Source organism: Lonchura striata, chromosome 25, assembly GCF_046129695.1.
Source record: "Lonchura striata isolate bLonStr1 chromosome 25, bLonStr1.mat, whole genome shotgun sequence".
NCBI lineage: Eukaryota > Metazoa > Chordata > Aves > Passeriformes > Estrildidae > Lonchura > Lonchura striata.
In genome coordinates this window covers 7,515,153-7,635,346 of record NC_134627.1, presented here as the reverse complement: position 1 = coordinate 7,635,346, position 120,194 = coordinate 7,515,153, and the positions used below count along the sequence as shown (strand labels likewise).

Here is a 120,194-nt window from a genome sequence, read left to right as displayed (position 1 = left end):
GGCCTCGCCGGGCACCCACCGGGGAGCCCCGGCCGGGGCTGTCCGCTCCTCCCGCGGGGACAGCGCCGCGGCGCCCGGGGCGCTCGGGGGTCGCTCCGGGGGTCGCTCCGAGCGTGTCTTGGGGCGCCGCTGCTTCCCGGTTTTCCGCGAGGTGGGAGCCGGGAGCTGCTCCTGGCTGGAGGCTGGTGGGGGGAAGCTCGGAGAGCTCTTAAATAAATAGAATAAAATAAAAAAAAAACAAAAAAAAAACAAAACCAAAAAAAAACGGGGAGGGGAAAAGGGGGGAGAAAAAGAGAGGGGAGGGGAACAAACCAACAGCGATCCAAAGGGGAGGGGGAAAAGAGGAAAGGAGGGAAAAAAGGAGGGGAAAAGGAGGGGAAAAAGGGGGGGGAAGGAGGGGAAAAAGGAGGAAAAAAGGAGGGAAAAAAGAGAAAAAAGGAGGAAAAAAGGAAAAAAGGAGGAAAGGAGGAAAAAAGGAGGAAAAAAGGAGAAAAAATGAGGGGAAAAAAGGGGGGGGAAAGGAGGAAAAAAAGGAGGAAAAAAGGAGGAAAAAAGAGAAAAAAGGAGGAAAAAAGGAGGAAAGGAGGAAAAAAGGAGGAAAGGAGGAAAAAAGGAGGAAAGGAGGAAAAAAGGAGGAAAAAAGGAGGAAAAAAGGAGGAAAGGAGGAAAAAAAGGAGGAAATGAGGAAAAAAGGAGGAAAGGAGGAAAAAATGAGGAAAAAAGGAGGAAAGGAGGAAAAAAAGGAGGAAAGGAGGAAAAAATGAGGAAAAAAGGAGGAAAAGATGAAAAAAGGAGGAAAAAAGGAGGAAAAAAGGAGGAATAACAGGAGGAAAAAAGGAGGAAAAAAGGAGGAAAGAAGGAAAAACAGGAAGAAAAAAAAGAGAAAAGGAGGAAAAAAAGAAGGAAAGGAGGAAAAAAGAAGGAAAGGAGGGTAAAAAGGAGGAAAGGACGAAAAAAGGAGGAAGAAAGGAGGGAAAAAAAGGAGGAAGAAAGGAGGGAAAAAAAGGAGGAAGAAAGGAGGAAAGGAGGAAAAAAGGATGAAAAACAGGAGGGAAAAAGGACGAAAAAAGGAGAAAAGGAGGAAAAAAAGGAGGGGAAAAAAGGACAGAAAAAAAAAAACCCAAAAAGAGAGAGAGAGAAACAGAAAGTGGCTGGTTGGCCATGGCGGAGCGGGAGGGGACACAGATTCGGGCCGAGGCGCGGCACAGGCGAGACACAAAAGTTCTTTTTTTTTTGGCGGAGCGGAAGGCGACAAAAAGCACGGATGAAAAACAGAAAGAGCAGGGGACACAGGTGGCGGATTCCCCTGCGGAGAGCGCCTCAAGGAGAAGCCAAGTCCCAGGGAGGAGGAGGAGGAGCCCGAGGAAGAGAGGAGGAAGGCCCCGGGAGCAGGAGAGCGGCCGGGCGGAGCTGGCAGGGAGCTCAGAATGAGATGGAGGAGTTCCTGGCCCCAAAGGAAGTCAATACGGGGATGGATGTTCTGCCAGCTGCGGGTTTTTCTGAGACCGTGGGGGAGGTCTCACTGGCCTCTTTAGATGGTCTAGTGGCCTGGAAAGAAAAGCAAGATTCAAGGAGGACGAGGAGGAGGAGGAGGAGGAAGGAAAGGGTGGAAAGTTTGAAGAGAAAGAAAAGGGAAAGCTTGGAAAATAAACCAACAACAACAAAAAAAATAAAAGGCGAAAGAAAGGAAAGGAAAATAAATGAAATTAAAAAAAATACCAAAAAAAGGACAGAAAAGAACCCCAAAAACAACGGAGAAGCGAAAGGAGCTCGTCGAGAAAGCAGCACTGAGTCAGGCCTGAGGTCAAGCAGCTGGAAAAGGGCCACCACCACAAAGAGCAGCCACAAGAGCGGGTCCCACGCGTCACTGACACGGGCAGGGGACGTCCCCGAGGCGTGAGGACGGACGGACGGACGGACGGACACACAGCCACGCACAGCCGGGGGTGGGGGAGGACACGGGGTGGGGGGGAAAGGCAGAGGGGGGACAAGAAGTGGCAGCGTTAGAGCGGGCACGGCCCCCGGCAGCACCCAAGGGTGCCCGCCGTGTCCCCGTCCCCCAGATAAATCCCACACGGGGGACAAAAGTGACACGGAAAAGTCGCTGCTGCGGCCCAGGGGAGGGGACTTGGTGGCCTGATGGGGTCATGGGGATGCTTCCTGCTCCCTCAGGTTTGTCCGGTCCAGGGGGAATCCAGAGGGAATTCCCTGCCTCTTCCCGGTTCTATGAGGTGGGACAACGTCACAGCCTAGAGGGACACCTTGAAAAACCTCAAAAATCCCTCAAAAAACCTCAACAAACCACAAAAAACCCTCAACAAACCTCAAAAAAACTCAAAAAAACCAGAGGGACGCCCCAACCTTGAAAAACCTCAACAAACCCTCAAAAAACTGTCAAAAAACCCTCAAAAACCTCAAAAAACCCCCCAAAAACCCCAACAAACCTCAAAAAAACCTCAAAAAAACCAGAGGGATGCTCCAACCTTGAAAAGCCTCAAAAAACCCTCAGAAAACCTCAACAAACCTCAGCAAACCTTCAACAAACCTCAAAAAACCTCAAAAAAAACCCAAGGGGGACGCTCCAAACTTGAAAAACTCAAAAAACCCTCAAAAAAACCCCAACAAACCTCAAAAAACCTCAAAAAAACCAGAGGGATGCTCCAAACTTGAAAAACTCAAAAAACCCTCAAAAAAACCTCAACAAACCTCAAAAAACCCTCAACAAACCTCAAAAAAACCTCAACAAACCTCAATAAAAAACCTCAAAAACCTCAAAAAAATCCCTCAAAAAAACCCCAAAACCCTCAAAAAAACCCTCAAAAAACCCTCAACAAACCTCAAAAAAACCCCAAAGAACCCCAACAAACCTCAAAAAACCCCACAAAAAACCCCAAAAAACCTCCAAAAACCCTCAAAAAAAAAAAACCAACCCTCAAAAAACCCTCAACAAACCTCAAAAAAACCCCAAAGAACCTCAAGAAGCCTCAAAAAAAAAAATCCCACAAAAAACCCCTCAAAAAACCCTCAACAAACCTCAATAAAAAACCTCAAAAAACCCCTCAAAAAACCCTCAAACAACCCCCAAAGAACCTCAACAAAACTCAAAAAAAAACCTCAAAAAAACCCTCAAAAACCCCTCAACAAACCTCAACAAACCTCAATAAAATCCCTCAAAAAAACCTCAAAAAAACCCTCAAAAAACCCTCAAAAAAACCCTCAAAAAACCTCAAAAAATCTCAAAAGAATACCTCAAAAAACTTCAAGAAACCTCAAAAAAACTTCAAAAACACCTTCAACAAATCTCAAAACACCGCCTCCCTGGGGAGGTTTTTTCACCGAGAGGGGGTTTGACCCTTTTTGCCCATTTTGCTCCTTCCACATTTTTTCCCCTCGGAACCGCGCCGCGAGGAGCCGGGAAAATGCGCGGAATTGGGTTTATTTCCCGTTTTTTTGGGGGGCGGGGAAGGGATGGAGGCGCAGCGCGGGGGCAGAGGAGGGGTGGGGGCGAACCCACCCAGAGAGGGGGAAAAATGGGGTGCAGGGACGTGGGGGGACGGGGACAGCAGGGAGGGACAAAAGCCACCCCAAGTGTCCGTGATCCCCAGGCCAGCTGGGAATGCGCGGGCAGCGCTGGGGTGACAGCAGGGACAGAGTGGGGGGAACCCCGAAATTGCCCCCCGAGGTGGGGAGGGGGTCAGTGCTGGCTGCTGGGGGGGTTTGGGGTGCTCCATGCCACCCCCAAAACGCTTCTCTTCCAGCTGCTGTGGCCCGCTGGCGCTGTCACCGCAGTGTCACCACAGTGTCACCACGGTGTCACCACCCCGCCTGGGACACCCACGAGCACACCCACGCCCACTGTGGGTGCACAGAGTGGGAGGGGAGGGGGTCTGGGCTCCCCAAAACCTCCCCCAGCAGGGAATTCTCATCCCGCGGCTTCAACAGCACGGCCAAGGAGGTGGCATTGTCCCCCTGGGGTGACACGGCCACCCGCTCAGGGTGGCACCCAGCGTTTGGCGACCAACGTGGAGTTTGTGACTTTGTGACTTTGTGACTTTGCGACTTTGTGACTTTGTGACTCTGCCCTGTCTGTGCCCCTGTCGCCAGCCCCCGGGGCGGGCACAGAGAGTGACAAGAGCCACCCCCGCAGTGCCACCACCGCGTCCCTCTGTCCCCAACCCCAAATCTGAGAAGGTCCCAAAAATAAAAAGGGAGAGAACGCGATCCCAAAACTCATCACCCCGCGGGTGTCCCCGGCTCGGGCTGTGCCCAGGGTGATGCCAGGGGGGTGGGCAGCTCTGGAGGGGCGGTGGGCAGCGCTGGGGGTAGTGGGCAGCCTTGGGGGGGGGGTGGGCAGCCTTGGTGGGGCAGTGGGCAGATTTGGGGGTGGTGGGCAGCATTGGGGGCAGTGGACAGCCTTGGGGGCAGTGGGCAGTGCTGGGGGTGGTGGGCAGCCCTGGGGGGGTGGTGGGCAGCGCTGGGGGCGGTGGGCAGCCTTGGGGGGGGGTGGGCAGCCTTGGTGGGGCGGTGGGCAGCGCTGGGGGCGGTGGGCAGCCTTGGTGGGGCGGTGGGCAGCGCTGGGGGCGGTGGGCAGCCTTGGTGGGGCGGTGGGCAGATTTGGGGGTGGTGGGCAGCACTGGGGGCAGTGGGCTGCCCTGGAGGTTTTGGACAGCCCTGGTGGGGCAGTGGGCTGCCCTGGGGGTGGTGGGCAGCGCTGGAGGGGTAGTGGGCAGCCCTGGGAGCGGTGGGCAGCCCTGGAAGGGTGGTGGGCAAACCTGGTGGGGTGGTGGGCAGCCTTGGGGGCGGTGGGCAGCCCTGGAGGTTTTGGACAGCCCTGGAGGGGTAGTGGGCAGCCCTGGGGGCAGTGGGCAGCCCTGGAGGGGTGGTGGGCAGCCCTGGGGGCAGTGGGCAGTGCTGGTGGGGTGGTGGGCAGCCTTGGTGGGGCGGTGGGCAGCCCTGGGGGTTTTGGACAGCCCTGGTGGCAGTGGGCAGTTCTGGGGGTGGTGGGCAGCCCTGGAGGGGTGGTGGGCAAACCTGGTGGGGTGGTGGGCAGCGCTGCGGGCGGTGGGCAGCCCTGGGGGCGTTGGGCAGCCCTGGGGGTAGTGGGCAGTGCTGGGGGCGGTGGGCAGCCCTGGAGGGGTGGTGGGCAGCCTTGGGGGCGGTGGGCAGCCCTGGGGGTTTTGGACAGCCCTGGTAGCAGTGGGCAGTGCTGGGGGCGTTGGGCAGCCCTGGGGGTAGTGGGCAGTGCTGGGGGCGGTGGGCAGCCCTGGGAGGATCGTGGGCAGCCTTGGGGGCGGTGGGCAAACCTGGTGGGGTGGTGGGCAGCCCTGAGGGCGGTGGGCAGCCCTGGGGGTTTTGGACAGCCCTGGTAGCAGTGGGCAGTGCTGGGGGCGGTGGGCAGCCCTGGAGGGGTGGTGGGCAGCGCTGGGGGCAGTGGGCTGCTCTGGGGGCGGTGGGCAGCCCTGGAGGGGTGGTGGGCAGCCTTGGGGGCGGTGGGCAGTGCTGGGGGCGTTGGGCAGCACTCGGGGGGGTCTCTGGGGGTGCAGTACCTGCTGCTGGCCCTGGATCCGCATGTATTCCATGCGCTGCTTGATGTGCTTGCCCTTGTCGGGGCTGCCCTGCTGGCCCTGCTTCAGCCGCGACGCCGGGTTCACCACCTTCATCGCCGGGATGGAGACGCCGCCGCTCTGCCGGGACAAAACCCAGACGGGGGGAAAGGCTTAGAATTGGTTGGCGGAGCCCTGGATGGATGGAGATGTGCCACCACCCTTTGCCGGGCACAGCCCGTGGGGACGATGCCAGGTCAGGAGCAAGGTCACCGGCTCGGCCGTGAAGCTCCGAACCCCACCGGGACTTACCGGGAGGCAACCGGGAGGGATTTTAGGGCGCGCACGGCACACACCGGGACACCGAGGGACAGCCAAGAGAGAGGGGAAAGAGGCGGCGGCAGGCGGAAGCAGAATTCCAGGTGGGAACGGCGGCAGTGGGAATACAGAGGAGTTTATTTACTGTGCACAGGATCCACAGGCGGCAGCGCCACACACACACACTCACCCCGTGCGTCCCCTCCCGTGCCCAGGTCCCCTCCCGGTGTCCTCCTGCCCTGTCCTGTCGCAGCCCAAATTTGGGATGGCTCAGGTGAAGCCCTGGGATCCTCAGTGGTCCCCACAGGTGGGACACGGGGGATTCCCGCACCCCGCAGCGCGAGGGAATCATCAAAGGATGGAAAATCCTCAGCTGGGAGGGAGCCGCGAGCATCAGCCGAGCCCAAATCCCAGCCCTGGAGAACCCCACAAGTGTCTGTGCCGCACCATCCGCAGCATTCCCAGCCTTGGGAATCTTCCCAAGCAGCTCAAAATCCTTGGAATGCGACACCAGCCCCGCCCTGCCCTGCTCTGCTTTAGGATTGACCCATCACAGCTCCTCCCGCCTAACCCTGAGCCTGGCTTCGCTCAGCCCCGGCCATAAATCCATCCCGCAGCTCCACTTCCCCTTTCCCGGGGGAAAAAAAACGGGAAAAATTGCAGCCACACCCCCGTTCACCCAGCGGGAGCCCGCAGAGGACGGCTCCAAGTGGAAAAAGAGATTTTTTTTTTTTTTCCCCAGCGCTGACTGTTAATAAAGGAGCAGGTTGTCATCGCGGCAGAGCTCAGGGCACTTTTTCCCTCCCTCCCTGGTTTTTTTTTCCCAGATATTCAGCTGGATTCCAGCAGAAAGCAATTTGGGATGGCTTCAGGGAGCTCGTGCTGTGGTTTAATGAGGAGAAACATCTGCCAGGCTCCGGCTGCTGCTCCTTAGGAGAGGGATTTTATGGGAAATGGTGAAACCGGGAGCGGTGCTTCGGCACCCAGCCCTGCCTGACCTCAGGGGATGTTCGAGGATCCCGTGGGATGCTCCTGGACCCCGTGAGGTGTTCCTGGACCCTGTGGGATGCTCCTGGACCCCATAGGATGCTCCTGGACCCCATGGGATTTTCATGGATCCCGTGGGCTGCTCTTGGACTTCATGGGATGCTCCTGGACCCCTTGGGGTGCTTTTTGAGCCCATAGGATGCTTCTGAACCCCGTGGGATGCTCTTGGATCCTGTGGGGTGTTCCTGGACCATGTGGGATGATCCTGGACCCTGTGGGATGCTCTTGGACCCCATGGGATGCTCCTGGAACCTGTGGGATTTTCGTGGATCCCATGGGCTGCTCTTGGACCCTGTAGGATATTTGTTGACCCTGTGGGATGCTTTTGGATCCCATGGGATGCTCCTGGAACCTGTGGGATTTTCGTGGACCCCATGGGATGCTCCTGGACCTCATGGGATGTCCATGGATCCCATGGGATGCTCCTGGACCCTCTGGGGTACTCCTGGATCCCGTGGGCTGCTCTTGGACCCATAGGATGTTTGCTGACCCTGTGGGACGCTTTTGGATCCCGTGGGATGCCCATCCTGGACCTGGTCCTTCAAAATCCTGCCAGGGCAGAAGAATCCCCCTCATCCAGGGTGTAACTCCAGGATGGGATCATCCAGCACCACCCGGCACCTTCTCCCTTCCAGCTCATCCCTCGCTCACTCCTGCCCTTCCCAGAGCCCTCCAAGAGTCAGGAGGAAGAGGAAGATTCGCTCTCCACCCCAGCTCTGCCTGGAGGTGGAGTCACAGAGAGGGAGCAGGCGGAGGAAGAGACACCAGAGTGAATCCAGGGCAGAGCAGGGCACGGGGGAGAAGAGAAAATGAACCTGGCGAGTGCCGGGGGGCAGCTGCGGCTTGGGGAGCAGCGCTGGCTTGGTCCTGCTCGCAAAGGGACTCTTGGCAGCACCATCCTTGGCCCGGCTGAGGTCCAGCGCGGTGTCACCGTCGCAGCCTCCGTGCCCGAGGTCCCTCGGGCTCTTCCCGGCCTCCTCGGATCCCAGCGCGCCCTTGGGGAACGCCAATTCCACGGCGGGGTGGCTGCTGATCTCGCTGATGGTCATTTCCAGCTCGCGGATGGTTTCCTCCAGGCTGTCCAGTCTCTGGTAGGTGTCCTCACAAATCTCCGTTTTGCCCGCGGTCGTGGGGGACAAGCGGCCTCTGCAGAGCCCCTCCGCCGTTCTGGGGTCACCCCCAGCATCTGGAACTCCTCCATCCCATCCTGGAGCTGCCGTGGCGTGGCTGGAGCGGGTAGGGATCTGCTCCAGCAGCTGCTGTTCCACCCGGGAATGTCCCGCTGCCCACGGGGCTGCGTCTCTGCCCGCAGAACCCCCGGGATGTGCCCCAGGGTGGGTTGGTGGCTCTCGACCCGGGGCTGGTGGGTTCTCCTCCCTCCACGCGGCTTTGGGAACCCCAGACGAGCATCTAGAACCGAGCCTGGCTCCTCTTTGGGAGTCCCCATCGCCGTCGGGAATGTGGGGGATGATCCCGGCACGGATGGAAGGGAGCGCGGCCTCTGCGGCTCCGGCACCTTCCCCGCGGCTCCGAGGAGGCCACGCAGCCGCGGGAATTTGGGGACAAATCTTTGGGGACAAATCGCTGCCTCCTGGCCTGCTGGCAGTGTCCAGACCCGCGTCCCCTCCTCGTCCCCCCGTTTTATCCCCCGGGGATGCCGAAGGGAACGCCCGGGATGTGCTGCCGGGGGAGCGCGGCGCTGGAGGGGGTTCCTGTGCCAGCGGGGATTTTGGGGAGCTGCCAGGAGCCCCCACACGGCCTCTCCTTGTCCCCTCGGGTGGCAGCTGCCCTCGTGCTGCTGCGCTGCCCGGTGCCACCCACAGCTCCGGCTCGGCTTCGGGGGACGGCGGCTCCGACCCGCACTCGGTGAGCACGATCTGGGGCAGGGAGAAGGCCCGGCTGGCCGGGGCTGCCAGCGGCTCCTAGGCAGAGAATTCAGACAGATTAGGGGCCAGCAGGCAGCGGGGTTTGCCCGGGAGGCGCCACGGGGCACCAGAAATTATTGGGGTCCCCCCACGCCGGTGCTTGTGGGCACGGCAGAGTTCCAGGCGGGAGTTTGGGAAGGGAGGGGGGCTCAGATCCATCCTGCCCGTCCCATACAGCCCAGCGGGATTCATGGCGTGGGCAGGGGATGGAGAGGGTGGATCAGCTCCCTCCTCCGGCCCTGACATCCCACAGGGATCCAGAGCATGGACAGGGACTGGACAGGGATGTTCAATTCCCTCTTTTCCAGCTCTGACATTCCACAGGAATCCAGAGCATGGACAGGGACTGGATAGGGATGTTCAATTCCCTCTTTTCCAGCTCTGACATTCCACAGGGATCCAGAGCATGGGCAGGGAATGGACAGGGAAGTTCAATTCCCACTGGGATCCAGAGCAGGGACAGGGACTGGACAGGGATGTTCAATTCCCACAAGGATCCAGAGCATGGACAGGGACTGGATAGGGATGTTCAATTCCCTCTTTTCCAGCTCTGACATTCCACAGGGATCCAGAGCATGGACAGGGAATGGACAGGGATGTTCAATTCCCTCTTTTCCAGCCCTGACATCCCACAGGGATCCAGATCATGGACAGGGACTGGACAGGGATGTTCAATTCCCACAGGGATCCAGAGCATGGACAGGGAATGGACAGGGATGTTCAATTCCCTCCTGTCCAGCCCTGACATCCCACAGGGATCCAGAGCATGGACAGGGAATGGACAGGGATGTTCAATTCCCACTGGGATCCAGAGAATGGACAGGGATGTTCAATTCCCTCTTGTCCAGCTCTGACATCCCACAGGGATCCAAAGCGGGGACAGGGAATGGACAGGGAAGTTCAATTCCCTCTTTTCCAGCTCTGACATCCCACAGGGATCCAAAGCAGGGACAGGGACTGGACAGGGAAGTTCAATTCCCACAGGGATCCAGAGCATGGACAGGGAATGGACAGGGAAGTTCAATTCCCACAGGGATCCAGAGCATGGACAGGGACTGGACAGGGATGTTCAATTCCCACAGGGATCCAGAGCATGGACAGGGAATGGACAGGGATGTTCAATTCCCACAGGGATCCAGAGCATGGACAGGGAATGGACAGGGAAGTTCAATTCCCACAGGGATCCAGAGCATGGACAGGGAATGGAAAGGGAGGTTCAATTCTCACAGGGATCCAAAGCAGGGACAGGGACTGGACAGGGATGTTTAATTCCCTCCTCTCCAGCTCTGACATCCTGGAGATCCAGAGCACGGACAGGAGATGGAAGAGGATGTTCAATTCCCTCCTGTCCACGGACTGGGAATGGACAGGGATGTTCAATTCCCTCTTTTCCAGCCCTGACATCCCACAGGGATCCAGAGCGTGGACAGGGACTGGACAGGGATGTTTAATTCCTTCCTCTCCAGTTCTGACATTCCACAGGGATCCAGAGCAGGGACAGGGAATGGACAGGGATGTTCAATTCCCTCTTGTCCAGCCCTGACATTCCACAGGGATCCAGAGCAGGGACAGGGAATGGACAGGGATGTTCAATTCCCTCTTGTCCAGCCCTGACATTCCACAGGGATATCCCATCTGGACATTCCCTGCTCTGTCCTGGCGTTCTCTGCTCCATCCCAGTCCCTCCTCCAGTCGTTTTCCTCCTGCTCTTCCCATCCTGGACATTCCCTACTCCATCCTGGCATTCCCTGCTCCATCCTGACGTTCCCTACTCCATCCAGGACATTCCCTACTCCATCCTGGCATTCCCTACTCCATTCTGGACATTCCCTACTCCATCCTGCCAATCCCTGCTCCATCCTGACGTTCCCTGCTCCATCCTGATGTTCCCTGCTCCATCCTGGCATTCCCTGCTCCATCCTGACGTTCCCTGCTCCATCCTGGCATTCCCTGCTCCATCCTGACATTCCCTGCTCCATCTTGCCATTCCCTGCTCCACCCTGGACATGCCCTGCACCATTCCATCTGCTCTCCAGGCGTTTTCCTCCTGCTCTTTGTACCCTGCTCCATCCTGGACATGCCCTGCTCCATCCCAGCCGCTCTCCAGACTCTCTCCAGCCCAGAGCCCAGCTCGGATCTCAGGAGGGCCAGGACGGGGCCAGACCCAACTCCGGGATGATCCCAAACCACCGGATCCTGCTCCAACCCTTCCCTTTCCATGCACAGAGCGGAGTCTCCCATGCAGTGCCCACCCCCGGGGCATGCCGTGAGAGCGGCGGGCGCTGCCCGGTGCTGGGGTGGCCCCGGTGCATCCCGGGACCCACAGCCGTGGGTCAGTGCCAGTTTGAGAACCACGGCCGTGGGTCAGTGCCAGCTCGGGAACCACGGCCGTGGGTCAGTGCCAGTTAGAGAACCACAGCCGTGGGTCAGTGCCGGCTCGGGAGCCACAGCCGTGGGTCAGTGCCGGATCAGGAGCCACGGCCGTGGGTCAGTGCCAGTTTGAGAACCACGGCCGTGGGTCAGTGCCGGATCAGGAGCCACGGCCGTGGGTCAGTGCCAGTTTGAGAACCACGGCCGTGGGTCAGTGCCAGGTCAGGAGCCACGGCCGTGGGTCAGTGCCAGTTTGAGAACCACGGCCGTGGGTCAGTGCTGGCTCAGGAGCCACGGCCGTGGGTCAGTGCCGGCTCAGGAGCCACGGCCGTGGGTCAGTGCCGGCTCGGGAGCCACAGCCGTGGGTCAGTGCCAGATCAGGAGCCACGGCCGTGGGTCAGTGCCAGTTTGAGAACCACGGCCGTGGGTCAGTGCCAGGTCAGGAGCCACGGCCGTGGGTCAGTGCTGGCTCAGGAGCCACGGCCGTGGGTCAGTGCCAGTTTGAGAACCACGGCCGTGGGTCAGTGCTGGCTCAGGAGCCACGGCCGTGGGTCAGTGCCGGCTCAGGAGCCACGGCCGTGGGTCAGTGCCGGCTCGGGAGCCACAGCCGTGGGTCAGTGCCAGTTAGAGAACCACAGCCGTGGGTCAGTGCCGGCTCGGGAGCCGTGGCTGTGGGTTAACACCAGCTCCGTTGCCTGCCAGGAGCCATGGCCATGGGTTAGTGCCGGTTCTGGTGTTGTTTCAGTGCCGGGAGCCACGTCCGTGGGTCAGCACCAGCCCCGGTGCCTCCCGTGACCCACAGCCGTGGGTCAGCACCAGCCCCGGTGCCTCCCGTGACCCACAGCCGTGGGTCAGCACCAGCCCTGGTGCCTCCCGTGACCCACAGCCGTGGGTCAGCACCGGCCCCGGTGCCGTGTCAGTGCCGAGAGTGAGGCAGTGAGGAGACAAGGCGGTGATTAGTCGGTTAAATCAGAGAAAAGCAGAGCAAGTGTGCGGAGAAGAGGAAGAGGAGGAAGGCGGTGAGAGCGCGGCCCCGTGGAGCCGTTACCTTCCATCCTTTCCATCCTTGGGCTCCGTCGGGCCACGGCTCGGAGCGGCCCGGGGACGCGGCCTCGAGGGGGTCCCAGCGGGGCGTGGGGAGGGGAGGGGAGGCAGAGCTCCGCTGAAACACCTGGGGAGTCAAACACGGCCACTGCAGGCACGGAGGGGCAACCGGGGCCTGGCCACTGCGCGGGTGGAAAGGCAACCCGGGCCTGAAGCGGGCTCGTGGTGGCCACGGCCTGAGCAGATGGGATGGTGGAGGTTGGCAGGGGCAGAAGCAGCATTGTCCCCTGTGCTGGTGGCAGTGTCACCTGTCCCTGTGCTGGTGACACTGTCACTCATCCCCCTGTCTGGTCCCCCGGCCAGGAGAGTCACTGGTCCCTTGGCCAGCAGTGTCACTCGTCCCCTGGCCACCAGCATCACCTGTCCACCGGCCAGCAGAGTCACTGGTCCCTTGGCCAGCAGTGTCTCTGGTCCCCTGGCCACCAGCATCACCTGTCCCCTGGCCAGCAGAGTCACTGGTCCCTTGGCCAGCAGTGTCACCTGTCCCCTGGCCACCAGCATCACCTGTCCCCCGGCCAGCAGTGTCACTGGTCCCTTGGCCAGCAGTGTCACCTGTCCCCTGGCCAGCAGTGTCTCTGGTCCCCTGGCCACCAGCATCACCTGTCCCCCGGCCAGCAGAGTCACTGGTCCCTTGGCCAGCAGTGTCACTCGTCCCCTGGCCACCAGCATCACCTGTCCCCCGGCCAGCAGTGTCACCTGTCCCCTGGCCAGCAGTGTCACTGGTCCCTTGGCCACCAGCATCACCTGTCCCCCGGCCAGCAGAGTCACTGGTCCCTTGGCCAGCAGAGTCACTGGTCCCTTGGCCAGCAGTGTCACCTGTCCCCCGGCCAGCAGAGTCACTGGTCCCTTGGCCAGCAGTGTCTCTGGTCCCCTGGCAGCAATGTCACCTGTCCCCCGGCCAGCAGTGTCACTGGTCCCTTGGCCAACAGTGTCACCTGTCCCCCGGCCAGCAGTGTCACTGCTCCCTCAGCCAGGAGAGTCGCTGGTCCCCTGGCCAGCAGTGTCACTGGTCCCTTGGCCAGCAGTGTCACCTGTCCCCCGGCCAGCAGTGTCACTGGTCCCTCAGCCAGGAGAGTCGCTGGTCCCCTGGCCAGCAGTGTCACCCATGCCCTGGCCAGCAGGGTCACCTTTCTCCTGGCCATCACCATCACTGGTCCCCTGGCCAGCAGTCACTGGTCCAGTCTGGGGAATCACTGGTCCAGTTCTTCTGCCTGCAGCACCATCACCTGTGCCCTGTGTCACCACCTGTGCTCCGTGTCACCACCTGTGCCCTGTGTCACCACCTGTGCTCCGTGTCACCACCTGTGCCCCATGTCACCACCTGTGCCCTGCACTGTCACCTGTCCCACACCTGCGCTGTGCCCCGTTCTCCTCCCTCCTGGAGGAAAACCATCCAAGGAAAAACCATCCAAGGAAAAACCATCTGTGCAGCATCCAGGTGTGCCACACCCACCTGTGTCACACCTGTCCCTGGCAGTGCCACCTCTCTGTCCCCACAGCCCCGGGTGGAGCCAGTGCCGGGGATGTCACCACCAAAAACCCCCCCGAGCTGTGCCCTGAGCAGAAGGACGGGGTAGTGTCACCTGCGGGCAGGTGCCACCTGTGTGCCGGTGTCACCTGTGGGGCGGCATCACCTGCAGGGCAGTGTCACCTATAGGGTGGTGTCACCCGTGGGCTGATGTCACCTGCGGACCGGTGTCACCCGTGGGACAGTGTCACCCATGGGGCAGTGCCACCCGCGGGCTGGTGTCACCTGTGGGGTGGTGCCACCTGTGTGCCAGTGTCACCTGCGGGGCAGTGCCACCTGTGGGGCAGGTGTCACCCGCTAGCCAGTGTCACCCATGGGCCAGTGCCACCTGAGGGGCAGTGTCACCTGCGGGTCAGTGCCACCCATGGGCTGGTGCCACCTGCGTGCCAGTGTCACCTGCGGGGTGGTGTCACCTGTGTGTTGATGTCACCTGCGTACCCGTGTCACCTACGGGGCAGTGTCACCTACTGGCCAGTGCCACCCATGGGCTGGTGTCACCTGCGGGCTGGTGTCACCTGCATGTCAGTGCCACCAGTGGGCCGGTGTCACCTGTGGGCTGGTGCCACCTGTGGGTCAGTGCCACCTGTGGACCAGTGTCACCTGTGGGCTGGTGTCACCTCCGTGTCGGTGCCACCTGTGGACCAGTGTCACCTGTGGGCTGGTGCCACCTGCGTGTCGGTGTCCCCTGCGTGTCGGTGCCACCAGCATGCCGGTGCCACCCGTGGGCCGGTGCCACCCGTGGGCCGGTGTCCCCTGCGTGCCGGTGTCCCCTGCATGCCGGTGCCACCCGTGGGCCGGTGCCACCCGTGGGCCGGTGTCCCCTGCGTGCCGGTGACCCCTGCATGCCGGTGCCACCCGTGGGCCGGTGACCCCTGCATGCCGGTGTCCCCTGCGTGCCGGTGTCCCCTGCGTGTCGGTGTCCCCTGCGTGTCGGTGTCCCCTGCGTGCCGGTGTCCCCTGCGTGCCGGTGTCCCCTGCGTGCCGGTGTCCCCTGCGTGTCGGTGCCACCTGCGTGCCGGTGTCCCCTGCGTGCCGGTGTCCCCTGCATGCCGGTGTCCCCTGCATGCCGGTGTCCCCTGCGTGCCGGTGTCCCCTGCATGCCGGTGTCCCCTGCATGCCGGTGTCCCCTGCGTGTCGGTGTCCCCTGCGTGCCGGTGTCCCCTGCGTGTCAGTGCCACCTGCGTGTCGGTGTCACCTGCGTGCCGGTGTCCCCTGCGTGCCGGTGTCCCCTGCGTGTCAGTGCCACCCGTGGGCCGGTGTCCCCTGCGTGCCGGTGTCCCCTGCATGCCGGTGTCCCCTGCGTGTCGGTGTCCCCTGCGTGTCGGTGTCCCCTGCGTGCCGGTGCCACCCGTGGGCCGGTGTCCCCTGCGTGCCGGTGTCCCCTGCGTGCCGGTGTCCCCTGCGTGCCGGTGCCCGCGCTCACCTCCAGCTCGGCGAGGATCCGCTCCTCGTCGTCGTCGTCCTTGGCGGCCGAGGCGATGGCGGGCGGGGTGGAGGCCGGCCGGGCCACCTCGGACACCGCCCGCCGCAGCTTCACCGGCGGCCGCGGCGTCTCCAGCTCCTCCGACTCCGCCTTCTGCCGGGGCAGCGGCCGTGAGCGGCGGGGGGATGCCGGGGGTACCGGGGATACCGGGGAGAACCGGGGAGAACCGGGGAGAACCGGGGAGAACCGGGGAGAACCGGGGGGATACCGGGGAGAGCCGGGGAGAACCGGGGAGAACCGGGGGGATACCGGGGAGAGCCGGGGAGAACCGGGGGGAGCGGGTCGTGAGCGCCGGGTGGATACCGGGGGCATCGGGGGGATACCGGGGAGAACCGGGGGGATACTGGGGAGAACCGGGGAGAACCGGGGAGAACCGGGGGGAGCGGCCATGAGCGACGGGGGGATACCGGGGGCACCGGGGGGGATACCTGGGGGATACCGGGGAGAACCGGGGGGATACTGGGGAGAACCGGAGAGAACCGGGGGGAACCGGGGGGAACCGGGGAGAACCGGGGAGAACCGGGGAGAACCGGGGGGAGCGGCCGTGAGCGACGGGGGGATACCGGGGGCACCGGGGGGATACCGGGGAGAACCGGGTGGATACCGGGGGCACCGGGGGGATACCGGGGAGAACCGGGGGGGAGCGGCCGTGAGCGCCAGAGGGATACTGGGGGCACCGGGGGGATACCGGGGGGATACCGGGGGGATACTGGGGAGAACCGGGGAGAACCGGGGAGAACCGGGGGGAGCGGGCCGTGAGCGCCGGGGGCACTGGGGGCACCGGGGGGAACCGGGGAGATAGCGGGGCCAACCGGGGGCAACGGGCCGTGAGTGCCGGGGGCACCGGAGGGAGCGGGGGGATCCTGGAGGGATACCGGGGGTAACCGGGGGGCATCGGGGGGCACCGGGGGCAGGGGGCTGTGAGCGCCAGAGGCACCGGGGGCACCGGGGACATACCGGGGGGCACAGGGGGGTGCGGGCTGTGAGCGCCGGGGACACCGGGGACACCGGGGGCACCGGGGGGAGTGGGTCGTGAGTGCCGGGGGCACCGGGGGGCAGTGGGGGGTACCGGGGGGTACCAGGGGGATACCGGGGGGACACTGGAGAGCACTGAGGGGAACGGGAGGGAACCGGGGGGGTACCGGGGGGCACCAGGGGCAGTGGGTCGTGAGCGCCGGGGGCACCGGGGACACCGGGGGGCAGGGGGTTATCGGTGCTGAGGTCACAGGGGCACCGAGGGGTACCGGGGGGACACTGAGAGGACACCGGGGGGCACCAGGAGACATCGGGGGACACTGAGGGACACCGAAAGGCAGCGAGGGGACACTGAGGAACACCGGGGGATACCGGGAGGCATCAGGGGACACTGAGAGGCACCGGGGAGCACCGTGGAGCACCGAGAGGACCCGGGGGGCACCGGGGGCCACGGAGGGACACCGGGAGGGGTGGCGCTGACCAGCCCAGCCCAGCCCTCATCCTCACCTTCATAAAGCCGGGCTCCTTCTTGCTGGTGACGATGACCTCGCCGCTGCGGGTCGTGGTCAGCCCGTGCGACGAGGGGAAGCTCCGGCGGGGCGGGGGAGGCGGCGGCGACTTGGAGGGTTTCTCGGTGCGGTACCGCGGCACCGTCAGCTCGTCTGGGCACAAACGGGGGGCTCTGAGGGCACCGCCCGTCCCTGCCCACCTCATCCAACCCCCTCCCCACCTCGGGCACCCGCAGCCCCACCTCTGGAGGCCGCCCCATGCTCCCCACCCGTACCTGAGCCCCGGCGGCCGTTGGGGTCCCCTTTGCCCCCCGATTTGGGGGCGTGCTGCGGCTTGGAGGGTTTGTGCTCGGGCGTGGAGGCGGCGCTGCCGCTGCCCGGGGTTTGTTTGTGCTTGGCGGCGAATTCCAGGTCGGGGATGGCCTTCATGAGCTCGGCCTGGGTCTCCTCCAGGAGCCGGTTGATGTCCTTGGCGCTGTACTGGGTGAGCGCTGCTCGTTTCTCCTCCCAGTCCCGCTCCGCCGCCTGCGGACGCAGAACCCGCTCCAGCCCCGGCCCTGGTGGGCACGGCGTGACCCCGCAGCCCCCGACACCCCCAGAGCCGCTGCGAGGAGCTGCGGGGGCGGGTTTTTGCCCCCATCCCCAAATTTCATGGAATTTATGGAAACACTGGGTTGGAAGAGATCGTTGAGATCATCGAGTCCAACCCAGCCTCAACAGCTCAACCAAACCTTGGCACCCAGTGCCAGCCCCAGGGGTGGTTGAACACCTCCAGGGGTGGTGACTCCACCACCTCCCCAGTCCTTGGGAATTCCCAAAATTCACCGGAATTCACAGAATTCCCAGAATCACAGAATTACCAGGTTGGAAGAGGCCTCCAAGGTCACCGAGTCCAACCCAGCCTCAACAGCTCAACCAAACCCTGGCACCCAGTGCCACCTCCAGCCTTGGTTAAACACCTCCAAGGGTGGTGACTCCACCACCTCCCCGGTCCTTTGGAATTCCCAAAATTCTCCCAAATTCCCAAAATTCACAGTCACAGAATGACTGGGTTGGAAGAGACCTTCAGGATCATTGAATCAAAGCCAGCCCCAACAGCTCAACCAAACCCTGGCACCCAGTGCCACCTCCAGCTTTAGTTTAACACCTCCAAGGGTGGCAGAAGCCTGAGAAAGTGCTAAGAAGAATGTAAATAATTTCTTTATCTTGCGGTTCACATTTATAGTGAATTTCTACCACCGTGCGTCATGCACTGTACGCCAACGGGGCGAGATGTTTTCACTTCAGGACCAATAGAGTCGGTCTGCGCGAAGCTCTGCATAAAAGAGCGACGCGTTTTGAAATAAATCACCGTTCTATTCTCTCAGATGCATTTTGAAATCCATCAGAGCCCCATTCCCTCCTGAACAGAACCACTTCATTCCCATCCTGCCTCAACAACACCACCCAACTCTCATCCAGCCCCGTTTCCACTGCCAGGACTCCTCCACCGAGGAGCAGCACCTCGGGCACCGCTCCCCTTCCCATTTTCACCTTCCCAGACCTTCTGGAGGAGCTGAACCCCCCCGGGGCCGGGCTCTCACCTCCACGGACACGGCTTTGTCCACGCTCTTCTTGCCGGCGGTCTCCGGCGCCGTCTGCGTCTTGGCGGGCACCATCTCGGGGGCTCGGGAGGGGTTATTGCTCTTGCCAGCGTGGCTCTGGGGCTGGGCGACGAAGCCGGGCACACCCAGGGGCTCGGCGGTGCCCGTCAGGTGGTGCAGGCTGACGGGAGGGCTGGTGGGCATCTCCAGCTCCAGCGCTTTGCCGAAATCCGTCTCCGGGGCCGCCTTCTTGGGCGACTGGCTCAGGCTGCTGGGAGAGCTCCACACGCCCTCGTCCACTTGTCTAGGGCAGAGCGGAGGTGCTGAGGGGCCGCGGGCACGGGGGTGGCACAGAATCCTCACTTCGGGCACAAAATCCTCACTTCGGGCACAAAATCCTCAATTTGGGCACAAAATCCTCACTTCGGGCACAAAATCCTCACTTCGGGCATGAAATCCTCATTTTGGGTATGGGGGTGGACACAAAATCCTAATTTTGGGCATGGAGGTGGGCACAAAATCCTCATTTTGGGCACAGGGGTGGCACAAAATCCTCATTTTGGGTGGGCACAAAATCCTCATTTCTGGTGGGCACAAAATCCTCATTTTGGGTATGGGGGGTGGCACAAAATCCTCATTTTGGGCACAAAATCCTCACTTCGGGCACAAAATCCTCATTTCGGGTATGGGGGTGGGCACAAAATCCTCATTTTGGGCACAGGGGGTGGCACAAAATTCTCAATTTGGGCACAAAATCCTCACTTTGGGCACAAAATCCTCATTTTGGGTATGGGGGGTGGCACAAAATCCTCATTTTGGGCACAAAATCCTCACTTCGGGCACAAAATCCTCATTTCGGGTATGGGGGTGGGCACAAAATCCTCATTTTGGGCACAGGGGGTGGCACAAAATTCTCAATTTGGGCACAAAATCCTCACTTTGGGCACAAAATCCTCATTTTGGGCATGGGGGGTGGCACAAAATTCTCAATTTGGGCACAAAATCCTCACTTCGGGCACAAAATCCTCATTTTGGGCATGGGGGGTGGCACAAAATTCTCAATTTGGGCACAAAATCCTCACTTCGGGCACAAAATCCTCATTTTGGGTACAGGGGGTGGCACAAAATTCTCACTTTGGGCACAAAATCCTCTATTTGGGCATGGGGGTGGGCACAAAATCCTCATTTCGGGTATGGGGGTGGGCACAAAATCCTAATTTTGGGCATGCGGGGTGGCACAAAATCCTCATTTTGGGTGGGCACAAGATCCTCATTTTGGGCACGGGGGGTGGCACAAAATCGTCATTTTGGGCACAAAATCCTCATTTTGGGTGGGCACAAAATCCTCATTTCAGGCACAGGGGGTGGCACAAAATCCTCATTTTGGGTGGGCACAAAATCCTCACTTTGGGCACAGGGGGTGGGAACAGAATCCTAATTTCAGGCACGGGTGGTGGCACAAAATCCTAATTTCTGGTGGGCACAAAATCCTCATTTTGGGTGGGCACAAAATCCTCATTTTGGGCAGAGGGGGTGGGAACAGAATCCCAATTTCAGGCACAGGGGGTGGCACAAAATCCTCATTTCTGGTGGGCACAAATCCTCATTTCTGGTGGGCACAAAATCCTCACTTTGGGCACAGGGGGTGGGGACAGAATCCTATTTTCAGGCACAAATCATGGCACAAAATCCTTATTTCAGGCACAAAATCCTCATTTTGGGCACGGGGGGTAGCACAAAATCCTAATTTCTGGTGGGCACAAAATCCTTATTTCAGGCACAAAATCCTCATTTTGGGCACGGGGTTGGCACAAAATCCTCATTTCTGGTGGGCACAAAATCCTCATTTCTGGTGGGCACAAAATCCTCATTTTGGGCATGGGGGGTGGGCACAAAATACTGATTTTGCCCACGGTGGGGGTGGCACAAAAATGAGTTTTGTATAAAAAGACGGATCCCACCCACACCTGGAAAGGACGGAGGGTATTTCCGGGGGTCCTTTTTTTGGGGTCTTTCAACCGAAAACCCATCATTTTCTGCACTCGCCTCGGATGCCCTCCCTGGAGACGAGGCGTGGGGACAAAAGGGACAGCGAGGGGGTGGCCGTGCCCTCGGGGCGTGGGGACAAAAGGGACAGCGAGGGGGTGGCCGTGCCCTCGGGGCTCACCTGCGGATCTGGGCCAGGGTGTCGGTGACGGTTCTGCAGCGCTTGAGGAGCCCGTCCAGGCGGTTGGGTTCCTCCTTGAGGAACTTGACGGCCTCCACCTCCACCCGCAGCACCACGCGCATCTTGCTCTGCAGGCCGGGGAACTGGGCTGCCGGGGGAGTGGTGCAAAGATAAATCTGGGATGTCCTGGAGAATCCCAGGGGAAAACACAAATCCAGGAGAACCTGGAGCATCCCAGGTGCAAAAATAAATCTGGGATGTCCTGGGGAATCCCAGGGGAAACACAAATCCAGGAGATCCCGGAACATCCCAGGTGCAAAGATAAATCTGGGAAGTCCTGGGGAATCCCAGGGGAAAACACAAATCCAGGAGAACCTGGAGCATCCCAGGTGAAAACACAAATCCAGGAGAACCTGGAGCATCCCAGGTGAAAACACAAATCCAGGAGAACCTGGAGCATCCCAGGTGAAAACACAAATCCAGGAGAACCTGGAGCATCCCAGGTGAAAACACAAATCCAGGAGATCCCGGAACATCCCAGGTGCAAAAATAAATCTGGGAAGTCCTGGAGAATCCCAGGGGAAAACATAGATTCAGGAAATCCTGGAACATCCCAGGTGCAAAAATAAATCTGGGAAATCCTGGAACATCCCAGGTGCAAAGATAAATCTGGGATGTCCTGGGGAATCCCAGGGGAAACACAAATCCAGGAGATCCCGGAACATCCCAGGTGCAAAAGCAAATCTGGGAAGTCCTGGGGAATCCCAGGGGAAAACACAAATCCGGGAAATCCTGGAACATCCCAGGTGCAAAAATAAATCTGGGAAATCCTGGAGAATCCCAGGGGAAAACATAGATTCAGGAAATCCTGGAACATCCCAGGTGCAAAAATAAATCTGGGAAGTCCTGGAGAATCCCAGGGGAAAACATAGATTCAGGAAATCCTGGAACATCCCAGGTGCAAAAATAAATCTGGGAAATCCTGGAACATCCCAGGTGCAAAAATAAATCTGGGAAGTCCTGGAGAATCCCAGGTGAAAACACAAATCCAGGAGATCCCGGAACATCCCAGGTGCAAAAGCAAATCTGGGAAGTCCTGGGGAATCCCAGGGGAAAACACAAATCCAGGAGAACCTGGAGCATCCCAGGTGAAAACACAAATCCAGGAGAACCTGGAGCATCCCAGGTGAAAACACAAATCCAGGAGATCCCGGAACATCCCAGGTGCAAAAATAAATCTGGGAAGTCCTGGGGAATCCCAGGGGAAACACAAATCCAGGAGATCCCGGAACATCCCAGGTGCAAAGATAAATCTGGGATGTCCTGGAGAATCCCAGGGGAAACACAAATCCAGGAGAACCTGGAGCATCCCAGGTGTAAAAACAAGTCCGGGAAGTCCTGGAGAATCCCAGGGGAAAACACAGATTCAGGAAATCCTGGAACATCCCAGGTGCAAAAACAAGTCCGGGAAGTCCTGGAGAATCCCAGGTGCAAAACCACAAATCCAGGAGATCCTAGAACATCCCAGGTGCAAAAATAAATCTGGGAAGTCCTGGAGAATCCCAGGTGAAAACACAAATCCAGGAGAACCTGGAGCATCCCAGGGGAAAACACCCAAATCCAGGGGCAAGGAAAACCTGGAGCATCCCAGGTGCCAACACAAATCCAGGAGAACCTAGAGAAGCCCAGATGAAAACACAAATCCAGGAGGACCTGGAGCATCCCAAGGGAAAACACACAGTTCCAGGAGATCCTGGAGCATCCCCAGGCAGAGACGGAGCAGGGAAATTCCGGAAGGTTCCGTTTGCCCCCCCAGCCCCCTCCTCACCCTTGAGGTCCGTCAGGGTCTCCCCCAGCTGCTTGAGCACCGCGGCCTTTTCCTCCAGCTCCTGCGCCGGGATCAGCCGGGGGCCGTGTGCCAGATCCCGCTGGAACTTCTCCATGGCCTTCTCCAGGTCGCTGCCAGGGCAGGGGAGGGCAGGGGGTCACTGAGGGGGTCCCTGGGGGTCCCTGGGGGTCAGTGAGGGTCATTGAGGGGTCACTGGGGGTCACTGAGGGGTCCCTGGGGGTCAGTGAGGGTCATTGAGGGGTCACTGGGGGTCAGTGAGGGTCACTGCTGTGTCAGGAGGGTGGAGAGCACCAAGGGTGGCAGCAGGAGAGGGGACATTGGGATGGGGACCCCTCCTCACTCAGGGATGTGGTCACTGCGTGGGGAACCCCTGATTTGGGGACATGGTCACTGTGTGGGGACCCCCTAATTCCCTAATTTGGGGACATGGTCACTGCGTGGGACCCCCAAATTCCCTAATTTGGGGACATGGTCACTGCGTGGGGAGCCCCAAATCTGGGGACATGGTCACTGTGTGGGACCCCCTAATTCCCTAATTTGAGGACATGGTCACTGGATGGGAACCCCAAATTCCCTAATTTGGGGACATGGTCACTGCATGGGAACCCCCTAATTTGAGGACATGGTCACTGCATGGAGACCCCTCCTCATGTAGGGATATGGTCACTGCATATGGACCCCCTGATTTGGGGACATGGTCACTGTGTGGGACCTCCTAATTCCCTAATTTGGGGACATGCTCACTGCATGGGAACCCCAAATTCCCTAATTTGAGGACATGGTCACTGTGTGGGGACCCCTCCTCATGTAGGGATATGGTCACTGCATAGGGACCCCCAAATCTGGGGACATGGTCCCTGTGTGGGAACCCCAAATTCCCTATTTTGGGGACATGCTCACTGCATGGGAACCCCAAATTCCCTATTTTGGGGACAGTGTCACTGCATGGGAACCCCAAATTCCCTAATTTGGGGACAGTGTCACCACATGGGAACCCCTAATTCCTTAATTTGGCGACAGTGTCACCGCATGGGAACCCCAAATTCCCTAATTTGGGGACAGTGTCACCGCACGGGTACCCCCCACTTCGGGGCCAGCCCCGGGCAGTGCGGAGCTGCTCTCTGGCCCTGTCCCTGTCCCAGGGTCGCCCGGCCGGGCTCACTTGAGCTGCTGGGTGATGAGCTCCTCCTCGTTGAGGTAGCGCAGCCGCTCCTCCTCCACCAAGCTGCGCTGGCGCTGCAGAGGGTCCTCGTGCTTGCGCATGGTGTCCGTCACCCGCACGCTGATCTCCGTCTCCGTCCGCCGCAGCAGCGACTTCACCGTCTCCTGGTTCTGCAGCTGCACGGGGAGGAGGAGGAGGAGGAGGAGGAGGAGGAGGAGGAAGGGTCAGCCTGAGAGAGACCCCCTCAAGATGGGAAATGGGTCCTGATGAGGGAGCAGCGCTGAGCTGGGCAGGGGGAGGGATCCCTGAGCCTGAATTTGAAAAGATCCCTGAGCTGGGCATGGGGAGGGATCCCTGAGCCTGAATTTGGGAAAGATCCCTGAGCTGGGCATGGGGAGGGATCCCTGAGCCTGAATTGGGGAAAGATCCCTGAGCTGGGCATGGGGAGGGATCCCTGAGCCTGAATTGGGGAAAGATCCCTGAGCTGGGCATGGGGAAGGATCCCTGAGCCTGAATTGGGGAAAGATCCCTGAGCTGGGCATGGGGAGGGATCCCTGAGCCTGAATTGGGGAAAAGATCCCTGAGCTGGGCATGGGGAGGGATCCCTGAGCCTGAATTTGGGAAAGATCCCTGAGCTGGGCATGGGGAAGGATCCCCTGAGCCTGAATTTGGGAAAGATCCCTGAGCTGGGCATGGGGAGGGATCCCTGAGCCTGAATTTGGGAAAGATCCCTGAGCTGGGCATTGGGAGGGATCCCTGAGCCTGAATTAGGGAAAGATCCCTGAGCTGGGCATGGGGAGGGATCCCTGAGCAGAATTTGGGAAAGATCCCTGAGCTGGGCATGGGGAGGGATCCCTGAGCCTGAATTAGGGAAAGATCCCTGAGCTGGGCATGGGGAGGGATCCCTGAGCAGAATTTGGGAAAGATCCCTGAGCTGGGCATGGGGAGGGATCCCTGAGCCTGGATTTGGGAAAGATCACTGAGCTGGGCATGGGGAAGGATCCCTGAGCCTGAATTGGGGAAAGATCCCTGAGCTGGGCATGGGGAGGGATCCCTGAGCCTGAATTTGGGAAAGATCCCTGAGCTGGGCATGGGGAGGGATCCCTGAGCCTGAATTGGGGAAAGATCCCTGAGCTGGGCATGGGGAAGGATCCCTGAGCCTGAATTGGGGAAAGATCCCTGAGCTGGGCATGGGGAAGGATCCCTGAGCCTGAATTTGGGAAAGATCCCTGAGCTGGGCATGGGGAAGGATCCCCTGAGCAGAATTTGGGAAAAGATCCCTGAGCTGGGCATGGGGAAGGATCCCTGAGCCTGAATTTGGGAAAGATCCCTGAGCTGGGCATGGGGAGGGATCCCTGAGCCTGAATTGGGGAAAGATCCCTGAGCTGGGCATGGGGAGGGATCCCTGAGCCTGAATTGGGGAAAGATCCCTGAGCTGGGCATGGGGAAGGATCCCTGAGCCTGAATTGGGGAAAGATCCCTGAGCTGGGCATGGGGAAGGATCCCTGAGCAGAATTTGGGAAAGATCCCTGAGCTGGGCATGGGGAGGCATCCCTGAGCCTGAATTGGGGAAAGATCCCTGAGCTGGGCATGGGGAAGGATCCCTGAGCCTGAATTTGGGAAAGATCCCTGAGCTGGGCATGGGGAGGGATCCCTGAGCCTGAATTGGGGAAAGATCCCTGAGCTGGGCATGGGGAGGGATCCCTGAGCCTGAATTGGGGAAAGATCCCTGAGCTGGGCATGGGGAAGGATCCCTGAGCCTGAATTTGGGAAAGATCCCTGAGCTGGGCATGGGGAGGGATCCCTGAGCCTGAATTTGGGAAAAGATCCCTGAGCTGGGCAGGGGGAGGGATCCCTGAGCCTGAATTTGAAAAGATCCCTGAGCTGGGCATGGGGAGGGATCCCTGAGCCTGAATTTGGGAAAGATCCCTGAGCTGGGCATGGGGAGGGATCCCTGAGCCTGAATTGGGGAAAGATCCCTGAGCTGGGCATGGGGAGGGATCCCTGAGCCTGAATTGGGGAAAGATCCCTGAGCTGGGCATGGGGAAGGATCCCCTGAGCCTGAATTGGGGAAAGATCCCTGAGCTGGGCATGGGGAGGGATCCCTGAGCAGAATTTGGGAAAGATCCCTGAGCTGGGCATGGGGAGGGATCCCTGAGCCTGAATTTGGGAAAGATCCCTGAGCTGGGCATGGGGAGGGATCCCTGAGCCTGAATTGGGGAAGATCCCTGAGCTGGGCATGGGGAAGGATCCCTGAGCCTGAATTTGAAAAGATCCCTGAGCTGGGCATGGGGAGGGATCCCTGAGCCTGAATTTGGGAAAGATCCCTGAGCTGGGCATGGGGAGGGATCCCTGAGCAGAATTTGGGAAAAGATCCCTGAGCTGGGCATGGGGAAGGATCCCTGAGCCTGAATTGGGGAAAGATCCCTGAGCTGGGCATGGGGAGGGATCCCTGAGCCTGAATTTGGGAAAGATCCCTGAGCTGGGCATGGGGAGGGATCCCTGAGCCTGAATTGGGGAAGATCCCTGAGCTGGGCATGGGGAAGGATCCCTGAGCCTGAATTTGAAAAGATCCCTGAGCTGGGCATGGGGAGGGATCCCTGAGCCTGAATTTGAAAAGATCCCTGAGCTGGGCATGGGGAGGGATCCCTGAGCCTGAATTTGGGAAAGATCCCTGAGCTGGGCATGAGGAAGGATCCCTGAGCCTGAATTGGGGAAAGATCCCTGAGCTGGGCATGGGGAGGGATCCCTGAGCCTGAATTGGGGAAAGATCCCTGAGCTGGGCATGGGGAGGGATCCCTGAGCCTGAATTGGGGAAAGATCCCTGAGCTGGGCATGGGGAGGGATCCCTGAGCCTGAATTGGGGAAAGATCCCTGAGCTGGGCATGGGGAGGGATCCCTGAGCCTGAATTGGGGAAAGATCCCTGAGCTGGGCATGGGGAGGGATCCCTGAGCCTGAATTTGGGAAAAGATCCCTGAGCTGGGCATGGGGAGGGATCCCTGAGCCTGAATTGGGGAAAGATCCCTGAGCTGGGCATGAGGAAGGATCCCTGAGCCTGAATTGGGGAAAGATCCCTGAGCTGGGTATGGGGAAGGATCCCTGAGCCTGAATTTGGGAAAGATCCCTGAGCTGGGCATGGGGAGGGATCCCTGAGCCTGAATTTGGGAAAAGATCCCTGAGCTGGGCATGGGGAGGGATCCCTGAGCCTGAATTGGGGAAAGATCCCTGAGCTGGGCATGGGGAGGGATCCCTGAGCCTGAATTGGGGAAAGATCCCTGAACTTGGATTTGAGAAGGATCTCTGGGTTTGGTTTCAGGAAGGATCCCCGAGCTTGGATTTGGGAAGGATCCCCGAGCTTGGTTTTGGGAAGGATCCCTAATCTTGGATTCAGGAGGGATCCCCAAGCTTGGTTTTGGGAAGGATCCCTAATCTTGGATTCAGGAGGGATCCCCAAGCTCAGATTCAGGATGGATCCCTAATCTTGGATTCAGGAGGTATCCCCAAGCTTGGTTTTGGGAAGGATCCCTAATCTTGGATTCAGGAGGGATCCCAAGCTTGGTTTTGGGAAGGATCCCTAATCTTGGATTCAGGAGGGATCCCCAAGCTCAGATTCAGGATGGATCCCTAATCTTGGATTCAGGAGGGATCCCCAAGCTTGCCTGTGGGAAGGATCCCTAATCTTGGATTCAGGAGGGATCCCAAGCTTGGTTTTGGGAAGGATCCCTAATCTTGGATTCAGGAGGGATCCCAAGCTTGGATTTGGGAAGGATCCCTAATCTTGGATTCAGGAGGGATCCCCAAGCTTGGTTTTGGGAAGGATCCCTAATCTTGGATTCAGGAGGGATCCCCAAGCTCAGATTCAGGATGGATCCCTAATCTTGGATTCAGGAGGGATCCCCAAGCTCAGATTCAGGATGGATCCCTAATCTTGGATTCAGGAGGTATCCCCAAGCTTGGTTTTGGAAAGGATCCCTAATCTTGGATTCAAGAGGGATCCCCGAGCTTGGTTTTGGGAAGGATCCCTAATCTTGGATTCAGGAGGGATCCCAAGCTTGGTTTTGGGAAGGATCCCTAATCTCGGATTCAGGAGGGATCCCAAGCTTGCCTGTGGGAAGGATCCCTAATCTTGGATTCAGGAGGGATCCCCAAGCTTGGTTTTGGGAAGGATCCCTAATCTTGGATTCAGGAGGGATCCCAAGCTTGGCTTTGGGAAGGATCCCCGAGCTTGCCTGTGGGAAGGATCCCTAATCTTGGATTCAGGAGGGATCCCCAAGCTTGGTTTTGGGAAGGATCCCTAATCTTGGATTCAGGAGGGATCCCAAGCTTGGCTTTGGGAAGGACCCCCGAGCTTGCCTGTGGGAAGGATCCCCGAGCTCATCTCCAGAACAGATCCCTGATCTCCCCCGGTGCACCAAGGGGCTCTCCCCATCCTAACCCGGCAGGAGCTCCGATTCGGGGTCCCCCCTCGCCGGGCGCCCACCTGCAGCTTCCTGAGCTGCTGCAGCTGGTTGCGGAGGTCGCCGGCGTTCTGCTGCAGGTCGTGCAGGTGCAGCTGCATGTGCAGGCGGGTGATGGCCGTGGGCTGCCCCGCCGGCGTGCTGGTGGCCGAGGGCGGCGGCGGCGCGGGCACCGGGGTGCCCATGCCGCTGCGGCTGGTGGCTGAGGGGGGCAAGAAGAGTTTGCTGAGCGGTTTTGTTTTTCCTTTCCCTGTGAGAATTTTTGGCTTCGTTTGGGGTTTTGCGCGGCGTTAAAGATTTTTTTTTTAAATTTATGTTTTTAAAGAAAAACTCCGTAGCGTTTTGTTGTTTAGTTTTAAGGTAGTTTGTTGTGAGTTCTTTAAAAGATTGGCTTTTTGGGTTGTGGCTGTTTGGTTAGCGGTTTAGGTAGAGATACGTATATATTTTGACTTTTTTTTGTTTGTTTTTTTTTTTCCCTCACCTATTGTTGTTGTTATTTTTTATATGATATGTATTATATATTTATAGTTTTTTCAAAATATTTACTATTTATATTACAAAGTGTTTTTTTACTTTAAACTAATTTCTGAGTATTAATATTATTAAGACTATGGAGGTAAGGAAGAAGAAGGAGGAAGAATAGGATTAGTCTATTTTTTTCTATTTTAGAACTTTTGACTCTCATGTACAAAATAAAAAGTTTCTTGTATAGGTGCTAAAACTCTTTCGACCCTCATGTACAAAATAAAAACTTTCTTGTACAGGTGCTAAAACTCTCTTGTATAATATTAATTTTTTTGTTTGTTTTGTAACTACTTTTACTATATTATCTAACTTTTTGTGACTGTTTGTTTTGCTTTTAAAGTTGCTAACTTATTTTATGGCTTAAACTCAAAATTATAGTTGTTTTTAGTTGTTTGCTGGGATTTAAAATGTTTCTGACTAAGGCTTGGAATTTCTAAAAATGTCTGAGAGACATTGTGAGTTTTAACATTTCCCCACCCAATCCTTCAGCTCTGGTGGTCCCCAAAATTTCTCTGTCCGTGCTAAGCCCACCCCAGGGTGGCGTGGGGGGGATCCCGCTGGTGCTGTAGGATTTTAGCTTTTATATTTTTCAAATTCTCTGTCGCTTCAGGGAATAATTCTAAAACTCCGTGGCCTGTCAGCTGCTGCTCTCCTGTTTTATTCAGACAAAACAATTCTTCTCCAGGCCTGTAACTGAAGGACGCCTCACTACCTCAAAAAAATATTAAAAAAAGTGAATTGGAGCAGGTGGAACCAAACTGGGAGTAAATTACTTCATTACCTGAAGCTGTAATTGGAGGATTAACCCCAAATTACATAAATTAACATCAATTAATTGATACGTAAATGGACCAAACTTATAATTGTCCGAAAACCTCGTGGCCATCATCCATTATGGGTGCAGCCCCTTGGGGAATCTTCACGCGCACCCTGAGGCCCTTAAATTAAATAGATCCGTTTTTATTCTCTTAATTCTGGTTTTAGGCAAGCCCAAAAAAGGCACCACCAGCGCATGGGGTGGGTGGGGGGCTGCAGAGCCCACCCTGGACACCCACGGGCGTCCTGCAGGACCAGGGGTCACTCACACGCTGACGGGGGGGTCCCGCCGTTGGTGGCTTCGTTCTTCTCGCTGAAACCAAAGAGAGGAGGGGGCTGAGCGAGGGCCAGGCACGGTTGGTGTCCCCTGGGAGGGGGACAAACCGCCCAGGAGGGACATCCCGGCCCCCGGGGTCCCAGAGCTGTCCTCACCTGGGGGTCTCGGCCTCGGAGCCGCGGAGCAGCGCACTCTGCACCAGCCCCGTCAGGCTGGCGATCTGCTTCTCCATGGCCTCCATCCGCTCCCTGCGCCGGGAAAGGGACGGGCACGGGTCACCGGCCGCGTCTGCCGCCACGGCCCCGCTCACGGCCCGTCCCTGCCGCCCCCAGAGCCGGGGACACGGCTGTCACCCTGCTCCTCGTTCCCCCGCTGTGCTGGCACCCAGCCCCATTCCCCACCGCGGTGCCTTCCTCTGCTGCTCCTCCTCATCCTCCTCCTCCCTGTCTGCTCCGATTCCTCCTCCAGCTGATACAAAACCCCAAACTCACCGGGGATCCCAGGAGCAAACACGCAAATCCAAAGGAAACGGAAAACCTGGAGCATCCCAGGTGCAAACGCAACCTGGAGCATCCAAGGTGCAAACACAACCTGGATAATCCCAGGTGCAAACACAATTCCAGGAGGACCTGGAGCATCCCAGGTGCAAACACAACCTGGAGCATCCCAGGTACAAACATAATTCCAGGAGAACCTGGATCATCCCAGGTGCAAACACAACCTGGAGCATCCCAGGTACAAACATAATTCCACGAGGACCTGGAGCATCCCAGGTGCAAACACAATTCCAGGAGAACCTGGAGCATCCCAGGTGCAAACATAATTCCAGGAGAACCTGGAGCATCCCAGGTGAAAACACAAATCCAGGACAACCTGGAGCATCCCAGGTGAAAATACAATTATAGAAAAACCTGGCGCATCCCAGGTGAAAATACAACCTGGAGCATCCCAGGTGCAAAAACAAATCCAGGACAACCTGGAGAATCCCAGGTCCAAACACTGAAACTCAGAACAACCTGGAGCATCCCAGGTGCAAACATAAATCCAGGAGAACCTGGGTCATCCCCAGTGCAAACAAAATTCCAGGAGAACCTGGCGCATCCCAGGTGAAAATACAACCAGGAGCATCCCAGGTGCAAAACACCAATCCACAAAATCCTAGATCATCCCAGGTGCAAGCACAAATCCAGGAAAACCTGGTGCATCCTTGGTGCAAACACACCTAGGAGAATCCCAGGTGTAAACACAAATCCAGAAGAACCTGGGTCATCCCAGGTGAAAATACAACCAGGAGCATCCCAGGTGCAAACAAAACCTGGATCATCCCAGGTGCAAACACCAATCCAGAAGAACCTGGATTATCCCAGGTGCAAAACACCAATCCACAAAATCTTAGATCATCCCAGGTGAAAATACAACCAGGAGCATCCCAGGTGCAAAACACCAATCCACAAAATCCTGGATCATCCCAGGTGCAAACACCAATCCAGAAGGACCTGGATCATCCCAGGTGTAAACACAATTCCAGGAGAACCTGGGTCATCCCAGGTGCAAACACCAATCCAGAAGGACCTGGATCATCCCAGGTGCAAACACAACCTGGATCATCCCAGGTGCAAACACCAATCCAGAAGGACCTGGGTCATCCCAGGTACAAACACCAATCCAGAGGAACCTGGATCATCCCAGGTGCAAAACACCAATCCACAAAATCCTGGATCATCCCAGGTGCAAGCACAAATCCAGAGGAACCTGGATCATCCCAGGTGCAAACACAATTCCAGGAGAACCTGGGTCATCCCAGGTGCAAACACCAATCCAGAAGGACCTGGATCATCCCAGGTGCAAAACACCAATCCACAAAATCCTGGATCATCCCAGGTGCAAACACCAATCCAGAAGGACCTGGGTCATCCCAGGTGCAAACACCAATCCAGAGGAACCTGGATCATCCCAGGTGCAAACACCAATCCAGAGGAACCTGGATCATCCCAGGTGCAAACACCAATCCAGAGGAACCTGGATCATCCCAGGTGCAAACACAACCTGGAGCACCCCTGGACGAACACACCACCCCTCCTCTCACCTGGTCTCCGTGTCCTTGGCCGGTCCGGGCGATCCGAATCCCGAGAGCGGCCGCTCTCCGGGGCCGGGGAACATCTCGGGAGGCCCTGACGAGCTGGGGTTGCGCGTTTTGCCCACGGGGCCGTCCATGAAGACGGAGGAGCAGGAATCCTTGCGGAAGGACTGCCGGACAGGCGAGGAGCGGCTCGGCGGGCCCGAGTAGGGGCTGTGCGGGCTCTGCCCGGGCTCCACCATCTTCTGCGGGGACGAGGGCGGCATGCGGAAGCCCAGCCCGGGGCCGTACGTGTCGCTGTAGATGGGCGCGTTGGGCTTGTACAAACTGTCCTCCAGCTCCGTCTGCAGCGCGGCCGCCGAGTAGGTGCTGAGTGACCGCACTGAGCCCCGCTTGTAGAGCCCCCCCGAGTAGCCAAAGGGGTCCCCCATGCCCGCCAGCGACTGCGTGGAGGTGATGCTGAGCCGCCCCTCGTGCACCATCCCGTAGGGATCGGCGTAGAGCCCCTCGTTCTTCACCAGCACCACGTTCTTGCCCGCCAGGTCCTCGTCCGGCTTGACGTCGCGGCGCTCCAGGATGGCGCTGGGGCTGGGGGACACCCCCTGGGCCGGGGGCAGGCTGGACAGGCGCTCGCCGTGGTGGACGGGGCTGCCGGCGTACGAGGGCGGGCGGCCGCCGCTGTAGGACATGCGGGAGCGGGACGGCGACGAGGACTGGAGCACGGGCGGAGGGGAGCCGGAGGCCAGGTGGGAAGCCGGGGAGATGTTGTTGAGCCGGCGGGTGGGAGAGGATTCCCGGGATGTGTAGACCATGTCTCGCTGTGGGGATGGGGTGGGAGGGTCGGCACGGAGTGAGCCTCACCCTGCCGGGCCCTCCACCCCGCCAAGGACCAAACCCTTGGCGAAACCTCGGCAAATCCTTGGTAAAACCTTCCCTCGGAGCACAAACCCTGTGAGGAACGGCTGAGGGAGCTGGGGGTGCTCAGGCTGGAGAAAAGGAGGCTCAGGGGTGACCTCAGCGCTCCCCACAGCTCCTGAAGGGTGGCTGTGGCCAGCTGGGCTTGGGCTCTTTCTCTGGGCAGCGCTGCAGAACCAGAGGTCACAGCCTCGAGCTGCACCCAGGGAAATTTCGGTTGGATGTCAGGAAAAAGGTTTTTACAGAACGGTGATAAAGTTCTGGAATGGGCTGCCCAGGGAGGTGGTGGAGTCACCACCCCTGGAGGTGTTAACCAAGGCTGGAGGTGGCACTGGGTGCCAGGGTTTGGTTGAGCTCAATGATCTTAAACATCTCTTCCAGCCCAGTGATTCTGTGAATTTGGGGTATTTGGGGCAATTTTGGGCATTCCCATGGACCAGGAGGTGGTGGAGTCACCACCCCTGGAGGTGTTAACCAAGGCTGGAGGTGGCACTGGGTGCCAGGGTTTGGTTGAACTGTTGGGGCTGGGTTGGACTTGATGATCCTGAAGGTCTCTTCCAACCCAGTGGTTGTATTTTGGGAATTTGAGGGAATTTGGGACAATTTTGGGAATTCCTGGGGCTTGGGAGGTGGTGGATTCATCATACCTGGAGGTGTTTAACCAAGGCTGGAGGTGGCACTGGGTGCCAGGGTTTGGTTGAGGTGATGGGGCTGGGTTGGACTTGATGACCTTGAAGGTCTCTTCCAACCCTGTGATTCTGTGATTCTGTAATTCTGTGGTTGTAATTCTGTGATTCCCTAATTGTGATTCTGTGATTCTGTGGTTGTAATTCTGTGATTCTGTGAATTCTGTGCTTGTGATTCTATGACTGTAATTCAGTGATTCTGTGATTCAGTAATTCAGTGATTCCATAATTCTGTGATTCTGTGAATTCTGTGCTTGTGATTCTATGACTCTGTAATTCAGTGATTCTGTGATTCAGTAATTCAGTGATTCCATAATTCTGTGATTCTGTGAATTCTGATTCAGTAATTCAGTGATTCAGTGATTCTGTGATTCCATGATTCTGTAATTCTGTAATTCAATGATTCTGTGATTGTGATTCTATGGTTCTGTAATTCAGTGATTCCATGAGTCAGTAATTCAGTGATTTTGTGATTCTGTGATTTTGTGATTCAGTAGTTCAGTGATTTTGTGATTCTGTGATTCTGTAATTCTGTGATTGTGATTCTGTGATTCTGTAATTCCGTGATTCTATGATTCTGTAGTTGAGTGATTCCATGATTCTGTAATTCTGTGATTCTATAATTCAGTGAATCCGTGATTCAGTAATTCAGTGATTTTGTGATTCCGTGATTCTGTGATTCAGTAATTCAGTGATTTTGTGATTCTGAGATTATGTAATTCCGTGATTCTATGATTCTGTGATTCAGTAGTTGAGTGATTCCATGATTCCGTAATTAATTCTGTGATTCCCAGCCAGCAGCAGGGCGACTCATCCTAATGAATTACCTTGACGATTTAATTCCCTGAAACCACATTTACAACCCCGCCGCCAGCCCCCACCCAACGCTGCCGGCAGGCAGGATGAATCCCACCCACCCACGATTCCCAATTCCCAACTTCTGCCACTGCTCCCGCCCCACCAGGCCCCGCCACCCCCCCGGGCTGTCCCCGTGTCCCGTGTCCCATGTCCCGTGTCCCGTGTCCCGTGTCCCGTGTCCCGTGTCCCGTGTCCTGTGTCCCGTGTCCCCGTGTCCCGTGTCCCGTGTCCCGTGTCCCGTGTCCCGTGTCCCGTGTCCTGTGTCCCGTGTCCCCGTGTCCCGTGTCCCGTGTCCCGTGTCCCGTGTCCCCCCTCACCCTCAGGTCGCCGTTGGTGATGTGTGAGGCCGGGAACGAGGCGTAGAGCGGCTCTTTCCGGTAGATTTTAATGATGCTTCTGTCCTGGATGTCTCTGGAAGCGGAGGCAGAGCCTGAACACCCGGGAGAGACCCCCAAAACCCCAAAGCCGCACCCACCACCCCCTTTTGTCCTTCGTTCGTGTCCTGGGTTGTCGGGTACATGTATTCAATTAATCTGTTAGAGGTGGGACCGTTATCTTCTGTTAATTGGGCAATTATCTTCTGTTAATTGGGCAGTTCTCTTCATTGGGCAGGTTTTTTTTTAATCTCTTCCACAACCAATCCTCCCTCCAGGAGACATCTTCTGTTCATGGGCTATTAATGATTAATTATCTTCTGTTCATGGGCCATTAATTATTAATTAACTCCTGTCCCTGCACGGCTGATAAAATTCCATCATCCCATTGGGAGAAGCCAAGAATTCCTACCTGGATACAATCTGGGATTTGGAATACCACAGAAACCTTTTCCCAGAAAAAGCCCAGGCCCATCTCCAGGAGCCCTGGAGCTCCAGAGGAAAATTCCCTCCTTGTGCAGATCCTGCTCCAGCAGGAGCACAGCGGGCACTGCAGGAGGGCTGAGCCCCCCTGGGATGGCACCAGGAGAAATTTTAATTTTCCTAGTAAAGAGCTGTTATTCCTACTCCCATATCTTTGGCCTGAAAACTTTTTAATTTTTAAATTATAATAATTTCGATGGAGGAGAATTATATTTTCCATTTCAAGGGAACTTCCTGATTTCCTTAGCGGACACCTGAATTTTCAAACCAAGAGAAATTTTAATTTTCTTAGCAAAGAACTGCTATTCCTACTTCCTACTTTATCTGAGAGCCTTTTAATTTTAAAATGATAATAATTTGTAGGGAAGGGATTTACATTTTCCATTTCAAGGGAAACTCCTGCCTTCCTTAGCGGACATCTTAATTTTCAAACCAAAACAAATTTTAACTTTTGTATTAAAGAACTGTTTTGCCTACTCCCATATCTTTGCCTGAGAACCTTTTACTTCTAAAATTTTAACAATATGGAGGGAGGGGATTGCCATTTTCCATTTCTAGGGAGGCTCCTGCTCTCCTTAGAGTACACCTGATTTTTTAAACCAAAACAATTTTTAATTTTTGCATTCCTACTCCATATCTTTGCCTGAGAACCTTTTAATCTTAAAATTATAATAATTTGGAGGGAAGGGATTTACATTTTCATTTCAAGGGAAACTTCTGCCTTCCTTAGCGGACATCTTAATTTCCAAACCAAAACAAATTTTAACTTTTGTATGCCTACTCCCATATCTTTGCCTGAGAACCTTTTATTTTTAAAATTTTAACAATTTGGATGGAGGAGATTTATATTTTCCATTTTAAGGGAAACTCCTGCCTTCCTTAGCAGACACCTGAATTTTCAAACCAAGAGAAATTTTAATTTTCTTAGCAAAGAACTGCTATTCCTACTTCCTACTTTATCTGAGAGCCTTTTAATTTTAGAATTATAATAATTTGTAGGGAAGGGATTTACATTTTCCATTTCAAGGGAAACTCCTGCCTTCCTTAGCGGACATCTTAATTTTCAAACCAAAACAAATTTTAACTTTTGTATTAAAGAACTGTTTTGCCTACTCCCATATCTTTGCCTGAGAACCTTTTAATTTTAAAATTATAACAATTTGGATGGAGGAGATTTACATTTTCCATTTTAAGGGAAACTCCTGCCTTCCTTAGCAGCCACCTGCCTGTCCAAACCAAGCCAATTCTTAATTCTTGTATTAAAGACCTCTTACTCCTACTCCCATATCTTTGCCTGAGAACCTTTTAATCTTAAAATTATAATAATTTGGAGGGAGGGGTTTACATTTTCCATTTTAAGGGAAACTCCTGCCTTCCTTAGCAGACATCTTAATTTTCAAACCAAAACAAATTTTAAGTTTTGTATTCCTACTCCCATATCTTTGCCTGAGAACCTTTTACTTTTAAAATTTTAACAATTTGGATGGAGGAGATTTATATTTTCCATTTCAAGGGAAACTCCTGATTTCCTTAGCGGCCACCTGCCTGTCCAAACCAAGCCAATTCTTAATTCTTGTATTAAAGACCTCTTATTCCCACTCCCATATCTTTGCCTGAGAACCTTTTAATTTTAAAATTATAACAATTTGGAGGAGATTTATATTTTCCATTTCAAGGGAACCTCCTGATTTCCTTAGCGGCCACCTCCCTTTCCACCCCACGCCGACCCCACGGATTTCCCGTCTCGTGATGGATTTAAAGGACGGAAAACCGGCGTGGGGTGGGATTCGACGGCTCCCCGCTCACCGGACGTCCTCCAGCTCGTAGAAGACGTTCCGCGCCTCGTCCTTGATGAGGATGGCCGTGTTGGGGGACTTGAGCATGCCCATGGTGAGCTTCTGCGGGAACATGTGCACGACGAGGGCGTGCAGGGTGTCCATGCTGCTGATCTCGTGCGTGATGTGCACCCGCCGCGTCTCGTCCCCGAACTGCAGGAACAGCACCCCTGGGAGCACAGGGGGGCACGGGCGGTCAGCCGGGACCGGGCCCCTTCCCCGCGGACCTGACCGGGTCTTCCCAGCCAGAAAAAAAAGGGTTTTGGGGGGAGATCTGGCCACCCAAAAGGTCCTGGTGGCGTTTTGGAGCACCCATAAAAAGGTTTTGGGGAGATCTGGCCACCCAAAAGGTCCTGGTGGGGTTTTGGAGCACCCATAAAAAGGTTTTGGGGAGATCTGGCCACCCAAAAGGTCCTGGTGGGGTTTTGGAGCACCCATAAAAGGGTTTTGGGGAGCTCTGGCCACCCAGTCTCACCCTGCTGAAGGTGGAAGGGTTTGGGGCACCCAAAAAAGGGTTTTGGGGGGAGATCTGGCCACCCAAGAGGTCCTGGTGGCGTTTTGGAGCACCCATAAAAAGGTTTTGGGGAGATCTGGCCACCAAGTCTCACCTTGATGAAGGTGGAAGAGTTTGGGGCAGTCAAAAAAGGGTTTTGGGGAGATCTGGCCACCCAAAAGGTCCTGCTGGGGTTTTGGGGCAGTCAAAAAAAGGTTTTGGGGAGATCTGGCCACCCAAAAGGTCCTGGTGGGGTTTTGGAGCACCCATAAAAAGGTTTTGGGGAGATCTGGCCACCCAAGAGGTCCTGGTGGTGTTTTGGAGCATCCATAAAAAGGTTTTGGGGAGATCTGGCCACCCAAAAGGTCCTGGTGGCGTTTTGGAGCACCCAAAAAAAGGGTTTTGTGAAGCTTTGGCCACCCAGTCTAACCCTGCTGAAGGTGGAAGGGTTTGGGGCACCCAAAAAAAGGTTTTGGGGAGATCTGGGCAGCAAACAGGGCCCTGGTGGGGTTTTGGGGCAGTCAAAAAAAGGTTTTGGGGCTCTGGCCACCCAAAAGGCCCTGGTGAGGTTTTGGAGCACCCATAAAAAGGTTTTGCGGAGCTCTGGCCACCCAGTCTCACCCTGCTGAAGGTGGAAGGGTTTGGGGCACCCAAAAAAGGGTTTTGGGGGGAGATCTGGCCACCCAAAAGGTCCTGGTGGGGTTTTGGAGCACCCATAAAAAGGTTTTGGGGAGCTCTGGCCACCCAAGAGGTCCTGGTGGTGTTTTGGAGCACCCATAAAAAGGTTTTGGGGAGATCTGGCCACCCAGTCTCACCTTGATGAAGGTGGAAGAGTTTGGGGCAGTCAAAAAAGGGTTTTGGGGAGATCTGGCCACCCAAAAGGTCCTGGTGGTGTTTTGGAGCAACCATAAAAAGGTTTTGGGGAGATCTGGCCACCTGGTCTCACCTTGATGAAGGTGGAAGGGTTTGGGGCACCCAAAAAAAGGTTTTGGGGAGATCTGGCCACCCAAGAGGCCCTGGTGGGGTTTTGGGGCAGTCAAAAAAAGGTTTTGGGGAGACCTGGCCACCCAGTCTCACCCTGCTGAGGGTGGAAGGGTTTGGGGCACCCAAAAAAAGTGTTTTGGGGGGAGATCTGGCCACCCAAAAGGTCCTGGTGGGGTTTTGGAGCACCCATAAAAAGGTTTTGGGGAGATCTGGCCACCCAAGAGGCCCTGGTGGGGTTTTGGGGCAGTCAAAAAAAGGTTTTGGGGAGATCTGGCCACCCAAGAGGTCCTGGTGGCGTTTTGGAGCACCCAAAAAAAGGGTTTTGTGAAGCTCTGGCCACCCAGTCTCACCTTGATGAAGGTGGAAGAGTTTGGGGCAGTCAAAAAAGGGTTTTGGGGAGATCTGGCCACCCAAAAGGTCCTGGTGGTGTTTTGGAGCAACCATAAAAAGGTTTTGGGGAGATCTGGCCACCCAGTCTCACCTTGATGAAGGTGGAAGAGTTTGGGGCAGTCAAAAAAGGGTTTTGGGGAGATCTGGCCACCCAAAAGGTCCTGGTGGTGTTTTGGAGCAACCATAAAAAGGTTTTGGGGAGATCTGGCCACCTGGTCTCACCTTGATGAAGGTGGAAGGGTTTGGGGCACCCAAAAAAAGGTTTTGGGGAGATCTGGCCACCCAAGAGGCCCTGGTGGGGTTTTGGGGCAGTCAAAAAAAGGTTTTGGGGAGACCTGGCCACCCAGTCTCACCCTGCTGAGGGTGGAAGGGTTTGGGGCACCCAAAAAAAGTGTTTTGGGGGGAGATCTGGCCACCCAAAAGGTCCTGGTGGGGTTTTGGAGCACCCATAAAAAGGTTTTGGGGAGATCTGGCCACCCAAGAGGCCCTGGTGGGGTTTTGGGGCAGTCAAAAAAAGGTTTTGGGGAGATCTGGCCACCCAAGAGGTCCTGGTGGTGTTTTGGAGCACCCAAAAAAAGGGTTTTGTGAAGCTCTGGCCACCCAGTCTCACCTTGATGAAGGTGGAAGGGTTTGGGGCACACAAAAAAAGGTTTTGTGGAGCTCTGGCCACCCAGTCTCACCCTGCTGAAGGTGGAAGGGTTTGGGGCACCCAAAAAAAGGTTTTGGGGAGATCTGGGCAGCAAACAGGGCCCTGGTGGGGTTTTGGGGCAGTCAAAAAAAGGTTTTGGGGCTCTGGCCACCCAAAAGCTCCTGGTGAGGTTTTGGAGCACCCATAAAAAGGTTTTGGGGAGCTCTGGCCACCCAGTCTCACCCTGCTGAAGGTGGAAGGGTTTGGTGCACCCAAAAAAGGGTTTTGGGGGGAGATCTGGCCACCCAAAAGGTCCTGGTGAGGTTTTGGAGCACCCATAAAAAGGTTTTGTGGAGCTCTGGCCACCCAGTCTCACCTTGCTGAAGGTGGAAGAGTTTGGGGCACCCAAAAAACAGTTTTAGGGAGCTCTGGTCACTCAATCTCACCCTGCTGAAGGTAGGTGGATTTTTGGGGCACCCATAAAAAGGTTTTGGGGCTCTGGTCACCCAACAGTGCCCTGGTGAAAGTGGAAGGTTTTGGGGCACCCAAAAAAAGGATTTTTTGGGGAGCTCCACCCCAACATCCATCGTGGAGGTTTTGGGACCTCCAGGGGTACTTGGGGAGCACAGCTGGGTCTGGAACTTTGGGTGGATGGAGACCAACCTCACCATCCACCACATTTTGTGATCTCTGAGGGTTCCTAGGGATCGCAGCTGGGTCTGGAATTTTGGGTGGATGGAGACCAACCCCACCACAGAGATTTTGGGGTCTCCAGAGTGTACCTGGGGATCGAAGCTTGGTCTGGAATTTTGGGTGGATGGAGACCAACCTCACCATCCACCACGGAGATTTTGTGATCTTTGAGGGTTCCTAGGGATTGCAGCTTGGTCTGGAATTTTGGGTGGATGGAGCCCAACCCCACCATCCACTGTGAGATTTTGGGACCTCTGGAGGTACCTGGGGATCGAAGCTTGGTCTGGCTGGCCGAGCGGGACAGGGGCAGGCTCTGCCGGAACCGGTTCATCCTGTTGAAGGCCAGCGGCAGCTCCGCCTCCGACATGGTCTCCAGGGATTCGGCCGAGGCGAAGGAGAGCTTGGCTTGGTCGGCCAGGCCAGGCTGGGAGCCCTGGGAGTGCCGGGAGCTCCTGGTCTGCAACGGGACAGGGGACAGGGACAGGTCAGGGGGGGACAGGGAGGGGTGGTGAGGTTGTTCCCTGTTTCCCTCGGGATTCGGGGCCGGGATGGAGAGGTTGGTGTGGGTGGTGGGATCGTGGAATGTCCCGGGATGGGAGGGAGACACGGAGGACATCGAGTGTGGAACTCCTGGGAGAACCCCAAAAATTCCTCCCTGTGACTGAAGGTGGGGATGGGCCCCTTCTGGGGGGCTCCAGCCCAAATCCAGGGGCTCCAGCCCAATTCCGAGCATCCTCCACCCCAATTCCAGGAGCTCCATCCCAATTCCAGGGGCTCCATCCCAATTCCGAGCATCCTCCACCCCAATTCCAGGGGCTCCATCCCAATTCCAGGAGCTCCATCCCAATTCCAGGGGCTCCATCCCAATTCCGAGCATCCTCCACCCCAATTCCAGGAGCTCCATCCCAATTCCAGGAGCTCCATCCCAATTCCAGGAGCTCCACCCCAAATCCAGGATGCTCCACCCAAGTTCCAAGGATGCTCCACAAATATCCACAAATATCCACAAATATCTGACAAATATTCACAAATATCTGCAAATATAAAAAAAATCCACAAATATCCACAAATATCTGCAAATATCCAACAAATATCCAACAAATATCTCCAAATATCTGCAAATATCCAAAAATATCCACAAATATCTGACAAATATCCACAAATATTTGCAAATATCCAAAAATATCCAAAAATATCCACAAATATCCCCAAATATCTGACAAATATCCACAAATATCCACAAATATCCACAAATATCTGACAAATATCCACAAATATCTGAAAATATAAAAAAAATCCACAAATATCCGCAAATATCTGCAAATATCCACAAATATTCGCAAATATCCACAAATATCCACAAATATCTGCAAATATCTGACAAATATCCACAAATATCTGCAAATATCCACAAATATTCACAAATATCCACAAATATCCACAAATATCTGCAAATATCTGACAAATATCCACAAATATCTGCAAATATCTACAAATATCCAACATATATCCAACAAGTATCCCAAATATCTGCAAATATCTGCAAATACCCACAAATATTCGCAAATATCCACAAATATCCAAAAATATCTGCAAATATCCACAGATATCCAACAAATATCTCCAGATACCCCCAAATATCCACAAATATCTACAAATATCTGCAAATATCTGCAAATATCTGACAAATATCCACAAATTTTTCCAGATATCTGCAAATAACCACAAATGTCCCCAAATATCCAACAAATATCCCCAAATACCCACAAATAACCACAAATATCCCCTAATATCTCCAGATATCTCCAATATTCACAAATATCTGCAAATATCCAAAAATATCCGTCAAATACCTGCAAATATCCCCAAATATCTACAAATATACCCAAATATCCACAAATAACCACAAATATCCCCGAATATTCACAAATAACCCCAGACATCCACAAATATCTGCAGATATCCCCAAATATCTACAACAATCCACAAATATCCCCAGATATCCACCAATATTCCCAAATATCCAACTAATATCCACAAATGCCTCCAGACACCAGCAAATAATCACAAATATCTACAAATATCCACAAACATCTCCAGATACCCGCAAATAATCAGAAATATCCGCAAATATCCCCAAATTTGTGGCCACCCCCAGAATTGCTGATCAATAAAAACCCCAAAAATCCAAGCCTGGATTTTCCAGGCACTTGTTGAAGTTTGGCAAATCCAGCAGAGGGAACCAACACCTCCCTGGATGTGCAAAAGGGACAACAAAAACTATTTAAAGACGAGGGGAAAAAAGGGGAAAAAAATAAAGCAATCAATATGAAAGGATAACAGCCATCATCGCCATTTAAACGAGACATTAATTGGGAGATTTAATTAATCCTGAACTGTTTAATTGCTGGGGAATTGCTGGGTTGTTGTTGTTGGAGCACAAAGAGCCCTGGCAGAGCCTCCCGGGCATGGAGTAAAACATTTCCCGCTGCCATCCCTCGGCACGCAGCTCTGAGCCCGCGTGGGGGTGGTTTTGGGGTGAAGAAAGGGGATTTTGGGGCTCCCCACCCTCAAGGTTGTGGGTTTTGGGGACCTTGATATGGGTTTGGGGTGATGCCAGCTCGGGGTGGATCCATAGGGGAGGGCAGGGATGTGGGGCCCAGGGTTGTTCCCATTCTCTGGGATCTTATCCTGCCCTAAATCCATCCCTAAATCCAACCCTAAATCCATCCCTGCCCTGTCCCAACACCCCCTGTCCCTGTCCCTGTCCCTGTCCCTGTCCCTGTCCCATTCCTGTTCTCCGGGATCTCACCCTGCCTTAAATCCAACCCTAAATCCAACCCTAAATCCAACCCTAAATCCATCCCTGCCCTATCCCAACACCCCGTCCCTGTCCCTTTCCCATTCCCTGCCCTAAATCCAACCCAAAATCCATCCTGCCCTATCCCAACACCCCGTCCCTGTCCTGTTCCTGTTCTCTGGGATCTCACCCTGCCCTAAATCCATCCCTAAATCCATCCCTGCATCCATTACTTCTCCTCCTGTCCCCAAATCCCCCAAATCCCAGTGTCCTGCTGTCCCCAACACCCTGGGAGTGACTCTGCCTTGTCCCAACTGTCCCTGTCCCCTTCCCCTTCTCCGGGATCTCATCCTGCCCTAAATCCATCCCTAAATCCATCCCTGCATCCATCCTTTCTCCTCCTTACCCCAAATCCCCCAATCCCAGTGCCCCGGTGTCCCCAACACCCCGGGGGTGACTCTGCCCTGTCCCAACACCCCGTCCCTGTCCCATTCCCATTCCCTGCCCTAAATCCATCCCTAAATCCATCCCTAAATCCATCCCTTCCCTCCCCACCCCAAATCCTCCCGGTCCCTGGTGTCCCCGGTGTCCCCAACACCCCGGGGGTGACAGCGACACTTTTCCTGTCCCAGCCGAGCCCATCCCCCTGCCGCAGCTGCCCTCGGGCCACCGGCGCTTCCCCGCTGCGGATAATTTATGGAACCAGCCAAAGAGCAAAACAAAAAACCCCAAACAAAGGCAGGCGAGATGGGATTAATGGGATTTTAGCCCGGAAGGGACCGTTCTGCCCCGGTGCCCTGCGCCATGCGCTGTCCCCAGCCCCCAAAAATGTCACCGCTGTCCCCAACCCCCAAAAGTGTCACCGCTGTCCCCAACCCCCAAAAATGTCGCTGCTGTCCCCAACCCTCAAAAGTGTCACTGGCAGCGGGGCAGAGCCACCCCAGCACCCCTTCCCTGAACTCCGGGCACCCCTGTGGGCATGGGACCATTCCAGATGGGCACAGAGCCCCCAAGATGGGCACAGAACCCCTCCAGATGGGCAAAGAGCCCCCCAGATGGGCACAGAGCCCCCCCAGATGGGCACAGAGCCCCCCAAGATGGGCACAGAGCCCCAAAGATGGGCACAGAGCCCCCCAAGATGGGCACAGAGCCCCCAAGATGGGCACAGAACCCCTCCAGATGGGCAAAGAGCCCCAAAGATGGGCACAGAGCCCTCCAAGATCGGCACAGAGCCCAAAGATGGGCACGGAGCCCCAAAAATGGGTACAGAACCCCCCAGATGGGCACAGAGCCCCCCAAGATGGGCACAGAGCCCCAAAGATGGGTACAGAGCCCCAAAGATGGGCACAGAATCCCCCAGATGGGCACAGAGCCCCAAAGATGGGCACAGAATCCCCCAGATGGGCACAGAGCCCCAAAGATGGGCAAAGAGCCCCCAAAGATGGGCACAGAGCCCCCCAAGATGGGAACAGAGCCCCAAAAATGGGTACAGAACCCCAAAGATGGGCACAGAGCCCCAAAGATGGGCACAGAGCCCCCCAAGATGGGTACAGAGCCCCAAAGATGGGTACAGAACCCCTCCAGATGGGCACAGAGCCCCAAAGATGGGTACAGAGCCCCAAAGATGGGCAAAGAGCCCTCAAGATGGGCACAGAGCCCCAAAGATGGGCACTGAACCCCCCAAGATGGGCACGGAGCCCCCAAGATGGGTGCAGAACCCCCAAAATGGGCACAGAACCCCAAAGATGGGCAAAGAGCCCCCCAGGATGGGCACAGAGCCCCCAAGATGGGCACAAAACAGTCCCAGATGGGCACAGAATCCCCAAGATGGGCACAGAACCCCAAAAATGGGCACAGAGCCCCAAAGATGGGCACAGAGCCCCCCAAGATGGGCACGGAGCCCCAAAGATGGGCAAAGAGCCTCCCCAGATGGGCACAAAGCCCCCCAATTCTAGCAGGGTCCCCCTAGACCAGCCTTAAAACTGCCGAGACCAGCCCCAAACCCCCAAGACCAGCCCCAAACCCCAAGACCAGCCCCAAAATCACCAAGACCAGCCCCAAAATCACCAAGACCAGCCCCAAAAGACCCTGGGCAAACCCCCAGACCTGAGACAAGCCTCAAAACCACCGACACCAGCCCCAAAATCACCGAGACCTGCCCCAAAACTGCCGAGACCACCCCGAAAACCTCCAAAACCAGACCCAAAAGATCCTAGACAAGCTCCCAACCCGAGACAAGCCTCAAAACCCAAGACCAGCCCCAAAATCACCGAGACCTGCCCCAAAACTGCCAAGACCACCCCCAAAAGACCCTAGGCAAGTCCCCAAACCCGAGATCAGCCTCAAAACCGCCAAGACCAGCCCCAAAATCACCAAGACCTGCCCTAAAACCACCAAGACAAGCCCCAAACCCCCTGAGAGCCGCCCCAAAACCCCCAAAACCAGCCCCAAATCAGACCTGGGATGGACAAGTCCTCGCTGTCCCCGAGCTCGGCCTCCCGTCCCCTCCGGTCACCGGGAGGAACCTCCCGGGCCGGGCTGGGCAGCTCCAGGGTGGGGGTCACCCCCTCCAGGAGCCCCCAGACCCCCCAGAATCGCTCCCCATGGGCACCCAGGGTGCTCCGGAGCGCGGCCGGGCATGGCCCTGGCGGGGCCTGGCAGGTCCTGGGTGGTCCTGGAGGGTCCCAGCAGGTCCTGGTGGCTCCTAGCAGGTCCTAGAGGGTCCTGGCAGGACCTGGTGGGTCCTGGCAGGTCCTGGAAGGTCCTGTCAGGTCCTGGAGGGTCTTGGCAGGACCTGGTGTGTCCTGGCAGGTCCTGGAGGGTCTTGGCAGGACCTGGTGGGTCCTGGCAGGTCCCGTCAGGTCCTGGCGGGTCCTGGAGGGTCCTGGCAGGACCTGGTGGGTCCTGGCAGGTCCTGGCAGGTCCTGGTGTGTCCTGGCAGGTCCTGGTGTGTCCTGGCAGGACCTGGTGTGTCCTGGCAGGACCTGGTGTGTCCTGGCAGGACCTGGTGTGTCCTGGCAGGTCCTGGCAGGACCTGGTGGGTCCTGGAGGGTCCTGGCAGGACCCGGCAGGTCCTGGAGGGTCCTGGATGCTCCTGGCAGGACCTGGCAGGACCTGGCAGCACCTTGCCCTCTGCTGCCCGTCTGCAGCTCCTGGGCAGGATGGGGATAAAGGCGAGGGAGGGATGCGAGGTCTGAAATCCCTGGCAAACAGCTGGCACGGCTGGCACGGCCGGCCGCGGGCGCCGTTATTTACCGAGGCTCCGGCCCCTGGTTGGACACGGATCGGGATTAATCCCGGCTGATCCCCCTCTCACCGTTAATCCCGGTGTCCCGCCCGGATCCCATCTGGTGCTGAGCCCTGCGGTGGGATGGGATCTGTGGGGTGGGATTCGTGGGGTGGGATCCATGGGAAGGAATCCATGGGGTGGGATCCACGGGATGAGATGGGATGGGATGCATGGGATCCATAGGATTGGATCCATGGGATGGGATCCATTGGGTGGGATGGGATCCGTGGGGTGGGGTGGGATGCATGGGAAGGAATCCATGGGGTGGGATCCATGGGATGAGATGGGATGGGATGCATGGGATCCATCGGGTGGGATGGGATCTATGGGGTGGGATTGATGGGATGGGATCCGTGGGGTGGGATGGGATCCGTGGGGTGGGATGGGATCCGTGGGGTGGGATGGGATGGGATCCATGGGAAAGAATCCATGGGGTGGGGTGGGATCCATGGGGTGGGATGGGATCCATGGGAAGGAATCCAGGGCATGGGATGGGATCTATGAGGTGGGATGGGATCCATAGGGTGGAATCCATGGGGTGGGATCCATGGGGTGGGATCTGTGGGGTGGAATCCATGAGGTGAGATCCATGATGGGATCCATGGGTTGGGATCAATGCGATGGGATCCATGGGAAGGAATCCATGGGGCGGGATCCATGGGGTGGGATGAGATCCATGGGCTGGGATCAATGGGCTGAGATCCATGGAAGGAATCCAGGGGATGGGATGGGATGGGATCCATGGGGTGAGATGGGATCCATGGGGTGGGGTGGGATCCATGGGATAAAATCGATGGGATGGTATCCATGGGGTGGGATGGGATGGGATGCATGGGATCCATAGGATTGGATCCATGGGATGGGATCCATGGGGTGGGATGGGATCCATGGTGTAGGATCCATGTTAAACCAGCATTCCCGACTGGAATAGAACATTTCTGACCAAAATCCAGAATTCCCAACTGGAATGGAACATCACTGGACCAAAAACCAAAATTCCCAACTGGAATAGAACATCCCTGACCAGAATCCAGAATTCCCAGCAGGAATAGAACATTCCTGAGCAGAAACCAGCATTCCTGATGAGAAACTATAATTCCCAATTTGAATAGAGCATTCCTGAGCTGAATCCAGCATTCCCAACTGGAATAGAACATTCCCAATCAATAACCAGCACCCCTGACGAGAATTCCCAACTGGAATAGAACATTCCTGAGCAGAACCCATAATTCCCAACTGGAATAGAACATCCCTGACCAGAATCCAGAATTCCCAATGGGAATAGAACATTCCTGACCAACAACCAGAATTCCCGACTGGAATAGAACATTCCTGACCAGAATCCAGAATTCCCGACTGGAATGGAACATCCTTGACCAATACCCAGAATTCCCAATGGGAATACACCATCCCTGACCAGAATCCAGCATCCCTGACCAAAAACCAGCATTCCCAGCTGGAATACACCATCCCTGACCAATACCCAGAATTCCCAACTGGAATTGAACATCCCTGACCAATAACCAGAATTTCCACCTGGAATGGAATATCCCTGACCAGAATCCAGCATCCCTGACCAAAAATTAGCATTCCCAACTGGAATAGAACATTCCTGACCAGAATCCAGAATTTCCAACTGGAATAGAACATCCCTGAGGAGAACCCAGAATTCCCAATGGGAATACACCATCCCTGACCAGAATCCAGCATTCCTGACCATAAACCAGCATTCCCAACTGGAATAGAAATTCCTGAGCAGAATCCAGCTGGAATAGAACATCCCTGAGGAAAACCCGGAATTCCCAATGGGAATACACTATCCCTGACCAGAATCCAGAATTCCCAACTGGAATAGAACATCCCTGACCAATAACCAGAATTTCCACCTGGAATGGAATATCCCTGACCAGAATCCAGCATCCCTGACCAAAAATTAGCATTCCCAACTGGAATAGAAGATTCCTGACCAGAATCCAGAATTTCCAACTGGAATAGAACATCCCTGACCAGAATCCAGAATTCCCAAGTGGAATTCAGCCTCCCAAATCTGGGGCATTCTCCCCCAGGTTCCAGTGGAATCCCAGTGCCCGACATTCCCGGCTGGAACCCAACCCCTCTGCTCCGCCTTTTCCCTCAGCGATGGATTCCAGCGGGAAGGAATTCCAACAGCCAGGAGATGCCCAGCTGGGAAGAAAAGGAGGGAAAATTGAGGGAATTTGGGGTAGAAGAGGAAGAAACGAGAGGTTTGGGGTGCTCTGAGCAAAATCCAAAAGGTTTTGGGAGGGAAAACCAGAGGGAATTTGGGTAGAAATAGAAGAAACGAGAAGGCTGGGATGGTCTGAGCACCATCCAAAGGGTTTTGGGGAGAAAAAGAGAGAATCAGAGGAAATTTGGGCAGAAATGGAAGAAATGAGAAGCCCGGGTTGTTCTGAGCACCACTCAGAAGGGATTTGGGAAGAAAAGGAGGGAAAATCAGAGGAAATTTGGGGTAGAAACGGATGAAATGAGAAGCCCGGGGTGTTCCAAGCACCACCCAAAGGGTTTTTCCCGGAGTTTTCCCCATCCAAGGGGTCGGGGCCTCTCCAGCCCCCTCCCCTCTCCCCCCGCCCCAAATTAAAATCGTTCCCGGCCGGCAGCAATAACTCATCCCGCCTCTAACGCCGAGCACTTTGTCAGGATTATCCCGATTAAACCGGGATTAATCCCGATTAAACCGGGATTAATCCCGACCTCAACGTTAACAGGATTAGTTCAAATCGGATCAGGGATTTTAAAACCCCGGACTCAAGGAAGGGGCTGGCCCCTCCCGGTGTGAGCAGGAATCCCGATCCCAGAAATTCCGGGATGGGCATTCCCAAATCTCGATCTCGATCCCAGAAATTCTGGGATGGGCATTCCCAAACCTCGATCTCAGAAACTCTGTGATGGGGCATTCCCAAACCCCGATCCTGATCCGAGAAATTCCGGGATGGGCATTCCCAAAGCCCGATCCAAGAAATTCCGGGATGGGCATTTCCAAATCCCAATCCCAGAAACTCCTGGGAGGGACATTCCCCAAACCCTGATCTCAGAAATTCCAGGATGGGCATTCCCAAATCCCAATCTTGATCCCAGAAATTCTGGGATGGGGCATTCCCAAACTCTGATCCCAATCCCAGAAACTCTGGGACGGGACATTTCCTATCCTTTTCTATCCTCTTCCATCCTTTTTCCATCATTTTCCCATGATTTTCCCATCCTTTTCCAAACTTTTCCCATCCTTTTCCATCCTTTTCCATCATTTCCCCCTCTTTTTTCCATCATTTTCCCATGATTTTCCCATTCTTTTCCATCCTTTTCCTTTTTCCATCCTCTCCCATCCTTCCCCTTTTCCCATCATTTTCCCATGATTTTCCCATCCTTTTCCAAACTTTTCCCATCCTTTCCTTTTTCCATCCTTTCCCATCCTTTTCCCCATCATTTTTCCATATTTTTCCTTTTTCCATCCTTTCCCATATTTTTCCCATTCTTTTCCAATCCTTTCCCATCCTTTTCCCATAGCTTCCCATTCTTTTCCCATCATTTCCCATTCTTTTCCCATACTTTTCCATCATTTTTCCATATTTTTTCTTCCTTTTCCCATCCTTTTCCTTTTCCCATCCTTTTCCACCCAAAAATCCCCTCTCACCACCTCCAGCTTCAGCTGAGCCGAGACCAAACAACTTCAGCTCGGGAATTCTCATCCCAAAAAATAAAATTTTAAAAATCCCACCCTTTTCCCACCCCCTTTCCAGAGCCACATCCACATGCACTTCCAAGAGAAAGCCGGAAAAATCCAAAATACTGACCTTAAAGCTCCAGTAGTTGGGTTGCTAACGACAACAAAAAAAGAGAAAAAACGGAAAAATAAAATAAAATAAAACAGAAGAAAACACAGACACAAAAAAAACCAAAAAATAAAAATACCATTAAGATTCTTGGTTTGATTTTTGGCGGTTTTTTTCCCCTTTTCCCTTTGGTTTTTTCTCACTTTTAGAAGCTCCAAGCTCGGATTTAAACCCCGCCCCTCCCAAAGTGCCGCTGGAATTTTGGGGAGTGAGGGAAGGGGCGAGGATGGAAAGAAATTGGGGTGAAAAAGGACGGAAAAGGGGGCGGCACTGGGAGTCACAATAATGTTAATTTTTTCCCAGGGGATTTTCCAAGAATTCCCGCCCCGCTGCCACCGCCATCACGGCCACCGGCTCCCAAAATTCCCAATCCCGGGGTGACACCGGAACCTTCTCCCGAGGCCGAGGCTGTGGAAAGTTCTGGAAGAGCTCGGCTGGGAAGGGGGATGGGAATTCTTTGAGTTCCAGTGGGATCCCAAAATTCCAGCCCCAGCCAAGCCCCAGCAGGAGGGAAAGCGGATCCGGGGATGAGGAGTGGGATTGAGGGACAAAGAGTGGGATTTAGGGATGAGGAGTGGGATTTAGGGATGAGGAGTGGGATTGAGGGACAAAGAGTGGGATTTAGGGATGAGGAGTGGGATTTAGGGACAAAGAGTGGGATTGAGGGATGAGGAGTGGGATTGAGGGACAAAGAGTGGGATTTAGGGATGAGGAGTGGGATTTAGGGACAAAGAGTGGGATTTAGGGATGAGGAGTGGGATTTAGGGACAAAGAGTGGGATTGAGGGATGAGGAGTGGGATTGAGGGACAAAGAGTGGGATTTAGGGATGAGGAGTGGGATTTAGGGACAAAGAGTGGGATTTAGGGATGAGGAGTGGGATTTAGGGACAAAGAGTGGGATTTAGGGATGAGGAGTGGGATTTAGGGACAAAGAGTGGGATTGAGGGATGAGGAGTGGGATTGAGGGACAAAGAGTGGGATTTAGGGATGAGGAGTGGGATTTAGGGACAAAGAGTGGGATTTAGGGATGAGGAGTAGGATTTAGGGACAAGGAACAAGGAATGGGATACAAGGGTGGATCCAGGGATGAGGAATGGGATTTAGGGATGAGGAGTGGGATTGAGGGACGAAGAGTGGGATTTAGGGATGAGGAGCGGGATTTAGGGACAAGGAGCAGGATTTAGGGATGAAAAGTGGGATTTAGGGACAAGGAGCAGAATTTAGGGATGAAAAGTGGGATTTAGGGACAAGGAGCAGGATTTAGGGATGAAAAGTGGGATTTAGGGACAAGGAGCAGGATTTAGGGATGAGGAGTGGGATTTAGGGACAAGGAACAAGGAATGGGATCCAGGGCTGGGATCCAGGGACAAGGAGTAGATCCAAGGGTGGAATCAGGGATGAGAAGTGGGATTTGGGGACAAAGAATGGGATTTAGGGACAAGGAGTGGGATTTAGGGATGAGGAGTGGGATTTAGGGATGAGGAGTCGATCCAAGGGTGGAACCTTAAAATATTTTTAATACTTCAAAATATTTAAAATATTTCTTAAAACCATTAAATATTTTAAAATATTTCTTAAATCTTTAAATATTTTTAATACTTTAAAATACTTTAAATATTTTTAAACCTTTTAACAGTTTTAATGCCTTAAAATATTTAAATATTTTTAAAATCCTTTAAATATTTTTAATATTTTCAAATATTTAAAATATGTTTTTAACTTTTAAATATTTGTAACACTTTCAAATACTTCAAATATTTTTTAAAACCTTTACATATTTTTAATATTTTAAAATATTTAAAATAATTTTTTAAAAACCTTTAAATATTTTTTAACGCTTTAAATATTTGCCCATTTGTGGCCAGCGCCAGGCGGGTCTTGGCCACCAGCCCCTGGCACTTGGTGAGCTCCATCTGTCCCTGCTGCCACCTCCAATGTCCCCAAATTCGGGGTGGGTTGGGCACGGCCAGGTCCCTCAGGGTTTAATTTTTATATTTTTGCCAATTTTGTGCCGATTTAGGGTGTGGGGTTTGCATATTATGGGATGGCGAGCTCTGTGCACAGAGCAGAGACAAAACAATTCCTGCTCCAGCTGGGGCCAAGGAGAAATGATCCAAATCTCTGCCCAGGAGCACCAACAGCGCGGGCTGGAGAGAGGAAAACCAGCAGGGTGGGACTGCACGGGTAAAGCCGGGACTGGGCAATTAACTCCAATATGCAAATGAAGGAGAAATTAGCAAATGGACAGACCCTGTGACCTCGTCCATTTTTGTGACCATTTTGTGGCTATTTGGGTCCATTTTGTGATCATTTGGGTCCATTTTTGGACCATTTTGGGTTCATTTTGGGTCCAGTTTGGGTCCAGTTTGGGTCCAGTTTGTGACCATTTGGGTTCCTTTTGGGTCTATTTTGTGACCATTTTGGTTCCATTTTGTGACCATTTTGTGACCACTTTGGGTCCATTTTGTGATCATTTGGGTCCATTTTGTGATCATTTGGGCACATTTTGTGACCATTTTGGGTCCATTTTGGGTCTAGTTTGGGTCCAGTTTGGCTCCATTTTGTGATCCTTTGGGTCCATTTTTTGACCATTTTGTGACCCTTTGAGTCCAGTTTGGCTCCATTTTGTGACCATCTTGGGTTCATTTTGTGACCATTTGGTTCCATTTTGTGACCATTTTGGGTCTATCTTCGGTTCATTTTGTGACCATTTGGGTCCATTTTGCTTCTATTTTGTGACCATTTTTGTGATCATTTGGGTCCATTTTTTGACCATTTTGTGACCATTTGGGGTCCATTTTGTGACCATTTTGGTCCATTTTGGTCCATTTTGTGACCATTTTGGGTCCATTTTGAACCATTTTTGTTCATTTCGGGTGCAGCCCTGGCTGGGCTCTGGCGCTGCCCAAGGTGGATCCACTGAGGAGATCTTTTAATGAATCCCTGCTTGGTTCTGGAACTGCCTGGACAATCTCTCCATGGAGATAATTTTAATTAAAAAAAAAAAAAAAAAAAAAAAGCAGGGATTTGTGAAAAGGATCTCCTCAATGAGAGATTGGCCAGGCAGAGTTAGAGAATAAATTTATTTAAAGAATCTCCTCCATGGAGAAAGTGGCCAGGAAGATTCAGAGAATAAATTTATTGAAAGATCTCCTCCATGAGAGATTGTCCAGGCAGTTCCAGAACCAAGCAGGGATTCATTAAAAGATCTCCTCAGTGGATCCACCTTGGGCAGCGCCAGAGCCCAGCCAGGGCTGCACCCGAAATGAACCAAAATGGTTCAAAATGGACCCAAAATGGACCCAAAATGGTCAAAAAATGGACCCAAAATGGTCAAAAAATGAACCAAAGATGGACCCAAAATGGTCACAAAGTGGAACCAAAATGGACCCAAATGGTCACAGATGAACCAAAAATGGTCACAAAATGAACCCAATCTGGACCCAAATGGTCACAAAATGGACCCAAATAGCCACAAAATGGTCACAAAAATGGACGAGGTCACGGGGTCTGTCCATTTGCTAATTTCTCCTTCATTTGCATATTGGAGTTAATTGCCCAGTCCCGGCTTTACCCGTGCAGTCCCACCCTGCTGGTTTTCCTCTCTCCAGCCCGCGCTGTTGGTGCTCCTGGGCAGAGATTTGGATCATTTCTCCTTGGCCCCAGCTGGAGCAGGAATTGTTTTGTCTCTGCTCTGTGAACAGAGCTCGCCATCCCCTGCTACGAAGCTCAGCCCCACACCCTAAATCATCACAAAATGAGAAAAAACCACAAAAACTAAAACCCAAGCATCACCTGCCAGCCCTTTCCAGGCTGGATTTGCCCGAAGAGGAGAGGGCCGAGCTGGAATTAACATTTCCAGCTGGAATTAACATTTCGCTGCCTCTTCAAAAGCATCAAAGGGAGATAAAGGGCCGGGAGAGGATTGGAAGCGACAGCCTCGTTCCGAGCCATAAAGCAGGCGGCTCCTCGCAGCAGCAACTCTGCAAAAGGTGCGGAGAATTACAGAGGCCGGGATTTGTAATTACAATGAGAGTCATGTCCGTGCTGCTGCCAAAAGAGGGAAGAACCAGGAGCTCAGGGTCCCCGAAGAGCGGGGAGGAGGGGGAGATGCTGCCCTGAGCCCTCCGAGGGATGGGCACGCACACACGGGCAAAAAAAGCGGGGTTGGAGTGGTGGAATTGGGAATATTTGGGGAGTAAAGGAAAGAAATGAAATGGTTGTGGTTGTTTGTCCCAGGAGGAAATGGGAGGTAAATGAAATCCAAGTGAGTCGGGGTCACCAAAAATAAGAGAAATGTTAAATTCAAGTCAGTCGGGGTCACCAAAAGTAAAAGAAATGAAATCAAGTGAATCAGGGTCCTCAAAGGTAAATAAAATTAAATCCAAGTGAGTCAGGGTCCTCAATGATAAGAGAAATGAAATCCAAGTGAGTTTGGGTCCTCAAGTGTAAATAAAATAAAATCCAAGTGAGTCGGGGTCCCCAAAAGTAAAAGAAATGAAATCCAAGAGAGTTGGGGTCCTCAAAGTTAAATAAAATGAAATCCAAGTGAGATGTGTTTCTCAAAAGTAGGAGAAATTAAATCCAAGAGAGTCAGGGTCCTCAAAGGGAAATAAAATTAAATCCAAGAGAGTCAGGGTCCTCAAAGATAAGAAAAATGAAATCCAAGTGAGTCGGGGTCCTCAAAGGAAAATAAAATGAAGTCCAAGTGATTTGGTGTCCTCAAAGATAAATAAAATGAAATCCATGTGAGCTCAGGGTCCCCGAAGAGCGGGGAGGAGGGGGGAGATGCTGCCCTGAGCCCTCCAAGGGATGGGCACGCACACACGGGCAAAAAAACCCGGGGCTGGAGTGGTGGAATTGGGAATATTTGGGGAGTTAAGGAAAGAAATGAAATGGTTGTGGTTGTTTGTCCCAGGAGGAAATGGGTGGTAAATGAAATCCAAGTGAATCGGGGTCACCAAAAATAAGAGAAATGAAATCCAGGTGAGATCAGGGTCTTCAAAGGTAAAAGAAATGAAATCCAAGTGAGTCGGGATCCCCCAAGGCAAAAGAAATTAAATCCAAGTGAGTCAGGGTCCCCAAAGGTAAGAGAAATTAAATCCGAGTGAGATCAGGGTCTTCAAATGTAAGAGAAATGAAATCCAAGAGAGATCAGGGTCCTCAAAGATAAGAAAAATGAAATCCAAGTGAGTCGGGGTCCTCAAAGGTAAAAGGAATGAAATCCAAGTGAGTCAGGGTCCTCAAAGATAAGAAAAATGAAATCCAAGTGAGTTGCGGCCCTCAAAGGAAAATAAAATGGAATCCAAGTGATTTGGGGTCCTCAAAGGTAAATAAAATGAAATCCAGGTGAGCTCAGGGTCCCCGAAGAGCGGGGAGGAGGGGGGAGATGCTGCCCTGAGCCCTCCGAGGGATGGGCACGCACACACGGGCAAAAAAAGCAGGGCTGGAGTGAAGTAATTGGGAATATTTTGGGAGTTAAGTTTGGGAAGAAAAAAAAATGTTTTGGGAGTTAAGTTTGAAAAAAAAAAAAAAGAAAAAGAAATAAAAAAGAAAATAATGAAATGGTTGTGGCTGTCCCAGGAGCCGACGGGAGGTAAATGAAATGAAATCCAAGTGAGTCAGCGCCGTGACCGAGGGGACTTCCCCTGAATGGCAATTAAATCCCAAATTTGTGGCTGATTAACGAGGCACCAGCGTGTCCCCCTCGGAAGGGCCGCAGCAGCAGCCGCCGCCCCGGCCCGCTGCGCTCCGAGGGAGGAAGGACAGAGGCAACTTCATTAATTAACTCATTTCTAGGAGTTCCAGCTCCCGATCGAGTCCCCCACCCTCGGGCAGCGCGTCTTGACAAGCAAAAATCTCCTTGAAAAATAACGGCGAAGTGAATTTAATCTGGTTCTGCTTATTAAAGTTTTTTTGGTGGTTTTTTTTTTTTTTTTGCTTTGTTTGGGTTTTGTGATTTTTTTTTTTTTCCTTAAATGCTTTTCAGCGCCAGTGAAATGAATTAAAGTGGAAATAACCTGACAAGACAGGGAGAAAAATGCAAAGAGCGACCAGACAGAGCGGGGGCTGCAGATTTTGTCACCTGAGGTCTCGAGGTTGCTGCAGGCACCTCTCAAAGGCCACCAGGGGAGGGGACATTGGGGACAGGATGGGATGCAGGAGGGTTTGGGCTCATTCTTGTCACACCCGGGCTCCTCGGGAGGCTCCCAAAAAAACCTCCGTGAGGTTTTGCCGCTCCTCTTTCAGGTGCCCCTCCACCCACAGAGCGCTCCGGTGGCCATCGAGGTGACATCGGAGATGCCACCACCGCCTGTCGCCGCGACGGAACGTCAGGATTTCCCCCACAAACCCCCCAGCACAGCCACGCAGCTCCAAATTTCCCCTCCAGCTCCCCCCTCACCTCCTCCTCCCCAAACCCATCCCAGCCCTGACCTCCCCTCCGCCCTTGGGGACAGCGCGGGTGACACCAGAGCCCCGACCCCGCTGGCCTTGGGTGGCTTTTCCCCCTGGCTCCAGCTTCCTCCTCCTCCTCCTCCTCCTCTCCCGCTGCGAGGAAGCGAATCCGCAGCGCCTGCCCGGAGCAATGCATCAGGACGTGCTCTGCCGAGGAGCAGCCATGCTGGGGCTCCCAAAATTTCCAAAAATTCCCCTCGGGCAGCAGCCGCGGCCAAGGTCAGCCCCTCTCTCCCCCCACGCCGCAGGTGCCCTGGGGGTCCGCGTTTCGCTCCGGGCACCCCGAGGGGTTCGGATCTATCGCTGCCCGATGAGGGAGCGCCCCAAAAAAAACCCCGCAGCGGGGATCAAAGTGTTCCCACCTTGAGGGGCCACCGCGGAGGTTTGGGGGTTATTTGGGGCAGGGCAGGGCAGGGGGAAGCTGGCAGGAGTCGGGCAGATCAGATGGCACGGTGGCCATGGCGACGGCACGGCGGAGGTGGACCGAGCACAATGGGCACGGGCAAGGTGAAGGGAGGCAGCGCTCCGCTCCCCGGCAGCTCCGGGGTGAACCCCCCGAGCCATCCCGCACCCCCCGAGTCATCCCGCACCCCCCTATTCATCCTGACCCCCCCTGATCTATCCTGACACCCCTGATCCATTCCTGCACCCCCGATCCATCCTGACACCCCCGATCCACCCTGACCCCCCCCAATCCATCCCTGCACCCCCAATCCATCCCTGCACCCCCAATCCATCCTGACCCCCGATCCATCCCTGCACCCCCTGATCCATCCCTCACCCCCTGATCCATCCTGACCCCCGATCCATCTTGCACCCCCCGATCCATCCCTCACCCCATGATCCATCCCTCACCCCACGATCCATTCTGACCCCCCAATCCATCCTTGCACCCCCTGATCCATCCCTCAGCCCGTGATCCATCCTGACCCCCGAGCCATCCCGCACCCCCTGATCCATCCTGACCCCTGATCCATCCCGCACCCCGCTATCCATCCCACACCCCCTGATCCATCCCTGCACCCCTCGATCCATCCTGACACCCCTAATCCATCATGACACCCATGATCCATCCCGCACCCCCCTGATCCATCCTGACACCCCCGAGCCATCCTGACACCCCCGAGCCATCCTGACACCCCTGATCCATCCTGACCCCCCCGATCCATCCTGACACCCCTGATCCATCCCGCACCCTCCGATCCATCCTGACCCCCCCAATCCATCCCTGCACCCCCAATCCATCCCTGCACCCCTTGATCCATCCTGACACCCATGATCCATCCCGCACCACGCGATCCATCCTGACCCCCCGATCCATCCTGACCCCCGATCCATCCCTTCACCCCTTGACCCATCCTGACCCCCCCAATCCATCCCTGCACCCCTCGATCCATCCCGCACACACTGATCCATCCCGCGCCCCCCGATCCATCCTGACCCCCTGATCCATCCTGATCCCCGTGATCCATCCTGACCCCCGATCCATCCCTGCACCCCCCGATCCTTCCTGCACCCCCCGATCCATCCTGCACCCCCTGATCCTTCCTGCACCCCCCGATCCATCCTGCACCCCCTGATCCATCCTGCACCCCCTGATTCATCCTGACCCCCCGATCCATTCCTGCACCCCTTGATCCATCCTGACACCCCTGATCCATCCCACACCCCTTGATCCATCCTGACCCCCGATCCATCTTGCACCCCCTGATCCATCCCTGCACCCCTCGATCCATCTCGCACCCCTCAATCCATCCTGACCCCCAATCCATCCCTGCACCCCCCAATCCATCCCTGGCCCCCCGATCCATCCCTGTACCCCTTGACCCATCCTGATCCCCGATCCATCCCGCACCCCTTGATCCATCCCGCACCCACTGATCCATCCCTGCACCCCCAAAAAGCAGCGAGGATGGAGAAATCTGTGAGAAACGCAGGGTCCACCGCAGGGTCCCCGGGGGGACTGGGCTGAGCACCCCCGTTGGAGGAAGAGCTGGGGGTGAGGAAGACTCCGAAATGGAGCCCGGCCTGCCCTTCCTCGGTCCCCTCGGAGCGGCTGCAGGGACTGGGGGGTCCTCTCCCCAAAAAGCCACAGCAGGGAGCGGGTGGCCACCAGCCCCGAGGTCACCGGGAGGAGGAAATTTGGGTTGGGAGAGAGGGAAAGTTCAGGGCAGGGAGGGAGAGAGGGATGGAATCCATGGAGGGATGGATGGATGGATGGATGGATGGATGGATGGATGGATGGATGGAATCCATGAATGGATGGATGGAATCCATGAATGGATGGATGGATGGATGGATGGATGGATGGATGGATGGATCCATGAATGGATGGAATCCATGAATGGATGGATGGATGGACGGAGGGAGGGATGGATGGAGTCCATGGATGGACGATGGATGGATGGATGGATGGATGGATGGATGGATGGATGGACGGATGGATGGATGGATGGATGGAATCCATGATGGAGGGAATTCATGGATGCATGATGGATGGAGTGATGGAATCCATGGATGGATGGATGGACGGACACACAGAGGAATGGATGGAATTAATGGATGGATGGGTGGATGGATGGATGGAATCCATGGATAGATGGATGCATGGATGATGGATGGATCCATGGATGGATGGATGGACAGACGGACAGAGGGAGGGATGGATGGAATTCATGGATGGATGGATGGGTGATGGATGGATGGATGGATGGATGGAATTCATAGATGGATGGATGGAAGGACAGACAGACGGACTGATGGATGGACAGACGGATGGATGGATGATGGATGGAAGGACAGACAGACGGACTGATGGATGGATGATGGATGGATGGACAGACGGATGGATGGATGGATGGAAGGACAGACAGACAGACAGATGGATGCAGGGAGGCATGGACACACTCACCCTGCCCGTATGTGCCAGAATGCTCACAGCCCTTCCAGGGGCAGCGCCGCGAGCCCGGCCGTGCCAAGGGGAGCATCCCACCTCCAATTCCTGGTGGGCACCACCTGGGCATCTCCCTGCCCGACTCCCACGAACTCATTCCACCCCCTCGGGGCTGTCCCTAGCCTGTTTTTTACCCACTCCCTGAGGACTTCAAGACCCTCTTCCACAAAAATCCCCAAACAAGGAGAAGTGGGGGGTGCCCCGCGGAGTTCCGCCTGACTCCAGAGCCCCCATTCCCAGCCAGCTGTGGGAATGGGGAACGGAGAATTCCCAGAACGAGCCGGGAATCGCTGGCGAGGCTGGGGGAGGGAAATGAGGGAATCGATAGGGCCGGCTGCAGTCCCAGGGACGCGCACACAGCGCTCGTGTTACTCCCGGCAGCCGCGCTCCACCATTTCAGCGCTTCCCAGCGCCTCCCGTCACTCTCCACCTCTGGAGACCAAGATGACACCGCGGCGACAGCCCCGAGGGACCCCTCGTCGCCTCTGCCACCACCCCCGCGTCGCTGTCCCCACGGTGCCCCATCCTCTACCCCCAAACCCGCCCGTGCCGGGCACCCCGGCGGTGCCACGGCCGTGTGCCGCCTCTCGGAGGGGTTTGGAGGTGAGGCCAAACCTTTCCTGCCACCGCAGGGCTCCTTTCGGAGGGGACAGAAGCTGCGTGCCAGGGCCACCATCTGTCCCTCTCCTCTGCCCGAGGCGGGCACAGCGAATCGGTGTCCCCTGCAGGGACACGGGTGACAGCGCGGCCCGGGGACAGCGGGGCGATGGCACGGGTGGCACGGGTGGCACGGGCCAGGGTTTTTCACGCTCCCGCCGGGGGGACAAGGTGAACCCCCCCGGCTGCTGCACCCAAGGGCAGCCACCAAGTGCCACCCCCTCCCCGCCGCGACACCGGGGACGGACGGGGACCCCCGGGGAGGCTGAGGGGAGATGGGGGGGCTAAAGGAAAGGGGACGCTGGAGGGGCTGCGTGTCCGGTAAGGACACCGAGAACCGGGAGGTCAGGGTGGGAATTTTGGGCAGGGGGATAGCGGGGTGGGTAGGAGCGACAGCAGGGCAGCTGGGGCAGGGGGGGATCGGCGGGGGAAATGCAGCAGCGGGTGGCGGACACCGGCCCCGTTACCACCGGGAGGGATGCGCCCCGCGCCATCCCGCGCCATTCCCGCGCCACGCCGCGCGTTCCCGCCCGGTACCTGCGGCAGGTGAGCGCTGCGGCTCGGGATCTGCAGCGCCGCTCGGCTCGGCTCGGCCCGGCCCGGCTCGGCCCGGCTCGGCCCGGCTCGGCTCGGCTCGGCTCGGCTCGGCTCGGCTCGGCCCCGCCCCGCCCCGCCCCGCCCGCGGCGCCGTCGCCATGGCAACCGCGGCTCGGCCACGCCCACCCGCGCGGCCGGCAGGGGGCGCTGAGAGCGGGGGCGGGGCCTGCGGGGGGCGGGAATAACGGGGAAATAGCGGGATAAGGAGCGGGAAATACCGGGATAAGGAGCGGGAAATAGCGGGAGAGGGACCGGGAAATAGCGGGATAAGGAGCGGGAAATAGCGGGAGAGGGACCGGGAAATAGCGGGATAAGGAGCGGGAAATACCGGGATAAGGAGCGGGAAATAGTGGGATAAGGAGAGGGAAATAGCGGGATAAGGAGCGGGAAATAGCGGGAGAGGGACCGGGAAATAGTGGGATAGGGACCGGGAAATAGCAGGATAAAGACCGGGAAATTGCGGGAGAGGGACCGGGAAATAGAGGGATAAGGACCGGGAAATAGCGGGAGAGGGACTGGGAAATAGCAGGAGAGGGACTGGGATATAGCGGGATAAGGACCGGGAAATAGCGGGATAAGGAGCGGGAAATAGAGGGATAGAGACTGGGAAATAGCGGGATAGGGACCGGGAAATAGCGGGATAAGGACTGGGAAATAGCGGGATAGGGACCGGGAAATAGCGGGATAAGGAGAGGGAAATAGCGGGATAAGGACCAGGAAATAGCGGGAGAGGGACTGGGAAATAGCGGGAGAGGGACTGGGATATAGCGGGATAAGGAGCGGGAAATAGCGGGATAAGGAGCGGGAAATAGAGGGATAGAGACTGGGAAATAGCGGGATAGGGACCGGGAAATAGCGGGATAAGGAGAGGGAAATAGCGGGATAAGGACTGGGAAATAGCAGGAGAGGGACTGGGAAATAGCGGGATAAGGACCGGGAAATAGCGGGATAAGGAGCAGGAAATAGCGGGATAAGGACTGGGAAATAGCGGGATAAGGACTGGGAAATAGCGGGAGAGGGACTGGGAAATAGCGGGATAAGGACCGGGAAATAGCGGGATAAGGAGCAGGAAATAGCGGGATAAGGACTGGGAAATAGCGGGATAAGGACTGGGAAATAGCGGGATAAGGACCGGGAAATAGCGGGATAAGGAGCAGGAAATAGCGGGATAAGGACCGGGAAATAGCGGGATAAGGACTGGGAAATAGCGGGGTTTGGGGTCACCAGTGCACCCCAAAACAGGATGGCAACCCCCCCAAAGGTCGCCAGATGCCACCTGCCCCGACGACTGACAGAGGAACACACGCCAAAGGACATCATGGTGGGCATGTCACCAACCTTAAGTATTTGGGGTCACCAGTGCACCCCAAAACAAATAGGAACCTCCCAAACATTTCATCCTTGAGGCTCTGCTTGTCTCAAGTGCCACCAGAGGTGTCACCTGCCCCAAGTAGCAGCAGGTCCCTGGGGACACAGCCAAAGGAGATTGTGATAGGCATGTCACCAACCTCAAGGGTTTGGGGTCACCAGCGCACCCCAAAACAGGATGGGAACCCCCCAGAAAGTTCATCCCTGAGGCTCTGGTGGTCTCAAGTGTCACCAGAGGTGTCACCTGCTCCAAGGACAAACAGGGGACACACAGCCAGAGGACATCGTGGTGGACATGTCACCGACCCCAAGTGGTTTGGGGTCACCAGCACACCCCAAAACAAGAGAGGGACCCCCCCAAAGGTCTCCAGATGTCACCTGCTCCAAGGACAAGCAGGGGACACACAGCCAGAGGACATTGTGGTGGACACATCACCAACCTTAAGTATTTGGGGTCACCAGCGCACCCCAAAACAAATAGGAACCTCCAAAAAGCTCATCCCTGAGGCTCTGCTGGTCTCAAGAAGTGTCACCAGAGGTGTCACCTGCCCCAAGGACCAGCAGGTCCCTGGGGACACAGCCAAAGGACATTCTGCTGGACATGGCACCGACCACCCTGGTTGGGGTTTGCTGCCCACCCCACACCTGCCAGGACCTGGACTGGGGTCACCCCTCTGTGGGGCCAGCTGTCCCTCAAGGCTGTCCCACCCCTGCCACCTCTGCAGGGACAAATGTCCCAGTCCTGTCCCGGCCAGCGGGACTGAATCCATCGGTGGGACAGGGAAACCCACCTGGGGGCTTGGCAGGGCGGGGGGCTCCCCCGTGGGGCTGGAGGGGGCTCCCCCACACCTGGGGATGGTCTCCTGACACCTGGGGGGCTCTGCTCCTCACAGCTGCGGGATTCTCCTCACATCTGGAGATTCTCCTCACACCTGGGGGGCTCTGCTCCTCACACCTGGAGTTTCTCCTCACATCTGGAGATTCTCCTCACACCTGGGGGGCTCTGCTCCTCACACCTGGAGTTTCTCCTCACATCTGGAGATTCTCCTCACATCTGGGGGGTTCTGCTCCTCACACCTGGAGATTCTCCTCACACCTAGAGATTCTCCTCACATCTGGAGGATTCTGCTCCTCACACCTGGAGATTTCTGCTCCTCACACCTGGAGATTTCTGCTCCTCACATCTGGGGGGTTCTGCTCCTCACACTTGGATTTTCTCCTCACATCTGGAGATTCTCCTCGCATCTGGGGGGTTCTGCTCCTCACACCTGGAGATTTCTGCTCCTCACTCGTGGTGGATTCTGCTCCTCACACCTGGGCGATTCTCCTCCTCACACCTGGGAGATTCTCCTCCTCACACCTGGGCGATTCTGCTCATCACACCTGGGCGATTCTGCGCCTCACACCTGGAGATTCTCCTCCTCACACCTGGGCGATTCTGCCCCTCACCCCTGCAATATTCCCTCCCTCACCCCCGGAGGACGCTCCCCCATCACTGCCGCACCCGCCCCCCGTTTTCACGCACCCCCACCACCCCCTCGCTCCTCTCCCCCTCCAGCCAACCCCACCCGCGCAGAACCGCTCCCCACGCCCCGCAATGCCGGGAATTCCCTCACCTGGTCCCGCAGGCGCTCCTGCTGCCCGCGCAGCGCCAGGGCGTGCTGCGGGTACTTGCTCTTCAGGTGGTCCATGAAGGCGTCCCTCTTGCGCTCCATCTCCGTCTTCTGGAGGCCGGTGAGCGCCTCCAGGCTCTGGGCGGCGATCACGGTGTGCCGGCGCTCCGAGGTGTGCACCAGCCCCACGTTGGAGAAGCGCCGGGTGCCGTTGCCCAGGGTGCGGTACTCCCGCGGGTACTCGGCATCGTCCGCGGAGATCATGTGCGAGCTCGTCCTGTCGGGATCTGCGCGGGCAGCGGGAGAGCAGCGGGGTCAGGGGAGGGTCCCCGGGCCGTGGGGCAAAGTGGGGACCATCCCCGGCCGTGGGGCAAAGAGGGGGGACAGTTCCCTGCCGTGGGGCAGAGGTGGGGACCCGTCCTGTCAGAATTTGTGTGGGCACCACGAGAGAACAGCGGGGTCAGGGGAGGGTCCCCGGGCCGTGGGGCAAAGTGGGGACCATCCCCGGCCGTGGGGAAAGTGGGGGGACAGTTCCCTGCCATGGGGCAAAGCGGGGGGACAGTTCCCTGCCGTGGGGCAGAGATGGGGACTGGTCCTGTCGGGATCTGCGTGGGCACCACGAGAGAACAATGGGGTCAGGGGAAGGTGCCCCGGCCGTGGGGCAGAGGTGGGGGACAGTCCCCTGATGTGGGGCAGAGGTGGGGGACAGTCCCCAGATGTGGGGCAGAGGTGGGGAACGGTCCCTGGCCATGGGGCAGAGGTGGGGGACTGTCCGCAGATGTGGGGCAGAGGTGGAGGACAGTCCCCTGGTGTGGGGCAGAGGTGGGGGACAGTCCCCTGATGTGGGGCAGAGGTGGGGGACAGTCCCCAGATGTGGGGCAGAGGTGGGGGACGGTCCCTGGCCATGGTGCAGAGGTGGGGGACAGTCCCCTGGTGTGGGGCAGAGGTTTAGGGTTGGGATTTGGGGCCGGGGAGGGGAATTTCGGCACGGAGCGATGGCAGAGCCTTGCTGCGAGTGGGATCCCCCCTCAGTGGGGCGCACAGCGGGATCCCCCCTCGGTGGGGTGTGGGAAGGGGGTGGGTGCCCCGTCCGTCCCCCCGCGGTGGCAGCGCTGTCCCCGCTCCGGGACACGCGGCAGGACACGAGGGGACAGCGGGGCTGGGATCCCCCCAAAACCGCGATGATCGGAGCGAAACGGGAATGAAAGAGCGGCTGGGTGACCGAAAACTGCACGGACGGGACACGGGACAGGGACACGGACACGGGACAGGGACACGGACACGGGACACGGACACGGACACGGGACAGGCACACGGACACGGGACACGGACACGGGACACGGACACGGGACAGGGACACGGACACGGGACAGGGACACGGGACAGGGACAGGCACACGGACACGGGACAGGCACATGGACACGGGACAGGCACACGGACACGGGACAGGCACACGGACACGGGACAGGGACACGGACACGGGACAGGGACACGGACACGGGACACGGACACGGACACGGACACGGGACACGGACACGGGACAGGGACAGAGCGAAAAGAAAAATGAAATCAGGCAGGGTCGGGGGAGGGAGGTGTGTGCGGGCGCTGTGATGGGGGACAGGCCCCCCATGTCCCCCCAGAGATCCCAGTGCCCCAAAGACCCCAGTGCCCATCCCGCAGCCATTGCTCAGCCCGGCCCGCGGGCACCAAACCCGGGATCCCCGGGATGCTCGGCCCCGTGCCAGCCCTTCCCGGTGCCCGAGGGCACCAAACTCGGGATTCCCGGGATGCTCTGCCCCGTGCCAGCCCTTCCCGGTGCCCGAGGGCACCAAACTCGGGATTCCCGGGATGCTCGGCCCCGTGCCAGCCCTTCCCGGTGCCCGAGGGTACCAAACCCGGGATCTCCGGGATGCTCTGCCCCGTGCCAGCACTACCCCATGCCCGGGGGCACCAAACCCGGGATCTCCGGGATGCTCTGCCCTATTCCAGCCGTATTCCGGTGTCCGCGGGCACCAAATCCAGGATCTCCGGGATGTTCTCCCTTATCCCAGCCCTTGTGGCTCCCGGGGGCACCAAATCTGCTCCATGCCAGTTCCTCCAGTCCCTCCCGGTGCCCACGGGCACCGAATCTGGGATCCCCGGGATGCTCTGCCCCGTGCCAGCCCTTCCCGGTGCCCGGGGGCACCAAACTCGGGATCCCCGGGATGCTCTGCCCTATTCCAGCCCCGTTCCGGTGCCCGGGGGCACCAAACCCGGGATCTCCGGGATGCTCTGCCCCATCCCTGCACTACCCCATGCCCGGGGGCACCGAATCTGGGATCCCCGGGATGCTCTGCCCTCTTCCAACCCTTCCCGGTGCCCGCGGGCACCGAATCTGGGATCCCCGGGATGCTCTGCCCCGTGCCAGCACTACCCCATGCCCGGGGGCACCAAACCCGGGATCTCCGGGATACTTTGCCCTATTCCAGCCGCGTTCCAGTGCCCGCGGGCACCAAACCCGGGATCCCCGGGATGCTCTGCCCCGTGCCAGCCCTTCCCGGTGCCCGGGGGCACCAAACCCGGGATCCCCGGGATGCTCTGCCCCGTGCCAGCCCTTCCCGGGGCTCAGCCCAGCCCGGGCAGGCAGGGGAGGGCACAGGGGGACTGGCAGCGGGTCCCGAGGTGACAGGGACCCGTCCTTTCGCTCAGCACCCGCCGGGATCTGCCTGCCAGGGCCGATGGATGCCCGGAATCCGCGCACGCTGCCCGTGCCTGGCACCGCCTCGGTGCCCAGAGGGGCTCCAGGACCCCGAGAAAGCCACTTTGGAGGGTCTCACATCATCTGGGAGCTGCTGTCCCCAGGCCTCGGAGCGGTGCCAGCCAGGGAGGTCAGGGTGGCACCAGGGGGGTCAAGGAGGCACCGAGGTGGTCATGCTGGCACTGGGAAGGTCGTGGTGGTACCAGGAAGGTCACGGCGGCACTGGGGGGTCAAGGAGGCACCAGGGAGGTCACGGTGGCACCAGAGTGGTTACGGTGACACTGGAAAGGTCACGGTGGCACCGAGGAGGTCATGGTGGCACCAGAGTGGTTACGGTGACACTGGAAAGGTCACGGTGGCACTGAGGAGGTCTTGGTGGCACCAGGGAGGTCATGCTGGCACTGGAAAGGTCAAGGTGGCACCGAGGAGGTCACAGCACCACCGGGGAGATCTTGGCGGCACCAGGGAGGGCACGGTGGCACTGGGGAGGTCACGGTGGCACCAGGGATTTCTCAGTGGCATCAGGGAGGTCACTGTGGCACTGAGGAGGTCACAGTGGCACCAGGGAGGTCAAGGTGGCACTGAGGAGGTTTCAGTGGCACCAAGAAGGTCATGGTGGCACCAAGGAGATCACAGTGGCACCGGGGTGGTCATGGTGGCACCGAGGAGATCACAGTGGCACTGGAGCGATCATGGTGGCACCAAGAAGGTCATGGTGGCACCAAGGAGATCACAGTGGCACCGGGGTGGTCACGGTGGCACCAAGGAGATCACAGTGGCACCAGGATTGTCATGGTGGCACCGAGGAGATCACAGTGGCACCGGGGTGGTCACGGTGGCACCAGGGAGGTCACGGTGACACCGAGATCACAGTGGCACCACGGTGGTCACTGTGGCACCAGGGAGGTCACAGTGACACCAAGGAGATCACAGGGGCACGGTGGTCAAAGTGGCACCAAGAAGGTTGTGGTGACACCGAGGAGATCACAAGAGCACCGGGGTGGTCATGGTGACACCAGGGAGGTCGTGGTGCCACCAGGGAAGTCCCTGTGGTACCGCGGTGGTCATGGCGGCACCAGGGATGTCATGGTGGCACCAAGAAGGTCGTGGTGGCACCGAGGAGATCACAGGAGCACCGGTGTGGTCATGGTGGCACCAGTGATGTCATGGTGGCACCAAGAAGGTCGTGGTGACACCCAGGAGATCACAGGGGCACTGGGGTGGTCATGGTGACACCAGGGAGGTCACGGTGGCAACGGGGTGGTCACGGTGGCACCGGGGATGTCATGGTGGCACCAAGAAGGTCGTGGTGGCTCCAAGGAGATCACAGGGGCACTGGGGTGGTCATGGTGACACCAGAGAGGTCATGGTGGCATCGACGAGGTCACGGCAGCACCTCCACCACACCAAACACCCCAAAACTCCCCCGGGGGGAGCGGCCACCCCCAGAGATGCCACCCGCAGCGGGCAGGGATGGTCCCGCAAGGAAACAGCCAGGAAAAGGGACCTGGAAACCCTCCGAGGCCGAAGGAAAGGCTGCCGGTTCTTCCCTCCCGGCGATAATTCCACCTCAAACCCCGCACAAAGTTTTTATTCCTCCTCCCGCAGCAGCTGAGGGACGCAGCGCTGCCCGCACGGCCGCAGCGCATCCCTGGAAAGCTCTTCCAAGCAGGTCACCGGGGTGGCAAAGCCAAAATCTGCCTCACCCAACCCAACCGGACCGTGTCCCCCCAGCTGGGCACCGTGCCCTGGCTTACCCGCGGGCACGGCGCGGCTCCCACGGCGCTCCGCGGGCGCGGAGGCGGCAGCGCTCCGCTCGGCCGGGGCTGCGGGCGGCTCCTTGGGCGGGCGCAGCGCCGCCACCACGGCCAGGATGCCGCGGTAGATCCTGGCCAGCCCCTCTCCGAGCAGGGGGAGGTTGAGGGAACGAGGTTCTCTTTGCCGATTCATCCGCCCATCGTCCCCGCTTGGCAGCAGAGGTGGCACCCGTGCCAGGGCCGGAGCCCCGGGCTGCTCAGCAGGGCACGGACATCGCGTCCTTCCCGGGAAAATACCGGAGGCGCCGCTTTGGGTGGAAAATCTTCGCGAACGGTGTCGGCAGGAGATGCTGAGGAAAAGCCCCCCCCTCCAAAAAGAAACCGGCTGGGATCCCCCCTTTAGCAGCGGCTCGCCGGGGTTTTATCCCCCTCGGGGGATGTCTCAAACACAATTTATTGCTGCAGTCCCATCAATCTTCAGCAGGCAGCGAAAACCTCGCGCGGGTCGCGGGCGAGCGAGCAGCGGAGCGTGGAAAATCGCCCGTGAAAGCGCTCGCACAAAAAGGGGGCGAGGGGAAGGGAGGAGGGGGATGCATTTAGGGAAAAAAGCAGCCGGGAGGGTGAAAACCCCTCGGAGGGGATGCGGATCCCCCGCGGCCGGCCATCAGCGCGGGGATGCTCCCGCTGCCTCCCGGAGGCTGCGCTGCCGCACTGCCCCGGAGCCCGGCGAGCCTGCCCGGCTCCCGGAGCCCTGCCCGCCGCTAACCCCTTCCCTGCCGAGCCGCCGAGGGTGGGAGGAGGTGTGGGGAGAGCGGGGGGAGCTGCCGAGCCGCGCGGGTTTAACTCGTGCGGTGCTGCAGAGATGAGCGCCCCGCCGGAGTCGGGCCCCAGGGAAATCGGGGGGGGATTCTGGGGTGGTTTGAGGTGGAAACATCAGTCGGATTCCATCGCCTGCAATGGGCAGGGAGGTTCCACCACGCAGGGAGGCTCAGAGTCGGCGGCCGAGACGTTGCTGTCCTTCTCCTTGGCTCGGCCACCTCCGTGTCAGCTCATTTTGGGATGGTCAAGCGCCTTCCAGGACCCGCCCTCACACCCAAAAAGTGCTGGGAGCTGCCCAAATTCTCCAAGCAATCCGCGCCCAGGAGCAGGGACAAGGCAGGTGACACCGGGGGACAGCGGTGTCGCCCACACCCGCCACCACCATGTCCCCGATGGGGACAACCCTGGTCGGGTCCGGCCGCTTAGAGGCAATTCCCGGAGAATTCCAGCTTTGGGAATGCCGGGAGTGGGGCAGAGCAGGATGGGAATGTGGAAGTGAGGGGATTTTGGGGTGTCCTTGTCCCTGTCACGGCGACACAGGCGCGAAAGCTGGCGGAGACCAGGGTGAAAATCCCGCAGCTTCTCCTGGCTGCCGGGCCACCAAATCCCCTGGGAAAAGCCAAGTGACGCCAAGGCCACCCGCAGGGGACAGTGAACACCCAGCAGGGGACAAACCTCCCCGGGATGTCCCCCGGGATGTCCCCCGGGATATCCCTCGGGATGCGGGAATTGTTCTCCCGCTTCATCCTTCCCTTCCCAAGGATCCCCGGCGGGGCTCAGCGGGGCTCCCCGCCGCGCCTTTCACTCCCAAATTCCAGCGGAACGGCGGAAAAATAAAACCCTCCACAAATTAAACCCTCCACGAACACACACAGCTCCGCTGGGAACTTCCCAGGCGGGACCCCACAGATCCCACTTGGCTTTGGGCAGCGGCACCGTGCCCGCTCACGGCGCCAGGCCGGATTCTCCGCGTGAAATCCTGGGATCCTGCCCGTTCCCAGCCCGGGGCAACGCTTTCTCCATGCCCACATCCCACAAATTCCCATGCCGGAGTTTCGCCGGGACACGGAGCTCGCCCCAAAAGCTGCAGCTCGGAGGATGCCCAGCTGGCATCGCGCCGTGGCACTGCCCTGCCAGGTGGCTCCTTCCCTGTCGGAACTCAAAATGTCCCTCAGACATTTTTGGATGTTCTGGGCCCAGGTCAGAAGCATTTGAGACCCTGGCACAGCTGGAAACAGCTGGGATTTTAGATTTAAACCACAGAATTATTTACCAACCTCGCAGGAAGGACAAGAACTCACAAAAGTTTAGATATTAGAGTAGAAGCAGTCACAAAGGGAAGGGAAGAATTTTTGAGTGCTGTACAGGGGGTTTTGGTTTTGTACATGGGGGTCAGAAGTTTTAAGATGGAAAGATTTGAGCCTATTCTGTCCTTCCTCTCTTCTTCCTCACCTCCCTGTTCTTGGTGATGTTGGCACTCACAGATTGGTTTAGAGTAGAAAATCACCATTTAATATAGGTAATAGGCATTGGGAAAAAACTGTAAAAATTTAACACGTAATGTACCATTGTTGGAACTCAAAATGTCTCTCAGACACTTTCAGATGTTCCAGGTCAGAAGCATTTGAGACCCTGGCAGGCAGCTGCAAACAGCTGGGATTTTAGATTTAAACCACAGAATGATTTACCAACCTCGCAGGAAGAACAAGAACTCACAAAAGTTTAGATATTAGAGTAGAAGCAGTCACAAAGTAGAGGAAGAATTTTTGAGTGCTGTACAGGGGGTTTTGGTTTTGTACATGGGGGGTCAGAGGTTTTAAGATGGATTTGGGATTTGGGCCTGCCCTGTCCTCCCTCTTTCTCCTTCCTCACCTCCATGTTCTTGGTGATGCTGGCACTCACAGATCGGTTTAGAGTAGAAAAGCACCATTTCATATAGGTAATAGGCATTGGGGAAAAAATATAAACATTTAATATGTAATGGCATTGGGGAAAAACTGTAAACATTTAATATGTGATGGCATTGGGGAAAATCTGTAAACTTTTAATATGTAATATACCTTATAAAAGATAGAAAAGCACCATTTAATATAGGTAATAGGCATTGGGGAAAATCTGTACACATTTAATATGTAATATACCATATAAAAGATAGAAAAGCACCATTTAATATAGGTAATGGGCATTGGGGAAAAAATATAAACATTTAACACGTAATGTACCATATAAAAGAGAGCACCAGCCCTAGGCAAAGAGGGAGAAAGAGAAAACAAGAGTCAAAAAAGATGTCAAAGGTGTGTGTGTGCCTCTGCCTGAGCTCTGAGCAAACCGCAGCAGCCCGAGAAGAAAATCTTTTAGATAACTTGCAAAAAACTGCCTTGAGACCGAACACCAGAAGACTTCTGAGCCTTTCTTTAAAGCACGGGTTGGAGGAGAGATTTTTCCAGCGCACGGAGCCACCCCCGACCCAGGGTGAGCAGCGGATAAACGCCGCGTGTCGCTTGTCAGAGCCCAGAGCAGGAGGGAGAAATCCCATCTGGAAAAAGCAGCCGCCACTTTTTCCCACCTCGCCGCCGGGTGTGATGGCGCCCACGCACCCACATGGAGACGGGAGACGAGTTCAACCTCCCAAAATCCCCAAAAAATCCCGGGGATCCAGTGCCAAAGGAAGGGCCGGCACACCTGGAGCCATGCAGGAAGGAGCAAGCCAAGGGAAAAATGAGGGGCAGAGCTGGGGAAAGGCAAATTCCAGCTGGGAAAATCGGGAAAATCTTCTCGCTGCTCTCGGCAAGCCGAGGAAAAATGAGGAGAAGAGGGAAGGGAAAATTTCAGCTGGGAAAATTGGGAAAATCTTCCCGCTGCCCTCAGAAAAGCAAGGAGAGATGAGGAGCAAAAGCTGGGAAGGGGAAAATTCCAGCTGGGAGAACTGGGAAAATCTTCCCGTTGCCCTCGGAAAGTCAAGGAAAAATGAGGAGAAGAGGGAAGAGAAAATTCCAGCTGGGACAGCTGGGAAAATCTTCCCATTGTCCTCGGAAAGTCAAGGAAAAATGAAGGGCAGAGGGAATGAAGGAAGGAGAAATTCCAGCTGGAAAATCTTCCTGCTGCTCTTGGAAAGCCAAAGCAAGATGAGGAGCAGAGGGTGGCAAATTCCAGCTGGGAAAATTGGGAAAATCTTCCCACTGCTCTCGGCAAACAAAGGAAAAATGAGGAGAAGAGGGAAGGGAAAATTCCAGCTGGGAAAACAGGGAAAATCTTCCCACTGCCCTCAGAAAGTCAAGGAAAAATGAGGAGAAGAGGGAATGAGGGAAGGAGAAATTCCAGCTGGAAAATCTTCCCTCTGCCCTTGGAAAGTCAAGGAAAAATGAGGAGAAGAGGGAATGAGGGAAGGAGAAATTCCAGCTGGAAAATCTTCCCTCTGCCCTTGGAAAGTCAAGGAAAAATGAGGAGAAGAGGGAATGAGGGAAGGAGAAATTCCAGCTGGGAAAATCTTCCTGTTGCCCTCAGAAAGTCAAGGAAAAATGAGGAGAAGAGGGAATGAGGGAAGGAGAAATTCCAGCTGAGAAAATCTTCCCGTTGCCCTCAGAAAGTCAAGGAAAAATGAGGAGAAGAGGGAATGAGGGAAGGAGAAATTCCAGCTGGAAAATCTTCCTGCTGCCCTTGGAAAGTCAAGGAAAAATGAGGAGAAGAGGAAATGAGGGAAGGAGAAATTCCAGCTGGAAAATCTTCCTGCTGCCCTCGGCTCGGTGTCCATGACCAGAGGCTGAGCCGGGGCATTCCTGGCACATGGAAAACATTCCCTGCCCGGGGCAGAGCCGGGAGGAGGAAGAGGAGGAGGAGGAGGAAGACGCAGCCCTGCGTGCCCTGGCATGGGTGACATCCTCGGCTGGCAGGGTTGGGGACGTGCCAGCAGCTTGGGGACACGGGATAAAAATAAAGGCGAGGCGAGGCTGGCCACAGAAGGAGCTTTGTGGTCTCGTCCCCACCCCACAGCGCAGCCAGAGCCTGGCAGCTGGCGTGGGAATGGCCCTTGGCACAGGGAAACTGAGGCACGGAAGGGAGAGACGCGGCTCCGGCTGCTGGGAGGGGAGGAGGTCAAAGAGGGGTGGGAGCAGGGGGGAAACACGGTCGGGATTGAAAGGATTCCTGGAGGATTTTGGGGTCCTGGCAGGCTCCGTGTGGGGCTGTGAGTCAGTTGTGGGGCCGTGACTCAGCCGCTCCCCTGCCAGCCCCATCCCTGCCCCATCCTCATCCTTCCAGGAGAAATTTTTGGGATGAACCCAAAATTTCGGTTTCCCGCAGCCCCCGTCACCCCCTCAGCTGCGGCTCCATTCCCGTTTCACTGGGAAATTGTGGGAATTCGGGTCCGGTGGGCACAGGGAGGGCACAGAGCGGGATTGGGATCGGGATGGGAAAGGGAAACGGCCCCAAAGCAGAGCGGGGTGCGGCGGAGGGAAGTTGGAATCCATGGATGGAGGGATGGAATCCGTGGAAAGATGGAATTTAATGGATGGAATCCATGGAGGGATGGAATCCATGGATGGAATTAATGGATGGATGGATGGATGCAAGGATGGATGGATGGATGGATGGATGGATGGATGGATGGATGGAATCCATGGATGGATGGAATTAATGGATGGAATCCATGGGAAGATGGACTCCATGGGTGGAATCCATGGAGAGATGGATGGATGGAATTCATGGATGGATGGATGGAAAGATGGAATTCATGGATGGAATCCATGGAAAGATGGAATCCATGGGTGGAATCCATGGAGAGATGGATGAATGGAATTCATGGATGGATGGAATGGATGGAATGGATGGAGGAATGGAATTCATGGGTGGAATCCATGGATGGATGGATGGAATCCATGGAGGGATGGATGGAAAGATGGAATTCATGGATGAAATCCATGGATGGATGGATGGACAGATGGATGGATGGAATCCATGGGTAGAATCCATGGAGAGATGGATGAATGGAATCCATGGACGGATGGATGGAATCCACAGATGGATGGACAGATGGATGGACAGGCAGAAAGGGAAAAATCTGGCTCCAGCCTTTCCCAGCTCCCAGGGTTTGCTGGGATGAGCCAGGACCCCATCCCAGGGTTTGGGATTTGGTTCTGATCCCAGCTCTGGCCGGGGCTGGAGAGGCCACGGAGCCAGGCAGGGCTGAGGAGGAGGAGGAGGAGGAGGAGGAGGAGGAAGGGGACACACATCAAAACAGAATATCAATCTCCTTAATAAGACACCGAGGAAATTCCTAAACCCATCCAAACCTCCACAACCACAGAGCCCTGGAATGGTTTGGGTGGGAAGGACCTTAAATCCCACCCGGTGCCACCTCCCACTGTCCCCGAGTGTCCCCCAAACCCCTTCCAGCCTGGCCTGGGACACTTCCAGGGATCCAGGGCTTCTCTGGGAATTCCATCCCAGCTCCTCAGGGAGGAATTCCTTCCCAAAATCCCATCCAAACCCCGTCACTTCCGTGGCAGGAGGAACAGGAAGGAGCAGCTGTGACCTTCCAGCCGGGCCTGTGGCCACCAGCAGGTGCCAGGGCAAAGCCCAGGGCCGGGCACGGAGCCCTTGGCATCCCAAATCCCTCTCCACGAGAGATAAAACCTCGCAGGGAAGCCACGAGAGGAGGATCCAAGCCAAGCCCACGGCGTTTCCAAAGGGTTCAATCCCACCCGGGAGCACTCGGGGAAGGGATTTGTCCTGGCTCAGAAGGTTTGGGACCACCAAAATCCCACAGCCACTCTCAGCCCAGCCCCATCCTTGGCACAGGAGACCAAACTCACCCAAATCTCAGCTCTGCCACCCCCAAGATGGGCACGGAGCCCATCTGCAGCACCGAGGCACGATCCTGGCAGGATTTGGGTGGCACTGCCCCTTTGGGTGACTCCTGCTGGCCCCTGGGTGGTGGCAGAAGCTGGGAGAAGCTGGGTGGGTGTCCTGGGGGGCTGGGAATGCTCCTGGTGAGACCCAACTCACCCAAATCTCAGCTCTGCCACCCCCAAGATGGGCACGGAGCCCATCTGCAGCACCGAGCCACGATCCTGGCAGGATTTGGGTGGCACTGCCCCTTTGGGTGACTCCTGCTGGCCCTTGGACATTTCCAGGCCTGGGAGAAGCTGGGAGAAGCTGGGAAAACTGGGTGGGAGTCCAAGAATGCTCCTGGTGAGACCCAACTTGCCCAAATCTCAGCTCTGCCACCCCCAAGATGGGCACAGAGCCCATCTGCAGCACCAAGCCACAATCCTGGCAGGATTTGGGTGGCACTGCCCCTTTGGGTGACTCCTGCTGGCACCTGGGTGCTGCCAGGCCTGGGAGAAGCTGGGAGAAGCTGGGTGGGTGTCCCACCCACCCCCACGGTGGGCACAGAGCCCATCCTGGAGCTCAGGGTCTCCATCCACAGCACCGAGCCACGATCCTGCATCCTCCAGGCAGGATTTGGGTGGCACTGCACCTTTGGGTGACTCCTGCTGGCACCTGGGTGCTGCCAGGCCTGGGAGAAGGTGGGAGAAGCTGGGTGGGTGTCCCGGGGGCCCCGGGAATGCTCCTGGCGGGGGTGTGGAGAGCAGCCCCCGTTTTTTTAGCACACAGGTAGCACGTCGGTGGTTGGTCACCGCCTGCCGTGCCAGCCCGGTTAGTCACAGCTCGTTAAAAATCAGAAAAGCTTGGGAAGGGAAAAAAAATAAAAAACAACCAAAAAAAAAACCCAACTCGGAGGCCTCCGAGATGCAGGGAAAACGTGCTCGGGGATGGCAAACACGGGCTGAAATCCTGCAGGGATTCGCTGTCAGCCCGAGCAGCCACGGGACGGGGACGCTGCGGGGACATGCGACACATCCCGGTGGCCGCGGGGCGTGGGGACACCGAGCCGGGCTGGCAGCGCGTCCCCACCTCGAGACGCTGCGGGTGACACGAGGACAAGGCCAGCGCGCTGTGCCACCCCTCGGGCCGCTGAGCAAAGCCGGCTGTCCCCTGCTGTCCCCTCCTGCCCACATGGGGGGCACAGGCGTGTCCCCCCCTTCTCCCGCTGCCTCCCACCAGCGGCAGGCAGAAGCTGTCCAGGCAGAGGGGTTTAGTCAAGCAAAAGGAGGGCAGCAGCAGCTGCCTGCAGCCCTGAGCCTCCTCCTCCTCCTCCTCCTCCTCCTCCTCCTCCTCCTCCTTCTCCTCGTCCTCCTCTTCCCTTCCGAGCCGGCCATGGCACAGCCCACGCCATCTGTGCCCACCTGCGAGGGGCTGGGACCACCCCAAGGCCACTCCAGAACCCCTGTGAGGATCTGGGACCACCCCAGACACCCCTGTGAGGCTCTGAGACCACCTCCAGGCCACCCTAGAGGTCACCTATGAGGGTTTGGGACCATCCCCAGGCCATCCCCAGCGAGGGGCTGGGATCCTCAGGCCACTCCACAGCTCCATGTGAGGCTCTGGCACCACCCCAAAGCCCCCCCAGAACCCCCTGTGAGGCTCTGAGACCACCCCAAATCCACTCCAGAATGCCCTGTGATGCTCTGGGACCACCCCAAGGCCACTCCAGAACCCCTGTGATGCTCTGGGACCACCCCAAGACCACCCCAGAGGTCACCGGTGAGGGGCTGGGATCCTAAGGCCACTCCAGAGCCCCCTGTGATGCTCTGGGACCACCCAAAAGCCCCCCCAGAACCCCTGTGATGCTCTGGAGCCACCCCAAATCCACTCCAGAACCCCCTGTGAGGGGCTGGGACCACCCCAAAGCCCCCCCAGAACCCCCTGTGATGCTCTGGAACCACCCCAAATCCACTCCAGATCCCCCTGTGATGCTCTGGGACCACCCCAAAGCTCATCCAGAACCCCCTGTGAGGGGCTGGCACCACCCCAAAGCCCCCCCAGAACCCCCTGTGATGCTCTGGGACCACCCCAAATCCACTCCAGAACCCCCTGTGATGCTCTGGGACCACCCCAAATCCACTCCAAGAACCCCTTGTGATGCTCTGGGACCACCCAAGAGCCCCCCCAGATCCCCCTGTGATGCTCTGGGACCACCCCCCACCCTTCCCAGCTCTCAGCTCCCCCCGGGACCCCGCAGCCCCTGCGCCGCCCCATCCCCGCGTGCCCCCCGCCGGCTCCGTACCCCCGAGCAGCGCTGGCAGCCGGTGGTCCCGGGGCTCGCTGGCTCTGCCCGGCTCCCGCAGCCTCGGCCCGGCTCGGGGGGCAGCTCCGGGGCGCTGCTGTGCCCAGCGGGGCAGCATCGCGGCGGGAGCGGCACGGAGCGCGGCTGGCGGATCTGCGCGGCGAACGCATCGCAGCCGCTCAAACCGGGCCGGGCACGGTCTCACCGGGCATTGTCGGCGTTTCAAGCCGCGCTCCCGGCCCGGTGGCTCGGCTCCGAGCGGCCGGAGCGGGCGGCGCCGGCTGCCGCTGCCGGTGGAGCGCGGGGCGGGCTCGTCACGGAGCCAGCGGAGGGAGGCACCGAGCGGAGCGCGCAGCTCGGGCCCAAAACCAGCGAGGCCGCTGTCACCCCAAAAACAGCGATGTCGCTGTCACCCCAAAAAAAGCCATGCCACTGTCACCCCAAAAACAGCGATGCCGCTGTCACCCCAAAAAAAGCCATGCCACTGTCACCCCAAAAACAGCGATGTCGCTGTCACCCCAAAAACAGCGATGTCGCTGTCACCCCAAAAACAGCGATGTCAACATCACCCCAAAAACAGCGATGCCGCTGTCACCCCAAAAACAGCGATGTCGCTGTCACCCCAAAAACAGCGATGTCAACATCACCCCAAAAACAGCGATGTCGCTGTCACCCCAAAAACAGCGAGGCCGCTGTCACCCCAAAAACAGCGATGCCACTGTCACCCCAAAAACAGCGATGTCAACATCACCCCAAAACCAGTGATGTCAACATCACCCCAAAAACAGCGATGCCGCTGTCACCCCAAAAACAGCGATGCCGCTGTCACCCCAAAAACAGCGATGTCAACGTCACCCCAAAAACAGCGATGCCGCTGTCACCCCAAAAACAGCGAGGCCGCTGTCACCCCAAAAACAGCGATGCCACTGTCACCCCAAAAACAGCGATGTCAACATCACCCCAAAACCAGTGATGTCAACATCACCCCAAAAACAGCGATGCCGCTGTCACCCCAAAAACAGCGATGCCGCTGTCACCCCAAAAACAGCGATGCCACCGTCACCCCAAAAAAAGCGATGCCGCTGTCACCCCAAAAACAGCGATGCCGCTGTCACCCCAAAAACAGCGATGCCACCGTCACCCCAAAAAAAGCGATGCCGCTGTCACCCCAAAAACAGCGATGTCACCGTCACCCCAAAAACAGCGATGTCAACGTCACCCCAAAAACAGCGATGTCGCTGTCACCCCAAAAACAGCGATGCCGCTGTCATCCCAAAAACAGCGATGTCGCTGTCACCCCAAAAAAAGCGATGCCGCTGTCATCCCAAAAACAGCAATGCCGCTGTCACCCCAAAACCAGTGATGCCACTGTCATCCCAAAAACAGCGATGCCGCTGTCATCCCAAAAACAGCGATGCCATCGTCACCCCAAAAACAGCGATGTCAACGTCACCCCAAAAACAGCGATGTCAACATCACCCCAAAAACAGCGATGCCACCGTCACCCCAAAAACAGTGATGCCGCTGTCACCCCAAAAATAGCAATGCCACTATCACCTCAAAGCCACCAATGCCACTGTCCCCCCAAAATCAGCGTTGCCACTGTCACCCCAAAACCAGCAATGCCACTGTCACTTCAAAACCAGTGCCACCACTGTCACCTCAAAGCCATCAATGCCACTGTCCCCCCAAAATCAGCGTTGCCACTGTCACCTCATCACTGTCACCTCAAAACCAGTGCCACCACTGTCACCTCACCACTGTCACCTCAAAGCCAGCTCCGCCACTGCCACCCAGCCCAAGGGACCCCAAACCCAGTTTCAGCGCACCCCACAGGGCTGTGACCCCCCCGGGGTTATCTCGATCCAAACGCTGACACCACGGCATGAAAAATCCGGGAATTTTGGGATCCATGAGGCTGGAAAAACCCTCCGAGCATTCCCCCAGCGCTGAAGTGTCACCTCTCACCCGTGTCCCCAAGTGCCACCTCCACCTTTAACCCCGTGCAGGGACGGTGACTCCTCCCCTCCCTGGGCAGCTCTTCCAACCTTTTCCCTGAAGAAATCGTCCCTAAAATCCAATTTAAACTTCCCCTGGCGCTTTTCCTGCCATCCTAAACCCTCCAGGACACTCACACCGCGCTGTCCTGTCCCTCTGGAAGGCCTCACCCACCTCGGCACTTCCAACTTTTCCCAATTTCCCTCTTTTTATTTATTTTATTTTTTTCCCAGCCCTGGGAAGAAGCTTGGAAAATTTCAATCTTATTTCTGCCTCCCCCATCCCCGACGTTTCTCTCTTCTGGCGTCCCAAAGGTTCTCACTCAGGTGGCTTTAGGTGAGAAGAGTTGGGAATTCAGGAACGCTCACACCCCTTTGGATTTTCCCGATTTTTCACGCTGGGGAAACTGAGGCACGGAAGGAACAGCGACAGGAGCGCTCGCAATTCCCAGACGAGGAGTGGAGAAATTCCAGAGCCTTGAGCTCCTGTTTGGAACCTCTCCAGGCTCCCCAGCAGCCGCTGCCGTGAGTCACAGCTGGCACAGGCGGCTCTCACGACACCAGGAACATTCCCAAAAAATTCCTTCTCCTCGCAGCTGAGCGCTCTGGGCCGGTTCCCGCATCCCACAAAAACCGCGGGGGATTTTTTTCTTTTTTTCCTCCCTTCTCTCCCTCTCTTTTTTGGGGCCGGGGGAATTTTTCCCCCGCTCGTTTGGGAGCTGTTAATGTCCAGGGATATCCACGCGAGGTGGATCCTGCCCGTGGGAGAGGCGGGAATTGGTCCGGGAAAAAAATGGGGGAAAAAAAAGCTTGGACAGGGACAGGGACAGGGACAGGGACAGGGACAGGGACAGGGACAGGGACAGGGACAGGGACAGGGACAGGGACAGGGACAGGGACAGGGATGGGACAGGGACAGGGATGGGACAGGGACAGGGACAGGGACGGGACAGGGACAGGGACAGGGACAGGGACAGGGATGGGACAGGGACAGGGACAGGGACAGGGACAGGGACAGCGACAGGGACAGGGACAGGGACAGGGACAGGGACAGGGACAGGGACAGGGATGGGACAGGGACAGGGACAGGGACAGGACAGGGACAGGGACAGGGACAGGGACGGGACAGGGACAGGGACGGGACAGGGACAGGGATGGGACAGGGACGGCGACAGGGACAGGGACAGGGACCGGGACAGGGACAGGGACAGGGACAGGGACAGGGACAGGGACAGGGACAGGGACAGGGATGGGACAGGGACGGCGACAGGGACAGGGACAGGGACAGGGACAGGGACAGGGACAGGGACAGGGACAGGGACAGGGACGGGACAGGGACAGGGATGGGACAGGGACAGGGACAGGGACAGGGACCGGGACAGGGACAGGGACAGGGACAGGGACCGGGACAGGGATGGGACAGGGATGGGACAGGGACGGGACAGGGCCAGGGACATTTCCCAGGACCCGCAGCTCCAGGGAAGCCTCTCCCTACCCCTGAAATAACTTGGGAATAGCGGAGATTTTCCCGGGAAAATGCTGCAGGACAAACGCGACTCGCATTTATTGTCCTTCCCGTGACCTTTTAATTGTCATCGCGCTGCTGATGAGGGGTTAATGAGCTGCCACCTCCCTGTCACCCACTGTCCCCGCGGTCCCCCATTGCACAGGGACCGGAGCTGCCGCGCTCCACTGAAAACAAGATCACAAAACAAGGCTGCGATTCATTTTCTTTTATTAACACGTGGACAGAAATATAAAAAATGGTCAAAGAGTCTATTATAGAAATGCCATTTTGTGTAATGCCGCGGGATGGGGGAAGGAGCCCAGGGCAGCTCCAGCACCCGGGTTTATCCCGGGATAAATCCCAGCCAGCATCACCCACGCCTGGTGGGGACAGTCCCAGCAGGGTCCAGTTGTCCCCAGGGAAGTGTCACCATTCCCTGCACCCTGAAGACAGAAATGCCTGGATTTCAACCAAAAACCCATTTTTTCCCCCCACTTTGGGCTTTCCCAAGGTGGTAACTTTCCAACGGCACAACCCTGCGCTGGTGGGGTGGTGGCAAAGGTGTCACCTCACTGCTGGTGACACCGCTGGAGCCTGTCCATGAGGCAATTCCCAGGAAAAAGCTGCTAAAAGCGGCTCCGACAGGTCGGGGTGAGACATCCGCGTTCACACCTGCGCTCCCGGACACGATTTTGCTCTCAGCAGCTCCCGGGGAGCCGCTGGATGCTCCATTTGTTCCCTGCTCCATCCCTGCTCCATTGCTGATCCATCCCTGATCTATCCCTGCTCCATCCATGGTCCATCCCTGCTCCATCTCTGCTCCATCCCTGCTCCATCTCTGCTCCATCCCTGCTCCATTCCCGTTCTGTTCCTGATCCATTTGGGATGGGAGCAGTCATGGATCAGGGTTTGGGATGGGAACAGTCACAGACTGGGGTTGGGACAGGAACAGTGGGACAGTGACGGATTTTTGTTTGGGATGGGAACCGTCATGGATTGGGGTTTGGGGCAGAAGCAGTGGGACAGTCACGGATCAGGGTTGGGATGGGAACAGTCATGGAACAGGGTTGGGACAGGAACAGTGGGAACAGTCACGGATTTTGGTTTGGGATGGGAACAGTGGCACAGTCACAGAATGGGACTGGGACAAGAACAGTGGGACAGGCACGGATCAGGGTTGGGATGGGAACAGTCATGGAACGGGATTGGGAAAGAACAGTGGGACAGGCATGGATGGGATTGGGGTGGGAACGGTTGGACCGGGGTTGGAACAGCAACAGTCACAGATCAGGGCTGGGACAGGAACAGTGGGACAGGCACAGAATGGGATTGGGACAAGAACAGTGGCACAGTCATGGATCGGGATTAGGGTGGGAACAGTCACGGATTGGGGTTTGGGACAGGAACAGTGGGACAATCACAGAATGGCATTGGGACAAGAACAGTGGGACAGTCACAGATTGAGGTTTGGGGTGGGAACAGTGGCACAGTCACGGATGGGACAGGGGTGGGAACAGTCACGGATTGGGATTTGGGCTGGGAACAGTGGCACAGTCACAGATTGGGCTTTGGGGTGGGAACAGTGGCACAGTCACGGATGGGATTGGGGTGGGAACAGTGGCACAGTCACGGATGGGGAATGCGGGCACCCTCCCGGCGCTGGCACGGACAGCGGCGCTTTGTGCCCTCGCCCAGTCCATCGAGCAATATTCGCACAGGCGGTGCCCTCACAGCGGCACAGAGGGGCCTTTGTGTCACCAGAGACGGGCACAAACAGAGGGGGAGGATCGGGGATGTGCCACGCCAGGGATGGCACAGAGGGGTTACCCAGGAGGGCACGGGCACTGGGAGGCCAAAACCAGCTCGGCTGTGCCGGCCCTGGTTGGGTCAGCCCGTGCCCAGCACGCCTTAGGGCGGGGTGGGGGTGCCAGGTGGGGATGGCTGTGCCCATTCCCTGTGGGATGGCAGTGCCAGGTGGGGATGGCTGTGCCCATTCCTTTGGATAGTGCCAAGTAGGGATGGCTGTGCCTCATTCCCTGTGGGATACCGGTGCCAGGTGGGGCTGGCTGTGCCCCATTCCCTTGGGCAGTGTCATGTCAGAGCCTGGTCAGGAAGCGCTTCCCCAAATCCCCAGTTTCCCAAATCCCCAAATCCCGAATCCTCAAATCCCCAAATTCCTGAATCCCCAAATCCCTAAACCCCCAAATCCCCAAACCCCCAAACTCCCAAATCCCCAAACCCCCAAATTCCTTAACCCCCAAATTCCTTAATCCCCAAATCCCCAAACCCCCAAACCCCCAAACTCCCAAATCCCCAAACCCCCAAATCCCCAAACCAATTCCCAAATCCCCAAATTCCTTAATCCCCAAATTCCTTAATCCCCAAATCCCCAAACCCCCAAATCCCCAAACCCCTAATTTCCCAAATCAATTCCCAAATCCCTAAATTCCTGAATCCCCAAACCCCCAAACCCCCAAATCCCCAAACCCCCAAACCCCTAATTTCCCAAATCAATTTCCCAAATCCCCAAGTTCCCGAATCTCCAAATCCCCAAACCCCCAAACCCCCAAATCCCCAAACCCCCAAACCCCCAAATCAGTTCCCAAACCCCCAAATCCCCCAAACCCCCAAACCCCCAAATTCCCAAATCAATTCCCAAATCCCCAAACCCCCAAATCCCCCAAACCCCCAAACCCCTAATTTCCCAAATCAACTCCCAAAATCCCCAAGTTCCCGAATCTCCAAATCCCCAAACCCCCAAATCCCCAAACCCCCAAACCCCCAAATTCCCAAATCAGTTCCCAAATCCCCAAATCCCCCAAATTCTCGCTCCTCCCGCCACCACCCCAACCCCAGCTCGGGGAAAAGCCGGGCCCCGAGCTGGGGACAGCGGCGACAGCGCCAGCGGCACAGGCCGGACACAGCAGACCCAACCCCGACCCTGGAGGCTCCCGAATGGGCACAAATCCCTCTCCGGGCGGACAGAAAAATCTTTTCCCCTCGGAGGCGGCGAGTGCCGGTGAATTTCGGCTCGGGAGGAACGGAACCCGAGCTAAGCAGTGACAAAAAAATTAAATTAAATTAAAAAAACCCTTTAAAGACCTTTTGGCACCGCGCGGCTCCGAGCCTGTCACAGCTGAAGGGCCCGGAAATTCTGCTCCTGATCAAACGCAGCCAAGTTCTCAAATCTCACCCCAAAAAAAAAATCCAAAAAAAACCCCTCAAAGCCCCAGCAAAAGCAGCCGGAGGTGTCGCGGCAGCTCCCGGCGATGGCTCAGCCTGCTCGGATCCGCGGGCAACATCTGCCGAGCCTGGCATCGCCCTCGGCGCTTCCAGACGGGAGCTGCCAAGCGGTGCCAGGTGGAGCCGAGGGGATTTTGGCACCCGCGGGTCCCCTCCAGCCTCCCACGGCCCCGCTCTCATCCCGAGCTGTTCCCGCGGCCGCCCCGGCACCCTCTGGATCAGATTTGGGGTTTTTGCTCCCCAGCTGGTGCCGGAGCCCAGCCCCTGCTGGAGAAGCGAGAATTTGTTCCCCCGGGAGCCGAGCGGAGCCTGGCACATCCTCCCGGGGCTGCGGCGACACCTCCGGGGCCCGGCTGGCACCCGGTGCCCACCGCCAGCACCCGGCGCCCTGGCGCGGCCCCAAATCCCAAATTCTGGCTGCTCCTGAACCTTTTTTCCCGTTTCTTTTGCTCACTTCGCTCAGATGGGGCCGCAGCGTCGGGAGGTGTGCCCGGTTCTGCCTGAAAATAGCCCAAAAATCCACCCGCGGCAGGGAAGGGGAAGGGAGAAGCGCCAGGAGCAGGGTCCGGGCCAGGAGAGTCCAAATTTGGGGAGAGGAGAGAGGGGAAAGCCTCGGCAAGGGCAGCGCTGAGGTTTGGGGACACAAATCTTCCCCTCGCGGAGCTTTGGGATGCTTGGAAGGATCCCAGGAGGGTTTGGGATGGAGTGAACCCCAAAATTCACCTCCTGCCATGGTTGGGGACACCTCCCGCTGTCCCAGGATGCTCCAACCTGGCCTTGGACGCTTTCAGGGATGAGATTTTCTCCCTGTTTCCTGCAGGAAAATCCTAAAATGCCACAGGAGAGGTCTCGAACCTCCTGGCTGTGTCACTGCCAGGCTGTCCCTGCTTCCAGGGGACAATTTACAGACCGGGATAAATCCAGGAGGTCACTCCGACCCCTGAGAGCTGCTCCCGCCGGGACCGTCCCGCTCCAGGGATGCTGCTGGAGAGAGCCAAACCTCACCTGGGCTTGGAAAAATTCCATTGATTTCCTCCGGATTGAACCATTCCCAAAGCCCCAACCAATCCCGGGGGCTTTTTCCAGGTGTTTTGGCAGCTCTCAGCTCCATCCCCTGGGGACCCCCAAGCAGCTCCCACCTCACCTGGGGACCTCTGCTCTTCCTCCAGCGGATTTCCATCAAATCCGGAGCTGCTGCCGGTGCCAAAATCAGCGTTTAAATGGCATTTCCCGACCTCTCCGTTTATATCCCCGCGCTCTTTACCCGCTCGGAAACTGCAGGAGGGAGCGATTTGAAAGGCATCCGAGAGCAATTCTTAAATTAACGATTTGCAAATGGCTTAATTGAGGTCCTGCTCTGGCTCTTTCGCAGCGGAGAGGTTCTGAATCACGGCTGGTTGTTGGGGTTTTATTGTGAATTTCAGGCCCTGGGCTCCCATTAAAGCTTTAAAACCTCGCCTAGGGCTGGGACTTGTGCCTTAAACTGGACTGGGAGTCGTGGTTTAACTGGGCTGGGAGTCGTGGCTTAAACTGGGCTGGGAGTCGTGGTTTAAACTGGGCTGGGAGTTGGAGTTGTGGCTTAAACTGGGATGGGAGTCGCGGTTTAAACTGGGCTGAGAGTTGTGGTTTAAACTGGGCTGGGAGTTGGAGTCGCCGTTTAAACTGGGCTGGGAGTCGTGGCTTAAACTGGGCTGGGAGTCGTGGTTTAACTGGGCTGGGACTTGTGGCTTAAACTGGGCTGGGAGTCGTGGTTTAAACTGGGCTGGGAGTTGTGGTTTAAACTGGGCTGGGAGTTGGAGTTGTGGCTTAAACTGGGCTGGGAGTCGTGGCTTAAACTGGGCTGGGAGTTGGAGTCGTGGCTTAAACTGGGCTGGGAGTCGTGGTTTAAACTGGGCACGGGCCGGATTGGGGTGAGGAAAAGGGAATTGGGGGAAAAACAGGAGAGGGGAGCAGGAAATGAGGGAGTTGGGGGGTGCTCACAGCCCTCCCGGGGAATTTTGGGGGTTTTGTGTAAGGATTTGGCACAGATAAAAATAAAATTTGGGGTGGTCGGAGGGAGGGGAGGCTCAGCCCTGGGGTTCGGGGTGAGGGATCCTCGCTGAGGGTGGGGATTTGGGGTTTTAGGGATGAAATGGGAGTTGGGACAGGGCTTGGAACAAGCTGGGATGGTGGGAGGGGGTGGGAATGGTGGGGTTGGAGGTCCCTTCCCACCCAAATCCATCTGGGATTCCAGAACTTCACGGATCCAGGGATTGTGGATGGAGAAATGGTCTCGGGAGGGGATTTTGGGTGGGAAGGGGGTGGGGTGGAATTCCCAGAGCAGCTGTGGCTGCCCCGGATCCCTGGAATTGTCCCTGGCCAGGCTGGACGGGGCTTGGAGCAGCCTGGGGTGGTGGGAGGTGTCCATGCCTGGTGGGATTTAAGGTTGTTCCATCCCAAACTATTCCCTGATCCCATCGAGATCCGATAAAGAAAGATCCCAGAAAGATCCCAGAAAGAAAGATCCCATAAAGATCCCATAAAGAAAGATCCCAGAAAGATCCCATGAAGATCCCAGAAAAAAAGATCCCATGAAGATCCCATAAAGAAAGATCCCAGAAAGATCCCATGAAGATCCCATAAAGAAAGATCCCAGAAAGATCCCATGAAGATCCCAGAAAAAAAAGATCCCACGAAGATCCGATAAAGAAAGATCCCAGAAAGATCCCAGAAAGAAAGATCTCATGAAGATCCCAGAAAGAAAGATCCCATGAAGATCCCATGAAGATCCCATAAAGAAAGATCCCATGAAGATCCCATGAAAATCCCATGAAGATCCCAGAAAAAAAGATCCCATGAAGATCCCATAAAGATCCCATGAAGATCCCAGAAAAAAAAGATCCCATCAAGATCTCAGAAAGAAAGATCCCATTAAGATCCCAGAAAGAAAGATCCCAGAAAGATCCCTGAAAGAAAGATCCCAGAAAGAAAGATCTCATGAAGATCCCATAGAGAAAGATCCCATCAAGATCCCTGAAAGAAAGATCCCAGAAAGAAAGATCTCATGAAGATCCCATAAAGATCCCATGAAGATCCCAGAAAGAAAGATCCAATAAAGAAAGATCCCATAAAGAAAGATCCCATCAAGATCCAATAAAGAAAGATCCCATCAAGATCCCATCAAGATCCCATCAAGATCCCATCAAGATCCCATGAAGATCCCATTCCCCACCAACAGTGCAGATCCCAGGTGTGGGGTGGGGCTGAGCCCGTTGGTCTCGCACCTTTCCCAAAATCCATCTCCCAGCAGGGCAGGAGGGGTGGAAGGGATTGGGATGGGATGGGATGGGATGGGATGGGATGGGATGGGATGGGATGGGATGGGATGGGATGGGATGGAAGGAACCAGGAGAGGACGGAAGAGATTGGGAAGGGCTGGAAGGAACAGGGAGGGAATGGAAGGAACTGGGAATGATTGGAACGCTCTGGGAAGGGATGGAAGGCCCCAGGAAGGGCTGGAAGGCTCCAGAAGGGGCTGGAAGGAACTGAGAATAGCTGGAAGGCTCTGGGGGGAGATGGAAGGAGCTGGGAATTGCTGGAAGGCTCCAGGAAGGGATGGAAGGCTCCAGAAGAGGATGGAAGGAGCTGGGAATGGCTGGAAGAGACTGGGAATGGCTGGAAGGCTCCGGGAGGGGATGGAAGGAACCAGGAATGGCTGGAAGGATCTGGGAATGGCTGGAGGGCTCCAGGAGGGGATGGAAGGAACTGGGAATGGCTGGAAGGGTCCAGGAGAGGATGGAAGGAACTGGGAATGGCTGGAAGGGTCCAGGATGGGATGGAAGGAGCTGGGAATGATTGGAAGGCTCTGGGAAGGGATGGAAGGCTCCAGGAGGGGCTGGAAGGCTCCGGGAGGGGATGGAAGGAATCAGGAATGGCTGGAAAGTTCTGGGAGGGGCTGGAGGGCTCCAGGAGGGGATGGAAGGAACTGGGAATTGCTGGAAAGCTCCAGCAAGGGCTGGAAGGAACTGGGAAGGGATGGAAATCTCCAGGAAGGGATGGAAAGCTCCAGGAGAAGACAGAAGGAACTGGGAATATCTGGAAGGCTCTGGGAGGAGATGGAAGGAGCTGGGAATGGCTGGAAGGTTCTGGGAAGGGCTGGAGGGCTCCAGGAGATGATGGAAGGAGCTGGGAATGGCTGGAAGGATCTGGGAAGGGCTGGAAGGCTCCAGGAGATGATGGAAGGAGCTGGGAATGGCTGGAAGGATCTGGGAAGGGCTGGAGGGCTCCAGGAGATGATGGAAGGAACTGGGAATTGCTGGAAAGCTCCAGCAAGGGCTGGAAGCCCTCGCAGGCAGCCGAGGCCGCTCCCGTCTGCTCCAACTCCTCTGCCGGCGCTCTAATTGCGGCACATCAGACGGTAATTATAGGTGCAGTAATTATAGGTACAGCTCTGACGAGGCTGCAGCCGTCAGGCGGCTCCGGCAGGAGCGGCCGCGGGGAGCCGGGGCCGCATCCTCCCCCCGCTCCCGGCTCTATTTTGGGGAGCTGTCCCCGGCCCCCGGCCACCTGCTCGTGGCTCCATCCCGCTCTCCGCGATGGAAAAGCGGCTCCAGGCCGCGGGCGGTGGGGATTTTCCACCGGGGAATTGTTTCCACCGGGGGATTTTTACCGAGGAATTTTTACCGGGGAATTGTTTCCACCGGGGGATTCTTAGGGGGGAATTTTTACTGAGGAATTTTTTACAGGGAATTGTTTCCACCGGGGGATTTTTACCGAGGAATTTTTACCAGGGAATTGTTTCCACTGTGGAATTTTTACCAGGGAATTAATTTCGCTGCACCCAGAGCTTCTCCTGGCCATGCGGCCCGGAATTCCCGGGGGGAAAGGGTCGGGAGCGTGGCTGGGTTTGGGGAAAGCCGGGGGCAAGGATGAGGAGAAGGAGGGTGAAGATGATGATGATGAGGAGGAGGAGAATGAGGAGGAAGAGGATGAGGATGAGGAGGAGGATGAGCGGGATGAGGAGGATGAGGAGGATGAGGTGGATAAGGAGGATGAGGAGAAGCAGGATGAGCAGGATGAAGATGATGAAGATGATGATGATGATGACAATGATGAGGCAGATGATGAGGAGGATGAGGAGGGTAAGGAGAAGGAGGATGAGGATGAGGAGGATGAGGAAGATGAAGAGGGTGAGGAAGATAAGAATGAGGAGGATGAGGACAAGGTGAATGAGGAGGATGAAGATGAGAATGACGAGGAGGATGAGAATGAGGAGGATGAGGAGAAGCAGGATGAGCAGGATGAAGATGATGATGAGGAGGATGAGGATGAGGAGAAGGAGGATGAAGAAGATGAGGAGGAGGAGCATGAGGATGAGCAAGATGAGCAGGATGAAGATGATGATGATGAAAATGATAAGATGATGAAAAGAAGGAGGAGGAGAATTATGAGGAGAATGAGGAAGATGAGGAGAAGGAGGATGAGGAAGATGAGGAGGATGAGAAGCAGGATGAGCAGGATGAAGATGATGATGAGAATGATGAGGAGAAGGAGGAGCACGGGAGGGGGCAGTAGGGACCAGGGGATGGGGACATTTCCCTGTCCCTGTGAGATGGGGACAATCCATTCCTCTGTCCCATGGGGTTGGGGACAATCCCTTCCCCTGTCCCAGGATGTTTGGGGACAAACTTTCCCTTATCCCACAGGATTGGGGACAACCCTTCTGTGTCCTACAGGGCTGGGGACAACTTTTCCTTGTTCCACAGGGATGGGGACAACCCTTCCCGTGTCCCAGGAGACACCGTGGCACCTGGGACACGCTGTCCCTTGCTCTGGGACATCTGTGGCCACCACCCCATTTCCCTGGGAAGCCACGAGCATTCCCACCATCCCCACACGGAATTCCCGGCTCGTCCCATCCCAGCTGCCTCCTGTCACCTTCAGCAGGACCTTGGTGACAAAACCCGAGGACTTTTGGTGACAAAAACCACCTCCACCCCCTCCCTGGCTGCCTCCAGGGTTTTTCCGGGCCGGAACGCCGGGATGAAAGCGGCACCGGTTTCCTCCAGGTGTTCACAACCCTCGGGAAGGGTCAGGAGACGCCCGGAGACAAAACTCATTAACGTCCCAATTAGCGGTGGCCTCGCCGGCGCTGTCACCTCCGCGGCGCTTTCATCCCCCCAGACAGAGGCAGAAAAGCAGACGGGAGTCAGGGAAAATGTTCCAAAGGGTCGGGAAAAGGTTTTTTTTCCCATCGTTGTCGCTCCTGATCCCACATAAACATCCTTCGGGATGTCACCCTGGTGCTCGTGACTCAGGAGATGCCACCGAGGGTTTGTGGGACCTGGTTCAGGGCTGGGGTGGGGAAGAGGGGTCAGAAGGGGATTTTCTGGTTGGAAAAGGTTCCCTAAATCCCAAAAATCCTATAAATCCTACAAATCCTACACCAGGTCTCTGCTGTGCTAACTGTGCTGGGTTTGACACCTCCAGGAGCTGCCTGAGCTGTTCAACCACTGGGTCCCGAAGGATCATCACCGCTGAGTCCCAAAAAAACATCGCCACGGAATCCCCAAAACTGAAGGATCATCACCACTGGATTCCGAAGAGTCACCACTGAATCCCAAAAAAGTCACCACTGAATCCCAAAAACGCATCACCACCAAATGTCAAAATGCTGTCACCATTGAATCCCCCCCAAAAAATCACCAATGAATCCCAAAACTCCATTGAATCCCAAAAACCCATCACCACTGAATCCCCAAAACCCATCACCACTGAATCCCAAAAACCCATCACCACTGAATCCCAAAAAGTTGTCACCATTGAATCCCAAAAAACCATCATCATTGAATCCCAAAAAGTCATCACCATTGAATTCCAAAGAAAACATCACCACAGAATCCCAGAAAAGTCACCACTGAATCCCAAAGAAACGCCATTGAATCCCAAAAAGTTGTCACCGTTGAATTCTAAAGAATCCAATCATCACCACAGAATCCCAGAAAAGTCACCATTGAATCCCAAAGAACCATCACTGCTGAATCCCCCCACAAATCACCATTGAATCCCAAAAATCCATCACCACTGAATCCCAGGGAACCATCAGCGCTGAATTCCAGGAAACTATCACCATTGAATTCCCAAAAACTCATTGTCACTGAATCCCAAAGAACCATCACCACAGAATCCCAAAAAATCACCACTGAGTCCCAGAAAAGTCATCAATTAATCCCAAAATTTTGTCACCGTTGAATCCCAAAATATTTTCACCATTGAATCCCAAAAAACCATCATCATTGAATCCCAAAAAGTCATCACCATTGAATTCCAAAGAATCCAATCATTACCACAGAATCCCAAAGAAGTCATCACTGAATCCCAAAGGAGCACCACCATTGAATCCCAAAAGTCCATCGCACTGAATCCCAAAAAGTTGCCACTGAATCCCAAAGAACCATCGGCGCTGAATTCCAGGAAAATATCACCACTGAATTCCCAAAGCCCATCATCACTGAGTCCCAAAACATTGCTGAATCCCAAAACCATTGCCACCAAATCCCAAAAAACCCCATCACTACTGAATCCCAAAGAACCATCACCACAGAATCCCAAAGAATCACCACTGAATCCCAGAAAAAAATCACCACTGAATCCCAACATATTGTCACCGTTGAATCCCAAAAAACCATCATCATTGAATCCCAAAAAGTCGTCACCGTTGAATTCCAAAGAAAACATCGCCACTGAATCCCGAAAAAGTCACAAGTGAATCCCAAAGGAGCATCGCCACTGAATCCCAAATACCCATCACCACTGAATCCCAAAGGAGCATCACCACTGAATCCCAAAAAAGTCACCACTGAATCCCAAAAAGTCGTCACCACTAATTCCAAAGAACCATCACTGCTGAATCCCCACCAAAAATCACCATTGAATCCCAAAACATCACTGAATCCCTAAAAACCATCACCACTGAATCCCAAAAATAATCAAAACTCAATCTTGGAAAAAGGCGGAGCACCAAAGATCCTTTTAGGGAAACCCAAAATCTCTTCAGGATCGCCAGGGATCCTTTTAGGAGGATTGGGCGGGACCCTCTAAAACATCCCAAAAATCATGTGGGAACCCTCTAAAACATCCCAAAAAACTGGTTGTGACCATTTAAAACGTCCCAAAAATTGGGCAGGACCCTCTAAAACATCCCAAAACCAGGACAAGAACCTCCTAAAAACATCCTAAAAAATGGATGGAACCATCTAAAACATCCCAAAAAAATGGGTGGGACCCTCTCGAACATCTCAAAAATCATGTGGGAACCTCCTAAAATCATCCCAAAAAATGGGTGTGGCCCTCTAAAACATCCCAAAAATCATGTGGGACCCTCTAAAACATCCCAAAATTGGGGCTCCAGGTGCTGCCCTCACCCACCACGGGCCCGGCTCCCGGGAGAGGGGCGGGGAAAGAGTGGAAATCATGGAATTGTGGAAAATCCAGGGAAAAGGGGAGGACGCTGTCGGCCCCCGGTACTGACCTGGAGACTTTAAACAAAGGGAACACAGTCCTGGCTTCTTCCCGCCCGCAATTCCATGGAGCCCTGGGTAGGGACAGGAAAGGAGGAGATTCATGAATGTTCCTGGGAAATTCCAGCTGGGAATTTTTGGGTTTTTTTGGGTTTGTTGGGGTTTTTTTGGACGGGAATTTGGATGAAGGGAAAAGAAAGAAATGAATCGGAGCAAGCGAAACACAGAGAAAAAACCCGAAATCAAAGAGCGGCGGGAAAGGGGTGGAAGGTGGAGAGGGATGGGGGAAAAGAGGGAAAATCCCGCTGGATCCCACGGATTCCGTGGGTGTAGGGCTGGGAATGGTGTCCCTACAAGTGGGAATTTGTTCCTGCTTGTGGGGAGAGGAATATCCCAAACCAGGGGGAGGAATATCCCGAAATAAAGAGAAAAATCCCAAAAGAGGGAGGGGAATATCCCAAAATAAGGAGGGGACTATCCCAAAATAGGGAGAGGAATATCCCAGAACAAGGATAGGAATATCCCAAATTAAGGAGAGGAATTTCCCGAAATAGGGAGGGGAATATCCCAGAACAAGGAGAGGAATATCCCAAATTAAGGAGAGGAATTTCCTGAAATAGGGAGTGGAATATCCCAAAATAAGGAGAGAAAAATCCCAAAATAGGGAGGGGAATATCCCAGAACGAGGAGAGGAATATCCCAAATTAAGGAGAGGAATTTCCCGAAATAGGGAGGAGAACATCCCAAAATAGGGAGAGGAAAATCCCAAAATTAGGAGGGGAATATCCCAGAAAAAGGTGACGAACATCCCAAAAGAAGGAGAGAAATATCCTAAAACAGGGGGGAGAAAATCCCAAAACAGCGATCCGAATATCCCAAAACAGGGATCCGAATATCCTAAAACCGGGAAGAGAATATCCCAAAAGAGGGAGAGGAATATCCTAAAACAAGGAGAGGATTATCCCAAAAGAAGGGGAGGAAAATCCCATAAGAGGGAAGGGAAATATCCCAAACCAGGCTGCAAACCAACCCCAAAAAAATCCCATTCCACACCTTTGGGGTCCTGGGATTTTTTGGGAAGAGTTGAGGATGTGGAAGGATAAAAATCCTGGATTTTTGTGGGGTTTTTTTCTGGGGAATTCACAGAAATGATCTTTTTACCCCAAAATCCCATTCCCACACCCAATTTTGGGGCAATTTTTTGGGGAAAAGGGGGATGCTTAAAGGATAAAAACCCCAGACAACCCCTTTTATCCTCATTTTCCCTGGATTTTTGGGGTGGTTTGGAGGGATTTTGGTGGGATCTGAAATCTGGGAAGGAATTTCACGGCCGCTGCGAGTGAATTGTCTCCGAGGTGTAAGAAAAACAGGGAAACATCAACAACAAAAAAAAGCCAATAAAACACATGGAATGCGCGTGGAAAAATCCTTCGGAAATTCGCTTTATTCCTTTGTTTTGATAATTGAGGAGGGGATGAATTATTTACGCCGCGTTTTGCAACCTGCCAGGAAAACCTGCGGGAATCTCCTTCCTCTCCCTGGTGACACCTGAGAGGTGAAAATTTGGGAATTTTAAGGGGAAAAAAAAGAGAAAGGAGGAGGCCAAATTTGGCTCCTTCGGTTTTTCAGGGAGAACGGAGCTCTCCAATCCTCTCCTCGGGATTTTGGAGGGAAGGGGAAGGTCGGGGGGGTTCCCAGCTGGAATAATGAATTCCCAGCTGGAATAATGAATTCCAAACTGGGACCGTGAATTCCAACCTGGGACCATGAATTCCCAACTGGAATCATGAATTTCATACCAAGATCATGAATTCCCAACTGGAATAATGAATTTCCAACTGGAATTGTGAATTCCCAACTGGAATTATGTATTCCCAACTGGAATCATCAATTCCATACTGGGATCAAGAATTCCCAACTGAATTAAGAATTCCCAACTGGAATCATGAATTCCCAACTGGGATCATGAATTCCCAACTGGAATTGTGAATTCCCTACTGGAATAATGAATTCCCAACTGGAACCATGAATTCCCAGGCTTTGAGCTCGGCCTCACCTGCACGTCCTCGGGGCTGGGACCAGCCCTGGGAATTCCCACTTTTCCCAAAATTTGGATGGAAGGGAGACAAAAACTGGGAAAATCTCCCAATTTTCACTCTCCGGAGTTATTTTGGTTGGGATGGGGCAGCCAAAAATTCCCTCAAATTCTGGGAATGCGACCCTGGGGACGCTGCCACACCCTGACAGGACCAGTTTGGAGCTGGGATTTGCTCCCACAATTCCCAGTTTGTAACTGGGATTCATCCCCCACAATTCCCAGCTTGGAACTGGGATTCATCCCCCACATTTCCCAGTTTGGAGCTGGGACTCATCCCCCACATTTCCCAGTTTGGAACTGGGATTCATCCCCCACATTTCCCAGTTTGGAACTGGGATTCTGCTCCTACAATTCCCAGTTTGAAGCTGGGATTCAGCTCCCACATTTCCCAGTTTGGAGCTGGGATTCAGCTCCCACATTTCCCAGTTTGGAACTGGGATTCTGCTCCTACAATTCCCAGTTTGGAGCTGGGATTCAGCTCCCACATTTCCCAGTTTGGAGCTGGGATTCAGCTCCCACATTTCCCAGTTTGGAGCTAGGATTCATCCCCCACAATTCCCAGTTTGAAGCTGGGATTCATCCCCCACAATTCCCAGTTTGGAACTGGGATTCATCCCCCACAATTCCCAGTTTGGAACTGGGATTCATCCCCCACAATTCCCAGTTTGGAACTGGGATTCTGCTCCCACAGTTCCCAGTTTGGAACTGGGATTCATCCCCCACAATTCCCAGTTTGGAACTGGGATTCATCCCCCACAATTCCCAGTTTGGAGCTGGGATTCTGCTCCTACAATTCCCAGTTTGGAACTGGGATTCAGCTCCCACATTTCCCAGTTTGGAGCTAGGATTCATCCCCCACAATTCCCAGTTTGAAGCTGGGATTCATCCCCCACAATTCCCAGTTTGGAACTGGGATTCATCCCCCACAATTCCCAGTTTGGAACTGGGATTCATCCCCCACAATTCCCAGTTTGGAACTGGGATTCTGCTCCCACAGTTCCCAGTTTGGAACTGGGATTCATCCCCCACAATTCCCAGTTTGGAACTGGGATTCATCCCCCACATTTCCCAGTTTGGAGCTGGGATTCAGCTCCCACATTTCCCAGTTTGGAACTGGGATTCATCCCCCACAATTCCCAGTTTGGAGCTGGGATTCATCCCCCACATTTCCCAGTTTGGAACTGGGATTCATCCCCCACAATTCCCAGTTTGGAACTGGGATTCATCCCCCACATTTCCCAGTTTGGAGCTGGGATTCATCCCCCACAATTCCCAGTTTGGAACTGGGATTCATCCCCCACAATTCCCAGTTTGGAACTGGGATTCATCCCCCACAATTCCCAGTTTGGAACTGGGATTCATCCCCCACATTTCCCAGCTTTTCGCTGTTCCCAGATCACCGAGCTCCTCCTGTGCCTCCGCAATCGGAACATTTCAGCGGCGAGAGAACAACACAAACAACCCCGAAGTGTTTTTGTCCCCCTCCTTTCCCTTTTCCTTTCCCTTCCCTTCCCTCCCACCCTCTCCATCATCTGCTGGAGATGCATCTCAAAAAATGAAAAGAGAGGAAAAAAAAAAAAAAAAAAATCTTTACAAAACGGCGAAAAAAAACCCAAACCCCGTCATCTGCGCGGATTCTGAAAGCGGAAAAGCAGCGAGGGGAAGGGCGGGGGGAGGGATGAAATGGAAATGAAAACAAAAATAAAAATAAAAATGAAATCAAAAGCGGCTGACGGCGAAGTTTCATTGTCCCCGAGCTGCCGTCGAGGAGGGCTCAGCCTGAAGAGCCCTCGAGTCCCGCAGCACCTGCAGCCGAGGGAGGGAGGGTGGGGAGGGGACGGGAGGGTGGGGAAGGGCCTCGGAGCGCTGAGGATCCTCGTGAGGACGGATTTGGGATGTCCCCAAAATCTGGCAGAGATGGGGGTGTCACAGCCACCATTATTGGGGGGTTTGGGATGAGAAGATACTCCATGGTTGGGATGAGAAGATCCTCCATGGTTGGGATGAGAGGATCCTCCATGGTTGGGATGAGAGGATCCTCCATGGTTGGGATGGGAGGATCCTCCATGGTTGGGATGGGAGGATCCTCCATGGTTGGGATGGGAGGATCCTCCATGGTTGGGATGGGAGGATCCTCCATGGTTGGGATGGGAGGATCCTCCATGGTTGGGATGGGAGGATCCTCCATGGTTGGGATGGGAGGATCCTCCATGGTTGGGATGAGAGGATCCTCCATGGTTGGGATGAGAAGATCCTCCATGGTTGGGATGAGAGGATCCTCCATGGTTGGGATGGGAGGATCCTCCATGGTTGGGATGGGAGGATCCTCCATGGTTGGGATGGGAGGATCCTCCAGGTCCTCGCAGCCCAAATCATTCCGGGACCCCACGAAATTCCCCAACCCTAAGAAATTCTACAATCCCATGAAATTCCACCACGCCATGAAATTCTGCGAGGCCATGAAATTCCCACTCCCTCAGCAGCTCCAAACCTTTCCCTGACCCTCATGGAGATCCAGAAGGTCCCTCTCGATCCCACTTTTCTCCAGGGTCAACATTGCCACTCCTTCAGCACCTCCAGCAGCTCCAGACCCTTCCTTGGCCTTCACAGAGATCCAGAAGGTCCCTGCCAATCCTGCTTTTCTCCAGGACCAACATTCCCAGATCCCTCAACCTCTCCTGGAGCTCCAAACCCTTCCTTGGCCCTCATGCAGATCCAGAAGGTCCCTCCTGATCCCACTTTTCTCCAGGATGAACATTCCCAATCCCCCAGCAGCTCCAAACACTTCCATGTCCTTCATTGTGACCCTGGTCCCTCCCGGTCCTGCTTTTCTCCAGGACCAACATTCCCACTCCCTCAGCACCTCCAGCAGGTCCAAACACTTCCTTGGCCCTCATGGAGATCCAGAAGGTCCCTCCCAATTTCGCTTTTCTCCAGGATCAACGTTCCCATTCCCTCAGCACCTCCAGGAGCTCCAAACCCTTCCTTGGCCTTCATGGTGATCCAGAAGGTCCCTCTTGATCCTGCTTTTCTCCAGGACCAACATTCCCAGATCCCTCAGCCGCTCCTGGAGCTCCAAACCCTTCCCTGTCCCTCACGGAGATCCAGAAGGTCCCTCCTGATCCCACTTTTCTCCAGGATGAACATTCCCACTCCCCCAGCAGCTCCAGACCCTTCCCTGTCCCTCACGGAGATCCAGAAGGTCCATCCCGATCCCACTTTTCTCCAGGATCAACATTCCCAACACCTCAGTATCCAAACCTTTCCCTGTCCCTCACGGAGATCCAGAAGGTCCATCCCGATCCCGCTTTTCTCCAGGACCAACATTCCCATTCCCTCAGCAGCTCCAAACCCTTCCCTGTCCCTCATGGAGATCCAGAAGGTCCCTCCTGGTCCCTCTTTTCTCCAGGATGAACATTCCCACTGCTCCAGCAGCTCCAAACCCTTCCTTGTCCATCATGGAGATCCAGAAGGTCCATCCCGATCCCACTTTTCTCCAGGACCAACGTTCCCAGATCCCTCAACCGCTCCTGGAGCTCCAAACCCTTCCTTGGCCTTCACGGAGATCCAGAAGGTCCCTCCTGGTCCCTCTTTTCTCCAGGATGAACATTCCCACTGCTCCAGCAGCTCCAGACCCTTCCTTGTCCCTCACGGAGATCCAGAAGGTCCCTCCCGATCCCGCTTTTCTCCAGGATGAACATTCCCACTGCTCCAGCAGCTCCAGACCCTTCCCTGTCCATCATGCAGATCCAGAAGGTCCCTCCCGATCCCGCTTTTCTCCAGGACCGACATTCCCAGTCCCTCACGCCATGGCGGGGACAGGGACGTGCCACGTGTCCCCGCTGTCGCCGGCGTCCCCCGGGCGCGGAGGACACCGAGGATCGATGGTGACCATCAATGGCTCCGATGGAACCTGGTCCTGGTGGCCCAAGGGCGGGAATGGGGGATCTGGGGGATCTGGGGGATCTGGGCGGATTTTTGGAGACATTCGGGGGAATTTGGGGAGAAATTGGGGGGATTTGGGGAAATTTTGGGGGAATTCGGGGGAATTTTGGGGAAATTTTGGGGAATTTGGAGGAATTTTAGAGGAATTTTGGGGACTTCTGGGGGAATTTTGGAGGAATTTGGGGGAATTTAGGGGAAATTTTGGGGAATTTGGAGGAATTTTAGAGGAATTTTGGGGAATTCTGGGGGAATTTTGGAAGAATTTGGGGGAATTTTTGTGGGGAATTTTTGGGGGGAATTTTGGGAGAAAATGGGGGAATTTGGAGGAATTTGGGGGAAATTGGGAGAAATTGGGGGAGGTAGGGAGAAACTGGGGGAAGTTGGAGGAATTTGAGGGAATTTTGGGGGAATTTTGGGAGGAATTTGGGGTAATTTTTGGGGAATTTTGGAGGAATTTGGCGGGAATTTTTGGGGAAATTCTGGGAGAATCTGGGAGAATTTTGGGGGAATTTGGGGGAAATTTGGAGGAATTTTTGGGGAATTTTTTTGGGGGAATTTCAGGGAATTTTTGGGGGGCATTTTGGGGGAAGGGAAAGGAAAGGAAGTGCCTTTATCCCCTTTTTCCTAACAGGAAAAACACGTTTTGGGGGAAAATACACGTTTTTTCCGAGTGCTGGCAGTGCCACCCACGCCCCGCCAGTGCCCCACAACTGCCAGGCAGTGCCAGGCCCCAACCAGACCTGTTGCCAATAAAATAAATAAAAACCAACAATTCAAAAAAACCAACAATTCCATCAAAACCAACAATTCCATCAAAACCAAAAATTCAAGAAAACCCAACAATTCCCAAAAAAAAAAAAAAAAAAATAAAATCAAGGGTGGGCACCCCTCCCTGCCCGTGCCACCGGGAGGGCACAAAACCCTCAGGGAATTCTACACAAAATCACCCCAAAAATCCACCAGGACCTAATTAACGCCTTGGAAATTAATTCCTCATTAACGCCAGGCTGGAACAGCCCCGGGGCTGCACTGGCCCCAAGCCCGCCTGGGTTTGGGGGGGACAGGAGGGGCTTTGGGGGGGACAGGAGGGACTTTGGGGGGTCCCCAGGGACAGGAGCAATTTTGGGGGGGTCCCCCGGGGACAGGAGGGGTTTTGGGGGGGACAGGAGGGGTTTTGGGGGGGGTTTTGGGGGGTCCCCCCGTCCCTTTTCACAGCGCTGGGAGAGCCCTGGGCAGCCAGGGGGGTGTGGAGCAGCTGCACCCCAAATTTGGGGGTACCCCAAAGATGTGGGGCTGGGGAGCACCTGCACCCCAAAGATGGGGAGTTGGGGAGCAGCTGCACCCCAAATTTGGGGAGCTGGGCAACATTTGCACCCCAAAGATGTGGGGCTGGGGAGCGCCTGCACCCCAAAGATGGGGAAATGAGGAGCAGCTGCACCCCAAATTTGGTGGGCTGGGAAGTACCTGCACCCCAAAGATGAGGGGCTTGGGTTTGGGAACCACCTGCACCCCAAAGATGGGGGGCTGGCAAACACCTGCACCCCCAAAACCACGACGTTTGAGCTTTGGGGACCCCAGGATGCCACTTTTGGGGACCCCAGGATGCAAATTTGGGGGACACCAGAATGCCACTCTGGGGGACACCAGGATGCAAATTTGGGGGACACCAGAATGCCACTTTTGGGGACACCAGGGTGCCACTTTTGGGGACACCAAGATGCCACTTTTGGAGACCCCAGGATGCCACTTTTGGGGACACCAGGGTGCCACTTTTGGGGACACCAAGATGCCACTTTTGGAGACCCCAGGATGCCACTTTTGGGCACCCCAGGATGCCACTTTGGGGGACCCCAGGACGCCACTTTTGGGGACCCCAGGATGCCACTTTTGGGGACACCAGAATGCCACTTTGGGGACCCCACGATGCCACTTTTGGGTACCCCAGGATGCCACTTTTGGGGACACCAGGGTGTCACTTTTGGGGACACAAGAATGCCAATTTGGGGACACCAAGATGCCAATTTGGGGACCCCACGATGCCACTTTTGGGGACACCAGAATGCCACTTTTGGGGACCCCAGGATGCCACTTTTGGGGACACAAGAATGCCAATTTGGGGACACCAAGATGCCAATTTGGGGACCCCACGATGCCACTTTTGGGGACACCAGAATGCCACTTTGGGGACACCAGAATGCCACTTCTGGGGACACCAGGATGCCACTTTTGGTGACCCCAGGATGCCATTTTTGGGCACCCCAGGATGCCACTTTTGGGGACACCAGGGTGTCACTTTTGGTCACCCCAGAATGCCACTTTTGGGGACCCCAGAATGCCACTTTTGGGGACACCAGAATGCCACTTTTGGGGACCCCACGATGCCACTTTTGGGGACACCAGGATGCCACTTTGGGGGACACCAGAATGCCACTTCTGGGGACACCAGGATGCCACTTTTGGTGACCCCAGGATGCCATTTTTGGGCACCCCAGGATGCCACTTTTGGGGACACCAGGGTGTCACTTTTGGTCACCCCAGAATGCCACTTTTGGGGACCCCAGAATGCCACTTTTGGGGACCCCAGAATGCCACTTTTGGGGACCCCACGATGCCACTTTGGGGGACCCCAGGACGCCACTTTTGGGGACCCCAGGATGCCACTTTTGGGGACACCAGAATGCCACTTTGGGGACCCCACGATGCCACTTTTGGGTACCCCAGGATGCCACTTTTGGGGACACCAGGGTGTCACTTTTGGGGACACAAGAATGCCAATTTGGGGACACCAAGATGCCAATTTGGGGACCCCACGATGCCACTTTTGGGGACACCAGAATGCCACTTTTGGGGACCCCAGGATGCCACTTTTGGGGACACAAGAATGCCAATTTGGGGACACCAAGATGCCAATTTGGGGACCCCACGATGCCACTTTTGGGGACACCAGAATGCCACTTTGGGGACACCAGAATGCCACTTCTGGGGACACCAGGATGCCACTTTTGGTGACCCCAGGATGCCATTTTTGGGCACCCCAGGATGCCACTTTTGGGGACACCAGGGTGTCACTTTTGGTCACCCCAGAATGCCACTTTTGGGGACCCCAGAATGCCACTTTTGGGGACACCAGAATGCCACTTTTGGGGACCCCACGATGCCACTTTTGGGGACACCAGGATGCCACTTTGGGGGACACCAGAATGCCACTTCTGGGGACACCAGGATGCCACTTTTGGTGACCCCAGGATGCCATTTTTGGGCACCCCAGGATGCCACTTTTGGGGACACCAGGGTGTCACTTTTGGTCACCCCAGAATGCCACTTTTGGGGACCCCAGAATGCCACTTTTGGGGACCCCAGAATGCCACTTTTGGGGACCCCACGATGCCACTTTTGGGGACACCAGGATGCCACTTTAGGGGACACCAAGATGCCACTTTTGGGGACACCAGGACGCCACTTTTGGGGATCCCAGAATGCCACTTTTGGGGACACCAGGATGCCACTTTGGGGGACACCAGAATGCCACTCTGGGGGTCCCCGGTGCCGAGCAGGGCTGAGCCCCTCCCGGTGCCCGGACCCCTCACCCGGGCCGTGACCCCCACCTCACCCTTGGGTCCGGGGACGGGGCCGGCGCTCCCGGGGGTCCCGGTGGGTCCCGGTGGGTGCCGGTGGGTGCCCGTGGGTCCCGGTGGGTCCCGGTGGGTCCCGGTGGGTCCCGGTGGGTGCCGGTGGGTGCCCGTGGGTCCCGGTGGGTCCCGGTGGGTCCCGGTGGGTGCCGGTGGGTGCCGGTGGGTGCCCGGTGGGTGCCCGTGGGTCCCGGTGGGTGCCGGTGGGTGCCCGTGGGTCCCGGTGGGTCCCGGTGGGTGCCCGTGGGTGCCCGTGGGTCCCGGTGGGTCCCGGTGGGTCCCGGTGGGTCCCGGTGGGTGCCGGTGGGTGCCCGTGGGTCCCGATGGGTCCCGGTGGGTGCCGGTGGGTGCCGGTGGGTGGGCACAGCTCGCCATCCCCGCTGCCAGGGCGAGAACAAAGAGCTCGGGGCGAGCTCGGAGCCGCCCGTGGCCACCTCACACAAAGGGGTTGCCAAGGTGGGCAAGGGTGGCACCCCCAAAAAAGCGTCGCGGAGGTTCGGCGACCTCCGGAGTTATTTTAAGTTTCCCTCCGCGCTTCCTCCCCCTCCACGCCCCACGCCCCAACCCGGGCTGGGATGCGCCAGATCGATTTAATTATCTATATTTTGATTTTTTTTAGATTTTTTTTTGGCTGCCAGGTGGCCACCTCGGTGGCTCGTGGTGGCCCTTTGTGTCTCGGCACTGTGAGGATGAGGAGGAGGAGGAGGAGGAGGAAAAGCGAAAACGCAGCAGGTGAGGAAGAGGAAGAAAAAGAGAGGAAAAAAATAATAAAATCCCCACGCCAACAAATCCCGAGCCTGGCCTCTCCCACCACGCCTGGGCTACCAAAAAATCCCGCTGGAACGACCACGGACACAAGACCCCCACCCAAAAATAAACCTCGCGGTGCCCTCCCAAAAATCATCCCCCACCCAGCACAAGGGAGGAAGGCCGGGGTGTCCCCCACCCCTCTCCGGAGCGGCCACCAAAACTCCGCCAAGGTTTTTTTCATTTTTATTTTTAATTTTTTTTTCATTTTTTTACCCCCCCCCTCACCCCACCCCGGCCATCAGAAAGAAAATAAAAAATAAATAAAGGGGGATGGGGGAGGGTGGGGAGGGGGAGAGAGAGACAGAGAGAGAAAAGAGAGGAGAGGAAAAAAAAAAACAGCAAAAAAACCACACGAATAAAATAAAAAATACCTGCTACTTAAGAATGGATGCACATAGTGAGAGTGACATGCCTTGAGAGGGTGAATTCCCCATTCCTGCTCGCCGAGGTTTTGCTGCGATTTTCCGCCTTTTATTTTTATTGTTTTTTGGGGGGAGGGGGGTGGATTTTCTTCGATTAAAAAAAAAAAATTAAATTAAAAATTTTTTTGGGTTTTTTTTGTTGGTTTTTCTGGGGGGATTTGTTGTCGGTTTTTAATTCCAGAGGGTCGGAGGCCGGGCCGAGCACCGGGAGGAGCGGCGGCGGCGGCGGCGATGGAGGGGAGTGGGCGCGGGGAGCGCGCGCGGGGGCGCGCACGGGAGCGCGCGCGGCGAGAACGCGCGGCCCCGGCGGCGGCGGCACGGAGCGAACGGGAGGGGAAACAAAAAACCCCAAAAAACCCCCCCAAAAAACCCCCAAAAAACCCCCAAAACCCAAATGAGCTCATGGTGATGATGACGGGGAATTTTCCCTTTAAATTCCTCGCCTAAAGGGTTTTTTGGGGTTTTTTTTGGGGGTTTTTTCTGCTGTATTTTGGGGGTTTTTTTGCTATTTTTTGTGGTGGTTTTTTTTTTTTTTTGTGGGGTTTTTTGGGGTTTTTTGGGGGTTTTTTTTCTGATTTTTTGTGGTTTTTTTTTTTTTGTTTTGGGGTTTTTTTTGTGGGTTTTTTGGCGGGGTTTTTGTGGGTTTTTTGCTATTTTTGGGGGGCTTTTTGTGGGGTTTTTTTGCTGTATTTTGGGGGGTTTTGCTGTTTTCTGTGGGGTTTTTTGTGGGTTTGTTTGCTATTTTTTGTGATTTTTTTGTTTTTTGGGGTTTTTGTGGGGTTTTTTGGGTTTTTTGCTATTTTTGGGAGGGGGGGCTTTTTGTGGGTTTGTTGGAATTTTTTTGCGGTTTTTTGGGGGGGTTTTTTGCTGGTTTTTTTTGGGATTTTTGCTGTTTTTTGTGGGGGTTTTTTGCTGTTTTTTGTGGGGTTTTGATGGTTTTCTGTGGTTTTTTTTACTGGTTTTTGTGGGTGAAAATGTCCTGATGTTGCCCTGACGGTGGCAGTGCCCTGATGGTGACCCGGTGGTGGCAATGCCCCGGTGGTGACCTGATGGTGACAATGCCTTGATGGTGGCAATGCCGTGATGGTGGCATTGCCCTGATGGTGGCAATGCCGTGATGGTGGCACTGTCCTTATGGTGGCATTGCCCTGATGGTGACCTGGTGGTGACAGCTCACTGGTGGTGGCAGTGCCCTGATGGTGACAATGCCCTGATGGTGACAATGCTGTGATGGTGGCACTGCCCCGGTGGTGACCTGATGGTGGCATTGCCCGGATGGTGACCTGATGGTGGCAGTGGCCCTGAAGGTGACAATGCCGTGATGGTGGCAGTGCCCTGATGGTGACAATGCCCTGACGGTGGCAATACCGTGATGGTGGCACTGTCCTTAGGGTGGCACTGCCCTGGTGGTGACCTGGTGGTGACAGCGCACTGGTGGTGGCAATGCCGTGATGGTGGCAATGCCCCGGTGGTGACAATGCCCTGATGGTGGCAATGCTCTGATGGTGACCTGGTGGTGGCAGTGACCTGATGGTGACAATGCCCTGATGGTGACAATGCTGTGATGGTGGCATTGCCCGGATGGTGACCTGATGGTGGCAGTGGGCCTGAAGGTGACAATGCCGTGATGGTGGCAGTGACCTGATGGTGACAATGCCCTGACGGTGGCATTGCCCTGATGGTGGCACTGCCGTGATGGTGGCACTGTCCTTATGGTGGCACTGCCCTGATGGTGACCTGGTGGTGACAGCTCACTGGTGGTGGCAATGCCGTGATGGTGGCACTGCCCTGGTGGTGACCTGGTGGTGGCAGTGCCCTGATGGTGACAATGCCCTGATGGTGACAATGCCCTGATGGTGACATTGCCCTGATGGTGTCACTGCTCTGATGGTGGCACTGCCCTGATGGTGGCAATGCCCCGGTGGTGACAATGCCCTGATGGTGACAATGCCCTGGTGGTGACAATGCCCTGCTGGTGGCAATGCTCTGATGGTGGCAATGCCCCGGTGGTGACAATGCCGTGATGGTGACAATGCCGTGATGGTGACAATGCCCTGCTGGTGGCACTGCTCTGATGGTGACAATGCCCTGCTGGTGGCACTGCCGTGATGGTGACAATGCCCTGATGGTGACAGCGCCCCGGCGGTGCCCTTGTGATGGCAGCGCTCCGCGGTGTCCCCTCCCTGTCCCCTCTCTGTCCCTTTTCTGTCCCCTCCCTGTCCCCTCCCTGTCCCCTTTCTGTCCCCTCCCTGTCCCTTTTCTGTCCCCTCGCTGTCCCCTCCCTGTCCCCTCTCTGTCCCCTCTCTGTCCCTTTTCTGTCCCCTCCCTGTCCCCTCCCTGTCCCCTCGCTGTCCCCTCCCTGTCCCTTTTCTGTCCCCTCCCTCTCCCCTCCCTGTCCCCTCCCTCTCCCCTCCCTGTCCCCTCCCTGTCCCTTTTCTGTCCCCTCCCTCTCCCCTCCCTGTCCCCTCCCTGTCCCCTCCCTGTCCCCGCCGCTTCCCTGCGGGCATCGCGAAGAGGGAAAATCTCCATGGCAACGGGGACAACGGGGACAACGGGGACAGAGGGGACAGAGGGGACAACGGGGACAGGGACCGGCCACCGGAGCCCAGCTTTGGCTCCCCCGAGCCTGGCACTACCACCGCTCGGGGTGACCTTGGCCTAGAATTCCCAAATTTCCTGGGAAAATTGGGAATTCTCATCTCTTTTGAGGAGGATGGGATGGGAGCGGTCCCAAATTTCCAGGGCTGGGGTTAAGGAAATTTTCCTGAATTCCTGAGGAATTCCTCGATTCCTGAGGATTTGTCCCTCATCAGCCAAAATCCGGGATTTTTCATCCCAAAATGTGGTGTGGGAAAGGAATTGTGGGAGCGGGATGAAGAGGAAGAGGATGGACAGGAAAGGTGGGGAAAAAGGGAACAGGAAAGGGCTGGGGAGGGACAAATGTCCCTTTCCAGCCCGGATTTGTCACCTCTCTGTGCTCCGGGGGACACTTGGATCCCTAAATCCGCCCAGAATTCCATGATTTCCTCAGAGCTGCCTCTGGGGTTTTGGTCACTTCAGGGGTGGCCCCCAGAACCTGGGAATTAATGGGGACAAAATCTGGCCATAAATGGGGACAAAGCAGGACATTAATGGGGACAGATCTTGGAAATTAATGGGGACAAAATCTGGCCATAAATGGGGACAAAATCTGACTATAAATGGGGACAGATCTTGGACATTAATGGAGATAAAATCTGGCCATAAATGGGGACAAAGCAGGACATTAATGGGGACAGAGCTGGGCAATAATGGGGACAAAATCTGGCCCTAAATGGGGACAAAATCCTGGCCCTAAATGGGGACAGATCTTGGACATTAATGGAGATAAAATCTGGCCATAAATGGGGACAAAGCAGGACATTAATGGGGACAGAGCTGGGCAATAATGGGGACAAAATCTGGCCATAAATGGGGACAAAATCCTGGCCCTAAATGGGGACAAAATCTGGCCATAAATGGGGACAAATTCTGGCCATAAATGGGGACAGAACTGGACATTAATGGGGACAGAGCTGGGCAATAATGGGGACAAAATCTGGCCCTAAATGGGGACAAATTCTGGCCATAAATGGGGACAAATCTTGGAAATTAATGGCGACAAAATCTGACCATTAATAGGGACAGAGCAGGACATTAATGGGGACAAATCCTGGCCCAAAATGGGAACAAATCCTCGCCCTAAATGGGGACAAATTCTGGCCCTAGACAGGGATAGATCCTGGGCATTAATAGGGACAAAACCTCGCCATAAATGGGGACAGAGCTGGACATTAACGGGGACAAAACCAGGCCATAAATGGGGATAGATCCTGGATATTAATGGGGAAAAATCCTGGCCCAAAATGGGGATAGAGCTGGGCATTAATGGGTACAAAATCTGGCCCTAAATGGGGACATAAAATGGGGACATAAAATAAATCCTGGTCATGACTGGGAACAAATCCTGGCTCTAAATGGGGACAGATCCTGGCCATAAATGGGGACAAATCCCGGCCATAAATAGGGACAAATCTTGGCCCTAAATGGGGACAGAACTGGGCATTAATAAGGACAGAGCTGGCATTAATGGGGACAAAATCTGGCCATAAATGGGGACAAATCCTGGCCATAAATGGGGACAAAATCTGGCCATAAATGGGGACAAATCCCGGCCATAAATAGGGACAAATCTTGGCCCTAAATGGGGACAGAACTGGGCATTAATAAGGACAGAGCTGGCATTAATGGGGACAAAATCTGGCCATAAATGGGGACAAATCCTGGCCATAAATGGGGACAAAATCTGGCCATAAATGGGGACAAATCCCGGCCATAAATGGGGACAAATCCCGGCCATAAATGGGGACAAAATCTGGCCATAAATGGGGACAAAATCTGGCCATAAATAGGGACAAATCCCGGCCATAAATGGGGACAAAATCTGGCCATAAATGGGGACAGCCCCAGCTGCTTCCCAAGGCTTTGGGATTCCTCCCGGCGGCCCTAAGAGGATTTTCCAGGGGGAAGGAGCAGCTTTGGGGGGGTGACCGAGATTTCCACGATCCCACAGAAAATCCTGCGCTGACCCCAAAATGCGGCTGGGAACGTTGGGCTCCATCTTTCCTCTCCTCTCCTTCCCAAGATTCCCCCAGGAATTTTGGGAACAGATCCCCCCCAAAACCCCAAAAGCCCTGGGACGGCCTAGGAATTTTATGGGATTTTATGGGAATTTATGGGAAATGTATGGGAATTTATGGGAATTTATGGGAATTTATGGGAAATTTATGGGAATTTTATGGGAATTTATGGGAATTTTATGGGGATTTTATGGGATATTTATGGGCATTTTAGGGGAATTAATGGGGATTTTATGGAAAATTTGTGGGAATTTTAGGGGAATTTATGGGAATTTTATGGGAAACTTATGGGATTTTGTGGGAATTTTAGGGGAATTTATGGGAATTTTATGGGAACTTTATGGGCATTTTAGGGGAATTTATAGGAAATTTATGGAAATTTATGGGAATTTTAGGGGAAATTTATGGGAATTTTATGGGAAATTTGTGGGAATTTTAGGGGAATTTAGGGGAATTTATAGGAATTTTATGGAAAATCTGTGGGAATTTTATGGGAATTTGTGGGAATTTTATGGGAATTTATGGGGATTTTATGGGAAAAGGGAGAGAGACAGACACAGGTACAGGGACAGGGACAATGGCAGGTACAGAATCAGGGACAGGGACAGGGACAGGGACAGGGACAGGACAGGGACAGGGACAGGGACAGGGACAGGGACAGACACAGGGACAGGACAGGGACAGGGACAGGGACAGGGACAGGGACAGGGACAGGGATGGGACAGGGACAGGGACAGGGACAGGGACAGGGACAGGGACAGGGACAGGACAGGGACAGGACAGGGACAGGGACAGGGACAGGGATGGGGACAGGGACAGGACAGGGACAGGGACAGGGATGGGACAGGGACAGGGACAGGGACAGGGACAGGGACAGGGACAGGGACAGGGACAGGGACAAGGACAGGGACAGGGACAGGGACAGGGACAGGGACAGGGACAGGGATGGGGACAGGGACGGGGACAGGGACAGGGACAGGGACAGGAACAGCTCCGGCAGAGCGGGAGGCGGGAGCTGCGCGGGGAAGGGAAAAGGCTCCGGGGGATTTTCCGTGCCCAGCCCGGGCGGGGATGTGCAGCTCGAGCCGCGCCGGGAGGAGCGAGCTGAGTCACGGCTCACACCTCGCTGCCGGAAAAAAAAGGGGGAAAAAAGGGAAAAAAGGACAAAAAAAGGGAAAAAAGAGGAGGATGGAGCGCTCGGGCGGGGATGAAGCGTTCGTCACCACGGCTGAGGGCCCGGGCTGACAGCGGGACACGGCGCCGAGGACACCCAGGGTCACCCCGGGGACAGCGACAGAGCGGGACCAGGTCCTGGGATCCTGATCCCGATCCTGGGATCCCTCCTGGCTTCGGGATCCCTCCAGGTCCTGGGATCCTGATCCCGATCCTGGGATCCCTCCTGGCTGCGGGATCCCTCCAGGTCCTGGGACCCTGATCCCGATCCTGGGATCCTTCCAATCCTTGGATCCCTTCTTGCCCTGGGATCCCTCCTGGCTTTGGGATCCCTTATGGACCTTGGGTCCCTCCTGGCCCTGGGATCCCTCCCAATCCTGGGATCCCACCCAGTCCTAGGACCCCTCCCAGTCCTTGGATTCCTCCCGATGCTGAGATCCCTCCTGGCTTTGGGATCCCTCCCGATCCTGGGATCCCTCCCGATCCTCGAAGCCCTCTCGGCCCTGGGATCTCTCCCAGATCTCAGATTTCCTTCCAATCCTTGGATCCCTCCCGATACTCGGATCCCTCCTGGCTTTGGGATCCCTCCCGATCCTGGGATCCCTCCCAATCCTGGAATCCCTCCCAGTCTTGGGATCCCTCCTGGCTTTGGGATCCCTCCCAATCATGGGATCCCTCCCAGTCCTTGGATCCTGATCCTGATTCTGGGATCCCTCCCAATCCTGGGATCCCTCCCAATCCTTGGATCCCTCCTGATCCTGGGATCCCTCCTGGCTCTGGGATCTCTCCTGGTCCTCAGATCCCTCCCGATCCTCAAATCTCTCCTGGCTCTGGGATCCTTTCAGATCCTGGGATCCCTCCTGACCCTCGGATCCCTCCCAGTTCTGGGATTCCTCCTGGCTCTGGGATCCTTCCTGGTCCTTGGATCCCTCCTGATCCTCAGATCCCTCCTGGCTCTGGGATCCTTCCTGGTCCTTGGATCCCTCCTGATCCTCAGATCCCTCCTGGCTCTGGGATCCCTCTTGATCCTGGGATCCCTCCTGGCCCTCAGATCCCTCCTGATCCTGGGATCCCCCCCTGAATTTTGGGGCTTTTTAAAGCCACATTCGTGTTCCAGCTCCTTCCTGGATCTCCCCAAAATCCCGTCCTGGGAAGGAAACATCTCTGGGCAGGAACCGGGCGAGCGCTGAGGACAAAGCAAGGGCGCTGATCCCTCTGCCCGCGCTGGGTCACCACGGCAAATTCCAAAAGGGATGAAAAACCGGCGGAAAAAAGGATGGAAAAGGCGAGATGAAGGCGGGAAGAGCCGGGCCCAGCCCCAGGAGAGCGCCGGAGCCGCGGCATCACCCGGCGTTGCCAAGGAGACACAATTTGGAGCTCCGGAGCTCTTCGCGGTCCTCGCTCCCTGCTCTCGGCTGAATTCCCGAGTTTTATTCCTGGTTTTTATTCCTGGTTTTCATTCCTGGATTTGATTCCAAATTTTATTCCTCGTTCTTATTCCGTGTTCGCAGCCCAAGGGGCTGATGCAGGTTTGGGGTGGGGAGGGGGGCGTGGAGAGTTTTGGGGTGTGGGGGGAAAAGGGATCAGGATCCTCCTCTGGATCCTCCAGCCTGGAGGGGCAGCGTGGGGTGGGGCAGGGAATTCCAGGGGGTCTCCAGCCCCGAAATCCACCCCTGAGATTGGGAAATGGCCCAGGATCCCAAATTTCCTGGATGCCATCATATTCCATGTGCTCATCACATCCAGCCATCCGTGGATTCCATCCATCCATCATCCATTATCCATCCATTATCCATGGATTCCATCCATCCATCCATCCATCCATCCATCCATCCATCCATCCATTATCCATCCATCCATCCATCCATGGATTCCATCCATCCATTATCCATCCATCCATCCATCCATGGATTCCATCCATCCATCCATCCATCCATCCATCCATCCATCCATCCATCCATGGATTCCATCCATCCATCCATCCATCCATCCATCCATCATCCATCCATGGATTCCATCCATCCATCCATCATCCATCCATCCATCCATCCATCCATCCATCCATCCATCCATCATCCATCATCCATCCATGGATTCCATCCATCCATCCATCCATCCATCCATCCATCCATCCATCCATCATCCATCCATCCATCCATCCATCCATCATCCATCCGTCCATCCATCCATCCATCCATCCATCCATCCATCCATCCATCATCCATCCGTCCATCCATCCATCCATCCATCCATCCATCCATCCATCCATCATCCATCCCAAAATATCCCAAATCCAGGATCCCCCCCGTCCCTTCCATCCCCACGATTACGTCTCTGTGGAATCCCAAAATCCTGGAATTACCCCTTGGAGATGCCCTCAAACGCCACACCCTGAACATTCCCAGGAATTCTCCCTCCTCCGCTGCCCTTCCAGGAATTATCCCTAAAATCCAACCTCAACTTCCTCCAAGGAAAAAATTCCCAAATATTTTTGGGAACTCCTGAAGCAGCCGGGCTGACATTGCCACCGTGTGGGGACAGCGCGGCAGCGCCGGTGACAGGAAAAAAAATTCCCAAATTCGGATTATTTTAGGGAAAAAAACCCCGGGATGGGATTTTATAGGTTTTTATCTCCCTTTGGACGAGAACAGACGGGTTTTGCCAAAGGATTCCCACATTTTTCTCCCAAAAAAAGATATTTTTCCACAGGATTCTCCCCAGTGGAGGGGTCTTTCCACATGATTCCCAGGTTTTTCCGAAAAAAGGAAGGGAATTTCCACAAATTTCCCTGATTTCCCCCAAAAAGAGGGAGTTTTCCACAATATTCCCGTATTTTTTCCTCCAAAAGAGAGACATTTCCACAGGATTCCTGTATTTTTCCCACAAAATATTGACTTCTTCACAGCATTCCCATATTTTTCCCAAAAAAGAGGAATTTTTCCACAGCATTCCCATATTTTTCCCCCAAAATATTGACTTTTCCACAATATTCCCATATTTTTCCCCCAAAAGAGAGGCTTTCCCACAGCATTCCCATATTTTTCCCCAAAAAAGAGGAACTTTCCCACAGGATTCCCATATTTTTCCCCCAAAATCGAGGCTTTTCCACAATATTCCCATATTTTTCCCCAAAAAAGAGGAATTTTCCACGACATTCCCATATTTTTCCCCCAAAAAGAGGAATTTTCCACAATATTCCCATATTTTTCCCCAAAAAAGAGGGACATTTCTATAAGATTTCCAAGTTTTTTTTTTCCCAAAAGGAAAATGGGGATTTTGGACAAATCCAGGAATTTTGGGATGAATCTCCTCTCCCTGAGCATCCCCTGATATTTTTTGTCCCTAATTCATCATTTTTTGGGATCAAAACCTTTCCAATGTTTCCCATCCCAAGGGAAGCCACGATCCTTTTAGGGCCAAATCCCTCCAAATTTGATTTTCCCTTTTTTTTTATCCCAAAAAACCCCAAGTTTTGGACAATAAAACCCCTCCCCCTCCTTTCCTGCTCTTCCCAAATTCCCGAAAATTCCAATTTTGCGTTTCGGAGCGCTCCGGGGTCGCTCTGGGGTCACCGCGGGTCACCGAGCAGCTCCGGCTCTCAATCCTCTGGAAAATCCCCAAAATCCCAGGAATTCGGGATTCAAGTAAATTAAAAGAATTGAATAGACAAATACATAAACTTATAATATATAAATACATAAACAAATATGCAAATGAAGAAATGCAGAAATACCCGGATGCACACATCAATAAATACCCAATTAAATACCCAATTAATAAACGCAAATATTCCAGCATTCCGATATTCAGATATTTTGATATTCAAATATTCCAATATTCAAATATTCAAACCTTTGGATATTTGGATAGTTCAATATTCAGATATTCCAAAATTCAGATATTCCAATATTCCATTATTCCAATATTCCATTATTCCAATATTCCATTATTCCAATATTCAGATATTCCATTATTCCAATATTCAGATATTCCAATATTCAAATATTTCAATAATCAGATATTCCAATATTTAGATAGTCAAACATTTGGATATTTGGATATTCCAATATTCAAATATTTGGATATTCAGATATTCCAATATTCAGGCATTTGAATATTTGGGTATTCCAGTAATTTCATATTCCAATATTCAGACATTAAAATATTTCCATATTTGGATATTCAGATATTCCAATATTCATACATTTGAATATTTGGATATTCAGATATTCACATATTCCCATTTTCAGATATTGGGATATTGGTATATTTGGATAATCCAATATTCCAATATTCGGATATTTGCCTATTCAGATATTCCTATATTCAGATATTCCCATATTTGCATATTCCAATATTGAGATATTGGAATATTGAGATATTCAGATAATCAAATATTCCAATATTCAGATATTTGGATATTCATATATTCAGATATTTGGATATACCAATATTCAAATATTCCCATATTCAGATATTGGGATATTTAGATATTCTGATATTCCCACAGTCAGATTTTTTGATATTTAGATATTCAGATATTACCATATTCAGATATTGTGATATTTGAATATTCAGATATTTAAATATTTGGATATTATGATATTCATACATTGGGATATTTGCATATTCAGATATTGAGATAGTGGGATATTCTGATATTCAGATATTTGTATATTCTGATATTTTTATATCCCAAGATTAAAATATTTCCATATTCAGATATTTGGATATTCTAATATTCCAATATTCAACTATTTCGACATTCCCATATTCAGATATTTGGATATTTGGAAATTCAGATGTTGGCATATTTGGATATTCAGATATTGAGAAATTTGGATATTCACATAATGAGAATTTTGGATATTCTAATATTCAGATATTGGGATATTCTGATATTCTGATATTCCGATATTTAGATATTTGGAAATGCAGATATTGGGATATTGGGATATTCAGATATTTGGGTATTCTGATATTGAGAAATTTGGAAATTCTGATATTGGGATATTTGGATATTCATATATTTGGAAATTCATATATTTGGAAATTCAGATATTGGCATATTTAGATAATCAGATATTGAGAAATTTCGATATTCTAATATTGAGATATTGGGATATTCTGATATTCTGATATTCCGATATTGCAATATTTAGATATTTCCATATTCAGATATTTAGATATTTGGAAATTCAGATATTGGCATATTTAAATATTCAGATATTTGGGTATTCTGATATTGAGAAATTTGGATATTCTAATATTCAGATATTGGGATATTCTGATATTCTGATATTCCAATATTTAGATATTTCCATATTCAGATATTTAGATATTTGGAAGTTCAGATATTGGGATATTTGTGTATTCTGATATTTTTATATCCCAAGATTAAAATATTTCCATATTCAGATATTTGGATATTCTAATATTCCAATATTCAACTATTTCGACATTCCCATATTCAGATATTTGGATATTTGGAAATTCTGATATTTGGATATTGGGATATTCAGATATTTGGGTATTCTGATATTGAGAAATTTGGATATTGAGAAATTTGGATATTCAGATATTTGGATATTCCAATACTGAGAAATTTGGTATTCTAATATTGAGGTATTGGGATATTCTGTTATTCCAATATTTAGATATTTCCATATTCAGATATTTAGATATTTCCATATTCAGATATTTAGATATTTAGACATTCAGATATTGGGGTATTCAGATAATGGGATATTTGGATATTCGGATATTTAGAAATTCAGATATTGGCAAATTTGGATAATCAGATATTGAGAAATTTGGATATTATAATATTGAGATATTGGGATATTCTGATATTCTGATATCCCAATATTTAGATATTTCCATATTCAGATATTGGGATATGTGGATATTCATATATTTGGATATTCTGATATTCAGATATTCAGATATTGGGATATTTTAATATTCAGACATTCCGAAATTTCCATTTTTGGCCGAGCTCTTTCCCCAAAAAATCCTCCCCAGGGTTCCCTGGGTTGGACCCTGGAACATCCCAATCCTTTGCTCTTCCCGGCCTAAAAAAACCCTTAAAAAGTAAAAATAAACCTAAAATAGCAAAAAACCCTAAAATAATAATAATTAAAAAAAATCTAAGAATGAGCCGGGAGGTGAAGGGGACACGGAGCCGGGAATTTGAGACAAAATGAGTTTATTTGATATTAAAATGAGTTTATTTGGGAGAAAACCGCATTTATTTGGAATTAAAACGCATTTATTTGGGAGAAAAACGGGTTTATTTGGGAGAAAAACGGGTTTATTTGGGAGAAAAATGAATTTATTCGCGCAGCACCTCCCGCCTGTGCCCTGCCCACGGCTGTATCAATAGAAGATATAAATTAAAAAGAAATCTATTTATAAATAGAACTCGTTTCTATGTCCTTACAGCGAAATCCCGAGTGGAATTTCACCTTTTTCCCCCAAAAAATTCCCAAAATTTGCCCTCCCAGATTTCCTGGGAAATGACGTCTCCACTCCTCCCCACCCCCCTTCCGCTCGGGGCTGCTCCCCCAAATTCCCCCCCTGGGGATTTTTATTTTTTGGGGCGAATTCTTGAAGATTTGGGACTTTTTTTTTTTTTTTTGGCGGGGGGGATCTCTTGGAAAAAGGCCCAAAAAAACCAAAAAAATCCCCCCAAAAATTCCGAATTTTCCTCCTCGCTCCGCTCCTCCCTCGCGGCCGGGCTCAACCCAAAGGTAAAATAAAATGGCTCTGGCGTGGAAAAGCGAATTTAACCCCAACATTCCCAGGAAATCTTCAGCGCCGCTGGAAAAAAAATCGGATTTTTTAAATCATTTTGCCCGTTCCCAAACCCCTTTTTTTGGGAACAAAGAAGTTGGGATTTTTTTCCTTGATTTTTGGATAAATTCCCTTGAGGAAATTCTGCGCGATTGGGTTGGAAAATTGGGATTTTTTTAAATTTTTTTTTTTTTGGTGCTAAATAAAAAGGGGAAATCCCACAGGGATTCTTTTGGGATCAGCGGGGAAAGAATTTTTTGAATTATTTTTTTAATTTTTTTTTTAAATTATTTTTTTAAATTTTTCTTTTATTTTTTTTCTCCCCTCCACGCTCGCTCAGGAATTCGCTTCCTCCTCCTCCTCCTCTTCCCCTCCTCCTTTTTTCCTCCTCCTCCTCCTCCGGGCTCGTTGCTAATTTGGGATCTCTCAACAAATCGGCAAAATACAGATTAAATTATTTTTTTTTTAAAACCCATACCAAAAACACCAAAAAAAACACCCCAAAAAAACCCCAAAACAGAAGAAAAAAAATCAACTTTTCACGCCGGAGACAAAAAAGGAGCTCAAACCCGCCACAAAGGAACCCAACGCTTAAAATTCAAATTTTTTTCTTTTTTTCCCCCCCATTTTCCCCCCTTTTTGCCAAGAGGAAGCCCAGGGAGTTTTTTGTTGTTTTTTTTTAATTTTATTTTTCATTTTTGGTGGTTTTTTTGGGGGGGAAAGTTGCTAAACACCAAAAAAACCTCGGGATTTAAAGTTGGAAATAAAGTTTAGCAGCTCCGAGGCGTGCGAGAGAATTCCCTTTTTTGCCCCCTCTATTATTTTCCTTTTTTAATTTATTTTCCCCTCCCTATTTTTATTTTTTCTTCTTTTTTTGCCCTTTTTTGGTATTTTTCCCTTTTTTTCTTTTCTTTTTTTCTTTTTTTTTCCTTTTCCCTTCTTTCTTTATTTTTTTCTTTATTTTTATCTATTTTTCTTTTCTTTTTTAAAATTATTTTTCTTTTTTCTTTCATTTTTTCTTTTTTTCCCCATTTTTCTCTTTTTTTCTCTTTTTTTCTTCTTTCTTTCCCTTTTTTCTTTCCCTTTTTTCTCTCCTTTTTTTCTCCCCCCCCCCCTTTTCCCTTTCCTTTTCTTATTTTTTTCCTTTTTAAATTTTTTCCTTTTTTTTTTTTTTTTCTCTTTCCCCCCCCCATTTTTTTCACCTTTTAACAAAGAATTCGACCGGAAAAAAAAATTTAAAAAGACAAAAAAAGTGAATAAAAAAGGAAAAAAAAAAGAAGAATACAACTCCCTCACAACTCTTTTTTTTCCACCGCTCTTCCTGCTAATAAATCCAATTAATTCGCGATTAATTAATAAGCTGCGGGATGAATTGTGGAGCGAACCGCTGAAAAGGAACATTTTTCACGCTTTATTAAAAATATTCCTCCACACACCCATCCCAGAGGAATTTGGGAAGGAGCAGCGACCTCTTCAAGCAACCCAAAAAAAGACAAAAAACCATCGAAAAATCCATTTAAAACCGCGGAAACAAAGCGGAGGCGCCCGCGCTGCCGCCGCCTCGGAACCTCGGTGATTTGGGGTTTTTATTTGGGGTTTTGGGTTTAATTTGGGGGGTTTTGGGTTTAATTTGGGGGGTTTTGATTTGGGGGTTTTGATTTGGGGGTTTTGGATTTAATGTTGGGGGTTTTGGATTGGATTTTGGGGGTTTTATTGGGGGTTTTTTGTTTAATTTTGGGGGGTTTTGGGTTTAATTTTGGGGGGTTTTGGGGTTTAATTTTGGGGGGTTTTGATTTGGGGGGTTTTGATTTGGGGGTTTTGATTTGGGGGCTTTGATTGATTCGGGGTTTTGGATTTAATTTTGGGGGTTTTGGATTGGATTTTGGGGGTTTTATTGGGGGTTTTGGATTTAATTTTGGGGGTTTTAATTTAGGGGTTTGATTTGGGGTTTTTTTGATTAAATTTTGGGGGTTTTGATTTGGGGTTTTTGATTTGGGGTTTTTGATTTAATTTTGGGGGTTTTGATTTGGAGGTTTTGATTTGGGAGTTTTGATTTGGGGTTTTGGATTGAATTTTGGGAGTTTTGATTTGGGGGTTTTGATTTGGGGGGGTTTGATTTGATTTTGGGTTTTTTTATTTAATTTTGGGGGTTTTGAGGTGGGGTTTTTTGATTTGGGGGTTTTTGATTTGGGGTTTTTTGATTGGGGGTTTTTAATTTGGGGTTTTTGATTGGGGGGTCCCCATTGTGTCTGCGGGGTTGGGAGGAAATTTGGGATTTGGGGACCCCAAATGGAGCCGGGGGCGTTCCTGGAGGTGCCCCCAGAGAAATTTCGGGACCCCCCCCCGAAGCCCCCCGAGCTTTGTCCGCTCGGGGTTGAATTACACCAACCCCCCAAAAAAAACCCAAAAAAAAAGGGATTATTTGGGAGGCGGAGGTGGGTGCGGGGCCGGCCCGGCCGATGAGAGATATTTGACTTTTTGATATTTTTTTCTCTTTTTTTGCCTCGCCGGGGAGGGGGCAGACGAGGAGCCGAGCCCCGGAGCAGGAATTGGGTGTTGGGGAGACGCTGCCAAGCTTCGAGCGGAGCGTTTGAAAGCGAATCTGCTTTTTTGGGGTTTTTTTTTGGTTTTTCCTTGTTTTTTTTTTTTCACCTCCCCTCCCCCTCTGGCCCCTCTGCGGAGGGATGTGTGCGACCAGCGAGTGGCAACGCAAATGTCTTGATTTTTTGGATGTTCCTCGCCACTTTTTGAAAGGGACAAAGTGAAAAAAAAAACGAAAAAATATCACAAAAATGTTTTTAACCTGCGAGGGCGCTTTGGGGATCGTTCCGTCTCCCACGGACCACAACGTGCAAACCCGGCCGGACCATTTCCACGCCGGCTACCAACAAATCCAAGGCATCAATTTGGGTTATTTACAAATCGGCGGCACCCAAATGTTCGCGCTGGCCCAGGTGCTCAGCGACCTTTTCGAGGACATCCCCAGGACCACCATCAGCCAGAAAATGGGAATTTTAAACATCCACAGCCGCCGCTGCGACCCGGCCCAGCTGCGGACCCTCAAAGCCATCAACTCCGTGCCCACCCGCGCCGCGAAGTGTTCGCTCATCTCCAAGGCGGACCTCGAGGCGCTCTGCACCTCCTGCCAGAGCCTCCGCCGGAGGAAGAGGAGGAGGAGGAAGAGCAGGAGGAGGCAGCAGCTGCTCCTGCCCTCCTCCGCGACCGCCTTGCCCTGCCGAGCCAGCGCTTGTTGCGCTCCCCCCGGCCCGCAGCAGCCGCAGCCGGTCCGCGGGGGGATTTTTGGGGGTGTCCCCGCCGGTTCTCCCCGGTATTTAGCGCTGCTGCACCCCGCGGTGCCCTGCGCGCTGCCGGCCGCGCTCGGGACCGCGGGCCGGGGGCGGAGGGCTCCGGGCTGGCCCGGGGGGCTCGTCCCGGGCGGAGCGGGGCCGGCGGGCGGCAGGAAGGCTCGCTGCCGCGGTCTCCCCGTTCCCAAGCGCCACGGAACGTCCGCCGGCTACTCCAGCGATTCGGATTCCAGCTTGGACCTCGCCGCCTCCAGCGCCGCCACCTCCAGCGACTCCTCGGAGGAGGAGGAGGACGAGGAGGAGGAGGAGGAGGAGGAGGAGGAGGAGGAGGAGGAAGGGGACAGCTCGTGCAGCAGCGAGGAGGGCAGCTCCTCGGAGTCGGAGAGCAGCGGGGACTCGGTGCCGAGCACTCGGTACCGACAAGCGGCCCTGCCCCGTTCCCAGCCGCTGCGGGAAGCGCTCGGGGAGGAGCGGCCGGCGGAGCCGCCCCCGGGCAAAGCGCTGCGCCCCGAGCCCGAGCTCCTCTTCCTCTCGCAGCACCTCTGGGCCCGCACCCTGCGAGCCTCAACTTTGGCAAGTTTGAGCGCGGCCGCAGCGCCGGGGGCTCCACCGGGGCTCGACGGCAGGCACGAAGCCTCCCCTGCCTCCTCCTCCTCCTCCTCCTCCTCCTCCTCCTCCTCCTCCTCCTCCTCCTCCTCCTCCTCGCCCCCTGCCTCCCCGAGCCGCAGCACCCCCGCGGGGGCCCCGCCACAAAAGCAGCGCGGCTTTGCGGAGGCCGGAGGGAAGGATTTGCACAAAGATGCCCCGAACAAAAGCTGCCGGGCCGAGCGGCCCCGCGGAGCCTCCCCGGGGCCGGCGCTTTGCCCCGAAGCGGCCCCGGAGCCGCGGGCGAGCCCCGCTGCCCTCGGCGAGCCCCGACCGGAGCATTTCGACCGCTTGATCCGCCAGTCCAAGCTGTGGTGCTACGCCAAAGGATTCAACGCGGACGGGAAAGGTTTGAGGCACGGCCCGGGCAGCCC

The 120,194-nt window shown here is 54.7% G+C and overlaps 2 protein-coding genes across 2 annotated transcripts in view; one reads left to right on the top strand and one right to left on the bottom strand.

Moving 5' to 3' along the window:
* Nucleotides 1-1,207: 1,207 nt before the first annotated feature.
* Nucleotides 1,208-92,460, bottom strand: SRCIN1 (SRC kinase signaling inhibitor 1). The gene is made up of 19 exons (XM_077788324.1): nucleotides 92,352-92,460; nucleotides 63,658-63,941; nucleotides 49,972-49,995; nucleotides 40,320-40,512; nucleotides 36,839-37,037; nucleotides 34,493-34,586; nucleotides 31,726-32,534; nucleotides 29,795-29,887; nucleotides 29,632-29,675; nucleotides 28,045-28,223; nucleotides 23,564-23,739; nucleotides 22,381-22,511; nucleotides 20,553-20,700; nucleotides 18,386-18,689; nucleotides 17,078-17,327; nucleotides 16,801-16,955; nucleotides 15,259-15,411; nucleotides 5,547-5,684; nucleotides 1,208-1,548 (listed from the first exon to the last, which is right to left on the bottom strand). The coding sequence occupies exons 1-19, from the start codon at nucleotides 92,443-92,445 to the stop codon at nucleotides 1,423-1,425; spliced, it is 3,594 nt and encodes a 1,197-aa protein (XP_077644450.1). The 5' UTR covers nucleotides 92,446-92,460; the 3' UTR covers nucleotides 1,208-1,422.
* Nucleotides 92,461-119,313: 26,853 nt separating this feature from the next.
* EPOP (elongin BC and polycomb repressive complex 2 associated protein) overlaps nucleotides 119,314-120,194 on the top strand; it is a gene marked incomplete at its 5' end in the record, with an annotated part of 1,296 nt that continues 415 nt past the window's right edge. Inside the window, one exon of the mRNA XM_021546843.3 lies at nucleotides 119,314-120,194. This exon is cut by the window's right edge and continues 415 nt beyond it. Coding sequence (XP_021402518.2) covers nucleotides 119,314-120,194 — 881 coding nt within the window.

What these genes read in the sequence shown, in the direction of transcription:
- SRCIN1 (XM_077788324.1), bottom strand. Translation starts at nt 92,445, where the DNA reads ATGAATCTCCTCCTTTCCTGTCCCTACCCAGGGCTCCATGGAATTGCG. An exon ending in TCCGAGGCCGAGACCCCCAG is followed by an intron (nt 29,676 to 29,794) that starts GTGAGGACAGCT and finishes CTTTGGTTTCAG; the next exon opens with CGAGAAGAACGAAGCCACCA. An exon ending in AGGAGCCCGGCTTTATGAAG is followed by an intron (nt 15,412 to 16,800) that starts GTGAGGATGAGG and finishes CTGCCCCGGCAG; the next exon opens with AAGGCGGAGTCGGAGGAGCT.